General features: G+C 61.0%; 2 protein-coding genes across 8 annotated transcripts; one reads left to right on the forward strand and one right to left on the reverse strand.

Annotated features, from left to right (window-relative positions):
* PRKAR1B (protein kinase cAMP-dependent type I regulatory subunit beta) lies at nucleotides 1,515-83,545 on the reverse strand. 6 transcript variants are annotated; one of them, XM_021085935.1, is made up of 11 exons: nucleotides 83,456-83,545; nucleotides 75,669-75,871; nucleotides 63,128-63,298; nucleotides 61,686-61,777; nucleotides 35,932-35,993; nucleotides 35,231-35,277; nucleotides 25,542-25,700; nucleotides 21,403-21,463; nucleotides 15,504-15,625; nucleotides 3,027-3,108; nucleotides 1,515-2,733 (listed from the first exon to the last, which is right to left on the reverse strand). In XM_021085935.1, the coding sequence occupies exons 2-11, from the start codon at nucleotides 75,843-75,845 to the stop codon at nucleotides 2,561-2,563; spliced, it is 1,146 nt and encodes a 381-aa protein (XP_020941594.1). In that variant the 5' UTR covers nucleotides 75,846-75,871; nucleotides 83,456-83,545; the 3' UTR covers nucleotides 1,515-2,560. The 6 variants fall into 6 exon arrangements, with proteins under 6 accessions (XP_020941594.1, XP_020941596.1, XP_020941591.1 ...); XM_021085937.1 differs by having other exon boundaries at nucleotides 75,669-75,874; nucleotides 83,456-83,526; XM_021085932.1 differs by lacking the exon at nucleotides 83,456-83,545 and adding an exon at nucleotides 76,524-76,639 and having other exon boundaries at nucleotides 75,669-75,874.
* Nucleotides 82,905-120,688, forward strand: DNAAF5 (dynein axonemal assembly factor 5). Of its 2 annotated transcripts, XM_003480966.4 has the most exons (13): nucleotides 82,909-83,561; nucleotides 84,265-84,449; nucleotides 86,412-86,536; nucleotides 86,895-87,013; nucleotides 91,762-91,994; nucleotides 92,416-92,628; nucleotides 95,408-95,551; nucleotides 96,547-96,715; nucleotides 101,818-101,965; nucleotides 105,556-105,706; nucleotides 106,239-106,395; nucleotides 111,631-111,822; nucleotides 119,551-120,688. In XM_003480966.4, exons 1-13 carry the CDS (start codon nucleotides 82,943-82,945, stop codon nucleotides 119,685-119,687), a joined length of 2,592 nt encoding a protein of 863 aa, XP_003481014.1. In that variant the 5' UTR covers nucleotides 82,909-82,942; the 3' UTR covers nucleotides 119,688-120,688. The 2 variants fall into 2 exon arrangements, with proteins under 2 accessions (XP_020941590.1, XP_003481014.1); XM_021085931.1 differs by lacking the exons at nucleotides 105,556-105,706; nucleotides 106,239-106,395; nucleotides 111,631-111,822; nucleotides 119,551-120,688 and adding an exon at nucleotides 104,291-105,543 and having other exon boundaries at nucleotides 82,905-83,561.

The raw sequence follows: 121,896 nt of genomic DNA on the forward strand, positions 1-121,896 counted from the left end.
CCAGAGCGGGCCAGACCGCCCAGCCCGGGGGTCCAGGAGGGCTTGCGGGAACGCGATGGAGCAGGACCCAGGCCCAGCTCGGTGTCCGGGCGTCTCCCCTACGCCCTGAAAGTGAGCGCAGGGCCTTACCTCGCTGGCTTTGGACAGGCAGGGCTCACAACAGCTCCCCAAACTGCAGCTCTCACCCCTACTCCCTGGACCACCCCTCACAGCCCACGAGACAAGTCCCAGGCAGGTGCACACAGGGTGCACACCTGTCCTGGACCCGGGAGCTGCTGCCCAGCTCAAGAGCAGCAACTTGTTGCAGGTCGAGGCTCCTCCTCCGTGGGTCTTTATTTTGGAAGCCCCCTGGGCTTTCCTGGGGAGGCTGCTCCATCCAGCCATCAGGGAACAGGGTGGGGGGCTGTCCCTCTGCCCCAGGGGTCCCTCCCAGGCCCACAGCAAGGCTGACGTGCTCGGTTCTAGGTTGACGCCTGCACGCTCATGGCCTAGAGGGCAGCCTTCCTGGGAGAGCCTGGCAGAGGCTCCGCCCAAAAGCTGAGGCTCTGCCCAAAAGCCTGCTCCGCAAGGTGTGGACACGAGGCCTGGCCACACGTGCCCCCCAGCATCACCCCCTCTCAAGTCACTGCTTAGAAACGCCACCTGACCCCGACCCCAGGCATCAGACCACGGTCACCTGGGGGGACGGGCTGTTTCCTTCCAAACATCTCTCAGTCCCACTGCCCCTCCCCTGAAGAGCAGCCAGCCCGGGCCCCTCGTGATGGCAACCGAGGGCTTAAAACCCAAGGGTCCCTCGACACTGACGGGTGAACGGATGAAGAGACGTGATCCGTCCCCACAATGGGATACGATTCTGCCTTAAAAGCGAAGGGAGCCGTCACAGGCCACGCCTGGGTGAGCCTTGAAGACATGACGCCCAGAGAGGTGAGCGGACACGGAAGGCCACCCGGCGTGAGCCCACGTCCTCCAGCGCCGTGGCGCCGTCAGGGTCACGGAGGCAGAGAGTGGAGAGTGGGCGCCAGGGCTGCGGGAGGGGACGGGCGCGGGCATTTCCTGGGGACCGAGTCCGGTTTGGGAAGACGCAACGCTCTGGACATGACGGTGCTGATGGCGGTGCAAACACACGGTGCCTCACGCCCCCGAACCGGATGCTGGAAGACCGTGAAGATGCTAAGTTTTACGTTAGGACTTTTTTTTTTTTTCTTTTAGGGCCACACCCGCGGCACATGGAGGTTCCCAGGTTAGGGGTCCAATTGGAGCTGTAGCCGCCAGCCTCCACCACAGCCACAGGAACGTGGGGTCCGAGCCGCGTCTGCGAGCTACACCACAGCTCACGGCCACGCCGGATCCTTAACCCACGGAGCAAGGCCAGGGATCGAACCTGCAACCTCATGGATACAAGTCAGATCGTTTCCGCTGAACCACGAGGGGAACTCCGTGTCATGGCTACTTTATCACAGGAAAAACAAGAGGAGGAAAACCTTCAACCAAAGATTTCAGATCAAAACCCGGAGTTGCCAGATGTACCTCAGTGCACATTTAATATCAGCTCATGCAGCGTTCAGAACATCGCGACACACAGGCGGGGTTTACACGACACAGAAACACCCACGGGCAGAGGCAGGGCTGGCTGGGGTCTCCGCACGCCGGCAACCCCTCCAGACGTGCTGGGGTGCGACAGGGTCTGCACTGCGGCCACTGGAAGTCCCAGGAGGCGCTGGCCCCGGGCCCGTCCAGCTCAGGCTGGAGGTGGACTGAAGGTCCTTTCGGGGGGTCTCAAGTGCCTGGTGACTCGGGTGTGTGGCGCCAGGGCTGGGGGACGGACATTCTCCTCCATCAGGAGGGTGGCGACTCCGCCAACGGAGTAGCGCCCCAGGGCGAGACCCCTGCCTACGGGGACGACCCCCTGGGGACCCTGCTTCGCACAACTTTGCCCTGATGACGTTTCAGAAAATCCTGCCGCTTCCTCCCGAGCTCTCTGCGGGGCGGAGGGCAGGCTCTGGCCGGGGAGTCCCCGAAGCAGCCACAAGGACATTCAGGGCACCGTGGAAAGTCCCAGCCTCACACGTTGCTTCCTCCGCTTCCTGGGCGTCTAAGCCCCGCGGGGCGCCCTGAGGCCCTGCCCTTCCGGCAAGCGGGTCAGAGCTCCCAGCTTTCCAGGAAAGTGAGGAGACGCCCACACCCCCCAAGCTCCGTGGGAACCTGCGGCCACCCCCTCTCTGAGGCCAGGACCGGCGTAAGCCACCAAAGTGTCCCCAGCCCAGTCATCTTAGGAGGACCCCAGCTGGGGGCGGGGGAGGGGGGATTTGCGGGCGGGGCCCAGACCTCCTCTCTTCTCAGCCTTGGCTTCTCACCCCAAGTCCAAGGTGCCTGTGGGGGCCCCCAGACCTCACTGCCCACATCCTGACCGCAGACCAGGCGCCCACGGAGAACCAGAGGGGAGGCGGGGGAGGGGGCGCTGCCACCTCCCGGGGGGCTTCGAGATGCAAGGCGACTCTTTTATTCCCCGCGTGAGTCCGGAGGGCGGGGGCCCAGCCCGCGCAGCGCACGGGACGCGGCCTCAGACGGTGAGGGAGATGAAGCTGTTGTATCGCTGGATGTTTCTTTTGAGGATCTCGGAGCAGGGGCCCAGCACGCGCTCGAAGCGGGGCCGGTCCAGCTTCACACACTTGAGCGGCCCCCGCGCCACCACCGTGGCCGCCCGGGGCCGGTTCAGCAGCAGCGCGATCTCCCCTGGGGGCGAGAGACAGCATCAGGGGCGGGGGGCTCGGGGGCAAAGCTCGCCCAGGACACGGAGCGACCCTGAGTACGGGCCGCACGCGGGCGTGTCTCCTGAAGACCTGGGACGCAGACTTAGACTCACACGCAGCTGGCCCGTCCCGCCGCGGCCTCCCCGCTCAGCCGGCGCCCAGGACGGGCAGCCAGGCCCCAGCCAGGCCTCCCACGCCTGCTGCGGCCCCCTTCTCAGCCCTTCTGGGGCCCTGGGACACGGGCACCCCCAGGAGGGTGCGACCCCACCCACTCACCGAAGTAGTCAGACGGCCCGAGACGCCCCACCTCCACGTACTCCTCGTTGGGGGACCGGCGCTGGAGGACGGAGGCTGTGCCCTGCAGGTGCCAAGGGGACATGTGAGGGCGGCTGGCTGGAGTTGGGGGGCAAGGGCGGGAGTGCCCGAGGCCCCCCGTGAGGTCACTGGCTCCTTTCTACACGCGCCCCCAAATCTAAAGTGAATCCCCCATCTTCCTCTCGCTGACAGAAGGGCGAGGGGTCTGGGAGCCGTGGCCTCTCCCCGAGACCACCGCTCTCTGAGCCTGGCTCGAGCCCGGGGCGTGGCGCGGGCTGAATCTGGAGGTGCCTCCGAAGGCAGCGCCGCTCCCGGCTGACCTTGGCTTAAGTCTCAAGGACGGGAGGAGTGTGGTCTCGGGGTCACACACCCGCTAAGCGAGGCGGCTCCCCCGGCCCCCAGACAGGTGTCTGCAGACGCCGGGCTCAATGCTTAACACAGGCGTGGGCAGGGCAGCTCGGCCGGGCACCGCATTCCACGCCTCGGCCTCGGCCCCGGCAGTGACGCTCCAGCAGCCGGTCCGGAGCCCAGAGCCCCTCACCTGCCCCTCGGGGGAAGCGGAGGAGGGCGGGCTCCCTCCCTCTATGCCTGAGGATTAGGAGCCGGGCCCCCTAAGCAGCGCCAGTAAATGAATGCACCCCCATAGCTCAGCCCCACACGGCCGGCAGGCCTCAAAGACCCCGCACAAAGTTCCCGGGGCGCTGGGCGCCCCCCGTATCCACAGGTCCCTTGGCCTCCAGCCGCTCAGGCATGTCCCCAGCCTGCACGCTGGCACCCAATGCCCATGGGAAGGCGGTTTGTTTCCAGGTGGCTCGGCTCACCCCAGCTCACCCGGACCCGGCCTCAGAAACGCAGGCCCGGCCAGGCCCTGGTTAATGGGTAACCCCTCTGCCGGTCTGCGAGGCGCGGGTCAGGAGATCCTGCCTGTGCCCGGCGTGCCTGGAATCTCCCGGTGCCCGTGGGCGGCCCCCACACCGGCCCCCACTCCAGCCACGGGGTGTTTATGAAGCCAGCTGACGGATGGAGCAGGGCTTGTCTCTACCCCACGTGGGCAGACAGGAAGCCCTCCCGACTTGGACGGAGGAACAGGGCCCGCAGGACACACGGTCCCAAGCTGACCCCACACACAGGACGGAGTCTGCCGCCCCCCCCACTCCCGCCCGCTGCCCCTCGGCCTACCACCCCCAGCCGTCTTCCCGGCCAGTCTACAGCCTGCTCAGACCAGTCCTGGCACAGACCCGACGCCGGCTGAGGGGACTCACCCAGCTGTGCACTGTGGGCTGGTCCCCTGAACATGGGCTGCTGCCAGAAGCCCAGGGACAAAGCCGGAGTGGAGGGCGGCTGACGGTACCGCGGGGACAGCAGTGCTTCTCCGGATACAACAGCGCGTCACCCCAATTAGCGTTTGCTTTCGCGACTGTACTTATGCAACTTACAGGCCTTTCATTCCCCGTTTCGACAATTTTCCATTTGACAACTGGATCATTTTCCTCTTCAGGACTCTCAGGACGGAACGGAAGCTCCCTGGTTTACAGAATTACTCAGCAGACTCCAAGCTCAGCGCGTCCGAGGCGCTGCTTCAACCCCAAATAACAGAAACCCGACGTGAGATGCCCAGACTGGTGTCCGCACTCTTCTCGCCCTTGCCTTCCACTCTGCTGGCCTCGGTCGAGTCCTCCTGATGACACCATGGCTGCCACAGTTCCGGGAGTCGACAAACGCCTCCCCGTGCCATTCACAGGAGAACCTTCTGGAAGCTCCCAGCAACCTTCCCTCCCAGCTCACTCACTGGTCAGAGCAGGTCACACGCTCACCTTAAACCACCGTGACCGGCTTGCACCCCTCAGACGCTGCCCGGCCCGCTCAGGAGAGGCGTGAGGACTGGGGTTCTGTGGGCTCAGGGGGGCCTCTGCTCTGTTTCTCGCTCGTGCCCCTGCCCCCGTGCAGACAGCGTCCCACCCTGTTCTCTCTGGAACCAGCAGCGTCCCCCTTGCGCCTGGCAGCTTTGCCTCCTGGTCTCACACGGAGGCCCGTCTTACGATCGACCGCAGGTGGGATGAGGCGAAATCCGCTTCCTTGGCAGTGGACGGAGCCTTCGCACCCAGACGCACCTTGACCGGGAGGTGGACGCGTGCCTGGGGACAGGTGTGACAACAGGGCCGCCGGGCTGGTCGGCATGAGGATGGACGCTCAGGAAGTGTCCTCAGGGGAGCACCGAGCGAGCAGCCCCACGAGGCACATGGCAGGCTGGGGGCCCCCACCAGCAGCTGCAGGTGCTCGTGGCCAAGTGACCTGGGAGGGCATGTCATGTCCCCTCCCACGTGAGCTGCCAGTCCGCCTCAACCGGGAACGCCAGCCTCAGGTGGCAAGGGGCAGCGGGCCCACAAGACAAACCAATGCCCCCTGGGGTCCAGTGACAAACTGTGGGGTCTTCAGTCACGAGACCAACTCCCGGCTTTTTTTGGGGGCTCTTTGTTACAGCAGCCAAGGCTGACAGGCTCTGCGCCCCAGCACTGATGTCACAACAGGACGGGGGGCGTCCCGGGCTGGACTGCCTGGGGCGGGGAGCCAGGGACCCGGGCCGATGGACTGGACACCGTGGGGTCGGGCGGGCCTCCAAGCGGCAGGGCCCAGCGTTCCCACGACACGGCAACAGGCGTGACCACCGCGTGCCCCGGGTCTTCCGGGATGGCGAAACCATCCCAGCCCTGGGACAGCTGTCCTGTGCTGCTCTCCCTGCCGGCCAGGAAGGCAGCACAGACACCCTCAGGGGACTGAGGGCTGGAATTCTGGGGGCTGGAAACACATACTTGCCAAAACTCTAACGCATATTCCCCAAATCTCTCGCTTATTGATTCCGACCCAACTCTAAAAATAAATCGGTCACATAGGAATCAGCCCGGAGGACGCACGAGAAAAATGCCTCTGCCGCTGCCTGGGGCACAGGGCTGTGAAAGGCCCGTTCGCCTTTCGACGTTTTCAACTTTAAATTTTTCGACAAAATCAAAACCCAACTCAACTCTCTGGTGCCTTTCCTTTTGGTCTTTGCAGGGCCACACCCGCGGCACATGAAGGTTCCCAGACAAGGGATCGAATCGAATCGGAGCCGTAGCTGCCACCCTACACCACAGCCACAGCAACGCGGGATCCTTAACCCGCTGAGCAGGGCTGGGGATCGAACCTGCGTCCTCACATGGATGCGAGTCAGGTTCATCTCCGCTGAGCCAAGACGGGAATTCCATCTCTCTGGTTTCTGCGACGGGCAAGCGTGGCCTCTGCAGGACAGCAGCGGCCAAGGCCGAGGTGCAGGTGCCCGTGGAAGCTGGGGCTCGGGGCTTCCCACGCCTCGAGCAGCCCCTCCAGCCCGGCCCAGAGCCCCCGTGGCTCAGGCGCCGTCGGAGCCGGGAGAGGCGGCCCCACCCGTGGGGGCCGCAGTGGGGGGCTCGGAGGGCCACGTCTTCTGCTTGTGAAGAAGAGTGAAGAGAAGAGTCCGTCACAGCCCGTGTGGGGGGAGGGACAGACACCGCCCCCCGTGCCGCTGTGGTGTCGGTGCACAGGGTCTGACCGTGAGCCCAGGCTGGCCGCGCAGTGAGCAGGCGCCTCGGATCCCCATACCACGTGCCAGCACAGGAAATATTCCTTATTTTTTTAAAAAAATACGTATTTTAAAAGAAACAATCACAGCCACAAACGGAAACTGGCATCGCGTCCCCTAAATTAAAGGACAACTAAAGAGGAGGCAGGTGCCGGGAAGGTGTGGAGACATCGGCCCCCACCTGAGGCTCCCTGAGGCTCCGACGGCTCCCCGCGGTCCCCGCCCGGCTCCTCTACGTGCTGGTCGCGTTCCGGGCAGGCCAGCCTCCGCGTCCTCATGGGCACAGCGGTACGATGCCGGTCAGCTCATCAAAGTCAGGGTGGGAGCAGAGCCCCAGAGACACCGATGCGCGTCAGACATGGCAGATGGTCACGACGGCAGCGGACACGAGTCAGCGTGAAGCGGGGAGGCAGAAGGTACCCAGGCTCTCGGAAAAACCTCGAACCTGGAAATGCAGGTGCCCCCCCGCTCGCCTGGCTGACCGTGACAACGGCTCTGCTCCCCGTGCTCTTCCGTGGCTCCGCTTCTCCCCGCCACCTGTGGATGCGGGAACCGCGGCTCGCCTGCCCTTCCTCGGGGTGGAGGATGGGGAGAGCTGGAAGCTTCCAGTCGAGGCTGAAGTGCAGGACCAGGCTCCTGCGCCTCCCAGGGTGGGGCAGGGGGCTGCTCTGGCAACAAAGCGGTTTCTGGTGCTCAACCCCCAGCATCTGAAGGGGGCCCCCAGGCACCTCCGTCTGCAGGCTGATGGCCCCACCTGAAGGCAGGGCCAAGCAGCGGCTCCAGCCTCAATACCCCCCCCCCCAGCCAGCAGGTGATCGAGCCTGTATCCTGCCCTCTGGGGTCCGCGCTGGGCTCCCCACATGGCCCTCTGTCCGGAGAGGCCACCAGCCGTCCCTGGGGACCCTGTGCTCATCACACGCGTGATGACCCCTGGGAAGACGCCCCACATTGGAAGACTCATGCCCAAGCTCCCACAGCCAACCGCGGGCACAGGGGTGGGTATCAGGGCCCCACGGCTGGGGACGGAACCCGCAGCGCATCAATCACCTCTGCGGGTGCCGGGAACAGCTTTCCAGCAAAGGCCACCATTAGCTCGGAGTGCTTTGGAGGAGGGGTTCCCGGGAACTGAGCCGCATTGGATGCCACCACGGGGAGGAGAAGGAGGCACACAGCTGTCCACCCACCTAAGCCAGAGCCACCCTCGGCCGGCGGGCAGCAGGGGGAGTGACACCCCCCCCTCCGGACCGGCTCAGAACGCACATCCGGAAGACATCCCGCCAAAACATCCGCCGTCATGGCAACGGTCCTCGCGCACCGTGTCTCCTCCCTGGTGGCCGGATCCTGGGGTCCCGCTCAGGACAAAGCAGGACCGAGACCCCGGCACGGCCCTTCCACACCCGTCCGTCTGGGCCGCCTCCCTCCCGCCAGGTGTGACGACACCAGGAAACGGGGTGTCCGAGGGTGGGAAGCAGCCCCTGGGACGGGGCGGGGGTGGGGGGGGGGCGAGCGGAGTGAGGAAGACGGCGCTTTCAGACTTTCAGGGGCACACCCCCAACGTTTTCCACTTTTCCATCAGAAAGTCTCAGAAAGGCACGGGGAGGGGCCACCCAGACTGCCGTGGGGGCGGGGAGGCTGGGAGCCTGCGCTTCTGAAGGCGCTTCTGTGTCGCTGGTCTTAGTCCAGCGGGCGACACTGTACTTGCTTAGTCGTTCAGCATTCATGCTGTAAAAGGGCCCCCAGCTCTACAGGCAGAAGCCCCGAGCTCCAGGCCCCGGCCCCCAGAAGCCGAGCGCGGCAGCCGCACCAGAATCTTGGCGCACAGGGTCACGGCCCTGGGAGGGACCGCGAGGCAGGCGTGGGGGGCCGGGTGTCCACACGCCGGCGGACGGGGACAGGTCATTTCAGAGCCCAGAGCGCCCGCTCAGCTGGCGCTGGGAGCTGCCCTCTCCGGGGAAAGGGCAGCAGAGGCGGGCTGGGGCCCGGGGCCTACAGAAGGGGTCCCGAAGGGACGAGCCCCGAGCCCCGGATGACACGGCCATGAAGTGGGGAGGAGACGGCTCCTCGGACACTCCTGCGGGACATCAGGGCCGCCCAAAGTCAGGCCTGGGAGACCCTGGGCATGAGAGCCCCCAGTGGGGTCAGAGCACAGGAGGAGAGGGGCTGGGAGCCATCCAGGCACCAAGGGGACACCAGGCAGGGAGCGGCCCCCCAAACCCCCCGAGATGTGGCAACTGTGCCCTCGGTGTCCACGCAGAGGGTCTGGTGAGTCCCCAGAGAACCTACACACGGACGCTGACGGCAGCTTTAATTGCACTGTCAGGACCTGGAGGTGACCAAGGTGCCTCGCAGGTGATGGATAAATCACCGCCTGAGTCCAGACAGCGGAGCAGCACTGGGCCCTGGGGAAAAGCGCCCGTGAGCCGCGGAGAACCACAGAAAAGAGGTGCACACGCATCACAAAGCGGGAGACGCCAGAGAGGAGAGGCCGCAGACTCTGCGCCCCCGCACATGTGACCTCCTGGAAAAGGCAAGAGGAGACAGACAGGAGAGGACCAGAGCCGGGGAGGGAGGGACCAGGGGCGCAGAGGCGGTCTTCACGGCAGGGCAACGACCTGCGTGACGCGGCGATGACCACACGTGATCGTGCGAGTGTCCAAACCCTCACTGCAGGTGACTGCAACCTGCCGGTGGGGGCTGCGCGTGGGGGGACAGGAGGCACGTGGGAAGTTGGGGTACTTTCCCCTCGGCTTTGCTGTGAACTTGAAACAGCCCCCTTAAATGAAGTCGTGAAATTAAAAGGACTCCTCGGAGACTGTAGCACTCCCACTGCTGGTGACCAGCCAGCTCGGAGGACAGAGGTCTGAGCTGGCCCAGACGGGTGGACGTGGGTGCGGCGTGGCTCCCGGCCCAGCCCGGCTTCTGGAAAAGTGTTCCTGCTGCTTCAGCCCAGAAGGAAAGTTTATCTTTCTGCTACTTTTTGGACCAAGACCACTGTCCTTCCACACTGACCTGGGCCAGCAAGCGCCGGCCACTCTCACTGCCTGACGGGGAGGGTCAGGCACCGACCACAGAGCCAACAGTGACAACCGGAGGACGGCGCCGGCCTCCTCCCAACGGGGCCCACACGGCTAAGCAGCGAAGGACCCTGGCTGGCGGGTGGACGCCAGGGCGAGCCCCTCAGACCGGCTGCAGATCGAGGGAGGGTCCCAGGACAGGCGCCCACGCCTAGGCACCCGGGAGGCTCCTAGGAGCCGAGAGATGCCGGCCGGATGCTGCGGTTGTCTGGCTTACGGAGAAGCTGGGGCAGCTGGACCAGTTGTTCCTGGCCTTGCTGGGGGCACACAGGGTGGACGTCAAAACCGCTGTCAGGGTGCAGGGCGGGTGGGGTCCGGCCCGCCTCCTCTGCCCCTAAACCGGCCCCTCTTCCTCCGCAGGATCTCCACTCAGGCATCAATGCCCAACCCCACGGGCCCAGCCGCCGTCGCCCTGGGGTCGCTGCGCCACCTCCCTGGACTTCCTGCTCTGGCCTGGCCCTTCTCCATGCTGGACCCGAGACGCGCCTGTGGCGAGTGGTCTGGGTGCGCTCCCCTTTCTGCAAACGCGGGGAGCCGGCCAGCAGCTGCCATCGCCCAATCCCCTCGGCCTGGCGCGCGGTAGGGGCAAAGGTGGGCGGAGTCACAAGTGGCCGCGACTCCGGTGGTCGCCCTGAGAGTCCCCGGGGCAACAGTGACCTCTGAACCCTCTTCAGCCACGAAGAGGGAGGCGCGGGCCCAGGGACAAGCTGCGAAAGCCCCGACCAAAGGCGGGCTTGGAAGAGGATTGTTCTGCAGTCGCCGCAGCCTTGCAGTCATCAAACTAATTCGCAAAGAGAGGAGATACGGCCAACCTCACGTTTCCATGGCAATGCCTCCCGCTGCAGCCCGCGTGGGAGCAGGCAGGGAGGAAACGCGTCTGGTCCGGCTGCCCCCAGGCCAGAGGTCCTCCCAGCAGGCGGGAGTCTGGCCTCGGGAGGGTCGCTGGGGAGGGGACCTAAGGTGCCACCCTTGCCCCGCCCTAGCCGCCCTCCCAGAGCAGGTCGGCGGGGCAGTCTGTGCACCTCAAAGAAGCTGACACGTTCTCAGCCCCATAGGCCCCTCTTCCCTGCCACAGGGCGGGGGGGCACCAGGGTCCCTCTGGCCAGATGCAGCCAGGAGCCCCTGTGGGTCCCGCTGTTGGCGCCGAGAGCTCCTCGGGCCACTGGGTGCTTCAGATCTTTGGAAGCCAGAGGGGTCCTGAGAACGGCCCCCACAGGCTGCGGGAGGTTGAGACCCGGAGGTGAGGGGGCTCAGCTCTGGGAGGACCCACTGGTGCTTTCTGTTCTCACGTCCGTGAGCCCCAGGTTCACGAGCGCAGATCTGCTCTGGTCGGCTGAGAACACCCAACAGCTTGGCCTCGGTCACAGTGGTGGGAGCCTCCAGCACTCGGAGACAATGAGAGAGGCCATGGGACACGGAGCCCAGCCTGGCACCCAGGGCCCAGCAGGTGTCAATGACTCGAGCCTCACACCCGTGCACGCCCGTCTCCACCAGCCCCTCCACAGCTGGGGAAACAGCTTCCAGAGCAGCGGATCCCGGGGCCAGGCCTCTGCTCGCCACATCCATCCAGGAGGGCAGGGGACAGGACACCACATAGGCCAGCGAAGTGCACCTGTGCTCCGGCAAAGAGGAAAGGCAGCACCAAGCCCACCGGCCACAGGGAGACCCCCACCGGCGTCCTGCAGCCCCGCAGGCCAGCGCCCACACCAGGCAGCCCTTGGGCCTGTGGGGCTGTGAGGGGCCCTGGCTCCCAGCAGGCACGGGGGACCCCCCCCCAACCCGCCTGGGGCCCTGACCGCTCGGGCAAAGGCAGGGGCAGGGGTGATGGTTGGGGTTCTCCAGAGAGAGGGGCAATGGGACGGGTGATGGAGAAGATGCAGGTTAAGCCATCGGCTCACACGGCTGTGGGGCGGCACGTCTGAAACCTGCAGGGGGGCAGGGAGGAGCGAGCACTGGGGCTGAGGCCAAAAGCCAAAGCCGGCGCAGGGAACCCCTTCTTCCTGGGGGACCGCGGTCCTTTTCCTCTTAAGGGCACATAGCCTGATTGGACGAGGCCCACCCTCGCCACAGAGGTCATGGGTTCCGTCAAGGTCAGCGGACGTCACACCGTCGCACCTGAAGAGCACCTTCACAGAAACACCGGGACCCACGCTGGACAAACACAGGGTCCCACAGCCTGGCCAAGCCCACCCACAAAATCAACCCCCACAGCACATCTAAAGGGGAAACATCGCTTCCTTCCCGCCGCTGGCTCCGAGGGCATCGCTGTGCCGAGACGGATGGACGTGCCACAGCGCGTGTGAAGGGATCCACCGGAACAGCACGTCCTCTAAAGGAATGGCATCCCCGCCACCCCATCCACACAGCGGCCCGGGGGAGAGCAGGGCTGGAGGTGGGGGACACCACGTCGCTTTCAGATGTGCCGGCGACCGCTTCTGGCCACGCGGGAAGCAGAGGCTGCGGCCACACAAGTCTGGGAGGGTGCATTTCAGTTCTGAGCGCATGCGATGCCCTTGAAGCCCAGGGCCCCACCGTGACGCACCAATTCAGCTGGTCACAGAGCACACGGGAAAAGAATCCCGGTTGCCAAGGAAACCACTGCAAATACATGTTACAATGTCGTGAAAACCATACCTTCGGAGAGGCTTGGGTTACACGCGGGGGTCTATTGTGACTCCGCCCCCCCTCCACGTTCTCGCGCCCCCCCCCCGCCCCCCAGGCAGCGGAGGGTGACGCTCGGCCTCCAGGCTGGGCTGTCCTGGCGGAAGCAGCGGAGCTCTACGTCCCCAAACCGCTCTCCCAGGACCCTTTTTTGCAGGAGGCAGCAGGAGCCCCTGCAGAGGGGGAGCCGCCCCACCAGCCCAAGCTCCTGGCGAGTCTGTGCGGAGCCTACAGCCCTGAACACAAAACCACACATCTGTGTCGCCAGGCGCAGCCTCCGCAACGACGGTGGACACAGCACAGAGCCCTTCCGTGGACGGGCCAGAGCACACCCGGCCCCGGGGCCAAAGAGACGATGGGGTCCATCCTGCCCCGTCCACGGGGAGGCCTGGACACACGTGCACACGCCACACACAATGCACGCGCGCGCTCACGCACCGGGAACGCTCAGCACAACCGCAGTGAGAGCGCAGGACGTGGGGAGGAGGATGCAGGAGCCAGACGCACGGCTGCCCCTGGGATCCCCCACCTGCCCTCCGCCCGACCTTGGGGGAAGAACGGCCTCCGCTGCCCGCCCCTCGCGGGAGACGGACAGTCAGGGCCCCCCTCCAGGGTGAGGTCACACTGCACGTCCGCGGGGCTCATACTTGTAGCTCCAAAAGAACCAGGTCCCATTATCAAGGCTCACGTGGCGACGCCCTCCCGCCCCCGAGAGTTCTGTGACGAGCCCCCAGTGACCCTGCCTCTCGCACAGCTGACGACCCCGTGGCCTTGGACATGGCTGGGAGGAGGCCTTGGCCCAGAGATTAATGGACAATTGCCTGCGCTGGCCAGAGCGACTCACTCCTCAGCCTCAGGACCATCAAAACCGAGGCTGCACACTCAACGGCCAAGTGCCTGCAAGCCCGCCCGCCGGTGGGGCAAGAGGGCTGGAGGAGGACTGGGGCAAAGCGGGGTGCACGGCACACGCCGGGATCCAGCTGGCTGCGGCCCGGCGGGGATCCGAGGTGGCCAGATCTCAGTGTTTCAGGCGAAGAGATCCAGATTTTTAAGTGAAATACCTGATTTTTAGATACTGACAAGTAGCTCGAATGTTTCAAAAAAAAACCACAGCACAGGCCAGCGCAAACCTCACAGCCCTGTGTGTCTGAGAGCAGCCTGAGCTGCTTTTGGACAGTATGAGTAATTTTCTGCTGGAACATCCTCCAGAAACCATGAGCCAGACCCCAGCTATCTCTGCGGACATGCAGGAGGATCTGAGATAAAACCTCGAGGGCCCGCCGTGCCCGCCACGGCCTGCAAGCAAAGCCCTGGCAATGTCCCGAGTCAAGCCATCACTTCACCCCAAGGGCTCCCTCTGCGGGGAGCAGGCGTGAGGTCACAGCCAGGGCGGGAGCTGAAACGCCGGTTTGCCGCCTCTCCGGTCCACGGAGCGGAGACCTCGCTGGCAGGAGTCATAATTTGCTCTGTCTGTGGTTTTTTTCCTTCTTTCAAGAAACATTATTGTTGAATGAGTCACCCGGGCGAGCACAGGAAAGCCGCCCAAGGACCCCCCTCACAGCGTCCCTGCAGAAGCGCCCCCAGCCCCGGGGCGCTCAGGCGCAGACCGAGTCCCCGGTTCATGCCTGCACCCCCAGGCCCTCCTGTCCCAACGTCCCCGGCTCCAAACACACACTGCGAAGCTCTGTGCTGGCCCCGGCAGGACCCACCCAGCACCTCACAGGCCCCTCAGACCCAGGGTCTCCCTCCTGCAGTGTCCCCTGCGGACCCCGCAGCCGTCCAGATCTTTGCTGAGGGACCAGCAGGCAGGTGGCGGGAAGAGGTCCAGGCACGGCCTTCTAGGAGGGGCTCCTGGGGAGCCCTGGATTCTCGGGGCTCAGCGACAGACTTTGGTTGGGCATGGAGCAGGGTGAGCGCTGGCCAAGGGCATTCTGAGCATGCTTGTCAACATCAACCTGGGAATTCGCTTCTGCTACTCCTTCTCTTTTTGGGCCACCCCGCAGCATATGGAGTCCCAGGCGGGGGCCAGGTCCGAGCCGCAGCTGCAGCAACAATAAATATTTAACCCGCTGCGCGGGGCCGGGGATCAAACTTGCGTCCCAGCGCTCCCAAGATGCTGCTGATACCGTTGCACCAGAGCAGGAACTCCTGCTTCTCTTATTTTAAGGCAGGAAGGTGGCTCCAGGCCTGGTCACACCACCTTGTCACTGCTTGTCTCGGCACCAACCCCGAGCCAGGTGCCACTCTCTCTAGATGGCACGAGGACCCCCCTCGCTGCTGCGGCCATGGCCCGCGTGGGCACTTGGTGCTGCACGAGCAGCACCAGCCTCTGCCACGCTGGAGGTTCTGTCCTCGGACGGCAAAGCAGGCAGCTGAAGCATGTGCTTCACCCGGCGTGGGACAGAGACCCGCCTCGCCAGGGGGGGCCGGGGAGGTAGGAAGTGAGCCAAACTCACATAGTTTCAGGCTGTGTCATGGGGAGGTTCCCACGGCGAGGCGGCCCGCTCATTCATTCCGGGGCTGCGGTGGCTCTGTCCCTGGGGACCACAGCCGAGGCGCAGACCCCGGGGGACACGCCGGCCACGCAGCTGCTCGGCCCCGTCAGTGACAGGCTGAGCGTGGCCGCCACGGATTACGGCCCGGAGCCAGCTGTCGCCATGGTGGGGGCTGGAGACGGCAGCAGTGAGTCACGCGGGTCCAGGTGGAGAAATCTGGTGCTGATCTTAAGTTAAGGTCTCGCTTGAGACCCCCGCAGATCCACACGCGGTGGCAAGACCGGCACACGCGCCCTAACTTCACACGCTTCCCTCGACGAAGACACAGACGTCACAGCGGCTCTGACCCAGAGCAGCACACGTGTGGGTCTGGGGGCCCGACCCCGCTTTCCAAGGGGAGACCCTCTGGTTCTCAAGCTGAGGCCCCACAGGGGGTGGGAGGCGGCCATCTGCTCAGTCCACTGAGGGCGGCGGGGGCTGGAGGGGGCGCTCGGGGACCACTGGCCCACAGGGGCGGGGAGGGTGTCGGCGGGATGCTCCCCTCCCGGGCAGCCCTCCTCGGCCGGGCCCTCCCCCAGCGCCCCACCCGCGCCCAGGGTTGGGGGGGCCTCACCTCCGTGATGATGAAGAAGTCGTCCCCGGGCTCCCCCTGGACCACAATCTTCTCTCCATCCTCAAACTGGACGGGCTCCAGGGCATCGGCCACCGTCAGACGCTCCCACTTCTCCAGGGACTCTGCAGAGGGGGACAAGGGGGTCACGGGGGGGGGCACGGAAGCTCATGGGAAGGGGGCAGCTCCCCACCCCAGACGCCTGACTGGATGAACGCGGCAGAGTAAATTTCTGTGCTGGGGGCCCCCAGTATTTTCACGCGTCAGCCGGGCCCAGGGTGGTGGCACTCCACCCTCAGCAGGTGGACAGGGCCTGAGCCGAGCGGTTCTGACCCACATCCCTGGCTTCAGAGCCAGGAGGGGCACTGCACGCAGGCTCCAAGTGAACCCAGCATGAAACGCCTTTGTGAGCCTCAGGAACAGAGCTGCCTGTGCTTTTGCAAACAATGCCATCACAGGTCAGCTCTTAGGGCTACGAAGGGGATGAAATAACTCAGAGGCCGAGGCCGAGGCCGTTGCCTGTCTGAAAGGAACGCCGTCCGGCCGACCGTCGCCATTCAAAGAGCGTGTGTGCACCTGCGGGCGCGACACCGAGACCCGCCACCTCTCCCCTCATCGGAGATCAGGACGCGACCCTCTGCGGCAGCTTTACCTTTGCCGCCTGCAAATTCTGTCTCCTTCTGCCCTCTCTCACACCTGCCCTTGGGAAGGGAAAAAACGCTCCTTTTATAAGAAATTAATGACCCCCCTGACTAACTGTTCCTTTTTTGGCCAAAGGAACATCTCTGGCCTACGGTTATCAGATGCGCTTATGTAGGGCAGCTGCTAAAAATATAAAGCAAAGCATTTATTTTAGGTCCAGGCCGGGATGGGATTTCTCCTGCCAATGCCACACGTCGACAAGGACACACTTTCGACCCGCCCGGGCCGGAGCAGCTTCTGCAGGGAAGTCGCTGCCCGCTGGCCCGCCAGCTTCCCGAAGAGCCCCAGTGGACGGGAGCTGCCCGGGGACCCAGGCCCCACGCACCCCCAGGGGGCGACGCCGGTGGCTTTGGAGTGGGTGGCGGTGTGGCGATGGGAGCCTGTGAACACGTGCGTGGCGGCTCGGGGTTCCCCTCTGGGGCCACGAGAAGCCGTTGCTTTTACAACGTGGGCCTTGGGACGCTCACCTCCGCGTGGGGATTGGTGGGGTTTCCGCACATTTGAAACCGGGTCCATGCTGCCGTCTGAGTCCCAGCTCCACCCCCCAACAACACAGGTCCCGGAAGGGGACCGTCCTCTCAGAGGCGGCGACAGCGATTCGCGGGCCCCCGCGTCTGGAGCGGGGGGGGCATCCAGTCCCAGGGCTCCAGGGCAGATGGTCACCCCGCTCCCGACCCCGCCCTTCTGGGGGTGTTCCTCCCGCGGAGGTGGCGGAAACCGCACAGAAGAGACGCAGGACGCCCCCCAGAGGCAACCCCACAAGTCAGCCTGCAGCCGTGGGGCGGCTCACATCTCCCCCTGGTCTCACACAGTTGATGCTCTGGGGACCCCAGGGTGCCGGGCTCTGAGCCCGAACCTGATCCAGCTCTGGGGACACTGGCTGTTCCTGCCCGGAGGCCTGGCGCCACTTCTTCCCTGGACGCTGGCTCAGGGTGCCTCTCAGGGTCCATCCCAGACTTGCTCTGGGTCCCCTGGGAGGACCGAGCCCCCCTCGTGCCATGCCCCACACTCTGCTCCCCATGCCACCAGCTCCGCGCAGGTGTGCCTTTTTTTTTTTACATCTGGAAAACAATAACCAGAACAGTAACACGAACTACACAGCCAGCCCCCATCCTGAACAGAGGGACAGGAGGACCCGGCCCTGCCCGCGCGGGGGCTCTTCCCTCACGACACCTAACGACACTGACGAAACCGAGGGGCCGTCGCCCCAGCCTGACTTCCCTCTGCCTCCCCAGATGCTACGCCTCTGGAGGGTTTGGGGGATTCTCTTTTTAACGTTAGGAGGTCTGGCGAGGTTCCTCCCCGCTGGTGCTCTCACGCCTCTACGGCAAGGCAGCAGCGTCTCGCGCACGTTGCGGCGTCGCCCGAGGCGGGCAGAACCGCCGTCCGTCTCTGCCGTCTCGCTTCCCAGGTCCGGGGTGTCACGTGGAGACCAGGCCACGCGCCAGGCCGGAGGACAACCCGCGCCACGCGACGTCCGCCACGCAGCCCTTCCTGCGACGACAGATTTAGCTTGTTTCCCTTTTCCGGTCATTGCAGAGATTTGCTGGAACGAACGTCACGTCTGGGTGTCTTTGTTTTAGGAACCTTTTTTTTTTTGTCTTTTGTCTTTTCACCATCTCTTGGGCTGCTCCCGCGGCATGTGGAGGCTCCCAGGCTAAGGGTCCAATCGGAGCTGTAGCCGCCAGCCTAGGCCACAGCTACAGCCACAGGGGATCCAAGCCGCGTCTGTGACCTACACCACAGCTCCCGGCAGTGCCAGATCCTTAACCCACGGAGCGAGGCCAGGGATTGAACCCGCAACCTCATGGTTGCTAGTCGGATTCATTAACCACTGTGCCACGAAGAGAACTCCAGGAACCATTTTTTAAACTAAAGTGCAGTTGATGTACAATGGCCCTCGTTTCAGGCGTCCAGCAAAGCGATTCGGTTACCTACGTATGTACGTGTATATAATTTTTCACATTCTTTAACATATGGGTTATTGTAAGATATCAAAGGCAGTTCCCTGTGCTCTACAGCGGGGGCCTGGTATCTATTTCATTACAGCAGCGTGCATCTGTTAATCCCCAACTCATTTATCCCTCCTCCCCGCTTCCTTCCCCACTAGGTTATTTTTTGTCTGCGAGTCTGTTTCTACTTTATAAATATTCATTTGCATTATTTTTAGATTCCCCATATAAGGGATATCATGTGATACGTCTGAAGGCAGTCTCTGTCTGACTTCACTCGGGGTGGTCGTTTCGAGGGCCATCCACGTTGCTGCACATGGCAGGACCGCATTCTTTTTCACGGCTGAGTAGCATTCCACTGTCTACACACCCCACGTCATCTTCTCTACCCACTCCTCCCTCAGTGGACACTCGGGTTGCTTCCAGGGCTTGGCTATTGTGAATAGCGCTACTATGAAAAAAAGATGCATCTATCTTTTCAAAGTATGGTTTTCTCTGGACAGACGGCCAGGAGTGGGATTGCTGGACCATATGATAGTTCTTTTATTTTTATTTATTTACTTTTTTGTCTTTTTAGGATGGCACTCATGGCCTATGAAGGTTTCCAGGCTAGGAGTTGAATCGGAACTGCAGCTGTCAGCCACAGCCACAGCCATGCAAGATCTGAGCTGCCTCCGAGACCTACACTGCAGCTCGTGGCGACGCCAGATCCTGAACCCACCGGGCGAGGCCAGGGACTGAACCTGCATCCTCCTGGATACTAGTCAGGTTCTTAATCTGCTGAGCTACAACAGGAACTCCATGAGAGTCCTATGTCCATTTTTTCAAGTAACCGTCTGCCGATTTGCATTCCCCCCAGCGGTGTAGGAGAGTCTGCTTTTCTTCACATTCTCTCCAGCATTTGTTATTTGCAGAGTTTTTGGTGATGGCCCTTCTGATTGATGTGAGGTGACCTCATGGTAGTTTTGATTTGCTTGCTGCAATAACTGGTGATGCTGAGCATATTTTAACGGGTCTACATGTCCTCTTTGGAGAAAAGCCTATTTCGATCTTCTGCCCATTTTTTTGATGGCTTTGTTTGTTTTTGATGTTGAGCTGTAGGAGCTGTTTATCTATTTTGGAAATTAACCCCTTGTCAGTCACGTCGTTTGCACGTATTCTCTCTCATTCCGTGGGCTGTCTTGTCGTTTTGTTTGTTTCCTTTGCTGTGCAAAAGCTTTCAAGTTTAAAGAAGTCACGTTGGTTTATTTTTGTTTTTATTCCCATGACTTGAGGAGGTGGATCCAAACAGATGCTGCTGTGATTTAGGTCAGAGAGTGCTCTGCCTGGGCCTCCTCTAGGAGTTTTACTCTCTGGTCTTACTTACATTGTGGTTTTTAATCCATTTTGAGTTTATTTTTAAGATGGTGTTAGAGGGGTCTGATCTCATTCCTTTGCATGCAGCTGTTCGGTTTTCCCCGCACCATTTACTGAAGAGGCTGTCTTTGCTCCGTCGTATATTCCTGCCTCCTCTGCTGTAGATTTACTGACCAAAGGTGCGTGGGTTTAGTTCTGCGCTTTCTCTCCTGGTCCACCGATCCGTGTGTCTCTTTGTGCCAGCACCACACTGCTGGTGGCTGGAGCTTTGCAGCAAAGCCCACACGGGGATCCTGCTTCCTCTGGCTTGTCTGCGTCTCTGTGTGTCCTTGCGAGAAATTCTCTCAAAGGCGAAGACCCTGAATCTGAAGCACCAGCGGTACTGGTTCTGTCCCCACGACCCCTCATTTACTTCCAAGGCTGTCAGGTCTGTTTTGGTCCTTGATCTGTCTCCACCAACTGCGTAATTTACCCCATTGTTTTACCTTCCGGCCTCTGGCCTCCTGTTTGACTGAGCTGTGTTCTCAATCATTTCTCCACTGGCATTTTCCCGACGGGGCTCCTGCCCCTGCAGCTGGTCCGCACGGCAGCCTGGGCAGCTACTACCCCCAGCCTGATCAAGGACACAGGGCCATGGGGGGAGGTTCGTGGGGCAGGCAGAGAGCCCCTTCCACGCTCCTGCAGCAGGGAACCGGGGCTGCTCTGGCCTAGAACTCTCCAGCGCCCCACGAGGGCCGGGCTCTCTCCTTTCTCTGCGAGTGTCAGCCCAGGCGCCGCTGCCTCGCGCCCACAGATCTCCACTTGCTGCTTCTCCTCGACCTGCAGGTTCTTAGAAAAGGGGACTAAGCCTCACCATCACCTGCACCCAGAGGGCCCCCCCCCCCGATTTGTTTGGTTTTTTTTAATTAAAAAAATTTTTTTTGGTGTTTTTGTTTTTTTGGGGGTTATTTTGGTTTTGGTTTTGGTTTTTTTTTTTTTTTTTTTTTTGCTTTTTAGGGCCACACCCAAGGCACTTGGAAGTTCCCAGGCTAGGGGTTGAATCAGAGCTGCAGCTGCCAGTCTACACCACAGCCATAGTAACACAGGATCCAAGCTGAGTCTGTGGCCTACGCCAGAGCTCACGGCAACACCAGATCCTTAACCCACTAAGCAAGGCCAGCGATTAAACCTGCAACTCACGGTTCCTCATCGGATTCGTTTCCGCTGCACCACGACGGGAACTCCCATCCCGGAGTTTTTAAAGCTGTGATGTTCCCGAGGGAGCTCCTGCTGGACTCATACATCCTCTGGTTCCCGGGGCTCTTACACTTCGCTGTCACTCCCGTTCCCAAGTGCAGCCCCTCCGACCTTAACAGGAGCTGCTAGACACACACTCGCTGATACTCCAGCTGACTGCAACGACCTCACATGCAAATCCTCAAGGGCCCGACGCAGACGTGCGCGCCTCCACCCTGGCCGAAAGTTCTACATCCTACTGGCTGGTCTGGAGCAATATGCAACCATCAAAGCAAGTTCAAAACTCTGAAGGGCGTGTCTGAGAGCCATGCCGACCCTCTCGGAAGCCCAGGAAACGTGGCCGAGTCGCTCAGGCCCCCAGGCCAAAAGCCCACGTGCAGGGACGAGAGCCAGGAGGTCAGGAAAGACACTCGGCACAGATGCGCCTCTGCGAGCGCCACGCGGACCCGGTGGACACGGGCACGACGGCGGCGACACAGGCGCGCAGCTCCGCGGATGGAGGGCGGACACCCAGCTGTGTCGCGCGCGCGTGTGCGCAGGCTCGTACGGGCACGAGGCTTGGTGGGGGGGGGGGCGCACGGCACACGTGTACGCATGCGTGCGCGTGCACGGGACCCTCGCGCCGCAGCCCCGTCCGCCCGCGGCCGAGCACGCACCCAGGATGGAGACCTTGCTGAGGAACTCCTGGTACACCCTGCGCTTCCTCAGCGTGCTGCCCTGCGGGAAGAAGACAGAGGACGGCTCAGAAAGGCGGGCGCCCGGCCTGTTTCCACCCTCCCCCATCTCCCCCATGACCCTCGGGGCGCTCCCGGAAGCCCCCCGAAGGAGCGAGGGTCTGAGCCCACTGCCGTTTCTACCCCCAGACCCCCGCTCCCGTCTCTGGGTGTCCACCCTGACTGCCCCCACGACTTAGAGCCTCATCAGACCCACCCCAACCCCAGCGGGGCAGGGGGGGGGCGAGGGGAGGCTGAGGGGACCCCCTCTGAGCCTTGGTCCCCTGGTCTGGCACTGGAGTACTTAAATGCTTGCCCCGCGGGACCCCGGGAAGGTGACCGGAGCAGACATCAGTCAAGGGACATGGGGAGGGGACCCCAGCTTCCCCTTCCCCACCAGCTCTGCACGGCTCAGGGGCAGACCAGCACTAAAAAGGCTGCAAGTCTCAATTTTAGAATCCTGGAGGCCTCCGCCACAGAAGCCCGGACACCCCAGGACCCCTTCATCTGGCAAAGAGCCCCTGCAGGGCTGGGCCCCTGAGCCAACAGGTCCAAGACCACCTAACTGGACCAAGACGGCTTTTAGGGCGGTTCTGCACCGCCGGCTGGTGGCCATGGTGGGGGCGCAGCATCCAGGTGTGTCTGCCATGAGGTGTCTGGACACCCACGGTGGGGGGCATGCTCGGCGCAGCCCCCCCCCCCCACCGGCCTGAGCCATCTCGGATCCCCACCGGCCATGAGAAAGGCATTTCTTTTGGAAGATAATTTATATTCCCACTGACCTCCCGGCAGCAACGCCCACCCGGTGGAATGCAGGCGTGTTTGCCCGGGAACTTTAGACATTAAAGCCCGGCACAACTGGCTCATCCATCTCCCGCCCCAGAATGACAGCTGGAGGCGGCCGCCCGGGACCCTCGGGCAAGGGGACCCGCCTCAAAGGCTGACCGAGGCGCCTGCTCCTTGGCGTCTTCCTTCTGGGATGAGACAGCCAGGTCGGCCAGGCTGGGCCCCCACCGTCTGCTCGGGCATTCACGATGCATGTGGGGGGCACACAGCACATGTGTCATGGACCATGCCGGCCCGGAAACTCGGGGGCTGCCAGCGGCCCCAAGTGGGCTCTGTGCCTGGTGAGGCTGGTGCTGTGTCACTGGGATGGGGCCTGTCCAAGGCCATGGCGCAGGGAGGGGCCAGCGGGGCCTGAAACCCGCCTCCTGAGGGACCTGGCTGAGGACCCACGCTGGTGGGGGCGGGCTGGGGGGGCTGGTCCAGCTCAGCTCTGCCCCTCCTCCCTGGTACCTACAGCCTTGGTTTCCACCTCTCTGTGATGGGATCTGCCGGGCAGACTTGGAGGAGCCGAGAGCCACCTCCCCATCCCCAGGGCCCCCAGCCCCCACTCGCCGCACGCCCCGCCCCGCCGCTCCCCCCTACGGAGACCAGAGCCTGTGTCCCCCACCTGACCCGGGAGCGACCTCCCACCTCGCTGCCAGCAGGCCAGGGCCTCACTCCGCGCCCCCTGGCCCCAACCCGTGGCACGAGGCCAGGCCCCAAACTGCACCCCGTTGTCTCAGGGGAAACGACAGGTCCTGAGGCTGGAATCTAAAAAGTCCGCGAAGTCCAGGCTCCGTCGTGCCACCGGGCATGGCCTGAGCTGGCCCCGAGGAGGGGCTGGGACCTGGGTCCCGGCAGATGCCAGGCTCTGGCCAAAGTGCACACACGGTGGAACGGCACCACAGGCTCCGGAGCCTTGGCCCAGCTCTGGGAAGGTGAGAGCCGCCATGCCGAGAAGGGATCTCCGACCCGGAACAACCCCTCCGGGACCCTGCCCGTTTCAGGTCAATGTAAACCCCCCCATCCCCCCCACAGCTGGCCCAGTGCCCAGCTGGTGGGAGGCACTGCTGTGGGGCCCGGGCTGGGTGGGGCCTGGGGCAAAGGAGACCAGAAGGGGGTCCCGGCCCCCTGCTGCCCCACTTCACAGATGGGAACCGGGGCCCCAGCAGGTGAGGGGGGCTCAACACTGCGGCTCAGGACCCAGTTTCAAGGGTCTCAGGCAGGTGAGCCTCCAGGGACCCCAGCCCAGCCCCTCCCATGGGAGGCTACGTTCTTAGTTCCAACTCGGGGTCTCACATAGGATTCAGGGGAGTTCCCATTGTGGCTCAGTGGTTAACGAATCCGACCAGGAACCATGAGGTTGTGGGTTCGATCCCTGGCCTCGCTCAGGGGGTTAAGGATCTGGTGTGGCCGTGAGCTGTGGTGTCAGTCACAGACACGGCTCGGATCCTGTGGTGCTGTGGCTGTGGTGTAGGCCGGAGGCTACAGCACCGATTCGACCCCTAGCCTGGGAACCTCTGTGTGCTGCGGTGCAAGCCTAGAAAAGACAAAAAGACAAAAAATAAATAAATACATAAAGATTCAGGGTGAACAAAGGGTCCTGAAGCTTAAAAGGAAGAAGTGTGGGGCACTGGGGCCCTCGGGCCCTGGTCCTGCTTGGAGGCAGTGGGCAGCCAGCAGGCTGGTCTCAGCGAGCCCTACCCATCCCTCCAGCACCACACGGAGCAGCGGAACCTTCTGGACCAGAGGTTCTGGGATTCAGAGGCGGCCCCCTCCCTGGAGACAGCACAGCCCCCCATCCTGCGTCCCCCACGTATGTCCAGCTCAGGGTCCGCTTGCTGTGGGACGGGCACGAGTCCGCCCAAGCCGAGGGCTGATGCAGAAACGGGCGCCGGCAAGGACACTCCCTTCCGAGTGGGCCGCACTGTCATTTTCTCCCCAAGATGTAGCGGCTCTGCAGGCTCCCGGCACACCGCGGCTATTCTTAGCGCCCAGGGATCCAGAATTAAAGCAGAGGAAGCACCAGCTGCCTTGGTGGTTTGGGAACTTCCCTGAATATAAGGTTCCAGCCACAAAAACCCCACAGCCCAGGAGGACTCGGCTGGCCGGTGGCAGAGGAACAGCTTATGCAACCAGGCCAGGTGTGTCCCGGGGAGACAGGAACCGGGGGCGGGGGGGGTGCCTGGGGCGCCTCCCACACACACGAGGTCTCTCTCTCTGGAGAAAACAGGGATTGGCAGGTTTAGACAAAGATAGGGAGCCAGGAGGCACCAGGACTCACCTCGCAGGGCAGGGCCTTGGCACGATCCGGTGGCCGAGGCACTAGAACAGCCCCTGTGGACAGTGGGCACCCAGGATACCCCCCGAGGGCAGAGAGGAGTCTCGTGAAATGCTGGGCTGCAGACTGAACGGACCCCTCCCTCTGGCACGAAGGGCCTGGCGCTACATGGGGCCAGGATGGCTGCCTGGCTGCCTGCTCGGACCTCTGCTGGATGCCACCTTGTCACGGACGGGGTCTCAGGCTTTTCTGTAACATGGCACCCCCACCTTTGCTTCTGCTCTGTCACTCTCCATGGAAACTGTCGCCAGGAGGCATGAGTTTGCTCCGTCACCTCCTCCACTGGCATGTCAGCCTCCCCTGCGGGGGTGCACCTGTGACATTCCCTAAGGGCCCCCAGCACCGATGACCAGCCAGTGTGTGCGCAGGACAGAGTGGGGAGGCCTTCCCAGCACACGAGCTCCCCCCTGGAGCCTCTGGTGAACACCGTCCCCGCTGCCCAACACGGCCCCCCAGAGGGCCTGCACAGGTGTGTGCGCCACCTAAGACAGGACCTGGCCACCTGTAAGAAAACGTGAAACGGCTACCCTTGTGTAAGGAGTGGAGGCCAGCAGCCTGTCCAGGACCACAGTCCCACTGTGCCTCTGGAAGCTGGCCCCTCCCAGCCCTTTACTCCACCACCTTGGTGAGAGTCACCTCATAGTCCAGAATGGCAGCTGGAGCTCCAGCCATCGCAACCACATTGCCAACAATTGTAAGGAGAATGGGAAGGAAAGCAATAGGAGCTACCCCAGCTGTGTGCCTGCCTTCAGGGAAGCTTCCCAGAATCCCTCCTGACACCGGCCACCCATCCCACCCCTACCTGGCATGCCATCTAGACACAACCAGACTCTCACACGATGCTTGACAGCAGGCAGCCTCGAAGGGCCGCCCACCCCGCCCTGGAAAAGCCCCCACACAGGCGCCGCTCACTCACCATGAGGATGCGCCGGTAGCTGTCCCGGTCGATGCCCCAGAGCTTGAGGTCCGTCTTGGCCTTCACAGTGGCTGCCCTGGGGGTGCCATAGATGAGGGCGAGCTCCCCGAAGCTGCCGCCTTCACTGATGCTGGTCACCCACTCCCCATTCACATACACCTGCAGGGGACGGGGGACAGCGTCAGGGCCTGGGGTCACCCTCTCTCCATTCACATACACCTGCAGGGGACGGGGGACAGCGTCAGGGCCTGGAGTCACCCTCTCTCCATTCACATACACCTGCAGGGGACGGGGGACAGCCTCAAGGCCTGGGGTCACCCACTCCCCATTCACATACACCTGCAGGGGACGGGGGACAGCCTCAAGGCCTGGGGTCACCCTCTCTCCATTCACATACACCTGCAGGGGACGGGGGACAGCGTCAGGGCCTGGGGTCACCCTCTCTCCATTCACATACACCTGCAGGGGACGGGGGACAGCCTCAAGGCCTGGGGTCACCCACTCCCCATTCACATACACCTGCAGGGGACGGGGGACAGTGTCAGGGCCTGGGGTCACCCTCTCTCTGTTCACATATACCCGCAGGGGACAGAGGGACAGTGTCCCGGGCCTGGGGTCACACTGCAGCTTCCAGGGCTGGGAGCCCACTGCAGCCCCAGATCCCTTGCTGGTGGGTGGAACTCAGCTCTACCCAGGCCCAGGATCACCCAAGGTGCCCGCCTCAGGCCCAGCACTTCCACAGCCGAGGCTGGACGGGCACATAGGTGAGAGTGTCACTGAGGCACTTGATCCACGGGAAAGCAAGTCCTGCCACCTCCAGGAGGCCTCCCTTCAACTCTCACCGACCTGAGAAGGGCCGGCCAGCCCGGGCTGCAGTCTCTCTAACCACACAGCAGAGTCAGAGGTGACTCCCCGGGCACCTGAGGCTCCAGCCGCCGTTCGGGGCCCCTCACCTGGGCCTCTCCGGTCCCTGCCATTCTAGGCCCCACGCCCGCCTCCACCAGCAGGGCTGACAACCGGAAGAAGCCACGCTTCCTGAGTCTGGGGCGCCCCTCCCCATGGGCAGCACCCACATGGCACGCAGTCAATGGGCGCTAAGGCCGCCCTGCGGGCCGAGCCCAGAGGGCAGACAAGATGGCCTGTCAGCCTGCGAGGGCGGCGCCCCCAGCACAGGGCCTACTGTGCATTGACACGCACGTCCGCATCCTGCAAGAATGGCCCAGATTGTGTATTATGCAGATCTGCTTACTATAAATTAACACAACGCACTGTTCATTCCCCGCAGTGTCAATGAGCTTAAAGAATGGTTCCCGTTGGCAGGAAGGGTGCCTGCGGGAGAGAACGGATTGGCTGAATCATGGAAGCGATTCTTGCGGAATCAATGACTCATTATCTTGTCGACAACTGAGGACAGATCTGCCAATCTGCGGGGAACACCACGCAGGTGATAACTGGATGGTGTGAGCCGGCGCCGGGGGAGGGGCGTGGGGAACCAGCCGGCCCACGGTTTGTGCGGCCCCTGCCCGCCCCACCCGGGGCCGCCTGCGCTCACGTTCTGGAATCAGGGCCACTGGGCCTCAGCAAGGGTCCCCAGGAATCAGGGCAATGCCCGTCCTGCCCACGAGGCAGGGAGCGTGCCCGTCGGCTGTGCCGCAGACGTGGAGGGCCAGCAAGCTGAGGTCTAGGGGTGAAAGGGCCGTGCGGAGCGTCCCCGGGGCCCCCACTTCCGGTTTCCCTCGAAGGGGCCCAGTGTCCACGGCGGGGCTGCCACTGGGTCTTGGCCAGCAGCCGGTGGCCCCCTTACAGGCCTGTGTCTGTGCACAGTCCTCCCTGCGCTGACGCAGCTCAGACGCTTACCTGCCCCACCCCAGCACGCGGCCTCGTGTTCTCCCCCAACTCAGATCAGGGCACAGGTGTCAGTGCCCCCCACCCCAGGACGGGGGCCTGAAGGTCACCACGGCGCATCCTCCTGGTCCAGCCTCATCTGCATGCTGGGCTCTGCCTGTCTGGTCTCAGCCACGCAGCCGCTATGCGCGCACGGGTGAGGGGCGCTCGAGGTTCAGCTCCGATTCGGAATTCTCGCTTGTGACCAAGTGCCGTCACCTCTCACGGGGATGCCAGGTGGGGGTGGCACAGGCCAAATCCCGGGTGGCCGTACGATGTCCTAACACCGTCTCCCCAGATGGTACCAACCCCCAGCCCACTGCACCTGCTCCCTGAGCAGGGTCACCCCAGCAACGTGGGCTCCGAGGCTGGGCGAGCCTTGCTGGACACAGGGAGCCTGGGGAGCGCGTGCGGCCTCAGCCCTCACGCTTGGGGGAAGAAGGAAGCCGCCCTCCTCCTGGCTGCCGAGGGGTGGGGCAGGACACTCCCAGCACCCGCCAGAGCACACAGGGCCCCAGGGGACAGGCCAGGTGCCTCAGCAGAGCCCACAGTGGTGGTGGCAACCCCACTTTCCTGGGGCGCAATCCCAAAGGGCAGGCGGCGGCTGCAGGTCATCAGCATCCCCGGGGGCCGCAGGACCCCTTCCTCGTGAAGTCCCGAGAGCATCCTCGGGGCCTCAGAGAAAACCATTGTGTGGAGCCACAGACGGCCACGGCCACCCCCAGAGCACAAAGGGCCATCCTTCTGGGGACACTGGCCTCTGTCACCACGGCCGCGCAATGCCCAGCCCCACCCCAGCTGGCACGCAAAGGGGCTACTTCTTGCTTTGTTTCATTTTTGCTTTTTCTTTTTTAAAAGAAACGTGGGGGGAGGCCCCACCGAGCTACTTTACGCTCCCCAATGGCCTCAGCTTCTCCGGCTGAACCCAGGGCTCCTGCCCCGCCTTCTCGGCTCATTCACTCCCTGTCACCCCCAGGGGTACCCAGCATCCTCAGTGCCCGCACGTGCTGACCGCTGGGCTCAGCTTCCTGTTCACGGGGCTTTACTGACCAGCCGGTCACTAATAATCACGCAAACACAGTCACCATTAAAACGAGCTGCAGGAGTTCTCGGCGTGGCGCAGCAGAAACGAATCCGACTAGAAACCATGAGGTTGCGGGTTCGATCCCTGGCCTCGCTCGGTGGGTTAAGGATCTGGCAATACCATAAGCTGTGGTGTAGGTTGCAGACGCGGCTCAGATCTGGTGTTGCTGTGGCTGTGGTGTCGACTGGCGGCTACAGCTCCAATTAGACCCCTAGCCTGGGAACCTCCATATGCCGCGGGTGTGGCCCTAGAAAAGGCAAACAAACAAACAAAAAACCCACGAGCTGCACGCCTTGAAGAGAACAGGAGGCCGATGGCTCAGGGGAAGAGCCACAATCACTTTCCGTGGAGCTGAATGTGAGCCCAGCCTGAGTGGCCCCGTACGGAGACCTGGGGGAGAGCTGAGGGCGGAGAGAGGAACGTGACGGGCAACGGCCCTGAGGCAGGACTGGACTTGGCGAGCAGCAAGCATGCGGGGTGGTTTTCTCCCCGAACCACAGAAGGTTCCGGCAGGTGGCTAATGCTCCCTCTGCACAGGAGCGCCCAGCTCAGGGCGGCCAGACGGAGGCAGGTGGGGAGCGAAGGGCGTCCCAAGGACACGGCCTTTGACCAGGTCACTCAATGGGGGTGCACAGCCCCCCCCACCACACAGGGGCCCCCGGGTCAGCACCTCACAGGCGGCCCTGATGTGGGCCACCAGGGACCAGCTCTGACTCCAACCTCGGGGCGGAGGCGGAGGCGGTGAGGGATCCCAGGCGCAGGACTCGGCTTTGGGAGACCCCAGGAGCGCCTCACTGCAGCGCTGCGTTTCCATGGGTGGGTCTCCAGAGGCTGATCTCGACCCCGCTGAAACCACAGAGGGCAGCTGGGAACGCCGCCAGGGGACACGGGGCACCCCAGCCGCCCGCCGCCTGCCCCCAATCCTGGGACAGTTCCGTTCAACACTAGACTCCACAGAAAGTAAAAGTTTAGTTGCAACAACTGCTAGGTAAGTAGAGACACGGTCACCAAGTTAGTTATCCATTTAACTGGAGGGGGCCTCCTGCGGCCTCACCCCCACGGCCCCAGCGGCACTTCACACGCAATCCGGAGCTGCCCGGGCATGGAGGTAACTCAGCTATGCCACCCGCTGTTGTTTTTCTTTCCCCAGATGGTGAGAAAATGTTAATGGCCCATCTCTGCTGCTGTCCCAGGCTCTGGCTGCCAAGAGTGGGGGCACCTGAGCAGGTGAGTCTGGGCAGGTGATTCCAGGTACATCAGCTCCCCACACGCACCCTGGACGGTCTCCTTCTGGGGCAGCGTCCGCCACGCCCAGCCGCCCTCTCCGGCCCGGTCCAAGACGCCGCCTCCCAGGCTGCTCTTCCCACCAGGTAAACCCGGTTCTGAGCCTCCATCCTCTTTGGCCCAGAACACCTGGGGAGGGGGGATTTGTTGGGCTTTGCTTGAGGGTGCCACAGGCGGTCAGCTACCAGTCCTCTGGGTGGCGGGCTGCCAGCCAGTCTCCCTCCGCGGAACCCAGATCCGTCAAGCTTGTGGGCCACCCTCCTGCGGACGCCGCTCTCCGCCAAGTTCCCACGGGCGGTTCCGCCGGGATCCCGACCCGCACCCGGAGCACCGCTTGCTCCTCCACCAACCCTGCACGCCAGTCAAGGGCCCATGTCCTTCTCAAGCTGTTGTCACATGACCACCACCACGTGGGGGGCTCAGGGTCTCCTGTCCCCCGATTCCAGAGCCGCCACTGCCCCCAGTGGGGCCATCGAGGCCTCAGCAGGAAGCCGAGCGTGTGCTCGGGCCCCCAGACACACCCTGGGGCGACACGAGGCAGGAAAGCTTCACAGCCCGCTTGGGGCCACGGCCGCCCAGCACCCAGGAAGGGACTGGTCAGCGCGTGCCCCGACAGCAGGACTCGACCAGGCCCTGGCGCGGCCACGCCCGCAGCAACACTGCTCACAGCGGCTGCGACACAGGCGGGCACGACGGCGCCAGGTGCAGGCAGTGTAGTGGACGGTGAACCGGAGAATGAGACGCTCAGAGGACAGAGACAGTGCGACCCCACTTGAATGAGGGCCCTGGAGGAGTCAGGCTCACAGACAGAACTCGGAGCGGGGGCCGGGGGGGGGCAGTCAGTGTTTAGTGGGGACAGAGTCTCCGTTTGGGACCGTGACATGAGGTCTGGGGGTGACGTGGTGATGGTTACACGACACTGCGAGTGTCCTTAAGGCCTCCGCACGGGACAATCCAACGCTTAGGACAGCGCCTCTTATGTTATGTGTATGTCCCCACTTAAAAAAGAAAAACAGAGTTCTTGCTGTGGCCCAGTGGGTTAAGAACCCGACATAAGGACGTGGTTACAATCCCTGGCCTCGCTCACTGGGTTAAGGATCCAGCGTTGCCACAACCTGAGGCTTAGGTTGCAGATGAGGCTCAGATTTGGCGTTGCTGTGGCTGGCAGGGCAGCCGAAAAAGAAAAAATAAAATAAAAATAAAAACAGGACACCAAGCGAGCAAACTAAATGGCCATGACCACTGCAGCCAGACGGCCTGTGGTGCCCTGTTCCTGGGGTGCTGCCAAGGCCCCGTGCTGACCTCTGGAAGCTGGACACGTCCTCCCAGACGGCTGGTGAGGAGGGAACCCTGGGCGGGGGTGGGGGGGGCAGAGCCTGGGGTGGGGTGGACCCCCAAGAAGGAGGGCCCTCCAACACCAGAGGCCTGGACGGGTCAGGGAGGAACGGCGCTCCAGCGCCTATAAAGTTGGCCACTGAGTGTCCTTTTAGGTGGAAATGCTATGTTCCACGAATAAAACAAATTGGGAGATATTTTTATACTTAGAAAAATGGATTACAGCTCCCGGCACTGTCCGTGTCTCTCTGGAACACCGTAATTTAAGCCAGGCTGGTGCTCTGGCATCCGGTCACCTGGCCGTGCCCCCCAGGGGACCACTGGTCAGAGGGCAGTGTCCAGCCCGCAGGAGGAGAGGCTCAGGACGGCCAGGGCGCGGTTCTCCAAGGACGGCGCGTCCCGGGGTCTCGGGCTCAAAGGACCGTCACAGTTTCCCCTCTTGTTCCCACGAGACTGGTCTTTTTTTGGTAATTTTTGTAATTTTTTTTTCATCTTTTTGTCTTTTTAGGGCCGTACCCACAGCATATGGAAGTTCCCAGGCTAGGGGTCAAATCAGAGCTGCAGCTGCCGGTCTACACCACAGCCACAGCAACGCGGGATCCAAGCCGCATCTGTGACCTACACCCCAGCTCACGGCAACACCAGATCCTTAACCCACGAGTGAAGCCAGGGATTGAACCCGCAACCTCAGGTTCCTAGTCGGATTCGTTTCTTTTGTGCCAAGACAGGAACTCCAAGACGGGTCTTCTTAAAAGCTGCTCTCAGGACCCTGGCCATCGGCCGGTCCCTGAGCAGCTGCTGCCCTGTGCGGGGCCAGGCTGGCTGGTCACGCCCCTGCCCCCCGCAGGCCGTGCCGGAAAGGCACAAACAGAACGCGGCTGGGGCCTGGAGAAGCTACGGCTTCTACCCGAGGCAGTAATAATAGTCCTGATCACCCTGCGACCCCCACACGCGCCTGCCAACGCGCCCCCTTTCCCTCCATATTCCCGACGGAGCAGCTCTGGATTCTTTTAAATGTGGCCTTCACCCACACAGCTCCGGCCTCGCGTGCTCACCCTGTGCTCGCGGCCACATCACAGGCTGCCCTGCACGGGCCCCTGCCCCCGGCCCTGCCAGCACGCCCTGCCGCCCACGGCTGGAAAATCTGATCAGGCTGACGGAGGGGGTGGCCTCGACCGGTGTCACGGGACAGCCTCACGAGTCACACCTGGTCCCATCCGGGGCCCAAGTGTCCCAAATTCAAGACTGCAGCCAGGAAGCGGGCATCCGCCCACAGTGCCCAGACAACCTGGCCCTGGCAGCCGGGTCCACGAGGGCCTCACAGCTACCTTGGGACCTGAGCCGCTGTGGGGAGGGCTGGGCCTGCCAGGTCACAGTGTCTTGTAATGCCCGTGATGAGAAAGCGGCCCCGTCTCCCCTCACACTGCTGCCTCCTGTGTCCCCGCCTGCACGGAAGCCACACGCAGAGGCAGCCGCACGGCCGACAGGGAAGACTGAAGGTGCCCGTGACAGAGCCATCAGCCTGGCCCCTCCCCGCGGGACCGGGACCTGGCTGTGACCTCCCTGGCGCGGGAGAGCAGGTCAAGCCAGCACCTTCCCTCAGTCAGCATCGGAAGGTGTGGGTCCAGGTGAGAGGCCGGGGCCACTGGAGTCAGCACTTTGAAGATGTTCCCAGGACTGGAGAGGCGGAGTCATACGACTTCAAGGAACAAAGAAGGAGGACGTTCCCGGGGAGGAAGGCGGGGCAGGATCTTTGAGGGGGGTCCCTGCACTGGGAGGAGCCTGCACCTCGGTGGTCAGCCCAGCAGCTCTGCCTGGATGGGGAGGAGCTGGGCCTGAGCGGGTCCTGAAGGATGCATAGGAGTTCGCGAGGCAGAGCAGGAATGAGAGCAGACGGACGGGAGGGGTGGAGGCCCAGGCGCATTTCCTTAGAGGTCACATCCCCACACCCACAAACCCAGAGGACATGTGCCCTCAGGGCGTGGGTAGTGCCCAGCACAGATCAATCGCCCAGTTGACGTCTGAGCAAGAGAACAAGGGACACAGCAGAGGGGCCTGGGGAGCAGGGACACAGCAGAGGGGGCCTGGGGAGCAGGGACATAGCAGAGGGGGCCTGGGGAGCAGGGACACAGAGCAGAGGGGGCCTGGGGAGCAGGGACACAGAGCAGAGGGGGCCTGGGGAGCAGGGACACAGAGCAGAGGGGGCCTGGGGAGCAGGGACACAGAGCAGAGGGGGCCTGGGGAGCAGGGACACAGAGCAGAGGGGGCCTGGGGAGCAGGGACACAGAGCAGAGGGGGCCTGGGGAGCAGGGACACAGAGCAGAGGGGGCCTGGGGAGCAGGGACACAGCAGAGGGGGCCTGGGGAGCAGGGACACAGAGCAGAGGGGGCCTGGGGAGCAGGGACACAGAGCAGAGGGGGCCTGGGGAGCAGGAACACAGAGCAGAGGGGGCCTGCAGAGTGGTGACCGCAGAGGTGCAGGCGGAGCCCCATAGGGGTCAGAGCCGGGTCTGTGCCAACGCCCGCTGACCCCACGCCTCCCTGGCAGCTCTACCCCTCAGCACCTCTGGGGCGGCTCCAGGACCGCCAGGTCCCAGGACGGAGCATCCTTGTCTGTCTACTCTGCTTCCTGGGCTGGTGTTGTTTTTAACCCTGAGCAGAGCCAGCAGGAGGTGACTGTGGGCTGGCAGCCTGAGCCCAGGGTTGGAACCGTGGCTCCTTCTAACCCTCCCCTCTGCCCACTTCCTCTGCGACACTGCAGCCCAAGGCCCTTCAGCTCCAGCCTCAGTTTCCTCCTTGGGTGAGAGGCCCAGTCCAGGGCAGAGCACGGTAAAACCCCAGGACAGAGAGAAAGCCCAACCCTATACCCCCTGCCCTGAGGTCCCAGCCAGCCACCTCCTGTGCCACCAGCCCCAAAAGCCGAGGGCCCCCAGCCTGGTTCCCAGAACGGGCAGCCGTGGTGGATGCAGGTGCTCTGCTGGGAAATAAATAAGAAACCGCCCTCCCCCAGGACGGCCTGGGCTGGACCGCGGGCCGAGCCCTGATCCCTGGGCAGGGGCAGCATCACTGAGCCTGGTGAGCCCCACTTCGCAGGGACATGACTGGCAGGGAGGCCACCAAGTGCCCCATCCCTGTCCCATCCTGGTGCGGGGGCCCCGACCAGAGCCCGCACACAGCTGTGTGTGGGGTCCCCCAGACGTGTTCTGTATATGGGGACCGCAGACGCCAAAATGCCAGGACAGACTCAGTCCCATGCTCAGGAGGTTCCCGGTTGGCCTGGGGACCAGCCTTAAACAGATGCTCCTCAGAACAGGGGCAAAGTGGCAGCTGAGCTGAATCTGGGCCACAGAAAACACCCTGGGCAAGACACAGCCGCGGGCACGGAGGCCAGAGCGGGGGCAGGAGGGGACGGGCCACACCTGGGGGGGGGGGACGGGGGGCAGGAGGGGACGGGCCACACCTGGGGGGGACAGGGGGGCGGGAGGGGACGGGCCACACCTGGGGCAGGACAGAGAGGGGCAGGAGGGGACAGGCCACACCTGGAAGACAGAGGGGGGAGAGGAGGGGACGGGCCATGCCTGGGAGGGGACAGAGGGCAGCACCGGCCAAGCCCCAGCTTTCGGAGATACCCACGGGGGGTGTCAGTGCCAGGCCGGCGTGCGGGTGGTGGTCTGCGGGCAGCCGCAGGGGCGCTGGGGAAGGACGCCACATCCCAGCAGGGCCAGGGGGGAGGCGGTCAGCCTGGGGGGCAGGTGACTGAAGGAGGTACCTGTCCTTCCCCATCCGAGCTGGGCCCCACGTCCTGAGACAGGGCGTCGCGGAGGGAGAGGGTGGGGGCACCACCTTCCCAGGACGGACGGCCGCGGCCCAGCGCTCCCTCGTAAAGCGAGAGCCTCGGGGCCGCGGACGCTGAAAGAGACCGTGCGGGCACCTGCCGGGCACCTCATTTCCCACTGCGCCTGGATGTGCTTCGCGTGTCCTCGGAGGAAGCTCTGTCAGCCTTCTGGTTGGAAAAAGCCCGAGCACCACTCCCCAAGTGCTTCCTCTAGAGCTTTTGGGCAGAACGAGGCCCCGTTTCCCAGACACGGTTGTCAGGTACTCACATCCACCTCCCCTTGGTCGACCACGTAGAAGTTGTCTCCTTCGTCCCCTACGAGAAAGAACAGGACACATGATGCAAGATCCCAGGGCGGCTGTTTTCTCGTAACAAACCACCCCTGACACTCTTCCTACCCCACCACCAAGCAACACCGGCTCTCAGCAAAATTAAACACTTGAAACAAAAGCTGTGTGGGAGTTCCCGCTGTGGTGCAGTGGAAGTGAATCCGACTAGTATCCGTGAGGATGCAGGTCTGACCCCTGGCCTCGCTCCGTGGGTTAAGGATCTGGGGTTGCCGCAAGCTGTGGTGGGGGTCACAGACGCGGCTTGGAGCCTGCGCTGCTGTGGCTGTGGTGCAGGCCGGCAGCTGCAGCTCCGATTCGACCCGTAGCCTGGGAACCTCCATTTGCCGCGGGAGTGGCCCCCAAAAGCAAAAAAAAAAAAAAAACAAAACACAAAAGCTGTGTGTTTTAAGGTACACGACACAATGAGTGAACCGATGACAGCGGTCAGCCTGCCAGACCCACCCCCTCCCGACACCATCGGGGCTCTGAAATCCACTCCCAGGACTCGGCAATTTTGTGACAAGAAGTCACGGAAACACATTAACACATGTTAACTTGTGGACCAGGCGGTCTGAAGCCTCCGTCGGGGACTCAGCGATGCCCGGCCATGCGCTCTGGCTCCGAGGCGCGGGGCGCGCACCTTGCTGTATGACGGTCTCCCCAGCGATGTGCGTGACGGGGAACATGGCATCGAATATGTCGCTGGAAGAGAAAGCACGGCGTGTGACGGCTGCGGGCGCCCGCCCGACCCAGCCCCGCGAGGGTGGCGCGCCGATCGTTCCCGCGACTCGGCCCAAAGGAGGTGAAGCCCTCGGCGACCCTGCTGCCCCGAGGCTCACGGCCTCCTCACCGGGTGTTCTGGGATTTTACAGAGACGGGACCGGCAGGGACCAAACCCTGGGACCGGGTCCCACGGCGCCGAGGAGGACCCGCCGGAGCACGGCAGCCGGGCTTGACGGCCTGTTCGCTGCGTTTTCCCAGGGAAATGCTTTCCATCCAAGCGTGTCGAGACGCCAGATGCAGAAATGGGAAGAAGCCAGAGTCATACCAGCTCACTCAAGGGGCCCAGAAGCCAGGGGGCTGGCACGGGGCTGTGCCCAAGGGCCACCTGGCCATTTCATTTCCTGGGTTCAGAGTGAGAGGGACCCACCAGCAGGACGGGCTGGATCCCGAAAGGCAATGACCACCCTCGGGGGCTTCATGACGCTGGAGCCCCTCGGGTAGCAGGTGCACCTTCACGGGATGCCTGCCTGCTGCCCCCCGCCCCCTGGCATTCTCTGCCACTGGGTCAAGAGGGGGCCTCAGAGGAGCTCACAGCGCGGGCCCAGGAGCAAACACAGGGTCAGACCCAAACGGCCCTGTGCCCGCTGTTCCCAGGGTCCACAAAATGTAAATCAGTCTGCCTTGAAGCAGTCACCTTCCCTCTAGGCACATGCTTCTTTCTCTGAGGAGGAGGGCAGCAATGGGGGCAGGGGTGGGGGGTGACGGCGAGCAGGGGCGGGGGGTGACGGGCGGGGGCGGGGTCAAAGGAGCGCGGCAGGGCCCAGGTTTTCAGCCCTGATGTGCCCAGATGCCTTCCTTCTGCGCTTGGCTAAAGCACGCTGCCACCTCCAGGCCCTCCTGAGCCGCACCGGAGCCCCGCTCGGCTGCCCTGCTCCCTTGTCCCCCCGACCCAGACGGAAAACGAGGCAAAATCCAGCGTCTTCCCCCGAGAGCCACACAATCTCACCCCAGGTGCATGGGTCTGTCCCCCGAGGCCTCTGAGCAGCGTCCTTGTGGGTTTTGCACTGAGGGCAGAGTCCGCAGACGAGGCACCCAGGTGCCATCAGACAGCTCCTCGGCCACCCGGCCTCCCCAAGACGCGGGTCCACCTCCGAGCTGAGACGTTTCCCACTTCGCGCCAGGGCGTGGCTTTCCCACCATCCACGTGGAACCGACGTTTCCAAACTCATCAAGATGGGGTCTGACCCTCGAGGTCAAAACACCAGGGATGAAGGAAACGCAAACCAAAACGATGATGAAGCATCACTCACGCGGGTCAGAATGGCCCCCAGCAAGAAGGATACGGGTAACGACTCAGCAAAGGAGCCCCCACACTGCGGTGGGAATGCAACTGGGTGCAGCCTCCGTGGAGGTTCCTCAAAAAACTAAAAATGGAGCTACCGAGTGATCCAGCCATTCCACTCCTGGGTATTTATCTGAAAAAACCAAGAACACTACTTCGAAAAAGATCCACGCGCTCAAATGTTCACAGCGCCACTATTTACAATTGCCAAGGTATGGAAGGCACCTAAATGTCTGTCTATCGACAGGAAGAACTAAGAAGATGTGGTACATACACAATGGAATACACAGTGGAATACTACTCAGCCATGAAAAAGAACGAAATATTGCCATCTGCAGAACACGGATGGACAGGGAGGGTATGATGCTGAAAGAAAGAAGTCAGACAGAGAGACGAGTACCGTATGACCTCGTTTATATATGGAAGCTAAAAAATACGACAGACGAGTACATTTAGCAAAAAAGAAACAGACTCATATATAGACATAGAAAACAACCCAGCCGTTGCCAGTGGCAAGAGGGAAGGAAGGAGGACGAGACAGGCAAGGAGATAAGAGGTTCAAACCACTACTTATGAAATAAATAAGATACAACGATGCGGTATATGCAGCACGGGCAACACAGCCAGTATTTTGTAGTAACTAGAAGCACAATATAATCTTTAAAAATCATGAATCACTACCTTGTACACCTGAAACATATAATACTGTAAATCAACTACACTTCAATTAAAAAAAAAAAAAAAAAAAAGAACACCCCTGGCGAATTCCAACTTGATACATTTCTGGGGAAAAAAAAGAAAAGAAAAAAAAAAAAGCATGCAAACGGAGCCGCTCCATCTTGGGCTTGTTATTCTCAGCCCAACAGAAGTAGTTTAAATGTATGTCACAGCTAATTCCAACAACACAGACATTTTGGGTTTTGTTTGTTTTAAATCTAAACCCTGCTGCCCAAGTGCCATTTTAAAATAAGGCTACTTCTTGACTTGCGAGTAAATGTTTAGAACACGGCCTGCTGGTAAGTTACTTGTTCTGACCTTGGAAACAAGACCTCTGAAGCTGTGGTCAAGCCAGCGGCCAAGGCCCCCAGGCTTGATTTCACCTTGACCTCAGGAAAGCATCTCCGTGCCTCTGAAGACAGCTCCTCTGAAAACCCGCCCCATCGGTGCCTCCCTGGACCCTGAGACACGCCTGGCCCCAGGGGTGGGTGCTGGGTGTGCCTGGTTCCCAGTGGCACCCACCTCCCTGGGAGGGCCACGTGGCCCCCCAGACACCTGCTGGGCAATGGGTCCTGCTTGTCACTGGATGTCGCTCTCCTGGCAGAAGCCGGACGCTGGCCCTGAGCCCATGGTGTGGCAAACGGCAATGGCCAATGGCCAGGCCTGCTGCCACTGGCAGACCCTCCATGAAGACAAGGAGTTTTCTGATGGCCAGAGGACCCCCGCTACTGAGCGAAATAGCAGCCGAGGTCCTGCCCTATCCTCTTTCTTCCCTTTCTCACGAGCGTCGCTTAGGCTGCCGTCCCACTGTGTCCTCGCATGGGGGGGATGGTGGGGGGGGAGGCTCCCCAGGTCTTCCAGGGACGCTAATCACTTCACTGCCCTCCCCCGACCTCAACTGAACCCAGTCCCTCCCAAAGGCCCCACCTCTCGACACCAGCCCCCTGGGGTCAGGGTTTCAGCAGGTGAATCTGGGGACACAGTTTAGCCCATAGCAAAATCCACCTTCTGCCAAAGAGCTTTCATGTTCACGTGCAGGCCCTCGGCCCACGAGGAAGGACCTGATCGTTCCCCCCAAAGCCATCAGCCAGTGTCCCCAACAATGCCTATTCACCACGCCTCCCTGTGGGACCGCACGTTCCTCCAGGCTGGTGTGTGTCCCCAGATCCATCCGGAACCACACACTGAGCCAGGCAGCTTTCTCTCCTTTTCTACTTTCTGCAGCAACTCATAGAAGAAGGGACGGTTGGCTGAAGCTTGACAGGATTCACCCGTAAAACTTTTGAGACCTGGGCCCTTTGGGAGGACAGGTCCTGGGCGCTTTGGGAGGACAGGTCCTGGGCGCTTTGGGAGGGCAGGTCCTGGGCCCTTTGGGAGGGCAGGTCCTGGGCCATCACCCACTTTCCTGGTGCTTCACTGAGCCTTCACGGGCCACTGAGGGCACCATTTTCGAAGCTGGCTCCCAGCATTTAAAAACTGAGAGGGGGAGTTCCTGTTGTGGTGCAGCGGAAACAAACCTGACTAGGAACCATAAGGTTGCGGGTTCGATCCCTGGCCTTGCTCTGTGGGTTGAGGATCCGGCATTGCCGTGAGCTGTGGTGTAGGTCACAGACGCAGCTTGGATCTGGCGTTGCTGTGGCTCTGGTGTAGGCTGGAAGCTGTAGCTCCGATTCGACCCCTAACCTGGGAAGCTCCATATGCCTCGGATGTGGGCCTAGAAAGCACAAATAAAATAAAATGAAACAAAATAAAATTTTAAAAATTGGGGGTTTCTTCAGAGAAAAAGGAGTATTTTTGGCTTTTCTTCGGAAAAAATAAAGGCATATCTAGTAGCATGGGGCCTTTGTTCTCACAAAGCAAGAACTGAGCGCCTTCCCCACCTGGCGGGAGCACGTCACCCGATTCCCGATTCTGCCTCCGTCTGTGGCTCCTGCCTTAGGGGCTCACTGTCCAGCGGGGGGGTGACACATGTGCGTGGAGAAGGCCTTCACAAGGAGGGGGTCATCCCGGTGACAAACTCTCCCTCGGTGGCAGCCCAGGGACCCGGCGCCGCCCCTAAACTTGCCCGGAGGGACCCAGGGGCTCAGTCTCCAAGGAGTCAACCCACCGTAACAAGGGCAAAGTCACAGGCCTGCACCCACAGCCCCGCCCGAAGTTAACCCGACGCCCGCACTCCCTGCGCAGGGCGACACGCAGCCCCGCGAAGATCACAGCTGTTCCCAAGCCCGCGCGCACAGCAGCTCCCAGCGCCTTCTCCCAGCCCTGGGAAGGACGCCAAAGCGCACGCCGCGCCCCCAACCTCAGCCAGTCTCCTGATCCAAGTATGGCTTTTATTCCCTTTTATTGGCTCCCACTTCTAATACACTGCGCTCTGCTGCTGCAGGTGGCCTGACAGGTAAACACCCCGCCCCCCACCCCGCCAAGCCACCCACAGGAGCAAACAGGTTGGACCAGGTCTCAGAGCGAGGCCACCCCAGTGGGCGACTGGGCAGAGGAAGGGAGGGAGGGAGGGCGCCCACACTCAATGGCAGCCACACCTGCCCCAAGCCCCTGACGCCTTCCGAGGCGCACGTGTGGGGTGGGGGTGACAAGGGTCCCTGCCCCACAGTCCCAGGCAGGACCCTCTGCTCCCTTAACCCCAAGAATCTACACTTCTGCATTCTAGAAACAGGGGAACGGGGTGGGGGCGGAATTCCTGTGATTTTCAGCCAAAGCACTGTGACAATGACCAGAGGACCCCCCCTCCAGTCACGAAGGAAAGAACAGACTTAGCACTTCCAACATTTCTGTGGCTTTCTCTCTTTACATGTCTTCTTTTGCAAAACATCCAACTTTGGGGAGCCCGGGGTGGTCAGAGCCGGGATGCGTGCATACCCCTGGCTGGTGAGGCTGCACGAGCAGCACAGAGCACAGCGGGGCGCTCCAGGCGTGGGTGTGGTGCCAACTGGCAGGGGACCGCTGCGATGGAGACGACATCAGGGAAGAGGCCCCACTGAACACACAAAACGTGTTCAAGTGTAGACGCCCGCGTCTTCCCACTTCAAAGTGAGGCCAGGAGGGGACAGCGGCCCTGACGGCCAGTCTCCCCACCTTCGCACGTGGTTCTCAAAGCCCTGCACCTGCAGCCTCTGCCTGGAAACATGTCGCTCCGTGGCCGGTCTGGGCTGATGGTCAGTGGTATTCACCTTTCAGGAATCAGCCCAGGCGAAATGCTGGTGCACTGAGCACCGCGGCGACACCCTGTTTTATGCTGCCCGGGTGACAGAGGGGCTTTTGTCTGCTGGGAGCTCTGCTGGGAGCCAGGGCCCCAGACAGTGTCCCTGGCTTATGTTTAGGCTTTTCCACTGTTTGGGCGAAAGCTCACTACGTTTCTGTATTGACTGCAAGTTTCCAAGTAATTCTCTCTAAACAGCAATAACTCAGGCGTAGCTGTTTACTGTGGGGGATGCGAGGCTGCCTGCTGGTACTGCAGCATCTAGAAATCCGTGTTTATATAAACCGGGAGCCTCTGCCACGGGAGACCTGGTGCCATCCTGTCTACGGCTGGTTCATCAACCACAACGCCTGGCACTGGAGAAGCACACACACGCCTGGGATTCCGTGGGGAATGCATCCGGGGAGTCCCCAGAGGAGGTGCCAGCTGAGCACTGGTACACCTGGGTGCAGCCGAACACATAAAGTATGAATCACACAGCGCCTGCCCTCAGACCACAACGGAATTAAACTAGAAATCAATAACAAAGATACCTTAAAATCCCCAGACATCTGGAGATGAAGCCACACACCATTACACATGGGTGAAAGAAGCAGGCGCAGGAGAAGCTGAAAACATTCTTAACGAAAGGAAAATGCAACTTATCAAAGTGTATGAGATGCAGCAAAAGCACCGCCTGGAGGGACACTCGCAGCACTGAAAGCGCACACGGATGCAGCTACGGCGTGGGGCGTGACGGCGCCCCGGATCGGATCCCTGCCCGGGAGCGCCACAGGCTTTGGCGTGGACGAAAAAGAAAAGAAAGAAAATCAAGGAAGAAAATCTAAAAGCAACCACCTAAGGAAACCAGAAAAAGAAGTTCAAAGCAAGCAAAAGAAAAGAAAGAATAAAAATTAAGGAGAATTTAAATAGGAAATTAATAGAGAAAAACCAATGAAACCCAGGCTGGTTCCTTGAAAAGAGCATAAAAACCTAGGAACCCCTAGACAGGGTCACAAAAAAGGGGGATAGGAGAGAAACTGAGAGACAGAGAAGACACAACAGACGTCAGAAATGAAAAAAAAAAAAAAAAAAAAAAAAGCACCACGACGGAGCCCTGAACTGTAGAAGGATGATAACGGAATCTTGGAACAACTCACACATCACACTGGAAACGCCACACGGGAAAGTCCTAGCTGGTGCAATGAGACAAAAAAAGGAAATAAAGGTATGCAGACTGGAAAGGAAGAAATAAAACTGTCTTTGTTTGCAGAAGATATGACCATCTCCGTAAAAAATCCCGAAGACTCAGCAACAAAGACCAAACCTACAGGAATCTCAGTGACTCCAGCAAGGCTGCACAACACCGGTCAACCGACAAACGCCCACCGCTGTTGCAGACGCCAGCCAGGAACAGGTGGCATTTAACATGAAAACAATACCGTGTACATTAACACCCCCAAAATGAAGGAGGTGCCAACCTCACAAAATATGCACAAGCTCTAGATGAGGGAAACTACCCAACTGACAAAATGTAAAAACTAAACGCAGGCACAGGCATCCCATCTTCGTGGACAGGAAGACGCTACACGGTCAGGCCAGCTCTTCCCAGCTTCGTCTACAGACTCCACCCAAATCTGACCCCGATGTCAGCAAGACAGTGGGTGTCAACCAACGGATCTTAACAGCTACACGGGGGCGAAAGATCCAGAATGGCCAACAGAGTGTGGACAGAGAAGAAAATCAGTGGCCTGAACACCCGACTCCAAGACTTACCACAAGTCTGGAAGCTCGCTCGCGCTCTCTTGCCCTCACTCCTGTCCTTCCAGGGGCTGCCTGAGACCCCGGATCTGTACGGGGCACCACCAGCCCATACGGATCAGCTCTGGGACAGCGCCTCTCGCCACCCCCCGGCCCTCAGCCTCCCCGCCCCTGCCACCCAGGGAGACATTCTCGTGCCCGGGGCTCAGGTCCCGCATGGCCACCAGTGTCCGCCCCTGCAGTGGCGCTGGGCTCTGTGGAGGCCGGGGTTCACAGAGCACAGGAGGTGAAGGCGCCCGGGTCAGGGGCTCCAGGCGCTGGGCCGGGGCTGCTTCTGCTCATGACGCCGGCCCACGCCCGTCTCTCCCTCCCAGCTGCTGGCTTCCCACCGCTCGTCTCACAGGAAAGCACCAACTCTGCCGCTCATCAGCAGCCACAGCGCGACATGCCTGGCAGGCACCTGTGCAAACCGAGGCCCATGGAGCATTCCCGAGGCTCAGGGGGTGGGCCTGGCACCTGCCAGGGCACAGACACCTCATTCCGATGCTCACGTGCGCGTGAGCCTGGGCCAGCAGCTTCCTGTTCCAGGAGGCGGGCAGCGCTGTGACTAAGGAGAAGCCAGCTTGTGCTCCACCACCGCCCCAGCCCTGGGGCAGCTCCCACACAGCCAGAGGGCTCTCTGCGGTCAGCAGGCTGCTAAGGCGTGAGCTCCGGGGCACGTCAGACCGAACAGGGAGTGTGGAAGAAAAGGGGAGGGGATGTGACCCTCCGGGCACACCTGCTTACTTACCTGCTCGCGCCAACCCAGACCACCCCAGGACAACGGGCCCTACAGGTGTCGGGAAGGAAGCGCTGTGGCCACCAGGGCACCAGGAAGGCGAGGCTCCGGTGGAGGCACCTCCTGGGGCGGGTGGCTTTGGAACCATGTCACTATTTGACATAATTATTAAAACAAGATTGTCATTTGAATGATAACACTTACAAATCAGAAGTGGAAAGTAACAAGTGAGCTGAACTGTGTGTCCAATTGACAGCATCGCCTCCGAAAACACAGATGCTTCAGGGCAACAGGGGCAGGACTAAAATCTTCGCCGGTGGCTACTAATCCTACTGGTGGCAACGGCAACAGTGCTTTGACTCTAAGGTCCGACGTGTGTGTGTGTGAACGCACACACTCGCATTTGTGCGTGTGCGTGTGCATGTGTGGTGCAACAAAGCAAAGACATTCTTTTGTTGGTGTTATTCAGAGCTGGGATTTTCAGCGCGAGAGAAAAGAGATAAAGACAAAATCCATCGTGTCAGGTTGAAAGGAAGGAAGGAAGGAAGCCCGCTGATCCCACAGCCCTGAATTGAAATTGGAAGAATCAGTATGAACTCATGAAATATTTTATCTTAGAAAAATAGTCCCGGTTCTGTCTGCAAAAGAAGAAACACCCCAGCAACAAGGACAGACTGAAGCACCGAGCACCCCTACCGCCCAGAATGTCGACTCTAAACACATCTTCCCACTGAAAGGAGCCAGGACGTCTTTAGAGCAGAAACGGGTCCCTCTCCTGGGGCAGAAAATGCACCAGATGAGCCTGCCACATCTGCAAAGACCAGAAAGCAAGCAGAGGGACGAAAATGACGGCTCATGGAGCCTACGGGCCAAAGACGGCCAATCCAAGCGTTGGTCGGACCGTAACTGCAGACAATGACACAACACAGGGGACCTAACTCAGAGGTCAGGGAGGAACAGGGGCCGGGGAGGCACAGACGCTGCAAAAACCGCAACGGGGGCTGTAGAGGGACCGAGGCGTGCGGTTTGCCAGGCCCCGGAGCACAGCGCCACTCCCTGCGCCAGCCCTTCCCGTCACAGCCACGAGCTGCACGCGCTCGGGTTCTGGGTTCTACACTCCGCGGTCCGCGTTTCACGGCCCCACGGTCCCTGGCCCCTCTTACGCTGTGCTGAGACTAGAATTCACTCTCTCCTAACCTGATGGGTGCCACGTGGCGCCTGGGCCACAGCACCGCAGGTCCGTCCTCCGAAGTGGCCTTTGTCCGCAAGTCCACGTGGCCTCCCAGGAGCGGTGGGCCGGGGGGGGGGGGGAGCCCGAGGCAGGCGCCCCAAGACAGGGACAGGACACCCCAGCTGGCGGGAAGTCCAGCCCCGGCCGCCCCTCTCCCAGGCCCCCAGGCCTCGGCAGGCGGCCACACCGGAGTCACCCCACTCAAAGCCTGGCCATTTCCACCCTCGCCCTACACCCTCCAAGGCCGTAACCTGAGAGTGCTCGCAGCAGCCGGGCCCTGCCCTCTGCCTGCCACTTTCAAAGGCCATCCCTGCATCCTCGCGCCCAAACAGCGATGCAGGCCCTGAGGCGCCAGGCATCCCCACGCGCCTCTGCCCGGACGCCCTCTCCACGCGGCTCTGCTCCCTGGAGCCTTCCCATGGGGTGTCCACGGCTCCTGCTCTGTGCCCTCGCGGCCCCCACTGCCCCACCTCTGACTCCCACCCCGACGCAGGCTCAGCACAGAGGGCGCTGGGCTATGTGGGGGCGGGGGTGATGGGGTTGAGGGTGATGGGGGCGGGGGTGACGGGGGTGAATGGGGGTGGGGGTGAGGGGAGGTGGGGGTGATGGGGGCGGGGGTGACGGGGGTGAATGGGGGTGGGGGTGAGGGGAGGTGGGGGTGATGGGGGCAGGGGTGACGGGGGTGAATGGGGTGGGGGTGAGGGGAGGTGGGGGTGATGGGGGCACTTCCTGCAGAGTGTGGACCCGTGGACTCCTCCCTCCTCCGTGCCCATCACAGTACTTTCTCGCTTGTCAACTGGCTTCTTGAGAGGCTTTTTTTTTTTTTTTTTTTTTTTTTTGTCTTTTGTCTTTTTGTCTGTTGTTGTTGTTGTTGCTGTTGTTGCTATTTCTTGGGCCGCTCCCGCAGCATATGGAGGTTCCCAGGCTAGGGGTCGAATCGGAGCTGTAGCCACTGGCCTACGCCAGAGCCACAGCAACGCGGGATCCGAGCCGCGTCTGCGACCTACACCACAGCTCACGGCAACGCCAGATCGTTAACCCACTGAGCAAGGGCAGGGACCGAACCCGCAACCTCATGGTTCCTAGTCGGATTCGTTAACCACTGCGCCACGACGGGAACTCCTCTTGAGAGGCTTAATCTGGCAGCGGACACTCGGAGAACTTGTGTCCTGGCCAAGGTTCCCCAGCCAGCTCCAGTGGAGCTGGGCTCCTGACGCAGCCCTGAGGCTCTCAAGCTGGCAGCTCCCTCACCAGGTCAGGCAGGAACCAGGGTCTGAGCTTGGCCTCCAGAGCTGCCCCTGAGGTCAGACAGGGACAGGGGCCCAAGACAGTGGCTCAGACGGCAGGTTTCCCGATGGCCTCAAACACTTACACCCACCTTCCACACAGGGCCGTGATGTGGCGGTTTTCCCAGCAAAACGCACCACCCAACCCTGACCTGGAGCAAACCTCACGCCCCGACTGTGCAGCCCCTTCTCTGGGCACTTGGGAGAGCAGGGCACACGCGGAGCCTGGGCTGCGGGTCGGCCACACACGCCGAGGCCCTGAAAGGTCCCAAACACGAGCAGCACCCTCTGCCGGCCCTGCTCCTGGGAGATGTGCGGAGGGTCCCGGGGGGTCCCGGATGCCCAAGTGGAGCAGGGAGCTCACGCGGCAAGACCCGGACGAAGGAGACGAGCCAAGCGGGCACGAGTCCCGAGGCGCGGTCGGCCACCCTGGGTCGTCGACCGGTCTGCTCCCTTGAAACTTTTCTGGTTGAGAGTTTTCAAAAGAAAACTTTAAATCAAAACACACACAAAAAAACTAGATTTCACAAAAATTGGGACTTTTTTTTTTTTTTAATGTCCTTTTGCCTTTTCTAGGGCCACACCTGCGACATATGGAGGTTCCCAGGCTAGGGGTCTAATAGGGGCTGTAGCCACCGGCCTACGCCACAGCCACAGCAACGCAGGATCCTTAACCCACTGAGCAAGACCAGGGATTGAATCCGCAACCTCATGGTTCCTAGTCGGATTCGCTAACCACTGAGCCATGACGGGAACTCCGGGACTTTCAGCTTCTGTGGAAAAAATCCGAGCTGGCCACCCAGGACCACTCCCCGGGGCAGAGGCCGCCACCAGGGGGTCCTCCTCACTGGAGCCCCCGCTCAGCAGTTCCACTTCCCCGCTGGCCCCAGAGACCCGGCCTCTGGGCCAGAGACGTGCTGACACCCAGCCTGTCTTGCTTGCAAGATGGGACCCTCAGTCCTCTGGGGTGCGGCGGGCTCAGAGAGGCAGGGAGAGGGGCCAGACCTCAGCTCCCTTAGCAGCCGGGGTCCCAGGAGCCCTCCCACGGGGCCTCAGCCCTTCATCCACGACACGGAACGACTGGCAGAGCTGCAGAAGCAGCAGCACCGCGCCCAGCACACGCCACCCACATTGATGCCTACCGCGTCCCCACCCCCACATGGCGCTATGCTCATCGGAGGCACAGGCTTCTTCAGTGCGAGGGACCCTGCCCGCCAAGGACAGTGCCTCGTCTCAGCCAGCCCCTCCCTCTCCGGGGGCTGGGGGACAGTGACCCCAGGTGGCCAGCACCTCCAGCCAACCGCCCACAGTCGTAAGCAACAACAAGGGGACGGCCCGTGTACCGGTCACCATGTCCCCAGGTAATCCTGCGAGACCACGGCACCCAGGCTGTGCACGGCGATGCCAGCCAGAGGCACAGGGGCGCCACCCAGTCCCCAACCCCTGGCCACCACCCATCTGTCCTCCACGTCCACAACCTTGTCACCTTGGGAACGTCACTTAAACCACGTCAGGCAGGAACGTCACTGGGGGACTGGCTTTTTTCACTGCATACCCTCCCCGAGAGACTCCCCCCCTGCCGCCTCCGGGTCGTCCTGTGTGTCAGCCCGTGTGCGCTTCGCCGCCATCGGGCTGTTCCACCCCACCCAGGCACCCGGGGTACTGAGCCACTCAGCCGTCGCAGGCTCCTGGATTGTTTTCAGTGTGGGGCTCTACAAACAAAGCTGCCGTGAGCAAAACCACTGCACAGGTTCTCACGTGAACCTAATTTCCAGTTCTCTGGGTAAACGCCCAAGAGGGCAACTGCCAGGTCACAGGGCAGCTACGCATTTGGTTTTCTAAGCAATGACTACAACGTTTTCCAGCCTGGGAGAGCTGCCGTTCCACCAGCGCCCGACGAGAAGCCCGGCTCCGCCGGCGGCGGGAGCATCACCGGCTTTCATTTAACCGCCCCCAGGGCTGCAGAGCATGTCCTGCTGCTTAAGGAGTCGGACAGCTGGTCCCGGGTTTCTCCTCCGTCGGAGCGTCCTCTCTGGTCGAGAGTCTCTTCAGGCCATTGGCCAGTTTCTACCTGCTCTGCTTGGTCTTGCAGCTTTGAGTCACAAGAGATTGTCCCACAGTCCAGAGGCCAGTCCCTGCTCAGATGTGGGGCTTGCAGACACCTGCTCCCAGCCCCTAGCTTGGCTTCCAGTCCATGTTCCACATGGCAAACGCTGCCCTCCGGGAGCAGAAGCAGCCCTGGCAGCGCCCAGGTGCACGCAGGCACACAGCAGGCACCTAATAAACGCCTTGGAACGACGCTGTGAACAAGAGCTGAAAATAGCTCCAGAAACCCTGAGTTCCTCGATGGGGCGCATTTTCATCTGAACTCCAGCCCTGTGCCCAGATCAACAGCGCTGCCAACGTTCAGCCCCGGAGTCACTTCCCTGCCAGTCCCAGCGGCATGAGAAGTCGGTGAACTTCCCAGGGAGACGCTGCCCGGGGGGCTCTGGGCACGCAAAGCCCCCACGCCAGCCGCCGCAGAAAGGTGCTGGTGCACGGCCGCGGGCTCCCTTCTCGCCAGACCGCCCCTCGCCCGGCCTGCTGCCCGCCCGCCACCAGAGACCCCAGGGCCGCCTCAGCCACACTGTCCTCAAGGCCACGGCCGGCCCACCCTCTGGATCCTCCTCCCGAGAGCACGGATGGGCACTGCAGGACCCATCTGCCGAAACAGGGCAAGACACGCCCACCGAGTCGCCAGAAACTGCCCAGGAAGCACAGATCTGCAGAAAGGCAGGACGCGCCTGGCCACCACTGAGACACCGACGGGGTGCCGGGTCTGTACCAAACTGTCCCATAAATTCACAGCAGGCTTTTAAAATAGAAAGTTATCTCAAATTCCTACGGAAATGCAAAGGCCCTAAAGCAGCCCAGACGATCCTGAAAAAGGAGGACAAAGTGGGAGGGTTTTACAAGACCCGACTCAAAACTCAAAATCAGAGCCCCAGCCACCCAGAGGCCGGTGTGGACGCAGCAACACGGCTCACGGATCCGGTCCAGACCGCAGGACCCAGAAACAAACCCTCGCACCTGGGGCAGGGGACTTCTGACGCGGGGCCAAGACGAGCCAAGGGGAGGTAACGGCCTCTTCAACAGATGGTGTTGCGACAACCGGACGTGCCCCCGAGAACACCGGCCTTCGTCCCCACCTCACACCACACACAGGAAGCAACTCAGATCGGATCACAGACCTAAACGCGAGAGCTAAGGTCCATCCCGCCCAGACGGCCCTGCAGGAGGGAGTCCTCACGACCCGGGGTTAGACAGAGACCTGGCACAGAGCAAGCACGGCTCACGGAAGGGAGGAGTGAGAACCTGGACTGTACATACGGTGTTAAGACAACGAAAAGACGGGAGTTCCCGTCATGGCCCAGCGTTCACGAACCTGACTGGGAACCATGAGGTTGAGGGTTCAAGCCCTGGCCTTGCTCAGCAGGTTAAGGATCCGGCATCGCCGTGAGCTGTGGCGAAGGTCACAGACGTGGCTCGGATCCCGCGTTGCTGTGGCTGTGGCACAGGCCGACGGCTACAGCTCCGATACGACCCCTAGCCTGGGAACCTCCATATGCTGTGGGAAGCAGTCCTAGAAAAGGCAAAAAAAAAAAAAGAAAAGAAAATGAAAAGACAGGAGTTCCCGTCGTGGCACATCGGAAATGAATCCGACTAGGAACCATGAGGTTGCAGGTTCGATCCCTGGCCTCGCTCAATGGGTTAAGGATCCGGCATCGCTGTGACTTGTGGTGTAGGTCGCAGACACGGCTCAGATCTGGCGTTGCTGTGGCTGTGTGTAGGCCAGCAGTTGCAGCTCCGATTAGACTCCTAGCCTAGGAAGCTCCATATGCTGCAGGTGCGGCCCTCAAAAGACAAAAGACAAAAAAAACAAGAAAATGAAAAGAAGAAATCACAGACCAGGAGAAAAACACCTGCAAACCCTGTATGTGATAGACGGCTTGTATCCAGAATTTTCCAAAAGCTCTTGTACCGTGAGTTCCCACTGTGGCTCAGTGGGTTAAGAGCCCAACTAGTATCCATGAGGACGCAGGTTCCATCCCTGGCCTCGCTCAGTGGGTTAAAGATCTGACATTGCCGTGAGCTGCGGTGTAGGTTGCTGATGCAGCTCGGATCCCGTGGTGCTATGGCTGTGGTGTAGGCCGGTGGCTGTAGCTCCAGTTTGACCCCTAGCCTGTCTGGGAACCTCCATGGGCTGCAGGTGTGGCCTTAAAAAGCAGAAAAAAAAAAAAAAAAAAAAAAAAGCTCTTATAACTCAACAGCAAGAAGATCAAGACCTCAAGCAGTGAGCACAAGGCTTGGGTAGACATTCCGACAAAAAAGTTACACAAACGGCTGCAAAGCACATGAGAAGAGGCTCAATGTCATCAACCTTCAGGGCAACGCAGAACCACCGGGCGACGCCACACCTGTTAGAGTGACTCCAGCTGGGAGGGAGACGGCACCCAGGGACGCAGGGACATGGGGATCCGGTCACCACAGGCAGGTGTGGACACAGCACCGCCACTTTGGAAAAGAGGAGGCTTCCTAAAAAGTTGGACCTGAAGTTACTGAGCATGCAACCCGGAAATGCCACCCATCGGAACCCACCCGAGAGAAGTGAAGATGTGTGCCCACGGCGACTGCACATGCATGCTCACGGGCTCAGAGATGCTGCCGCTGCCGCCTGGCCAGCGGGTGGCCTTGGGCCTGCACCACGCCGACCTGCAGACCAGAGGCTCACAGGCCGACCCAAGGCTGGGGGGAGAGGGGACGGGGCTGGCGACCTTCCGCTCGGCTGAGGCGACGGCCCCCGACCCACCGAGGAAGCTCTAAACGCCTGCCTGCGTGGTCCCCACCGGGTCCCAACGCCCCCCAGGCCCACAGATGGACCCTGGGCCAGGAAAGTGACCTGTGCACAGATGCACACCTGGGGAAGGAGGTCCAGGTGCACAGGGGACGAGGCGGGGGCCAGACGCCGTGCCCTAAGCACAACCTCAGCCTCACGTGGTTCTCAGGGAATCACTTCGGCGCTTCTGGATGGACAGGGCGGGTTTAGACCGTGCGCCCTTCCCGGGCTGCAAGTCCAAGCGGTGAGACGGTGGCAGAGGGACCACAGAACACACCGTCCCTCTGTCTCGGGTCCTGGCTCACGGCGGCTCTCACGTCACTGAAAGGGCACAGACACTTTTCCTCCTGGAGCCGCTTTCGGAATCACCGTCGTTCCCACATGGTTAAGCCCCATCTTCCAGGAAAGCATCCCTTGGAAACGGCCCTGTCCTGGGCGCCGGCCCTGAGCACGCAGGAGCCACATAAAATCCTCGAGAAGGAAACCCGCTCCGAGCGGCGGCGCAGGTCATGGAGAATAAGCCACACGAAGCTAAATGAAAGTCAAGATTTAAATGCGCAAACTGGCCGCCAGCCCAATCGTAACAGGAAGAGAGTCTGAATCCAAAAGGCGCATTAGCTGGGCTCACGGCCCCGCGGGGAGCCGAGGGGCCTGGCAGAGGCGGCACAAGGACCACGTGGGGCAGGGGGCTTGGCCTCCCTGGGAGGCAAGACTGACACTGATGAGGCGCAGGGGTGCGGGGCCGCAGGACGAGGGCAGAAAACGAGCCTGGGGGAGAAGCGCCACCACAGGGCCCCTGATGCCGCTCTCAGGACACGGGGCAGGCCAGGCTGCTCCAGCCTGTCTCCCTGCCCCGACCCCTACCCACCAGGCCACCATCAGCCCTGAGCCTGAAGGCTCCCCGGCCTCCGTCCAGCCCGTCAGCCAAATTTGGGGCCCAAGTTGGCACAGACATCCGCCTGCCCACTGCCCCACATGCAGCCTCTGTGGCCGGGCAGCCAGATGCCCAATCCCTGACTCGGTCCTCTCACCACCAGGGTCTCTACCGGGGCCGCCCGCTCTGTCCCTGAGGGTCTAAAATTCTGCACTCGGAGTTCCTGTCATGGCGCAGCGGCAACAAATCCGACTAGGAACCATGAGGTTGCAGGTTCGATCCCTGGCCTCGCTCCGTGGGTTAAGGATCCAGCGTTGCCGTGAGCTGTGGTGTGGGTCACAGACGTGGCTCGGATCCCATGTGGCTGTGGTGTAGGCCGGCGGCTGTAGCTCTGACTGGACCCCCTAGCCTGGGAACCTCCATATGCCACAGGTGCAGCCCTAAAAAGCAAAAAAATAAAAATAAAAAAATAAAATAAAATGCTGCACTCAATGTTCACACTCTGGCGAAAGGGCGTTGTTTCGGGTCTACTGTAAACACTGACATTTTAACCAGTGAAATGACCGTATTGCTCTTTTAAATGTGGACAATGAAATAACAATCTGTAGCTTTTCATTATGGAGCCAATTTTCAACACGGAGTCAATCCCGCGTCTGCACCTGGGATGCGTCTATTCTGGGTTCCGTGTCTCTGCAGAGCTGCAGACCGAGCACCCCAGCAGCTCTTTAAAACAAGAAATACTCAGGGTGAAAAACCCTTGTAGGGGAATTTCTGCGTCGTTCGTTCTCTCTTCGAATGGTTTCCCACCGAATTTACCCGAGTGTGACAACATTTATGCCCACAAGCATTTTATCCATCGCCCTACGTGCTTTTCCATAAAAGAAAGGCACCTCTTCTGTGAATCTTTGGAATTTTTTTCAATGACCATAAGACTCTATAAACATTTATATTTTCCTTCAACATTGAGCTTTTTATTTTTATTTATTTATTTATTTTGTCTTTTTTTTTGTTATTTCTTGGGCCGCTCCCGCGGCATATGGAGGTTCCCAGGCTAGGGGTCGAATCGGAGCTGGAGCCACCGGCCTACCCAGAGCCACAGCAATGCGGGATCCGAGCCGCGTCTGCAGCCTACACCACAGCTCACGGCAACGCCGGATCCTTAACCCACTGAGCAAGGGCAGGGACCAAACCTGCAACTTCATGGTTCCTACTCGGATTCGTTAACCACTGCGCCACGACGGGAACTCCAAGATTGAGCTTTTTAAAAAATTATTGGCACGCAGCAGACGAAAGGCACACACGTTACATTTTGAGAAACAGCTATAAATCTGAAAGAATGAAACGGCTTTGGAATATACCACGCATGACACTCTCGCGGACTTGCAGTTCCTTACGGAAAGCGGTGGCGTTGTCCTGATGCCTGCGTCCGGGGGCTGCCCCCCCCCGGGTAAGACCGGGGTGAGAGCTGGGCCTCCGCCCTCAGAGCAGGGCAGACATCCTGAGGAGGACGGGGAGGCTGGCCTCGGCTGCAGACGCGGCCCCTGCATGGCAAAGTGGGCCAGCGCTCGAGGCCGGGTCAAGACCTGGGCCCCTGCCCCTGTCTGCGTGGCCCTCCGTGACCACAGTGACCAGAGGATCTGCCGCCGGCCCTCCCACTCTTTCTGGCCTCAGACTGTCCCTCTGCCAGAGCTGGCTTCCCTGCCCCTCACAATTCCCAGGTCCGGGGCTGCAACACCCCCTCCTCCAGGAAGCCCTCCCTAGGTGCTCTGTCCAGCATAGATCTGCCCACCTGCTCACCGCCCTGGGATAACGCCGACACCTGCAGGATGGACAGGTGAGTGGACGCGAGCTCCTCCCTGGACATCGTGACCTTGCTGCCTCCGAGGGCAGAGGGGACACAGGGAGCTCGCAGAGGTCACGTCCTTGCCGAGGTCACGCAGCCAGCAAGCAGCAAGGCCAGGACAAGACCAAAGCCTTCGCCCCTCCTCAGAGCCAAACAGCCCCTGACGTCACCGCCCCTCTGGGCCAGAAGCTCAGAGGCCCAGGGCTCACTGGCCACTCAAGCCCTGCCACCTTCTGAAGCTTCCTGGGCTCCACCCCACACACCACGCCAAGGTGGGGCTCGGCAGAAGGGGCCACGTTTCCCAAGTGGGGAGCCCTGCGGTCCAGCTGGACCCCGGCCTGGCCAAGCGGGGGACCACGTGCAGACCGCTTCACCTGGCTCTTTGGCCACTGCTGCAGGGCTGGGGGACAGCCTCCTGCTTGCCCTTGGGTTACAGGGCCCATCACAGAGACTTGGCAAACACGCTCAGCCAGACCGGGTTAAAGCCAGGTCCACCCCCCAAGGCCCAGAGCAGACTCAGCCCCTTCGCCGACCAGGGGCTGCTGCACAGGAGGAGAAGGGCAGGAGCGCTGAAGAGCCCCAGCACCCACCGCGGGTGGTTTCTGGGAAAGCCTGCTGGGAGACGAAGTCACCTACACACACCCAGTTTAGTGCGTAACTCATGCTCACCACACCACCACCTCCGTCACTCCCACCAGCACCACCACCGCCACCACCAGCACCATCCCCGCCGTGTTCTGGGCTTTTTTGTCTTTTCAGGGCCGCAGCCGCGGCATGCGGAGGCTCCCAGGCTAGGGGTCGAATTGGAGCCGTAGCCACCAGCCTACACCACAGCTCACGGCAACACCAGATCCTTAACCCACGGAGCGAGGCCAGGGATCAAGCCCGCATCCCCAGGGATCCTCGTCAGGTTAGGACGGGAACTCCCCGTCTTCACCTTCTTCAGCGGCGTCATCACTCCCCAGCACCACCACCACTCCCGCCACCTTCGTGTTCTTCGTCACTGATGTCACCGCTGTCGCCGTCCACACGACGTCGTCACTGCTTTTACCTCCCAGGAATCCCACTGCCAAAGCAGGGACCCAGCCCTGGAGGCGAACACGGGACCAAGCCGACCCGGGCCGGACAGCCCCTCCTTGACACACGCAGAACGAACCACCCACTACCTCCAGTGGTACCACCCGGGTTCAAGACACCATCACCTCACAGGGTCAGCAACACATCCCCTCAACAGGTTTTCCGACTTCTGCCCCGGTGCCCCCGTATCTTCTCCTCTGAACACAAACCGGCAGTATTCAGACAAAAGCCCTGACATGCTAGCTCTACGCCCGAACCTCCAGAGGCTCCCACCTCAGAGCAGAAGCCAGAGCCCTCACAGTGACCCAGAAGACGCACCTGTGTCCTCACTGCCTCTTCCCGGCCTCTTCACTGGCTCTTTTCAGCCTCACTGACCTTCTGGCTGACCCTGACGCTCCGGGCGTGCCCCAGGGCCTTTGCACCTGCACTCCTGCTGCGAAAACACTCGTTCCCCACTGCCTGCCCGATCTGCTTCCTCTCTCTTGGGTTTCACCTCCTCCTATGCGAGGCCTCCCAGGCTGTCCCACTGCCTGCTCCCCGTGCGCCTCTCCAGCCCCCACCGCGTCCGTGGACCTGGCCTCTCCCCAGGGATGGAGCCCCGTAGGGTGAGGTGTCTGCTCTTGGCCACACCACACCTCTGGCCCCTAGAGCAGGACGTGGCAGAAAGGAGGCACTCACCACGCCTGAGACGTGCAGATGGCCGTGGCCTCTGTCACATGTCCCCACCTGCCGCCTATGATTCAGAGTCACCTCTGGGCAGGTGAGAGCTTGGCCCCAGGAGACCACGACCCTGCAGCCTCAGGGTCCCTAGCTCTGGGGGTGAGGACGACCCGACCTCAAGGGCCACGTGGCTGCATGAGCCGCTGCTCGGGGCGGCCGGCTGGGATCAAGGGCCTGCACCCACGTGAGGGGTGGGATTCTGTGCCGGGAAACCAGGTCACGTGCCTTCGAGAGACGAGGATCCCCTTCCGAGCAGCCCCAGGCCCTCCGAGGCCACCTCCACCTGCCCACCCAGGGCGGCGGCCACACACGTCCCCCGGGAGGGAGGAGCACCGCGAGTCTCCCCGGCATCTCCACAGCGCCAGCCCGGCACCCACCAGACGCCTGGATGGACAGGCGTGGAGGAACCAGCCAGGGGCTGCCCCCCTCTTGGCCCCGACGGCCGGTTCAGCCTCAGTCACATAGCAGGATGCACGTCCACCGTCGAGAAGCCAGACACCTAGGACGGCCTCAGGTGGGCGGACAGGGAGGGAGGAAGGGCCCGTGGCGCCAAAGGGTTAAAGCCAGGCTGAAAATGAGGACTGAGCAGCTGACAGGGCTCCGTGTGCCCTCCCACAGCTGTTCCCGGGACTCAAAGCACATCTTTGTCTGCCAGACTCTTAGCAACTGTTGCTTTTTCTGAAGGACAAGCTCAAACCAGCTGTCCCCTCGCAAGATGCAACGCAGGGGAGGCTGAATCTTGAGCGCAACACGAAGAAAACACCGATTGTCTCGGGCGGGAGGGTCCTGGCTGCTCCAGTCTGACCTCCCCACGCCGCCCTCGAGCGCCACGGACGGGACCCCGCCTCGGGAGGCCCCGGCCAAGTGCAGACAGGACCCAAACCCGTAGGCAGGACACGTCTCAGAAACTTCAGGCTGGCGGCAAAGATGCAGCCCCCCATGCGCGTACGGCGCGTGGGGCGGCCGCGAGGACAGGAAACCACACTTAAGCAGCGCCTTGTACTGAAGCGCTGACAGAGGAAACTCTCTGGTGGCCGAGATCCACTTCCGAGAAGCCTGGGTGGGGACGTGGGTGGGAAGGGGGCAAAACCACCCCACAGGTCACCAGGGCTCATCAGGTGACAGCGAACCGGCTGCGTGAGAAGATGGGCCTGGAGACCCCACACCACAAACTCCCCAAGGTTTTGCTGTTTTTTAACTTCTGGCCACAGCATGTGGAAGGGCCAGGGATTGAATCCAAGCCGCAGATGCGGCCACGCCAGGTCTTTTTAACCCGCTGGGCCAGGCCAGGGGTCGAACGTGCGCCTCAGCAGTGACTGGATTCACGGTGGTCAGGTTCTTAACCCACTGTGCCACAGCGGAAACTCCTCTATACGTTTTAAAGCACCATGGCACCAAACTCGCAAGACAGTGGGTGAGCTTAGCGGAGGGTAAAGGAGCTGGGCACTGCCCTCGTGGCAGGGAGGCAGGTCAGCCCAGGGTGCCTCGTCCTAGCCAAGGATTCAAATCCTGCTTCTCTCAGTCCTGCTGGGCGGCCTTGGGTAGCTCACTTGACTTCTCTGTGCCTCCGTGACGGACCTCCCCAGAGGCGCCACAACAACGCCCGTGTTGTTCAAACGAGACGAGCAGACGAGGCCTGAGGTCTGGGGACTGGCTCAGAGCCATGTGACCCAGGCTCCAGAGCCCCAGATCTCACCCTCCCACCCAAGACCCCGGACCTGCTGGGGTCACGTGGCCCACGGCTCGCTAACCTGGAGGCCTCCTCTGCGCAGAGCGAGCCTGGCTTTGTGCAAAATGAAAAACAAATTCTTTGCATGTTCAAGCCATTAAGCATCTCCTTGGATGAGGCCCTGCATTTTCCAAAATGCTAATTTTGTTTTTTAGTGTTGCCTGAAGGGGAAGCAACAAATCCCAAAGCTGCAGCCAGGCTGGTGAGAGGGTCCGAGGGGACTCAGAGAAACAGAGCCCATCCCCTGAGCCGCATGCGAACTCAACAGACGGGCATGTTTTTCCCATCACCTGGGGGCCCGAGCCAATGTGTGGAAAAACAGACGGCAGAGATACGGGGTGGGCGGGAGACAGACAGCTGTGCGGCCAGGGGGGCAGCCAGAGGCCTGTTTTAATTCGAGCTGCAGAGCGCGACCGCTGCCGGCAAGGCCACCCGCCACAGGGTTGAAGGCCCTCACCCACCTGCCCGGCTGGCGGCTCCAATGACGAGCCCAGCCGATGGCCCGCCGCACACGGCCGCTGCCCGGCCCTGGCCCCCATGCGTGCACACCGGGGCCTGCTCATCACCACGCTCTGGCTCCCCCCGGGGGAGGCTCCGCCTCCAGGCCCCCTGGGAGGCCAAGCCGGGAAGGGACCTGACTGAACCCAAGGTTTCCCCCAGGCCTGGGTGCACCCTCGGGGGACAGGCTGGGACCACAGCACCTGCCCGGGCTCTGGAGCATCGCATGGGCTCCCTGCTGAGGCCACTCAGGCCCCTGCGTCCCCAGCAAGGACAGAGAATCTGCTGTTGCTCACAAGAGCTGAAACCAAGCAAGGAGGCTGCACCCGCCACCACCGCTGGGACCCTCGGCACGACCAGTGACCTCTTCAGAAGGGCATGAGAACGTGTGACAGTGCTGCGTGGCCTGGAGCAAGGGGCCAGGGCCCTCCTCTTTCTGGGCCCAGAAACCTCTGTTCACGAGGCAGGGGGATGAGCCAGCCCCCAGGTCCCTCCTGCTGTGTCTTGATAGCCACAGCATCCGGTTTTCCTACCCCAGGCCCAGGTGGAGCAGAGAGTGACACTGGGGAGTGGCCAAAGGGCCACGCCAGCCCTCTCCACACACTAAGCGCTGAGGGCAGAGGGTCTGGCTGGGGGCTCCACCCGTGTGGCTGAGCCAGCCTCGGAGGGACAAGCCGCATCCAGAGAGAAGCCCGCCAGCTCAGCCCCCACCCGCAGGTCAGAGGACCAGAAAGACGCCAACGATGAGGACACGATGGCGATGACAGTCGTGGTGGCGGCGGCGGCGCGGTGATTATGGCGGTGCTGCTTGTGGTGCTGGTGGTGGTGCTGCTTGTGGTGCTGCTTGTGGTGCTGGTGGTGCTGGTGGTAGTAGCCGTGGGGCTGGCGACGGTGCCTGTCGCCCCGTGTGCAGGAGTCCCCTGGCCCCTCTCTGGCTCCCCAGACCCAGCAAGCCAGGGCCAGGTCCCTGCAGTTCCAGGGCCCCAGGACACCAGGACCCCACACGCGTGACAGTCCCTGGGTTACCTGCCCCCCGCCTTCCTGCCCCTCACAGGCGGGTGTGGCCTGTCATCGCAGGAGGCGGCAGAACCCAAGCTGTGGAGCCCCGGCTCTGCCATGCAGGTGGTGTGGTTTGGCCAAGGGACACCCTTTTCATTCCCAGGAGGGCGGTGGCGGGGGGACTGAGGCTCCAGAGCAGCCACACAGACCCAGAGAAAGCCTCCGATAAACGTTGACGAGAAATGCCGCCCCATCCAGCAGAAAGCCGTGCGGTGTGGGGCAGGGACTCTGTCCCACAGCCAGGCCGCATCATCTTCTCGGAGAGCAAAGGGCTGGAACACAAGCCTCCCTCCTTCCACGCTGACACACCTCCACGCAAATGAGAAACACCGGCAGGAGCAAACCACCCAGCCCCTGACCGTGGGGTTATGTGCCTCTCGGCTGAATTTCGCAGGTGGCACCTCCCCAACTGTGGATCTACCTACATGAGCATTCTGGTTACTCTACCCACGCGGAGAAGTGGGGGGAGCCACAGGCAGCGTCCCCATCCAGGCGCACCAGACGCCCTGCAAACCTGGCAAGAATCGTGCAGCAGCACGCGCCAGACCGCGGCGGAGCAGAGGCAAAGCTGCGAAGCCCAGCGTCCAGAAAACTGGAAGAAGCGAAGGCTCTGGATGCCGCAGCGGGAGACTTCATGTGAGAGCCCGGAGACAGCGTCTCCCTGCCCACACCCTCTGGAACCATTTCTGAACCATCCGCCTGTCTCTTCAGGGGTTGCGGCCAGAAACAGGAGCCCGCTGGGGTTTTGGTCTGGAAAGTGAGTTTTCCTATGTGCAAAACAAAAGATCTGAAGCAGACACGCCCCGTGTGAAAGCTTTCTTTCCAAGCCAGCCTTGCAAAGAGGAATTTTAATCCAACCATCTGCTTCCTCCACTTCTTGTCCACCTGGCTCTTGGAGGCAGAAAAGTTCGAGGCAGAGGGAGCCACGTGGTTCTGGAAACTTAGGGTCAAGGGCACAGGATCCAGCAGACACTTCCTGGACACATGCAGCCGGCACGAGCCACAGAACCCAGATGAGCTCGCCTTAGCCGGGCTGGCCCTACACCAAGGCTTTCTGAACCAGCTGGTCCCTGGGGGCTGGAAGGGGCCACCAAGGGCCTGAGGAGTCTGCTTTATACACAACTGCCCCCGGGGGCACCCGGGCGCCACAGAGAGGAGAGGCTCAGCCTTCAGTGGGGCCAGAAGAGAAGCTGAGCCTGCAGTTCCTCTGAAAGTTACACGTGGACTCAGCACGGAATCCAGTGGTTCCTCTCCTAGGGTCGTGACCAGAGACGCAGACACCCCTCCCACAGCAGCACCAGACACAGCGACCAAAGCTGGGGCGAGCCCACACGTCCATCAACTGACAAACAGAGAAACAACTGTGGTCCACCTGCTCCCTGGAATATTACTCACCCTTCAAAAAGGAAAGGGGCTGCCGCCTGGATGACCCCTGAGGACGTGATGCTTGTGAAGCAGACAACACAAGAGAGGACCCAGGCTGCATGACTCCACTTAGTCAAAATAGAAGAGGCACCTCCACAGAAGCAACAAGCAGATCAGAGAGGCCGGGGGCGGGTTTCAAGGATGGGGGGGATGCGGAGTGACCACTTAACAGCCACTGGTTTCTGTTCAGGAGGGTGGAAAATTCTGGAAATAGTGTGGTGGCTGCACAGGGCTTCCTGAACGTAACTAATGCCACCGACTGGTCCACCTGCAGACGGATCAAATGGCGCACCTCACACACATTTGCTAAAACTGCAATGAAAAGAGAGAAGGCGGCAGGGCAGGTCTGGGCGGTGCTTCTGAGGTCCGAGCAAATGCACACTTGGGGGGAAAAGTGGGGGCCGTCAGAAGGCAGAGGCCGCGATGTCAGGAGCCCCATTTCCTGGCGTCCCCTCCTCAGGCCAGTCTCCCCACAGCTGGGCCGGGCCAGGCGACCGCCCTGACCTGGCACCTTCGGAAGTGACGCGTGACACTCCCAGACCAAGGAGGGGACGAGCGGGGCCTGGGGAGCACGGAGCCCACGCATAGCCTCCCCCCCCCAGCCTCGGCCAGGCTCGCAGAACTCGGATTCTGAAAAAAGGCAGGGTCCTGGGACCCCCTGGGGCGGAAAACCCGGGGACCCCAGTGTGGCCACTGCAAGAGGAAGGAACTGAACAGAATGGGAAGCGTGGCCCAGGGAGGCACCAGGACCCTCGGAAACTCGAGGACACGTCTGTGAACCCAGAACAACTCTGAGGGCGCAGTGTGGGCTCCCCGGGGCCCAGCCCCCAACAGGGTGGACGACGCAGGCGCGCCCATAATTTACACAATCACAACTCCCAAGTGAAGCATCTGAGCCCCTTCATGCCTCCCTGGACGCCTCCCTGGAATGACCTTTGTCCCCAGCCCACAGCCGCTGCCCAGGCCCCTCTGGTCCGTGCCAACCATCACCTGGCTCAGGATCACGTGCCCCTGGGACCGGCACGCCTTTCACCATGTCCCCAGGAGGCAGCCAGCTCAGCGTGGGCTTGGAAGCCCTGTGCAACCTGGAGAGGCTGGGGGACGAGGCCCCAGGGTCCTCCCGTGCCGAGAATGGGCCTAGGGCGCCTGGGGTGCACTGAATTTCCGGTCGCCGCCTCCGCCGCCACCCCGGGAGCCCGTGCCTCCCAAACCGACCCTCGAGCCCGGGAGCCGGACTGCCGCCTGCCCCCGCCGGCGCTCACCTTCTCTCGTTGTCGTCCAGGTGCGCAAAGAGAACGTTCTTGGAGATGGCCCTGGCCAGTGCCGTCATGGTCTTGTAGTCTTTGGGGATGACCTGCCGGGGAGGCCAGAGCAAGTCAGACCCCGCGGGCCTTCCCAGACCCCCCGCCTGGCCCGCAGCTCGAAACCGGGCCGCTCAGCCCTCCGGGTGTGGCTACGGTGACGGCAGACGGGCGCCTTGACGTGTGAGGCGCACGTCCCAATTTTTGGAATTTTAAAAAAACAAGGTAAAGAAGGAGTTCCCGTGGCAGCTCAGTGGTAATGAACCTGATTCGTATCCATGAGGACGCAGGTTCGATCCCTGGCTCAGGGGGTTACGGAGCCTGCGTTGCTGTGGCTGTGACGCAGGCCGGCTACTGCAGCTCCAATCTGACCCCCTAGCCTGGGAACTTCCCCAGGCCGCAGGTGCAGCCCTAAAAAGCATAATAATAAACAATAATAAGGTAAGAAAGAAGAGGCAAAGGACCCAGAGTGGCTGAGAGCTGGCGGCGAGCACCGCTCAGAACCTGGGATCCTGGTGGACAGGCCCCAGGGGCCTCGGGCCCCCCGGAAGCTGCAAGACCTCCAAGCGCTTGCATGAGCACGTCTTGTGCGGGTTTCTTAACTCGCTGGCTTTTTTAGAGGAATTAATACTTGCGATGTTTGAAAACGGAAAAAGATAACTTGATCCATGCTTGGGGCCGGGGCCGCGGCCGCAGCCACGGCCAGCTCCACCTTTCAGGAGGTGGCGGAGGGCCAGGCAGCAGTCTGGACCCTGCCATCAAAATCCAGGTAACTGGGTGGAAAGAAAGCCAGATCCACGCCCGCTGGGACCAGCCTGGGGAGCTCATGGTGTGTGTCCCGGGAACCAGGGAGCAGCTGATGGCTGGCAGCGGGGTCGCCAATGCCAAGATTCCTCCCATAAAACGAGAGCCACAGAGGGAGCGGCCGTCTGGGCTGCGACGTGACCCCACCTCACGCGCAGATGCCCCTAACTCTCCTCCAGGCTGAGGGGTGACAGCGGGACCCCGCCTGGGGGTGTCCTGCCTCAAAAACCATGGAGCCCTTTACAGAGAGACCCTGAGGGGCAGGACGGAGCCCCTTAAAGAGCCACTGCAGCTCCGACAACCGAGTGACAGTTCAGATTTGCAGACGGTGACAGGAAGCGCCCTCCACTCCGCTAATCTGGTCACTCGGGGGCACAAATCCCATCCAGGGAACCAGCCTGGTACCTTCCAGGGAAGCAGACCCACTCGTCCAGCCCATTCCCCCCGGTTTCCTCAGGACCCCACCCAGGCCATCCCTCCCTAGGATGCGGGGCGGGGGGGTGGGGGTGAGGATATAGGGAGGGCTTGGGATACCTGGGGTGGGGGGAGGGGGACTCCCTGGGATGGGGGGGCCTGGGATGCGGGGAGGGGGCGCCCACCTTTCGCACGTAGGACACGGCGTCCTCCTCCGTGTACACCTCGGCGCTCACGCCCCCGCGCCGGTGCCGGGCTTTCACCACCGGGTTGGGCAGCGGTGGGGACACCTCCTCGTCGTACAGGTCTGACTGGGAGGCCGATTTCTGCTGAGCCAGAATCTGTCTGTTTTCTTCCTGGGGGAGGATGGCCCGGGAGGTGAGGAGAGTGCAAAACCCGAGTCCGTCCCACTCGCGGTGGGGGCGGCAGTCACAGGGCCCCGGGGAGGTGGGCAACCCGCATAGCCCGGCCCCTCGCCCATCCCCAACGCCTCTGGGGCGACCCTGTGCTGAGCCCACCCTCCTCCAGACGTCAAGGCCACCTCCAAGCCCACCTCCGCCCAGTCCACAGCTCTGCCGGCCACAGAGCCCGGCACCCAGAGGCCTTTGGTTCCTTCACACCTGAAGCAAAGTGTCCAGGTCCCAGGTTCCAGAGGTCAGCCCCACTGGGTTCACGCAGAGGGCGGAAGGCGCCCCTACTCTGCTCACGGATGTGCCGGAAACAGGAGGTGGGTGAGTGACAGAGAAAAAGCCATTCCTCATTTTCCTCTCTCTTTTCAGTATTGCTTTTTTTTGAATTTTTTTCTTTTTAGGGCTGCACCCGTGGCATATGGAAGTTCCCTGGCTAGGGGTCGGAGCTACAGCTGCCAGCCTACGCCACAACCACAGCAACGCCGGATCTTTAACCCACTGAGCAAGACCAGGGAGCAAGTCTGCATCCTCATGGATGCTAGTTGGGCTCCTTACCGCTGAGCCGCGACAGGAACTCCCCAGCACTGCTTTTTTAAAACTATTTACGTACAGAGGGCACAAAATCCAGAAAGTGCAAAGGGCCACGGGTGACAAGAGGCCTCCCAGCCCTGACCCTCTGTCCCACGTCCCCGGCACAACCTCGATGACCACCTCGTCCCTGGACGAGCCCCGGCGCCCCGGCACAGCGCCCAGGACCGAGCCGAGCATCTCAGATTGTTCACTTGTGCAAGCGCCCCCCTCCACACGACCCCACAGCACAGCCAAAACCAGCACGGAGGCCCCGACCACCCTAACACACGCATGTCTTCGTCAAAAACCCAAGGCTGGGTGGGGGCCCCTGTGCCTGGTGGGCTGGGGGGTCTGAGGGCACTGGTGGGCTGGGGTGGGGGGGCGTCTTCCTGAAGATCAGCCCTGGACGCACCAGCAACCACTGCATCGCTCCAGAACTGCCCTCCAAGTAAACCCCTCACCACTCTTCTGTCACCATGACAACGGGCCATCTCGTCCTGAGGCCAGCACCACACCGCCCTGGCACCAGGAGTCACGTGCTTGTTTCCCACCCTTCGCGAGAATTATTGGGGGAGAGAGAAGGGTGAGCCACCGGAAACATGTCAGTTACACGGTGTGTTAATTCTCTGCAGCATTAAGACTGAGGTGGGAGTTCCCGTCGTGGCGCAGTGGTTAACGAATCCCACTAGGAACCACGACGTTGCAGGTTCGATCCCTGGCCTCGCTCGGTGGGTTAAGGATCCGGCGTTGCCGTGAGCTGTGGTGTAGGTCACAGGCGCAGCTCGGATCCTGCATTGCTGTGGTGTAGGCCAGCGGCTATAGCTCCAATTGGACCCCTAGCCTGGGAACCTCCATATGCCGTGGGATCAGCCCTAGAAAAGGCAAAAAGACCAAAAAAAAGAGACTGTTGTGAAGCCTGTTCCACTTTTACAGAAACCACAAACTCCACTGAACACTCATATAAACCATGAATTTTAACTGCAAGGAAGAGATGCTCAGCCTTAGCTTTTGTAAGCTACTAAAAATAAGAACAACAATACAGATAACGACAAGTCCGTGGGATCTTGATGTGGGATTGGGAGCCCGAGTGGGAAAACTCCGCCAACTGCAGGGTGAACCGCTGACAGTGACGCCGAGACGTCCGCAGAGTCAGGCCTGCACGAGCGACCGGGCTCCACACGGATGGCGACAGACAGGCGAAGGGCGACCTCGGCTGAGGTTGGGAGGAAGTTATTCCAGGCTCCCGAGGAAATGAGGAGACCACCGCCCCATCCCACCCACCCCCCGAGCAAATCAGGGGATGTTTTCTCAACGGAGACAAAATTCACATAAAAGTCACAGGTAACCAAGGTAGAGTGTGCAATTCTGCGGCGTTTAGCACTTTCACGGTGTTCTGCAAACATCGCCAATATCCCGATCCCAACATCTCATCATCCCCAAACCCCAGGTACCCATCAGCAGCCCCTCCTCTCCTGCCCCCCGCCCCCCCCGGGCGTGGCATCCGCGAACCGGCCTCCATCCGGGTGGATGTGCCCACTTTGGATACTCGACAAGAAAAGAACCAAACAAGGCGTGTCTGTCCGTGGCCAGCAGCACTCCGTCCTCGGGCGCGTCTGAGCCGTGCACACGGGCACGCGTCCCCCCTCCACCCCGGCCGCCTTCTGCTGCGGATCGCACGCTGGGTAGCCCGGCTCGTCGGCTGATGGACATGGGCTGGGGCCGTCCTTCCGCTGGGTGGGTGGGCAGGCATGTGCTTCCGAACTGTTCTCAATTCTTGGGGACACCCCCCGGGGGAGGGGGGGCTGCTGGGTCCCACGGTGACTCGGGCTCAGCTTGATGAAGACCCTCCAAACTGTCTCTACCGCCTCGAGGTTCCACGTTCCCAGCAGCCCTGCCCGAGTCCTCTGGTTCCCCCGACGCCCTCGCCACTCTCTGCGTTTGGTTCGGTTTTTTTGGTTTTGCGGGGGGGGTGTCTTTTTAAGGCCACACCCACAGCATATAGAGGTTTCCAGGCTAGAGGTCGAATTGGAGCTGCAGCTGCTGGGCTACGCCACAGCCACAGCCACACCAGATCTGAGCCACCTCTGCCACCCACACCACAGCTCCTGGCAAGGCAGGATCCATAACCTGCTGAGCAAGGCCAGGGATGGAACCTGCATCCTCATGGATGCTCATCGGATTCTTTAACCACTGAGCCACAAGGGGAGCTCTCATTTGGGTCTGTTTTTGATCCGGTCGATGCAAGCTGGGCTTTTACACTGACTTCGCGATAACAGTGTGACCTGCACTTGGGAATGGCCCACAGACAGCTGGGGTCCCAGGCCCGGGGCACAGACGCAAGCTCGTTCTGGATGCTCAGCTCCAAGGGGCCCCCACAAGTCGCCCCACCACCCCCAGAGACAACCGGGAGCCAGGAACTCACCGAGGGAGAGGGCCACGAGCAGCACACAGGGCTTCCTTCCTCTTAGAGCTCATTCTCCTCATGCTGTTCCTGGCGAACTCCTACACATGCATCAAGGCCCACTCCAACGACGCCTCCAGCATATAAAGCCTTCCTATCACCACCCCCCTTCCTCAAAGATTTTGTTCATACACTGGAGCTCAAGTCACATTGCCGCAAGACGATGTGCCACAGGACAGTGACACCACTACCCGGAAGAAGCGGTGCGACGAGCTGGTTGAAAGCAAGAACGAGGAACCCGGAGCTCCCGATGGCTCAGCGGGTTAAGAATCTGGAGCTGGAGTTCCTGCTGTGGAACAAACCCGAATAGCATCCAGGCACCCACGGGAGCATCAGCAGCCTAAGGAATTGTGACCCAAAAGAGCAGCTGCATCAGCTCTGGTGACACGAGTGTGGGGTCGGTCGGTCCGTCCGCAGGTTCCCCGCCCGGGGCCCTTGGAAACGGCAGCCCTCGAGCCCCGCCGGCAGAGGCTCGGCCCCGGCCCCGCGCGAGCACCAGAAGGTGCTCTTCTTCCAGGAAGCGGCAGCCCAGGCCTCTGCTCGATTTTCCGCCTTTAGCGGCAGAGGTCCAAGGGGGCAGGACACAGGTGGCTCACAACACGAAGGCCACTTCAGGGGGTGCTGAGAGCACATGGGGGGCAGGGCCCCCAGGGCGCGGGGGCAGCTGCCCGGGGCTCTGCCTCAACGGCACCGGCGCGTTATTTCTGGACGGCACCCCTCCCCCCGGGTTCCAGGAAACCTCGGATGCTCGGAGCTCCCCTTCCTGTCTCCTGTTTTCATGCTGACGAATCGTCTGCGCTGCAGGATGGCTGAGGGCGCGGGGTCAGGACGGGCGATCAGGCCAAAGGGATCTTCATAACAAGAGTGTGGGAACGGCGTTTCCAGAAAGCTCCGTGACCAGAAACTGCCCCGAAACGCGTAACGCAGCTCCAGGGACTGGCCCCGTCCTGCCCCCCGGGGCCGAGGCGCCCTGGGTCACGGGTGACCGTCCCTGTCATCCCGACCCCGTTTCTCCTCCACGAGGGCCTGAGAGGGGGCGACGCGGGAGCCCTTCCGGAAGGAGCTGACCCTACGGCCGGGGCCCTGGGACGGGGAGCCCCTCCAAGTCCCCGCTCCCTCTCCGGGCGAGGACCCCGCCCCGGGGGCGTCCCAGCCCAGGCCCGGGGGTGGCGTCTGAGGCCCCAAGCACCAGGGCGGGGCCGCTGTCGCAGTGTCCCCACCCCTGGAGCCCCATGCCCTCCCCTGCGGCTACATCTCCGGCCGTGAGGCACCCCCACCACGAGGCAGAGAAACCAGGGCCAGAGGGCATGAGGGGCAGGTGGGGGCACCTGGCCGTTCAGCAGCAGGGCGAGAAAAGGAACACGGAACTGCCGTCATTTGCTGAGCGCCTTCTGTGTACCAGGCCTCACAGAGAAACTGCAGAGAAAAAGCGGTCGTTCTGTCATGAGCTCAAACAGGACAGATGGACGGGTAGAGGCCGCAGCTCGGCGAGGAGCGAGCCCCTCTAAAGCACGGGTACGGGGGGCTCCTGCCCACCTGCAGGAAGACGGAGTCAAGGAGGGCTCCCTGGAGGAGGCGGCTTCTGGGTCCACCCAGAGGAGAAGAGCTGATGCGGGCGGTTGTGAGTCCCCCCTCACCCCCCTCCGCCCCCACCTGAGCAAGTCGCGGTTGGTCTGGCTCTTCACGAGGTAGTAGCCCCAGCTGTGGGTCACCCAGCCCTTAGACTCGCATTCGATCATCTGGGCCAGTCCTCCAACTGCTGCTTCATTAATTTCACCTTTTAGCCGCCTTATTTTGCCTTCTTTCTGCCTGGCTTTCTTCCTCTAGTCCTGATTCTCAGCGGGCACAAGGCAGTGGGCTGAAAAGGGTCCCTCAAGATTCACGTCCATCCAGAACCTCGGAGCGTGTCTTTATTTGGAAACGACTCTTGGCAGATACCATCAAGATGGGATGGTCCTGGGTCAGGCTGGCCCTAATCCCGTGGCGAGCATCCTCGTGAGAAGCGGACACCTGGACAGACGCACAGGGACGAACACCCCAAGCGGTTGGGGGGGTGCTGGGGCAGACGCTCCATCAGAGCCCCCAGGGGCTGGAGGGGGTGCCTGGGGCAGACCTTTCCATCAGAGCCCCCAGGGGCTGGAGGGGTGCCTGGGGCAGACCTTCCATCAGAGGCCCCAGGGGCTGGGGGGCAGCTGGGGCAGACCCTCCACCAGAGCCCCCAGGGGCAGCCCCCAGAAGCACCCCCCTGCCAGAAGCCTCTTGGGCTTCTGGCTTCCAGAACCGTCAGGCATTGACTATCTCTTTTAAGCTACCCAATTTGTGACAATTTGCTCTGGTACCCTAGGAAACCAAGACATACAGCTAATTTCTCATCTCATTTGTCATGAAACTGCAAACGTCCGTCTAAATACCCATTCTGATGCATCCAACATGTTTTGATATGAACCTTTTACTGTCATTCGACCTAAATATTTCATAAGTTTTTACAATTTTCTTTAACTGATAAACCTATGCAGACGCTTGTTACTCATTTCCAAACGTACGAAGAGGCTGCCTCTTTCTCTTTTTTCTGGCCGTCTTTTTATTCATGATTCGAAACTTTATTGGAAGATAGTCCAAGAATTCGGTTTCTGAGCGCGAAAAAGGCTTAAATTCATCCTGTGATTCCTTGAAAGAACACGTCCCACCGGGCACTTAATTCTCAGATTCTGATTTGCACACACGTTTCCCGGATCGCCCGCGCAATCGCTCGTGACCGAGAAAGGACACGGAGCCGCGTGACGACACGAAGGAAGACGCCCTGTCCCCTCCGAGATACGGCCCCGCCCATCTCTTGCGACTCAGGGGGAAACACAGCTTCCTGGTGAGCTTGCCATCACGTCCTCGGCCCAGTGCGCAGCAGGTGTCAGGGATTTCTGAATGAATGAGTGAATGCCTGGAACCTCCCAGAGAAGTGGCGTAACTTATCCGTGGATACTGCTGAGCCTGTAATTCTGTTTCTTACAATACCTCCCAAGGAAACCATGAGAGGCATCAAAAAGATACCTGTATGAGAATGGTCCTTGCAGTGCTAAAAAAAAACGCTTTGATCCAACCAGCAACAATAAGAGATTACTCACGTCAGGTCAGAAACATCTACAGAACACTCTACACCACCAAATCATACTTCAGTACCTTTAGTGATCACATAAAGATTGGTTTAGAACACGCAGGATTCAAAATTACATGTAGTTGGAGTTGCCGTTGTGGCTCAGTGGAAACGAATCTGACTAGGAACCATGAGGATGAGGGTTCGATCCCTGGCCTCGATCAGTGAGTTAGTGAGTCAAGCACCCGGCGTTGCCGTGAGCTGTGGTGTAGGTCGCAGACGCGGCTCGGATCTGGTGTTGCTGTGGCTCTGGTGTAGGCCGGCAGCTGTAGCTCTGATTCGACCCCTAGCCTGGAAACCTCCATATGCCGCGGGAGCGGCCCAAAGAAATAGCAAAAAGACAAAAAAATAAAAAAAATAAAAAAATAAAACAGGCCTGGAGTTCCCGTCATGGCGCAGTGGTCAACGAATCCGACTAGGAACCATGAGGTTGTGGGTTCGATCCCTGGCCTCGCTCTGTGGGTTAAGGATCCCGTGTTGCCGGGAGCTGTGGTGTAGGTCGCAGACGCGGCTCGGATCTGGCGTGGCTGTGGCGCAGGCCGGCGGCTACAGCTCCGAATCGACCCCTAGCCTGGGAACCTCCATATGCCGAGAGTGCGGCCCTAGAAAAGACAAAAAAAAAAAGAAGAAAACAGGCCAAAGACATGGACAGACACCTCAACAAGGAAGACGCAACAATCGGCAAATATGCATGGGAATGAGGGGCCACGAGACACGTGGAAACTCGGAGTAAAACGAGACGCCAGCACGCAGCCGTCAGAGTGGCCCAGCCCCAGAGCACCGACGCCACCTCGTGCTGGCAGGGACCTGGGGCAGCAGGAAGCCTCGTCCGTCGTGGGTGGGAACACGACGTGGTGCAGCCACTCTGGAAGACAGTTTGCGGGTTTCTCACAAACTACATGCACTCTCGCCAGGCAGTCCAGCAACGGCACTGCAGGTATTGATCAAACGGACCCAAGGCTCCACCCACGGACCGTCGTGGTGGCTGTACTCACCACAGCTACAACGTGGAAACAACCAAGACGTCGCTCAGCCGGTGACGGATAAATAACCCGTGGTCCCCGGAGAAGAGAGTGCCACTCGGCTCCGGGAAGGAGCGAGCTGTCAAGTCACAAGAAGACTTGGACGGTCCACGTTCTCTGCAGCCAATCTCCACCCTGAGCAGCAGACCCGCTCACTCAGTGCCTGGGCTTCTGACCTGCAGAACTGTGTGCCACCGAGAAATACAGATGCACCCAGTGGGTGGTGGTGTGTTATGCAGCTAACACACAGAAGTTCTCTCTGTTTAAAAGGATACCCCCTTGGAGTTGCCGTCGTGGTGCAGTGGTTCACGAATCCGACTAGGACCCATGAGGTTGCGGGTTCGATCCCTGGCCTCGCTCTGTGGGTTAAGGATCCGGCATTGCTGTGAGCTGTGGTGTGGGTCGCAGACGCAGCTCGGATCCTGCATGGCTGTGGCTGTGGTGTAGGCCGGCGGCTACAGCTCCGATTGGACCCCTAGCCTGGGAACCTCCATATGCCGCGGGAGCGGCCCTAGAAAAGGCAAACACACACACACACAAAAAAAAAAGTCACTCCTAGCACAGAGTAGATACTCAAATATTCTCTCAAAGTGCAGTAGGTTCATCATACATTTCAGCTTAAAAAATCAGACTCAAAATTCCCGAAAGAACCTCATCCAGGTCCCAGGAGAAAGCTCTCTGTGGACACGATGCCACATACACTTGCTTTTCTGTATTCGTAACAACAACAACAAAACTTGGAGGAACCGGGGCGCCTGTGAGAGAAGCCAGTCTGAAAAGGCTGCGGACTGCGTGTTGCCAGCGGCCTGACCTTTGGGAGCCAGCAAAGGGCTGGGGTCGCCAGGGGTCGGGGAGGGTGGGGGACCAGGAGCAGCACAGGCGGTTTGGAGGGTGGCGAGGACGCTGGGCGACATGAGAATGATGGAAACGGGGACCACCTTTGTCCACACCCTCAGCATCTACGACCGAAAGACTGAGCCTCGGGTAACCTCTGGGCGTTTGTTAACGAGGCCACATCAACGCTGCCTCTGAATCTCCACAGGGCTCCCCGCTAAGGTGGGCGAGGCCAGGAAAGCTGCCTCCCTTTGCTGCGGACCTAACCCTGCTCCTCAACCGGCTGAGGTGTTGACAGCAGCCGGCGGCAGGTGCTAACCTAGTGCCCGTGTGGGGAGGAAGAGCCCCCAAAGAGGCAGCAGCACAGAAAGCACCGCTCCGGGAAACGCCCAAGGTCAGACTCTGGCGAGACCGCTGCGCTCCTTTCTCCTCCCCTGAGCCCTCCTGCGATTGTGCGGGGTCGACCTTTCCTTCCAGGACGCCATCCTTTCTGAACGTTTTCAACCTTTTTAAAAACCGCTCCAGACGCTCTGGGGTTCCTGCAGAGCTTCCTCACATCACGCGGGGAACAGCTGCCCTGCGCGCCGGAGATGCATCTCACGGAGACACGGCTGGACGGACAGGCACGGCTGCGCCCTCGCGTGCAGACACCTGCTGCTCTCAGGCTGTCCCTGCCCCCTGGGCTCTGTCAGCGCCGCCCCTCCGCACCCCTTGAAATGCTGGGGCTCAGAGGCCCACCTGGGGCCCCTCACCACCCCTGCACCCCAGCCCGGGCCTCGCCCCAAGCCTGCTGTCTCCACCACCCCCACCAGACCTTGAGAGCCGCTGTCTGCTGCTAAGGGCGCCCAGGACCCTCCCACTCCCGCCCAGAAACCTGAGGACCCAGAGCACCCCTCCCTCCCACCCCCACCGTCTCCAAACCTCCCCCCTCTTCTGACTTCTCCCTGGCTCCGTCCCCGCCCCTCCACCGCCACTCAGGCGAGCAGGCATCTCCACTGAACGGCGCCAAGAATACGGGGTCACCCACGTGCCTTTTCTTTCTCACATCCCAGGGCTTCCCCACAGGCCTCTGGTCCGCACACACGCACAGCCTCCCCCACCGGGCACCCCCCTCGCACGACGGCCTCCTCCTGTCCTGTCCACGCTCAGTCCTAGGGCCGAGGGATCACGACACATCCCCCCCGGCCTGGCGGCCACCAGAACAACCGCAGACTCTGGCCTGGACATCCAGGGCCACACACCCTGCCTCCTCCAGGAAGGCCTCCTGGCCTGCCTCGGCCCACAGCAATCCCCCAGCCTGCGCCGGCTCTGGACTGCACACGCGGTGCCTGGCCAGCATACAGGGCTCCCTCCATGTCCACGCAAGCCCCCGTCCCCCCAAGCCTACCCACCCCATCGCCCCGAGGAAACGCCTCCACTCAGAAAGTTCCCTCACAGCTGGCTGCCCTCCCCTGCAGGGCGCCATCCGCAGGCTCGAGGTGAACTCATCCCCCCACCTCGGCCTCCCCGGTGGCCGCCTTGGGGCCGGGAGGAGGGACGGCCCCTCGAGGTCCTCAGGACTTCAACACCAACCCACCCAAAGTACGCCTCTGTCTGAATGACAGACGGAGAGCCGGTCGTCAGAGGCACAGGGGCCCCTCCGCGGGGTCTCCAGACTCATCCGACGCCCTGTTCCGCCCGCAGCCCTTGGGAGGCGCTACTGGAGCCGACAGCACTTCCTTCGGCGGAAGCCCTGCGGGTGTAGGTTCTGCCGGAGGAGCGTCCGCTCACCCCAAGTGCAACCGCGTAGCCACTCATTTTATCTAAGGCCACCAAGCAGCCTGCGTCTCCGGCGTCTGCCCGGCAGATCACAGGGAAGCCACCCCTGAGCCACTCAGGGGACGGTGGTGGCACGAAGGGAACAAGGGTCCAAGGTCCACAAACCAGCACAGAAGCGGGCGGCACAGAGCAGGTGGACGCGGATTGGGGAAAGGGCGGCGGCCTCACGTCGGGGAAGCCGTGAGCTGGTCCGGTCCTTTGGGAGCAGTCGGGGAACAGGGTTCAAGAGCCACAAACACCCAGTCACTCTGGGCCCCCAGCCTGTCCCTGACATGTCTGCACACACACCCCTTTCTCCTCTACATCGTCTCCTTGGCACAAAGGTGATTTCTGAAGGGAAAAACCCTGAACGCCATCAAACGCAAAACGATGGGAAGGTGAAATTATGACACATCCACGTCATGGATGCGTGACAGCCCCCAGACGCCATAAAGACCCTGCTGCTCAAGTGCACACTGAAAAACGGCCAAAGTGGTAACACTGTGTCATGTTTCACCACAACAAAACAAGCTACTACAGGAGCTCCCGGTGTGGCTCCGTGGTTAACAAACCTGACCAGTATCCACGGCGGCACAGGTTCCACCCCTGGCCTCGCTCCGTGGGTCGAGGATCCGGCGTTGCCGTGAGCTGTGGGGTAGGTCGAAGACGAGGCTCGGATCCGGCGTTGCTGTGGCCGTGGTGTAGGCTGGCAGCTATAGCTCTGATTTAACCCCTAGCCTAGCAATTTCCATATGCCTCTGTGCAGCCCTAAAAAGCCCCCCCAAAAAAGGAAAGGCCTCAGAAAAGTGTCGGGCCGGCACACAGGTGCAGTGCGAGGGGTGCATTTTCATAGGACGGCCTTTCTCTGCACCGTTTCAAATTCAGTGTCAAAGGGACGGATGACCATCTGGACAAGATCTGGAAGGCGGGGTCCTGGGGGGGCCCCACGCTGTGTGTTGCCAGCAAAAGATAAGGACTGTCTCTCAGCCTCAGGTTTCCACCAGAGAGGAAGCCCACCTCCGGGCCCGCATACCCACTGAGGCCTGGGTGGCCTGGCCAGGGCAGCACCCGGAGAGCTGCGCCATCCCACCTGGCTGTGTGGGCAGCACCGCCTCCGACCTTATAAGAGGCCTCACAAACACGCTTCCTGCTCCAGACACAAGAGGAGAAAACTGTTCCCCCCAGGCTTCTGCCCCGGCCCACCTCCAGGCAGAGAGAGCTCCAGGACCCAGAACCCATCCTGCGCCCACGCCACCAACACTTTGCAGCAGCTCCCTGGTCGGCAAATGTGTCAGGAAGTGAGACTTCGGTGGGGTTTAGGCTCTTTAACCCCCCTCGCGTTTGGGGACCTCGGCTCCACCTGCACATCCGCTGCTAACGCCAGGGAGGGACTCCCGGGAAAACGCACCCATGTGTGAAAGCTTGCACACGACTTCGGAGACTCCGCAAGACTGCCCCCAGAGCCTGGAACCTAGGCTCCCTTGTCACCTGTGGACAAGTCACCCTATCTCTTCCAGACCTCAGTCCTAACTTGTCAAAAGCAGGTAATAAACTGCCTCTCTGGGCAAGTAGGATCAGTTAATCTTCCCCAATGTTTATGCCCGTCCCAGCCTCTACTCCAAGCTCCAAACTGAGAGGACGCTCGGATCTGGTGTTGCTGCGGCTGCGGTGTAGGCCGGCAGCGGCAGCTCCGATTCGACCCTTAGCCTGGGAACTTCCAGATGCCACAGGTGCAGCCCTAAAAAGAACCCCCCCCCAAAAAAAAATTTTTTTAGTGGATTGTTTTAAAGAGAAGAAACAAATACGTCCCTTTGGATTAAGGCTATGTGTCCCAGGAGCCACTGTCCAAACTAAACCACTGGGGGGCGGGGGGGGGGGGGCTCGGGGACGCAGAGGTGCTTAAAAACAGACCATGGCCCCCGCTGGGTTCCCATTAAGGGCCCACAAGAGACGGGCAGGGGCAGCTGTGACAAGGACCGGAAGGAGGAGCCTTGGGTGACTCCAGAGAGTTCCGGGGAGGAAGGGGGCCCCCGCGGAGGAAGCAGGAGAGCATGAGAGGCGTCATTCACGGGGCAGTGAGCTGGGGGTCTCCCTCCTCAGAACAGAGGGTGTGGATCAGGCCCGCGCCCCCCTGCACAGGTCTGAGGGGCAGGCAGCATCCGCCAGGCCGCAGAAAGCAGGTGAACCCGGACTCCAACCTCACACGGCCCCATCACAGAGATCTTCTTTTACCCCAAGTGCCCGCGGCCTCTGCAACGGGTCCCCTGCGCTGAAAGCTGTCGGTGAGCCCGTTAAGCTACAGCCACAGGCAGCCGTTCCCAAGCCTGGGCTCCGCCTTCCACGAGGCCGCCGAAGGCCTGAACCTCCCGGAAGAGGCAGGGGGATTCTGTGGCCGGAACACAGAGCCTGGGATGAACGAACCCACCTAGGCCTCCCTGCCCAGCTGCGCAGCCCCCTGCAGCGGAGGGACCTGCACCCACTGACCTTCTCCAGCTTCTCGAAGTGCTCCCGCAGGAACTTCATGGGGCGGGCGGGCTTGGAGACGCACAGCTGCACGATGCAGTCCTTGAGCACCTGCTGGACGCCGTGCTTCTGCACGTAGAGCTCGCAGCCTCGCAGGCTGTCGTCCTCCTCCAGCTGGTGCGGGGATGGGGAGGCCATGGCCACGGCTGCCTGCTGCCCGCTTCCTGCTGAGGACACACAATCATGCGGGCCTCGCAGGGTCAGGACCCCCGCGCCACAGACATGCATCTCACAGGCGTTATAAGGTGTAGCCAGGGAGCAACGTGACAGGGTTACACGGCTGGGCCGGGTGTTTGCATCTGTCAAAGGGGCCTCCGCGTGAAATGGCCTGGCAAGAGAACTGCAAAGCTACCTCCAGGCAGATCCTGGCGGGGGTGGAGGGTCTTCCCGGCAACGACGCTGTTGGCTGGGCAACCTGACGGTGGCGAGTGGGGGCGCGGGGTCCTGAGGGCCCGGCCCGGCGGTTAAGTGGTCTCGCTGGCGTCCCTCCCTCCCCCTGCAGGACACTGCGTGTCCTCCACGCTATCTGCGCCCGCGGCCGGCCCGAGGGCCCTGGGCACTGCCAGGCAAGGGGGTGGGGACAGGAAAGCGACAAAGCCCGGCGGCCTCGGGGGAAGAAGAGCCCTGAGAACAATGGCAGGGCCGCGCGTTCTCGGCTACGCGCCGCGGGTCACAAAGCCCGCCCCGAACCGGCCCAGAGGCCAGGCCGGCCCCGGGACTCGGGCCTCCGCGGCGATTCCGCCCGCTCCGGCCAAGAGGGCGGCGGCGGGGGGCGCCCCAGGTTTCCGGCGCAGCCCCCTCCCCAGCCCTGTGTACCTGGATGTGCGGCGCCAGAGGCTGGAGGCGGCTGCGCGGGGACGCGGGGACGGCCGGCGAGCGGTCCCCGCACTGCAGCGGCGCCGCCCTCCGTCCGCCCCCGCGCCACGCCGTCCACCCCCCGCCCGGCGCGCACCGGCCTCCCCTCTCTCCTCCCGCACCCCGTCCACCCCCGCACGCCCCTCCCCGCCCGCACCCTATCTCCCACAAAATAGGCTTTTCCTCCCAGGACCCCCCTCCCCTGCTCCCCAGATTTCCCATCACCCGCAGCCCACGCCTGTCCCCCTCTCAGCTCCTTCTCCCTCCTCCTCGCTGCCCCCCACCCTCCCTCCCATCCCGGCTGGGTATCCAGGCTGACAGGCCTACCGGTGGACAGACGGACCCACACGTCCCCAGCGCAGTTGCACAGATTGGCCAGGACCCCAGCCACCCCCAACTCCCTCCCCAGACCTCCCCCCACAACCCCTCCCAGACCCTGCTAGTACCCACCCTGGCTGGTTTCAGCCCCTGGAGTCTCAAGCTGTTGGCCAGGACCCCACTTCCACTGCCCACACCCGGGCTGTCACATCCCTCTGTCATTGAGTCTGCAGGGGTAGCCAGGCGAGCCCAAGTTATTCCTTTTCTTGGTTAGGGGACCAGTTTCACCCGGATGCTCCAGGAGGAAATCAAAGGGTCCCCCTCAATTCTTCCCACCACCCGCGGGCGTCCAGGAGCTCACCGAGGCCAGCACAGTCCCTCGGGATCTCCTGATCCCAGGCCTTCGGGAAAGGGACTCACTCCCCCTTATTCTCCCAGAGTCACATCTTAACTGCGTTCTTCTTCCAGGGTGGCAGAGACTGCATCTCAGGCAGTTGGGGGTCCCCAGCCTTTACCTAAAGTGGTCGAAGTACCACGGAGCAGGGTTAGGGATCCCAGGCCTTAAAGCGGAAGCCCCCTGAGCCCACCCCCCGCCTTTTCCTCTGCCTGGAGGTAAAGGAACAGGCTGTGCTCAGGGGCTCAGACCAGGGGCTCCTCTCTGCTTCTCCATCCACTGCCTCCAGCCGTGCCTCCTGTTCGGTCCCCATCTCAGGTGCATTCACACCTGTGTTCCCATCACACCTGATGGAAGAGTCATTTGGGGAAACTGAAGTCCAGTCTCAATCAAAACTTTACCCCCCAACCAGCTTAACCCTCTGGCTGTTCGCTCAGGCCACCTCTCCTCCCTTGCCCGCCCCCCCATCCTTCCCCTCTTACTCCTGGCTCCTCCAGGGTGGCCTGGTGAAAAGGGGGACATAAAATTGGGGCTACACATCACTTGACAGACTGGGGGGGACATGCTCCAGGGCTGGCCTGTGCTCTCAGCCTCTCCTGGGGTGCTCCAGAGCTCTCTGCACGCTCCCCCCAGAGTGGGGGACCCTCTCTGAGGACCACCGTCTGATCCCGAGGCACCCCCGCCCCCATAGCCTCATTCTGCCCGAGGCTTTGCCCTGACACAGAGCCCCCTGGACAGCGTTTTGCAAGACAAGGTCCTCCCAGGTGCAGGGGCTGGCAGGTGGCTGGGAGCCCTGAGCCCCCCAGACACTTGGCCCCTTGGTCTCTCTCAGCTGCGACTGCACGAGTCCCGTTCGCCACCACGGTGGCAGTTCCCGCCAGCCCCTCCGCTGCAGACCCCTCCAGGCCACTCGGGCCCCTGTTTCAGAGGCTCCCATCCTCCAGGGACTGCAGGCGGCTCCCCCTAAGAACTCCGTCCCACCTCCCTCCAGCAGCAGGCCAGGGCCTGGCTCCACCCGCAGCCCAGCCTGCAGACGAGCCCTGGCCACCTCTCTTGCGGCCCCTGCTCCCAAGATGTCCAGCTGGCTGACTGCTGTGAGGAAGGGAGCCAGGGACTCTGAAAGCAAGCCTGACACTCAGCTTCTGTCCAGGCCTCCCGGCTGTGTCAGCCAGGAAATGTCTGTATTGGTGCCACGGGGGGGGCGGGGGGGTTGTAACTGAGAAGCACGCAAGCAAACAGCTCCACGGGTGCAAGCACAGGGACAGCCGGGAAGGCGGACTGGACCGCTGGCCTTCGTGAGGACAGCAGGATCATCCCTCAGTGAAGTCAGGAAGCTGTGTGGCCCAGTGCCGCCATACACAGCTAGGCTGAGGCCACCACCCCACCAGTGACAAGTGCTTATATCCTGAGGGTCCGAACAGCCGTGTCCTCCTACCCGCAGTGGTGATCACATCATCACTCAAAAGTCCCAGCCAATCATGGCCTGCCTGTCCCCCCCCACAGTAGGTGCAGGTGCCCCAGCCCCTGGGCCTCCCCTCACCGTGGAACCCCGTGACTGAGTCCTGCAGAAATCCAACCTCGAAGCCACATTCTCCAGCCACCAACCACCCACCTCCACCCCCTGCCCCCAAGTCCTGGCTCTGCCAAGCCCAGATCCCCCACCAAGACTCAACCAAGACACTACCTCGGTGGGGAACCTTCTCAGCACCTCCTGCACCTGCAGATGAGGCTGAGCCTTGTGGGTGCCAGCCAGGACTCCCTGTGGCTGCAGCTGCATCCAAAGTGCTACCAGTGAACTTTGAGAGGCTGTCGGCCAAGCTTGTGTCTCTAGCCCACTGTGCCCAGAGCCCGGGAAGGCACAGAGGCTGTAGTCTTGCTCTTTTTTTGTTTTCTTTTGTCTTTTCAGGGTGGCGCCCATGGCTTATGGACATTCGCAGGCTAGGGGTCGAGTCAGAGCTGCAGCTGCCGGCCTACACCACAGCCACAGCAACGCAGGATCTGTGCCACACCTGCAACCTACACTGCAAATTGCAGCAATGCCGGATCCTTAAGCACGGAGTGAGGCCAGGGGTTGAATCCACATCCTCACGGATACTGGTTGGGTTCTTAACTCGCTGAGCCACAACGGGAACTCCTGTCTTGCTCCTTATTGACTCTACCGGGCACGGAGACAGACACAGACGTCTGCTGGGGAAGAAAGCAGGGTCATGCCCCAGCCGCCTGGCTCTGCTCAGGGACTGCCAGGCTGGGTGCTGCCTCCCAACCTGTGGGCCTCCTGCAGGGTCCCAGCCGGATGCCGTCTGAGGGTGCCCAGCTGGGAACGGAGCGAGAAGCACACGGTCAAGTCCAATAACTGAGAACACCGCCAATTACTGTTCCTCCAGCCCCATCCCTCCTCGGGGAGCAGGCTGATTCCTCCCGGAGCAGCCGCCTGCTGGCTGTGGGGGTGCAGGTGAGGGACGCAGCCTGGAACACGTGGCCGGCGGGGCAGCTGAGGAACTGGCCGCCAGTGAGAAGCAGCAGGAGGTGCAGACTTTGCCACGCGAGGCAATGAACTGCTCCCTGGTGTGGTCTGGGGTGAGGCGCTCCTGGAGAACCTCGCCCTGGCCCCGGGGGCCACCTTCAGAGGACACAGCTAAGCGGCGCCTCGACTCCCGGGCCACAGGCCCCGAGGTAATCAGTGAGTGCCAGTCCCTGAGCTTGCGGGGACGCGTCTGCAGAGACAGACCACTGCTTCTGGGGGTCAAGCGAGAGAGTTTGAACCAGAGCCAGTCAGGAAGGAAGCAGCTGCCGGTAAACGTCCCTGCCTCCCTCCCCAGTTCACACGTTAAGTCCTCCCCCCCCACCCCCATGCGATGGCGCTGGGAGGTGGGGCTTTGGGGTGATGAGAGCACCAGGGTGGGGCATTAGCATGGGATGCACCCTCCTAACAAGAGGCCCCAGGGAGCCCGTCCCCCTTCCTCCGGTGGCCAGAAAGTGAACCAGGACCCAGAGCCGCACCAGACGTCGTGCAGCTGGAGGAGGGAGCATCACACCCAAACCTCAGGCCGTCCAGAGGCTGGACCCCAGCCGTGGACCCTCCCCGACGCGTCCTCTCTGGGGACAGGGTCTGACCTACAGACACAGGTGAGGGCTCCGCACTGAGCAGCCGCCCTGCTCTCCTGCAGTCAGACTCACAGAACGAGACTCCTCCGCAAGCCCCGAGCCTGCATCACGCCCCGGGTGTCCACCCTTGGGCCTGTGACTCTGGTGGGGAGTCCCCATGTGCCTGGTGAGGCTGCGGGAAAGGAGACGCCACAGAGCCAGCTTGCTCTCGCCGTGGGGACCTCAGAACCTGCCCGTCCTCCGTGAGGACGTGAGGAGGAGCTGCAGCTGCCAGGGACAGCTGGACACCAGAGAGGGCGTTCAGGCGTCCCCTGCCCAGCCTTCAGGAGGCCACCCCCCGGGGAGGTGGATGCCCCGCGGATCAGCTACCTGCGTAAATGCCACTGGTTGAGCCCCTGAGGTCGGGGTGAATGGTTGCTCTGTGCCAGAGACCTGAACCACCTCCAGGTCCACGTGTCTCGAGCCAGACACAGGCTCCCACAAGCTGGCATCTCCTTTCCCTGAGTTTTCCACTCAGAAAGACACGTCATCCCAGCCAGCAGCCCCGGGGCCCCCTCTGCGGCCCCTTATGGCTGTGTTCTGCCTGCATCACCTGCAGGCTGTTCGGGGGTTTTAGTCTCTCTCTTGTATGTTTGTTTTACTGTCTAACCTTTATCATTACCTGTCTTTTACTCTGTTCAGACTTGTCTGTATATTTTGCTCTGGGGGAAAAGCACTGTTTTAACCCTAAACAGGCAAATAGAAGCAATAATAAAGGTTATTTATCGAACTAAAGAGCAACACCTGACATCAATTTGACTCGTTCCTTTGAAGGCAATCTGGTCTTTCTCTCTGACAATCACCTGTAAGTTCCTGTGTGCCTTTGATATTCTTAAATTTCACAACATAGCAATATGTGCACCTTGCTGGGGCTGGGAGGGTCCTTCAATTTTCACTCTTCTGAAAATTTGCCTCCATTATCTCTTCAAATAGCTCATAGGCCCGCTTTTTATCATCCCTTTTTCTGGAGGCCTATGAACCAGATATTAGCGTGTCTGCTTCTTTCATCCACACCTCTGACTTTCTTTTATATAGCTTCTTGTCGTGGTTTTGTATTGCTCAGATAAAGACTCTTTTCTCTCCTTTATAGGTAGGTTCCATTTATTTTAATGTACTGGTCCTTCTGTTATACTGTCCTTGCTTCTGCTCATTTGTTTATGCAGTTATGCAGGATTTCGAGGAGAGGGGACAGGAGGTCACAGCCCCCTAAGTGTTCTCGTAGCCATCATGACAATCGGGACACTCAAGCACCATCACGATAGGAGGCTCCCTCTGCGACCCCTGCACAGTCACACTGGGCGCCCATCCCTAACCCTAGAAGCCACTAACCCATCTTCCAGCTCTGTAACTGTAATTTCCTGAATGTCATAAAAATGGAACCGTGATACAGGTATCCTGTTATTACTGTCTTCTTTTATTCAGCATACCTCCTGGAGACACTTCCAAGTTCTTGCATGTATCAAAAGTTCCTTTTTCTTCTTTCTGTCTTTTTGGGGCCGCACCCACAGCATATGGAGGTTCCCAAGCTAAGGGTCTCCTTTTTGTTTCTGAATAGAACCGAGCTAATGTCCAGATTGGAAGACTACCTGTTAGGGATTTTTAGTTTGATCTCATTTTTTGTCACAGAACAGGCACCACATGACTTTGCTTCTTTTACATGCGTTGAGGTCTGTCTGTGTTATCCTGGCATGGCCTCCACACCTGTAAACAGCGCGCATTCTGCTCCCGCTGGGCCGCCTGTTTCGTGAACGTCCACGAATCCTCTCGTCCTTGCGGACCGGCTAGGACTTCCAGCAGCTGCTGAGGGTCGGGGCGCAGGTCCTCGCCTGTATCAGGCGGTTTGTCTCTCCCTTTCAGCTCTGCCAATGTTTGCTTCGTGAATTCTGAAGGTCTGTTGCTGGGGTCATAAATATTTGCAATTACTATATACCTTCTTGGCGGATTGATCCTTTCGTCGTTATACCACGCACCTTTTCCCCTATAAATTTCCCGTGCTTTTAAGTCTACTTGGGCTGATGCTGTTCTTACAAAATAAATGTTTGCGTGATATGCCTCCATCCTCTTACTTTCAACCTGCCCGCGTCATTACGTTTGAAGTGAGGTTCAGCACCTGGTAAACAACACACACGTGGGTCCTGGTGTTTTATTTCCTCTTCAAACCTCCATCTCGGGAGACCAACACCCGCGAGCGGCGAGGGAGCAGCGGGACCGGGTGACCTTTCCGCGTCACTGCATCTGACAGAGCTGCCCAATCCAAGCCTGCAGACACCTGAGGGTCACAGGAGCCGCCTGAAGATGCGAAAGGGCGCGGCCACCGCCGCTACGCCCAACACGGTTCCGCGGCGGCCGTCGGATTGGCCGCCCGCCAGGCCCCGCCCCAACTGGCCCCGCCCCCAGGGCCCTGTCCGCGACCCAAGCCGCCAATAAAGTTGCGCTCGGAGCCGACCGGAAGACGCGCCGTAATCCGCGCCAACGGCCGTCGTAAAAGCGCCGGTCTCCCCTGGTGACTAGCAACGCGGGGAAGATGGCGGCGTTGGTGGCGGCTGAGGCGGCGGTGACCCGGGGCCCCGCGGAGGCCGCCGAGGCGGCCGAGGCGGCGGAGCTGAGCCGCGTCCTGAGCCGCCTGTTGCCCGGGCTTGAGGCCGACAACAAGCTGGGCCGGCGGCGCGCGCTGGAGGCGCTGCAGCGTGAGCTGGAGGCAGCGCGGCCTGAGGCGCCCGACGCCGACCCCGCCGCCGCGGCCGCCGCCTTCCAGGGCCCGTGGGCCCGCCTGCTGCTGCCGCGCCTGCTGCGCTGCCTGACCGACCCGGCCGAGGGCTGCCGCGCGCTGGCGGTGCACCTGTTGGACCTGGGCCTGCGGCGCGCCGCGCGGCCTTGCGACGCCCTCCCGCGCCTGCTGCCCGCGCTTGCCGCCCGCCTCGCCTGCCCCGAGCCCGCGCGCCGCCCGCCTCCAGAGCCCTGCGAAGAGCTGCGCCTGGCGCTCGTGCAGCTGCTCGGGCTGGCCGTGCGCCTGGGCGGCACCGCGCTCGCGCCCCACCTGGACGACGCGGTGCGGGTGCTGCGCTCCACGCTGTTGGACCCCTTCGCCGCCGTGCGCCGCGAGAGCTGCGAGTGCGCCGCCGGCCTGGCGCGCGCTACGCCAGGTGCTGCTCCCCCGCAGGCCCTCACCCCGCGCCGTCCTCGGCTCCTTCCCCCGTCGTTGCCCCCTGCCGGGCGGGAGCCGCGTGGCTGAGCCCCCGCACAGGGACTGCGCTTGGCGCGTGCTCACTGCTGCTTGAGTTGAGCCCCACGCCGTCCCCACCTGCTCCCGCACTGGCGGCTTCCTATCAGAATTCCCGTCGTTCTGGTCAGTCGTGGACCAGAGCCTGCCTAGCCTGCCGCGTTCTGGGGACCCGAGGGGTCAAAGAACTCGCCCACGTCTTTCAGACGGGTCTCAAGCCTGGCTGTCACGAAGAACTGATTCTGACTTTCCGTGAGGACCTTAGGAAGCGGGGTGGCCTCGCCTGAGGCGGGGCTAGTCCAGCTTCCTGCAGCATTGCTGGGCGTCTGGCCAGGGGCTCAGCCAGACGTGGGACAGGCGATGTGGCGCTGCTCCATGTTCCTTTCGGGCACCTGTCACACCCGTGGGCAGCCTCATGCCCTCCCCTCACAGCTCCTGGGTTCAGCCGGGATGAGGTCAAGCCCCAGCCTCTTCCCTTGGGTCCCCAAAGCCTCTGGGTCCTCCGGAGAGGTGCTGCTTGGGTCACACCCATCCCGGTGCCTCTGCTGGCGCCGGGGAAGTGAAGCTGGGCCAGGGTGGAGGCCCGTGGGTTCCGCTGGTGACGGGTGGCCTCCCGTGTCCCACAGACCACTTCCACATGCAGTCGGAGTCCTTGATCGGCCCCCTGATGCAGACCGTCTCCCACCAGCACTGGAAGGTGCGAGTGGCCGTCATTGAGGCCACAGGCGCCGTGATTCAGTTCGGCAGCGGAAAGTCTGTGGACGACGTGCTCCCGCACTTTGCTCAGCGGCTCTTTGACGACGTCCCCCAGGTAATGGGGTTCTTCCTCCGGGCAGTCCCTTTTGTCCACCAGAAGTGTGCCCGTGCTCTTCGTCACTCGCTCGCCTTGGCCTTTTTTTTAAAGCTCTCCCCGTGTGACAGCCAACATCTCTTTATTGTTCCCAGTCACTGGGTGTCTTTGGGAAACGAGGGAGAGCCGAGAATTGTCTCGACTCACTTGTTAGTCGTAACTCCAGGGACTGTGGCAAGGGACCTTCCTTTGAGGAAGGAACTTTGAGTCTTGGCGCAGCTCGCAGAGGCATCTGCAGCATGTGCCCTCCATCAGGGCGGCCTGACGGAGAAGCCCCAGAGGCTGGAGAACCAGGCCCTGGAGAAGGACGGAGTCAGGGCGGGTGTGTTGGGGAAATTTGCCCCGTTGGCTTTGGGGCAGACATGCAGGTGGGGATGAGAAAGCTGGCTCTTGCGTTGGTGGAGCCGGCTCGGAGGGCCGTCACGCATCTGAGGCCCTGGGGAGCAGAGCAGAGGCTGCTGTGAGCAGGCCGTCCCCAGGGGAGGATCCGGCGAGGCAGGCACGCGGGCTCCAGGGACCTGCTTGAGTCCTGCTGCGCTTTTGCATAAACGCCTATGGGCCGGGCTGCCCGTCGGGTCCTGCAGGAGCTTCGTGTAGCTTGAAGAATCACCAGACTTCCTCAGGGGGGCGCTGTTTGGCACTCCTCCCAGCAGCGCACCAGGATCTGATTCCTCTTTGTCGTCACGGCACCTGTCACTGTTTTTCCTTCCTTTCGTGTTTCCTAGTGGGCGTGAGGGTAGCTGCCTGTGCTTTGACCTAGGTTTTCCTGACCCGTGGGGTCAGTGGTGTGACGGTCTCTCGGTGAGCAAGCCGGGGCCGTTAGCTTACACACCGGAACATTCAGGTTGCGTGACTCAAGGCCGTTCGCGAGAGCTTTGTGCCAGATCCAAAGGCTCCGGTCGTCTCTTCCCGCCAAACAGAAAGTTAAAGGCTCTGGTCACTAACCTGGGACGTGACAAGAAGCCTGTCCCCGCCCTGCTGCTTGGCAGGGGACCGGAGGGCGGGTGGCCTTGCTTCTCCTCAGGAGCCTGGCCACCTTGGGTGTGCAGGATGCGGCCCAGGACGTGGGAAGAGGGGTGTTGCGGGGCGGCGGGGCAGATGCAGCTTTCCCCAGGCTCAGAAAGCTCCCCCGCCCGTGCCTCCGTGTGCACCATCCAGGCGAGAGCGCCCAGCTCAGGTTAAGCCCTCTGTTGCCCCAGGGCTCCGTGACGTGGGGGCCTCCCTCCGCCCACTGCCGAGTCTCTGACCAGAAGACAGAATTCCGTGTGCTTTGTGTAGTTGGGGCGAACACAGCCCTGTTGCCGAAGCTGTGGGAGGTGATGGTGCAGGCCTCATCAGGGCCGCCCAGCCAGGAAGCCTGGGCTCCACCGCCCGGGTGCAGGTGCTTCTGCGCTTAAGCTCGCCCGTCCTGGGCCAGCAGCAGTGGAGCAGGTGGGGGGGCCTGGGGGGTGAGAGAATGAACCTTAGCTCTGCCTGGGGAGTCCTGGGGAAGCCGAGGAAAGCAGCCTGTTTCCCCCCCCGCCGTTCAGCTCCAGCTCCCTGGGGAGCCCGCAGGATGCCATGTAACCAGGCCCGGCGGGTGGACCTTGCCTGAGTGAAGCTGGGCGGGTACCCCAACCTTTGGTCCAATCAGAACATCACGAAGACGAGGCCTGTTGCTGCTCCCTGGGTCTCATGCACCTGCGGTGGGCGACGCGGGTGGAGACAGACACAGACAGCCGCCCAGGAGGCCCCCACCCAGAAGACCAGGAACTCACCACGGGGCTGGGGCCAAGCCTGGGGCCTGCCGTGGCCAGTGAGGGGTCGGCCTGAGCCCTGGTGTCCTCCTCCCAGCAGGACACAGGGCCCTGGCAGTCCAGCCCCCACAGTGGTGGGGAGGCCCCGGGCAGCCGCCTGTGCCCTCAGCGTCCCGTCTCCGTGCAGGTGCGCAGGGCGGTGACACGCGTGGTGGGGGGCTGGCTGCTGGACCTGCGGGACCGCTACTCCTTCTTCCACAAGCTCATCCCGCTCCTGCTGAGCGGCTTCGACGACGACATCCCCGACATCGCGTAAGTGCCGAGGCCGAGGCCGTGATCTGGGCGCCGTGGGCCGTCGTCCTCGCGTGCCGGGGAGCCGCAGCCCCTGCCGTGTGCTCCCGTGCACTCTCCGTGCCGTGTCCTTTGGTCACAGTCTCTCACGGAAGCCGCCCCGTCCCCGTGTTGTGCGTGCTGGGAGGTCACCGGCCTCTGCAGTTGCGCACCTGTGACACGGGCTCCCGGGCAGGAGTCGGCCCCTTTCCAGTGCTGTGGGCTCACGATGGAACGCGCGGCAGACCTGCTGGCGGGTTCTCTGGGGCACAGGCCCAGCGGCCACCCCCGGGCCCTGCCCCCGCAGGCGCCCCTGACCTGGGTCTGTGTTGCGCTGCAGGCATGAGGCGACCAGCCTCTGGGAGAAGGTCGGCCTGCAGTGGCAGACGGAGAATGAGGAGGACCTCAAGGACAAGCTGGACTTTGCCAGCCCGCCCCCGGCCCATCACCCTTCGCCAGGTGAGTGCCTGCCGCGCCCCCGAAACAGTGGTGTGTGTTCCTATCCTGGGGGTACCGCGCCAGGCCGCCTGGCGTCTGTGTGACTTCACAGGGGCTGCCCCAGGCTGGTGCTGTCAGGTCTGTGGTAGTGTGTGGGCCTCCTGCTAACGCGCAGTGGGGCCGCAGGTTACACCCCAGCCCCCCAGGGAGCAGCGGCGCGAGCAGCCTCATAGCGGACTGTCGTCTGTCACACACGTCTGCTCGGATCTCTGGTCCGGGCTCTGAATGCTTAAGTCGCCATGGAGACCTGAGGATTCCTGATGATGCTTTGTCAGGTCTGCGTCCTGCGGCTTCTCTCGGCTCGGGCTGCCTTTAAAGTCCCCAGCTTGGCCCCACCTGGCAGGCACTGGTGTCGGCTGCGGCTTTGCCCCCTGAGAGCCCCCATCGTCTCCGCCTCTCCCTCCCCGTGGCTGCCCCCCAGCTGACCTGCGGTCCTGGGTGGAACCAGCCAGGCCCACCCCGGGGCCGTGTGCCAGTGCCCTGGGCCCCACAAGCTCGGACGTGGCAGCCAGCAGCGTCCTCCCACGTCTGTGTGGCTGGTTCTCAGGCCCTGGGGGCCGAGGAGCACGGCTCTCTGCTGACAGACGCCGTTGGCCTCTGAGAGAGGAAGGCGGCTGCGTTGCCCGTGGACCGGGGTCTGGGCAGACAGTCCGCTTTCTGCGGGTCCACGCCCCGCACGGGTGCACTTCCAGTACCAGCGCCGGAACCGTCTCCACGTTCTCAGCCCAGGCGGCCCGCTGTCGTCTCCGGGTCGGTGAGGAGTTGACCAGAGTGCTCTTCTCACGCGGAAGCACGAGCCCCTGCTCGCAGTTGAGCCAGAGGATCGGGGCGTGACGGCTGGTTCCAGACCCTCCCGCGCCGCACGGTCTGTCCTTCGGTTGAACCCGTTCCCCTTGGGGACGCCTGACTGCAAAGGCCCTTGCCCCTCACGGTGGCGAAGGACCTGCTGTGTCTTTTGACACGGGAGACAGCACCGGCTCTTTTTTCGAACCAGTTTTAGAGCCACGTAGGCTGCCCTTCCAGTAGACACCGTCGTGACCCCTGTTGGCCGCCTGAGAGCCAGGCCTGCTCCGCTCTGCCGCGGGTCTCACCCAGGCCCTCGGGGGCGGGCGGCTGTGTCTGCAAAGCCAGCGGAGAGCGGCGTGCGGGGCCACGTGCTGTGGGCCCACCTGCAGGGGGTGCGTGCGTGCGGACACGGCTGTCCTTCCCGTGAGGGGCCGAGCCCTGGGGACAGTGGCTTGTCCTCCTCGGCGGATGCCCCTCCCCGCCTGAGGGTCACCCCTTCTTCAGGATGACCCACTGCTCGTCACCTGTCGGCTTCCTCTGCTTCTGAAACAGCAGAACCCGAGCCCCCCCGGGTCTCCCCGCTTGGGATGGCCTCTGAATGCACAGCACGCGACAGACCTGCCGTCACACTGGGACACCCTGGGAAAGTGGTGGTCTGTGTTCTGCCTGCAGTTAAATCGCGCCTGGTCTCACCGTGCCACAGAATGACCCGACGGCGTGGGTGCTGCTGAGCTCGACTCGAGAGCCTGGGGGGGAGGTGGTTAAAGACGGGATCACACTGGGGAGGCCCGAAGCCCCTTTCCGGACGGGTCCTGCTCTGCGCCGGGAGCCGCGCCTGGAGGCCAGCGTTTGCTGCACGTCCGTCGATGCCCAAGGGGCCTGTGCCGGGATCGCAGCCTGGACGGGCCTGCAGGAGAGCCCGGCGAGCTGGCCAGAAAGACGGCCTGAGGATTGGGGGCGACTGTTTGGTGTGTGAAAGTGAGGAGGAAGGTCCAGGCGACCGTGGCACCCCAGTGCCTCCCAGGCCAGAAGGGCACAGGCCTGCGAGCGAGCCCCCGCTGAGCCAGCAGGCCAGTGGCGCTCCTGTGCTCGGCCCAGGGTGAGTGCTCCGAGTCCTGCGTGCGGGAGCTCCACCTGCCGGTGCGTGGGGCCCGCGCTCAGACCAGTGCGTTTATCTAAATAGCCGCTGTGAGGGTGGGGTTGATCTGAGCTGTGAGCCAGGTTTCGTGTGGATTTTTTAAGTGTTCCAGTCTTTCTTCCTGGAGCGATTGAATCATGGTTTCCTAACGTCTAATCCCGAGCAGAGGGCAGCCCCGTGAGTTCCCACGAGCAGTGGGAAGTGTCAGGGACGGGCACCTGTCGCTCCTTTTGGTGACGGGGCAATTGCACCGCCACCGGGAGGAGGCGCCTGGTTCTTCCTGCATCACCCCTGAGCCAGCGTGGGAGGTGGTGGGTCCTCTTCTCGGGCTTTGAGCAGGCTCTGCTCTCAGACCCCCGACTCAGGTCCCGGCTCCCCAGAAGCCTCCCCTGCCCAGCCCTGCATTTTGCACTTGGCACCCCTGCCAGGTCTGGGCCTCCTTCGTGCCAGCTGACCCCTCACCCCCTCACTGGACCTGGTCCCCTGCTCACCTTTACCAGTGGCTCCCCTGAAGCTAGCCAGCCCTCTGGCCGTGGCGGTGAGTTTTGTTTCAGTTATGGAGAGAAGCCAGCTGCACGGGTGTTTGCACCCCGCCTGCCCTGAGAAGGCCAAGCCAGCGCGGGGTCTGTCTGCTTCTCCACTGCCAACGTCTCTTTGTGCCTCGTTCTTGCCCAAGTGCTGCAGTCGTTTCCAGAGAAAAGAGAAGTGGACTGAGGCGGGGCTTAGCTGGGCGCCTGCCAGCAGCTGGACCCTGGACTTGAGCGGGTTCACCTGGGGGTCTCCCTGTGCGGCCACCGCTGCAGCAGGAAGGGAGGCTCCATCTGGAGGGGGAACTGGAACCGCCACGCGTTGCTGGTGGCAGGATGGTGCGATCGCTTCGGGAAGAGTCTGGCTGCTTCCCGACACATTCAGCGCGTGCTCACCAGGTGACCCAGCCGCTCCAGCCCTGGCCGCGTCCCCAGCAGACTAGAAGGTGTGTGTCCACCAGGCCGTGTCGATGCACGTCCGTGGCAGCGCAGCTCACCATGGCCCCGAAGTGGAGACCACGTCTCACGCAGCCCTGGCGGCAGAGCTTCTGCAGGGGCCGTCCCTGTGCCACCCGGGACCGGAGCCACTGGCCCTGTGGCTCCCGAGGCCTGGAATGGGTTTGAGGGACAGAAGAACGGAGTGTTTGGTGTGTGCGTGTGGCACTGCCTGCCGGGAAGGGAATTCCAGAGCCTGGAACAGAGTCAGCAGCCTTTCTCTGTAAAGGCCAGAGAGGAAGTAGTCTGGGCTCCGCCGGGCGAGGGGCAGGGGTCAGCACAGCTGTGTCCAGCGAGCCTCGACTGAGGAACACAGGCGGCCTCTGAGCTGCAGCCACCCCCACCCCCACCGTCTCAGGTCACGTGTCCCTCATCTCACAAACGCCACAACAGACTTGTCATCCAGAAGAAAACAGCATTGATTGTTTTGGCTTTTTGTTTTTTACGGAATTAAAACAAGCTCACTTAAAAGCCAACAGAACTCGAATCATTTGGAACTCATTCCATCATACACCATAAAAATAGAAAAGAAACAGGAATGAAAATTGAAAATGGGGCCTCATGGTACAAGCTGTTCTTTCTACAAAAACACCCTTTAATCTCTGACACGTCGGGGTCTCTTCTGTCTTTAGAGCTGTGGAATCTTTAAGGCCAGAATCCTCAAGGCTTTTTTGTCAAAACTGAGACGCTTACCCTGCAGTTCATAAGGAAACGCAGAGAACCGAGAGCAGCTGAAGCTCTGAAACCAGAGACCTGGGCTGAAAGGTGAGAAGCTCAGCCATCAAGGCGGCGCAGCGGCAGCGGGAGCGGGCCTGACGGGCCGGGCAGCGCGGTGGAGCTGCCACCACCCCTCCAGAGATGCACAGAGATGAAGCCCAGGTGCCGTGTGCACCCGAGGGGACGGCCCGGGCACCTTCCCAGAGGAACGACGGCCGAATGGGTTTCCTCCAAACGGAAAGTCCCGCTCCCAGAAAGACGTCAAGGGGACGAAAGTACCAGCCGCAGGCTGGGGGGTGTGCAAACCGCGTGCACGAGGACTCGGGCCCAGAGCACAGGGAGGGCTCGAGGCTCCGTGACACGGAGACAGGCCAGTGGTTTGGTCCCGTGGTTCGGTGGGCGGGAAAGATGTGAAAAGACACAGCTGTTAGCTGAGCACCGGGGGTCCCACGCACAGCCGGGAGGGTAGACGGCTGGGGCACCCATGGGTGCTTCCGCGAGAGAAGGGGGGCGGAGTCCGCACCGGTGCGTTCGCAGCCTGTCTGTAACAGCTCAGGCGTCGTCTACGCAGTGGGGTGCCACTCAGCAGGGAGGGTCGGCGCCTCCACCACGTGCGGTGTGAAGAGCCAGGCCGAGCCGCGTACACTGTGGGGTTGGCACTCCCGGCAGACCTGGGCGATGAGGCTCCTGCGGCGGTGGCGAGGACCGGGCTGAAGGCGGGGGTGGTGCCAGCGCGCAGGGAGCTCAGGCGGTGGGTGTTATCCGCATGGGTGACGGTGCCCAGGGGGACCCACCTGTCAGCGCCTGGCACTCGTGCCCTGGGAGCGTGCCGTTTACGAGCATCTCCCATCTCCGTGTTGCCGTGGCCTCTGCAGGGGTTAGGACACTTCCTGGCGTCGTTTCTGACTCAGAGTGGTGTGACTTCCCTCAAGCCTCACGGTGAAACCCCTGCGTGTGCCGCACACGCGGAGGGGGGCGCGTGGTGCTCCTCACGCGTGGTGGAGGTTGTCTCCGCGACTCTGCTTCTCCCGCCCTCTGACCTGCAGAGCGCCGCCCGGGGCTGGGCTGCCGGGAGCTGGTCTTCAGAAACCTCGCCAAGATCCTGCCCGCCATCTGCCACGACATCACCGACTGGGTGGCGGGGACCCGGGTGAAGTCCGCGCAGCTGCTGGCGGTGCTGCTGCTCCACGCGGAGGACCACGCCACCCAGCACCTGGAGCCCATCCTGCGGACCCTGCTCCACGCCTGCGCCGACGAGGAGGGGGCCGTGGTCCGCAGCGTGAGTGCCCCTCGCCGTGACCTCCCGGTCGGCCACCTGTGAACGGGGACACGCGCGTCAGGAGCCCCCTGCCCCCCCACGTTCAGGTTCAGATGTCTGGGGGGCCCCCCACCCCACTTTTGCACCCCCCCCACTTTTGCACCCCCTCCCAGCCCCCGTGCCGTGAAGAGTGGCATTTAAAGGCTAACGCGCCCGTCACCACCCACGGCCTCGCTGAGCACTCAGGGCAGCCCCCTGGCTCAGCTGCCAAGGATGCCCTCAGACAGATGTGTGCGGCTTCCAGCCAGGGGGTGGGGGCGCGCTTTCCCTGGGCGGGTCAGGAGGGGCGCGTGCGCACGTGCCTGGGAGAGCCTGGCGTGGGCCCGGTTCTGGCGGGTGGGAGCCACGGCGGGGCGCGGCCACAGCCTCCCCGGTCCCGCAGTGCATCAGCTGCGCAGAGCTCATCGGGGCCTTCGTCAGCCCGGAGGTGTTTCTCAAGCTGATCCTGACGACGCTGAGGAAGTCGCCCTCCGCCCCTGGCCTCCTGGTCCTCGCCTCCGTCGTTCGCGGCTGCCCGAGGGAAGCCCTTCGGCCGCACGTCAAGGTCATCGCCACGGAGCTGGCCCAGGCCCACATCTGCCAAGGCCCTGAAAACGTAAGCGTGTGCGGGAAGGGGGTCCAAGCGTGGACCCGGCCTTGGTCTGCAGGGGACCGTTGACAGTGACCAGTAAGGCCCGCAGGCCCTGCGGGGACACCCAACTGTAGCCAGGGCGGAGCCACGGCTGCTCTCCCGTCTGGGGCCCCTTCTGCTCCGTCCACCATGGTGGCCGTTTAAATTAAAATCAAGCAGGGGTAGATGCCGGTGCTCGGTCACCCGGCCGTGCCTCCACTGCCCAGGAGCCACGTGTGGCCAGTGGCTGGCGCGGGGGATGTTGCAGCCCGGAGGGTGGGTGCTCTCGGCTGTCCCCCCACCCGTGAAGCCGCGGGTCTGCCCACACGGCCTGCTGGCCCACACCTCCCGCCGTGCCCGCGGCGCTCCCGCCCGTCTGCGTCACGGCTTCGGACAATGGGCTTCGACGGGCAACCCCGCTGGTTGGCAGAGTGTTCTTGGGAGCAAACTTGTTTCGTCTCAAATCGAGCAGTAAGTCCCTTCCATCTGAAGCCGAGACGGTCCAGGTAGTTAGGCTCAGTCATTTGGAATCAGGGAAAATGACCTTTTTCTCGGGCTGGGATGGGCCTGGACCCTGGCGTCCTGGGCTGGCCGGGGGCCTCCACATCTCTCGGGAGAAACCAGGTGTGCCTCCTCGGGCGTCTGGCCCGGTGGCGCAGCCCCGTGGGCCGTAGGAAGCTGGCGCTGTGCCGCAGTGGCTGCTGTGGCCACAGAGCTGGATCCGAGGGGGCCCCAGCTGCTGACGGGGCGCCGGGGGCCGTGCTTCCAGCTCACGTCTGGCCTTCCCGGCACGTTCAGGTCGCGTTAGCCGTCTTAACAGGCCTGAAGGCGGCTCCCAAGCTCGGGGCGGGGGTGAAGCTGAGGTCTGGGGGAGGGAACCTTCACGGGCTGTCTCACCTGCTCCTGGTGTTTTCAGCCACGGTTTCAGCCCATTGTCAAGACAGTGAAACTAGGGTCTCCGTTCTGACGAGTGGTTCAGTTGAGGGTTTTCACTCCAGTCGCATTTCTGTTCCAGAAGGTAAAGCTTGAAAACTTGTGTAGGTGTTTAAATACGCACCTTGCGAGCCTCACAGCAGAGGGAAGGGCTTCCGGTGTTAGTGTCACGGGAACGTCTGTCCCCTGGTCTGTCCAGCTCAGGGCACGCGCCTGGCTCAGCCTCAGGTCCTTCGGAGGAAGGAGCTTCTCCGTCGTTCAGACAAGCAGGCCCCCTCCTGACACGGTTCCATGCACACTCTCATCTCTGGACGTGTTCTCGCCTCTGGCCAGGGAGCCCAGCCAGGGCGCAGCCCAAGCCCCCGTCTGCCTTCCTCACCAGGCCTGTGGCCGGGAGACGGGCCCGGCTTCGCCCTGAGCACTTCCTGCAGTGACTCTCCAGGGCCGGTGAGCACAGGCCTGAGTGTCTTTCAGGAACAAACTACAGGACCAAGCCTGGGTGGGGCAGACAGCCCCTAGACGGTCTGGGCGCCGCTGCGGGTCGGGCGAGGAGCCCTGCCCCGGGCACCTCGGGCCTGGCCTGCCCCCGGGCCAAGCTCCGAAGGGCGCTTGCTCAGCGACAGGTGCTGGGGCGAGGAGATGGTTGCTGGGAGAGGCAGCCAGCAGCGCCTCTGGGGACCTTGTGGCATCTCCGGTGACCCGAGAGTCATTCCCTGTGCTTCTCCTTTTCCCTGTGCACCGTGTGTGTAGGGAGAGGCCGAAAACCCTCTGGTCAAACACGGGGAGACCAGTGACGGCCGAGCCCGTTTCCCCCGAGATGCAGGCCTGTGCGTGGCGGGTGCCGTGCTGTTGAGGACACGGCCTCGGTTATTCCAGCGCTTGGAGGGGTCTCGAGACGGCCGGGCCAAAGCCAAGAGCAGGTCCCTCTTGGTTTAACTGAAAGAAGCTTGGCTGCTCAGTTGTGTATAGTGGGTCACTTAGAAAGTAGCCAAAGTCGCATCCTCAGAAAATCAGTCCATCTCGGCCTGAAAGGAACGGGGCTGTGGGAACAGTAAGGATTTGAAGAAAACAGGACTTGTGGCTTCTCAGAGGCTTTAGGACCCCCGAGGGGCTGGGGGTGCACCCAGTTCCGTGACCCACGGTGGATTTTGTGTTTCAGCTTTACGATTTAGGTCGCTTGTGAGTGCGTCATGGACTCAGAGCCTAGCACCTGTCCCTCTTGCCAGCCACCAGCCTTCCGAGCTCAGCCCCGTTAGTAACTTGGAGGTGTCCCTGCTTACCCGGGAGTCGCGTCCACGAGCTGCACGCGACAGCCTGGCCCATCCCTTCCGTCCTTTACGAAACAGGACAGAGTGGGCGGCCGAGAGGGACGTTGCAGGGAGCAGGCGTCCGCAGGAGCTACACTTGCCGAGGCTGGAGCCCAGCCAAGGTGTCCCCTTGTCCCCGTCAGTGTGGAGGCCGCCTCTGAATCGCTGCATCTCCTTGTTTCTGCTCTTGGGCGTCTTGGACGTGCCCTGAGGCCCCTCAGGCCTCGGGGTTCTGGCTGCTGCCCTTCCCCCAGCCTTCCTCTCCCTGGGGGGGGCGTGTCCTTCCGCGCGTCCATCCGTCCATCCTGCAGCGAGCAGCACCGACCCACGAGACCTTGTCACACGTGACGGAAACGCCATTAGGCAGGGACGAAAGGAACGTGAGCTCCTCGCGTCTCAGGCCTGTTGTGGGAAAGGACCCCCTTCCCGGCCGACGCGCCTGAGCCCTGGCCCAGCTCCGCAGCCCTGGCGGCCTGGGTCTCGACCAGGCCCTCGGGTGGGCCCTGACTGCCCCGTCTCCACAGCCCGTCTACGGGGAGCGCCTGCTGCTGTGCGTGCAGGCCCTGGTGGCCGGGAGCCGGGAGGACTGCCGAGAGGCCGCCCTGCCGCTGCTGGAGGTGCTGGTGACCGTCCTGGCTCTGTGGGGGGCCACGGGCCTCGGCGACAAGGTGAGGGGGTCGGGGGGTCCTCTCCACCTTGGCTGCGGCCCCAGATGGGGCAGTCGTTCCTCAGTCTCTGCCCTTGGACGCCAAGCCTCGGGCAGCCCGCCGAGCCAGCCGCCCAAGGTGCGCGCTTAGAACGTCCCGGGCGAGTCACCCATGAGGCGGCCCTCGGGGCGCGAGGGAGCTGGGAGCAGGCACGCGCCCCTGAGGGCAGGAGAGCAAGTGGAGTCCCGGCTCCCATTTAGCTGCGGCCCAGCTTTACCAGATGACTCCGCTCTGCTGGCCGTCCAGGCGTAAAACCTCCTGGTGTCCACGTCCCTGCGGCCGCCAGTCTGGCTGCCTCTCCCTCTGCATGAGCTGCGGGCCGCCCCGTCCAGGAGGCTGCCCCGCCCCCGCCTTCCTGGGGCCGCTCGACACTCTTAGTTCTCTTTTAAAAAGCCCCCTTCGCAGAGGGCGCAGTCTCTGAGCAGCTTGTCACTGTAGGGCTGTAAATACCAGAAAGACTGACTCGTTGTGACAGGCGAGACCCATCGGGCCCCGGGCAGCCACACAGATGGTCAGGAGCCCCGAGGAGGAAGGCTGGAGGCGGCGCCGACTCCGATGTCCTGCTCCGCCTCCGTCCCCTCTGTTCCCCCAGAGCAGTGGATGTGCCGCTGGCAGGGGCGGTGGGGTCTGGTCACACGAAGGGCTCGGGGTGGGGCGGGGGGCGTCCGTGGCTTCCGTAGTTCAAGTCCGTTCAGTTCGGTTCCCGAACCCACCCGGTCCCCCCTATCACGGAAGGCGCCCGGCCGGCCGGCCCCACGGCTCTGCCCGCTCCTGCTGGGCGGCCCTGGATTTCTTCTGTGGGCACTTACTTGGTCTGGCTGACGGTCGAGCAGACAGCGTGGAAGTGCACGTGTGAGCCCTGGGCCGTGATTCTCGCCCAGCTTGTACCCCAGGCATGTGCAGACGGGCCTCCAGGAGGCTTTCGGCGTCCTAAGCCTGCGACTCGCCTCTCCTAGGTTCAGGAGACACTGGCCGCGCTGGCTGCGGCAGAGGGTGTGGACGGCAGCCAGGACCTGTTCCGAGAGCACCTGGGCCCCCTCCTGGAGTGGGTGGCCGCCTCGCACCGCGACTGGACCGTCCACTCCGCAGAAGTCCTGCTGTTGGACGTGGTGGTCACACACTCAGGTGAGTCCCCAAACAGGTGCCCCCGGGCTGCCCGTGTGGCGGCCCCAGCCCAGAGCGGGAGAGCAAGTTCCCGGACCAGGGGCTGAGTCCAGGCTGCAGCTGCAGCAGCTCTGGACCCTGTAACCCACTGTGCCAGGCGCAGGATCGAACCCACGCCACTGGGGCCGGATTCTTAACTCACTGTGCCATGGCGGGAACTCCCAGCCTGCTCTTCCAAGGTAACTCATGGTTGCTCTGGCCTGTGAAGAGCAGGCATTTTAAGGGACGAAAACCGTGATTTTCAGAGCCGGGAGCGCCATGTCGAAGATGGTTTGTGGGTTGGTCTGTGCGGTCCGCCCAGGGCCGCCTTCTTTGTGTTGGACCTTGAAGGTGAGATTTTTGTGGCTTCCTTGGTAGCCTGAGCTCTTCAGCTCCGTCTCCGCATTGGCACAGAACTGGGCACGTCCGTCTGTTCCCAGGCCCCGGCCATTGGGCGCTGTCCCGAGTGCGTGGGGTTACGATGGCCCCTGACGCGTGGCGCGCACCTCGCAGTTTCCACGGGGTTTTCGATGGAAGAACAGCAGCGGCTTGTTAGAGCATCCTGCGCTTTCCCAGGCGGCTGTAAACTTGCGGCTCGCCGGTTCCTGCGTTGAGATTGAGTCAGAACCCTGGTGCTGCTGCGCTGCCGCTTCCTGCCCCTTCTGCCTCCCTGCAGGCTGGGAACGTGCACCCCCTGGGCCCGACAGTCTCTGATTGCTCCGCTTGGAGGGCAGCCAGGACCTGACAACGGCTCATCTCAGTGACCCCGGTGCTGTGAGACCTGGGGGAGCCTCAAACTCGTTTTTGGTTAGGGGTACACAAAGCTCCGTTTCCAAATTGGAAAAGAAAAGCACAGGGACCGCTGGCAGTGCTGATCCGTTGTCACTGCTGCGCCAGCGTCAGCTCATCGTGTGTCCTGGCTCTTCTGTGAAGCAGGAACTGTTTTCCCACCTGACAAAGGAGGCGGTGGAGGCCTCCGAGCCTTGGTGACTGGTCCAGGGTCCCGAGGCTGCTGGACTGGGACGAGACCCCGCCCAGTCCCCCAGCCCACCCGCCTCTTGGCCGGCCGGCGTGTTTAATTTCTCAGTTTTACTAAACGTCACCCAAACAGCCCTCGCCTTGCCTCCCTGAGCAGTAAGGCCAGGGTCTGGGGTTCTTTGGCCAGCGTGGGCCCCCTGCCGTCTGCTCAGTTGTGTGGTCTCATGCTGGTGCTGTCACCGATGGAGACTCGGGAGCACGATGCCGCGTGAGCCTGCAGCCGAGCGGTTCCGGCCGTTCTCCCCGAGCCCATGTGCGCGCGTGCGTGAGGGGTGAGCTCTGCGAGGGAGGGACACACCGTCTCCAGCAGGTGCCCTGGGAGCGTGCAGGACTTCGGCTTTTCTCTTTACTCTCTATCATTCTGTGTCTTTAAGGATTCTGTAGGAAGCACAGAAAAAGATTTTAAGTCATTTTTAACTGGGTGAAATTTTTTGCTTATTTGGAAAAGCTCTGTAAGAAAATGATTTTTTCAACTTAACTATAAAACATTTAAAACAGAAACAACCCAGTCAGAAAACGGGAATAAGGAGTTCCCATTGTGGCTCAGTGGGTTACGAACCCAACTAGCATCCATCCATGAGGATGCAGGTTCCATCCCTGGCCTCGCTCAGTGGGTTAAGGATCTGGCATTGCCGTGTGCCGTGGCATGGGTTGCAAACGTGGCTTGGATCCTGCATTGCTGTGGCTGTGGTGCAGCTGCAATTCGACCCCTAGCCTGGAAATTCCATATGCCGCAGGTGTGGCCCTAAAAAGCAAGGAAAAAAAAGCATAAGATCTAAATGCTCCGAAGACACACAGGTGGCTAGAAAACACATGGAAAGATGCTCAGCATCACCAATTATTAGAAAAATGCAAGTCAGAACCACAACCAGGTAGCACCTTACACCAGTCAGAATGGCCGTCATCAACATGTCTACAAACAGGAGTTCCCGTCGTGGTCAGCAGAAACAAATCTGACTAGCATCCATGAGGACGCAGGTTCAGTCCCTGGCCTCGATCAGTGGGTTGAGAATCCGGCGTTGCCATGAGCTGTGGTGTAGGTTGCAGACGAGGGTCGGAGCCCACGTTGCTGTGGCTGTGGTGCAGGCCGGCAGCTATGGCTCTGATTTGACCCCTAGCCTGGGAACCTCCATAGGACAAGGGCGCAACCCTAAAAAGACGAAAGACAAAAATTAAAAAATAGGAATGTCCATGAACAATGCCGGGGAGGTTGTGGAGAAAAGGGAACCCTCCCACACCGTTGGTGCGAATGAAAGCTGGTGTGGCCGCTGCGGAAAACTGTGGGAAAAAAACCAACTAAAAACAGTTACAGTGTGATCCTGTGAGCCCACTCCTGGGCATCCGTCTGAAGAAAAGCATAATTGGAAATGATAAATGACAGAAGCAGCACCAGTCGCAAGAGCCAAGACATGAAAGCCACCTGCACGTCGATCAACACATGAATGGATGAAGAGGTGGTGCAGGAGGTCCCCGCCAGGCGCAGCGGAGACGAATCCCAACTAGGAACCGTGAGGTTGCAGGTTCGATTCCTGGCCTTGCTTAGTGGGTTAAGGATCCGGCGTTGCCATGAGCTGTGCTGCAGGTCGAAGACACGGCTCAGATCCGGCGTGGCTATGGCCCTGGCGTCGGCCGGCAGCTGTGGCTCCAATTCCACCCCTAGCCTGGGAACCCCCATCTGCCGCGGGTACAGCCCTAAAAACCAATAAAAACAAACAAAAAAAAGGTGTACATGTGCACAGTGGAATACTCCTCAGCCGTTAAAAAGAACGAAACGACGCTGTTGGCAGCAACAGGGGTGGACCTGGAGATGATCGTGTGAAGTGAACTGAGGAAAAACAAACACTGTATGACTGCGCTGTCATGTGGAATCCAGCTTTTTAAAATGACACAAACGAATTTGTTTACAAAACAGAAGTAGACGTCCACTTTGAGAACGGATTAACAGTTCCCAAAGGGGAAATGGGGGGGGACATCAGGAGTTCGGGATTAGCAGGAATACGCCGTCACGTGTAAAATGGGTGATGGACCTGCTGTGCCGCACAGGGAGCTCTGCTCATTATGCGGAAACAACCTGGGGGAAAAGAAGCTGAAAGAGCGGCTCACGGTGCGGCACGCCTGAAACTTACACGCCATTGTAAATCAGCCACACTCCAATCGCATAAAGTAATTAAAAACTTTACAGAAACAGGTAACGTCCTAACCCTCGAAAAGACAGGGAGGGAGTTCCCGTCGCGGCTCATCGGTTAACGCACCGAACCAGGACCCATGAGGTTGCGGGTTCGATCCCTGGCCTCGCTCAGTGGGTTAGGGATCCGGCGTTGCTGTTGCCGTGAGCTGTGCTATAGGCCGGCAGCTGTAGATCCATTTGACCGCTAGCCTGGGAACGTCCACATGCCACGAGTGTGCCCTAAAGAGCAAAAAAAAAAAAGAAAAAAGAAAAGAAAAAAGGGGGGACAACAAAAGAAAGAAACAGACTAACTGTACATTTGAAAGCAAGTCGCAGAAGAGGCTGTGGAAGCGAGTCCGCAGGTCTGACTGTGAGAAGCTCTGTGACACGGAGCCCGCGCCACGTTGGGGTTGACGCAGGAGACGAAGCAGGAGAAACGGGGCTCTTCCAGCAACAGGGAAATTGGGAATTAAATCTGCATGGTGGTGTTTCCCTGGCTTTCGCGTTAAGCCAAAAATACAAATTGTACCCTTGGTGCCCCTGAGCCGGAGCCGTGGCGTCCCCGCAGACTCGCCCAGGAGCCCCTAGTCCCGGGAAGCTGGCGGGGGGCTCCCGCCCTCCTGCCCTGCCCTGGGCTTTATGAGAAGGCGTCCTGAGAATGCGTTCTCACCGCACGGGAAGACCGTGCCCCGGCGTCGGCCTCGCTGCCGCAGGGCGCCCAGCACGAGCTGCTCTCAGGGCAGCTCCCAGACGTGCGTGGTCTTGTGTGCCTGGGTGTGGACGCCAACGGGGGGCGCCGGGGCCGGGGCGGCAGACGGGTTTCCGAGGCCCTGCAGGGCCCCTGGATGTCACATTATCACCTCCACTAGGGCCAGAACGTGGGTCTTTTTTCCAGGCCGCACAGATGTCGTGGAGTGAGGGGTGCAGAAATGACCCCCACGAGAGCCCAGTGTTGCAGCGCCCACCAGGGGCCAAGGGGATCACGGGGCCTCCTGCCCCCTGCCCGGCCCCAGGGATCCGCCTGGAGCAGGTGCGGGGGGTGGGTCCGTGGGTGCTCAGTGCCCGGCCAGGCAAGGGCGGGGAGTGGTGGGCTGCGGAGCAAATGCTTGGCCAGCTCAGGTGACAGCCGACCCTCGGCCACCCTTGGGCATCTGACTTTGGTTTGAGGCAGCGCCTCTGAAAGGGTTGAGGTCTGACTGACTGCAGACCTAACAGGCCGGGCCGTAAACTAGGAGGCCTGAGGGTGCCCAGCATCAGGTCAGGACACGCCATCCCCTGTGGGCACAGGGCCTGGCAGGGAGGGCGTTTCACCGCCTACTTCTGCTGTCGCCACTGGCGCGTGGACCGCAGAGGCTGGGTTATTGCAGCCACGACTAAGCGCCATCACTGTCGGGATCCGTTTCGTGGCTTGGGGACAACGGCGTCACGTGCTCACCTAGGAAAGGCTTGGGAGAGGCCGCTGGCTGCCGGGCGCGTGTGAGCAGCTCGGCATGCCGAGTCCTCCGTTTGCTTGGTCTTTAGAAGATTGCTTGACTTTATTTGGGGGTTTTGGCTGTGCCTGCAGCTCGCGGAACTTCCTGAGTCAGAACGATGCCAGATTCTTAACCGGCTGGGCCACCAGAGAACCCCGCCTTTAATTGTTTAAGAATTTGGGGGAGGTGAGAAAAATAGGAAGTTTCCACACTGAACAGTTAGCGCAGCTTGGGGGTTGGAACCTTCTCGGCGGCTGTGATGGGCCCGGCCCGGCCCTGATGCCGAGGGGGGCGGCCCGCGCGGGGGGCATCCTTCCTGGAGCGGGGGCGCTGGCGGGCAACGCGCCTGCGGGCTCCCGTCCTGCCCTCCTCCTGCGGCGGAAACAGGGCTGCCGTCTGTTTTCCAGGCCCTGCCCTCGGAGAGGCCCTGCCCCAGCTGGTCCCCATCCTCAGGAGCTGCCTGCAGCCCGCCAGAGACCCAGCCCTGCGCCTGCAGCTCTTCTCCACCCTGACCAGGGTGCTGCTGAGGGCCCAGGAGGCCGCCGACGCCCGGGGGTAGGTCGGCGCCGCCTCCGCCCGCACACGGGCCCCGGCCCGTGTCCCCGGCCCGTCCTGCCTCTGCCCTCACTGTCCCCCTCACACTTACTGTCCACACCCCTCACTGTCCCCCCCCACTGCCCCCACCCCACACTGTCCACACCCCTCACTGTCCACACCCCACACTCCCCCCCCACTGTCCCCCACCCCACACTTCCCCCCCACTGTCCCCCACCCCACACTTCCCCCCCACTGTCCCCCACCCCACACTGTCCACACCCCTCACTGTCCACACCCCACACTCCCCCCCCACTGTCCCCCACCCCACACTTCCCCCCCACTGTCCCCCACCCCACACTTCCCCCCCACTGTCCCCCACCCCACACTGTCCACACCCCTCACTGTCCACACCCCACACTCCCCCCCACTGTCCCCCACCCCACACTTCCCCCCCACTGTCCCCCACCCCACACTTCCCCCCCACTGTCCCCCACCCCACACTGTCCACACCCCTCACTGTCCCCCTCACACTTACTGTCCACACCCCACACTGTCCCCTCACCCCTCACTGTCCACACCCCACACTGTCCACACCCCACACTCCCCCCCCACTGTCCCCCACCCCACACTCCCCCCCCACTGTCCCCCACCCCACACTCCCCCCCACTGTCCCCCACCCCACACTTCCCCCCCACTGTCCCCCACCCCACACTGTCCACACCCCACACTTCCCCCCCCACTGTCCCCCACCCCACACTGTCCCCCCCCACCGTCCCCCACCCCACACTGTCCACACCCCTCACTGTCCACACCCCACACTTCCCCCCCACTGTCCCCCACCCCACACTCCCCCCCACTGTCCCCCACCCCACATTGTCCACACCCCACACTGTCCACACCCCTCACTGTCCACACCCCACACTTCCCCCCCCACTGTTCCCCACCCCACACTCCCCCCCACTGTCCCCCACCCCACACTGTCCACACCCCACTGTCCTCCCACAGCCCTCACTGTCCCCTCCGCACACCGTGTGAGGGTGGTCGTCCCCCCCGCCCCCACACTAGGGTCTCGGGTGGGCCGGGAGTGACCCCTGCTCTGGGGGCCCCCTGTCCCGCGGTCCCGGCACCGACCGCAGGCACAGAGACCTTAAGTCAAAGCCGTCTGGGGGTCGTTCAAGCTCCACTGAAAGCAGAGGTTTCAGCGCGTTGACGGCTAATGGCTCACGCGTCAGCTCTTAGTTTGGAAAGGCCTCTGGTGCCTTCAGGCCTGTCAGAGGTGCCTGAGTGACCCCTGAGGACACTGCTCTTCCCCGGAGGGACCTGCCGCTCAGGGCTTTGCGGGGAGGGCACCCCTTTCCGGGCCTGTGCCCGCCGCCCCCCATCCCGGACAAGACGCTCTGGGCTGTCGGGACCGTCCCCTCGAGGGAGCACGTTGGCCGCGCCTCCCGCCTTGTCGTCGGCACTTCCCAGGGGAACAGGGTCGATGTGCGGACTTTGCTTCTCGGCCATTGCTCTGATCTTTGCTGTTGGGCCTCTCACCAGCCCACCGTTTTCTGCTTGTCTGCCAAGGCTTCCAGCGCTGGGGGGGCGGCGGAGGGTCCTGAGGGGCCCCGCTGACAACCCGTGCAGAGAGGGCCTGCGGGGCTGCCACGCCTCGGGGCCGCTTCTCCCAGAGGACGGTGCCCCCAGCACAGAGACGTCCTCGCTCGAGACGCAGCCCCTGAGGGCGGGTCCCTGGGGCACAAGGGCAGGGACATGTCTTTGGAGCGCCAGGCTGCAGGTTCGATCCCTGGCCCGGCGCAGGGGGCTAAAGGGGCCGTGGTGTAGGTTGCACCTGAGGCTCTGCTCCGATCCCGCCCGGGGAGTCCGTGTGCCGCGGGGCAGCCGGGAGTTAAAGACTAAGTTCCCGAGAGAGAGCCGGTGCTCCTGACAGCTGCCCGTGCAGAAGGCAGCGTCGGAAGAAAGGTGTGCCACTTGCGGACACTTATCTCAGGGAACTGACGGCGCATCCTCAGGGAGGAGAGAGGTTGAGACCCACCTACCGGGTCTTGGCCTTGAGTGTTGCGAACGGTCCAGTCGTGAGATACCAGGGCCCTGACGGGGACGCGGCGCTGCCACCCTCCCCAGACCGAGCGCCCCTCCGGGAGCCCCCTCCCCAGACTCAGGGTCGTGCGAGGCCCCCGGGGCCAGAGAACGGCGGGGTGAGGGCGCCCCGCTTGGAGGACGTGCTGGCTCTCGGGGGTTCCTGCCCTGGCTGGAACACGAGCCCCTCGATGAACGGGGGCCTGGAGCTCAGGTGCCACCCAATGCCATCCCCTCTCGCACCCTGTGTTCTGGCCTCAGGCCCTCACCCCGGGCATGCCGTTCCCGTCTGTTCCCTGTGGCTGACTGCGAACCGGGAGTGGCAGCCCCTCCGAGCAGGGTCCTGCCTGAAACCCACGAGGGATTTGAAGGCGCTGCTCTCGCGCCGGGCGGCCGGATGCTGGCCTTCTCCGGGAGCCTGTGGGTCGCCTCTGCCGGGTTCCCAGTCACAGGCCCGGCTGCAGGCCGACATGCGTCTTCTGTAGGAAGCCTGCTGCCCTTTCTGCTCCCAGCACCTCCGTGCTTGGGGGCAGGTTCTCTGGAGTTGGAAGCAGCACGCGTGGCCCCCACCTGGCCCCCCCCCCACCTCCAGCTCTCAGCCCTCAGGCTCTTGTGGCCACATTGCGTGGACGCCTCCTCCTGACAAGGGCTGAGCTCTCCAGAGACCCCTGTGAGTCACGCTGCGGGAGAAGCAGTCCTTGGCATGGAAACTGAAGCCCGGGGCAAAGCTAATTGAAAGAGCTAAGGGCCCCCGAGCCAGGCAGCAGCAGGTGCGCCGGTGGCTCTGGCACGCCCCCTGCTGGAGGCAGGCCGGTGGTGCCTTTGGAGGCCAAGGCCGCAGACAGAATGCAGCCCCGGGCTGGGGGGCGTCTTCACCCTGGGTGGGACCCTGAAGCATCTGGCGTTTGAGGCGAGACCAGCTGTGAAGTGTGCCCAGTGAGCATGTCGGGAAATAATTCGAATTACTTGTTGAACAGAATGTGTTTTGCTCCGTTCGCAGAGGCCTGTAGGGGCCGAGGATTCACAGGAAAGGCCGAGGCTTTTCCCTGGGAGCTTTGAATGGGCCGCAGTCTGGCTCGGCTGCGCTGGGCGGCCAGGCCCGCTGGCTGGGGGCCGGGGTCCCAGCACCACTGGCTTTGTGTTCGTCCTGGTGGCCGTGCTGGTGGAAGGCCTGCGTCCCCCGTGTCCTTGCAGGTGACACCGTGGGCGCAGCCCTGCCGCGTCCTCCCGCTGAGGTGGAGGGTGCGGTCGGGGGGCCCCGTGCTTGTGTCTCCCGGCACGTCGAAGCTCGGGCAGCTTGACCTCCTTGGAGATCCGGCAGGGGTGACGGGATGCCCCCGGCTGGGGCGGGGGGGGGGGGGGGCTGGCACACACGACCGCCACCCCGGGCCGCGGAGACCCGCACGGCTCTCCAGTGCCGCTTCTGCGGGTTCTCGCTGGCCTCTCCCTCAGCCCGTCTCCCAAACAGAAGGGCTTCGTTCGGGAGTCTGGGGGCCCCTCACCGCCCTCTCCTGCTCTCGCTGCAGACAGCTCCGAGGCTGCCTGGACACCGTGCTCAAGGACATCCTTGTCCCCAATCTGCAGTGGCACGCTGGCAGGACGGCCGCGGCCATTCGCACAGCGGCCGTGTCCTGCCTCTGGGCCCTCGTCAGCAGCGGGGTCCTGTCGGACAAGCAGGTAGGGCTCCCCTGCCTCTCCGGTCGGGGGCGGGCCGTGGGCACGAGGGTTAGCAGGGGTCTGGGGGGGCCTTTTGTTGACGAGAAGAGTTTGGTCCCGGGATCTCACTGGGGAGCACGTCTGTATCCAGGTCTGCAGGCAGACCAGGAACGGAGCACACGGGGGGCGCGGTTAAAACACGCTGGCGCCTGAGCAGCCGTCACCTAGGCTGAGGTGTTGCCCAGCCTCGGCGGACCTGACCCGGTCCCGCGGCCCGTAGCGGGCCGTGTGGGGTTGGTCCCTCTCCCAGCCTTGCGGAAGTGACGTTTTTGTAAACTCAGCAGACCCGTGTTCACGTCATCTGGATTCTTAAGGTCAAGGTTCAGGTCTGCTCTGTGTGTGGAAACTTAAAGGTAGCATTTCAGCCTCCGTTAGGTTTGCATCCAAACCACGTCTCTTCCGTTGCAGGCAAAGCACACAGGGCAAGAGCAGCCGCTCTCCTCTCCGGGACGGTGCCGCCGGCGTCACGGCCGTGTGTGCTCTTTACTTGCAGGTACAGGAGGTGCAGGAAACGCTGATGCCTCAGGTTCTCACCACCCTGGAGGAGGATTCTCAGACGGCGCGACTACTCTCATGCCGGATCGTTGGCGTGTTTCTGAAAGCCTCGGATGGTGCAACGGAGCCTGACAAATTCATCAAGATTTATCCCGGTAGCACCTTATTCTTTTCCAGTTCACATGCATCTGTCTGACCGTCTTCTGTTCTTTTTAACTTGTTCTTATTTCTTTCTTTTGCAGCCGCACCCATGGCATATGGAAGTTCCGGCCTACACCACAGCCACGGCAGCTGGGGATCCGAGCCGCATCTGTAACCTACACGGCACCTTGCAGCAACGCCAAATCCATGACCCACTGAGCAAGGCCAGAGATTGAACCTGCGTCCTCACGGACATTGTGGTGTTTGTAACCCACTGAGCCACAGTGAGAACTCCAACAGTTGTTTGCTTTATAGAAAAACATAAAATCCTGCTTTGACTCCGGGCAGCTTGGTACTGTGAGTCCTCAGACCTGGTGATGACAGCTGTGACGTCACTACGTAACGTGACACGAGGAACAGGGCAGGCCTGTTGTGCACGGCGTTGGGGGGGGAGGGCAGCGTGAGCGGGTCGGCCCTCAGACACCCCCCGGCAGCGGGGGTACAGCCCTGGAGCTGAGGCCGGGCCCCGGGTGTGGGAATGGGCAAGGGGCCAGCCTTGTGTGCCAGCCATGCCTCAGGTCCCCCGTGTCACTGCCCTGGAGCCCAAGCACCGACAAGCCCCAGAGACGCAGAACCCAACCCTAAGCAGCCAGCAGGTGCAGGGGTCCCAACACAGAGTCGGGCTTGTGACATGTACTCCGCGGGAACTTGAGGAAGCTGGCAGATGTGCCTACACGGAGCCAAGTGCGATTACAGGCCCCTCAGAGCTGTCCTCTGCAAGCGCGTGGAAGGTTCCCCCCAAAGCTGAAAGAATAACAGCGAGTTCCCACCGTGGCTCTGTGGATTAAGGACCTGGCTGCAGAGGCATAGGTTTGATCCCAGCCCGGCACAGGGGGTTAAAGGATCTAGCGGTGCCGTATCTGCAGCTTGGATTCAGTCCCTGGCGCAGCAACCAGGACATGCCAGAGGTGTGGCCCAAACCACAAAACACGAGCTTCCGGGGGCGGGTCTGGAGAAGGGGCAGCGGGCCCCGTGTCCAGCCTCGAAGGGAGCAGGAATCAGGCCAGGGAGATGGGCGCAAAGGGGAGGCGTTGGGGCAGCGACAGGAGGGTGAGGGGAATGGCCTGGGAGCTGCGCGGAGGCGGGACCGAGGAGCGGGCTGCCCGTGAAGGAGGGCTGGCAAAGGCCGCTGCTCCTCGTGCCGGGCGCTGGTGTCCTTCACTCCCTCCTCTGAGCATCTGGGTTCCTGGCCTTGGCCTCTGTTGCCACCTGCAGTGGAGTGAAGCCTTTCCTGGAGCCTGTGGAACACCGACAAAAACGCTTGTTTAAAAGGAAAAAAAAGAATCAGAGATGCTGCCGGGGAACACAGAGCAGATTGATGAACCCCTGGGGTGGGGGGTGGGGGGCACGGGGCCGGGTTTCGTTTCTTCTTCTTTTTGTCTTTTTGCCATTTCTTGGGCCACTCCCGTGGCATATGGAGGTTCCCTGGCTAGGGTCTAATCGGAGCTGTAGCTGCCAGCCTCCGCCAGAGCCACAGCAACGCGGGATCTGAGCCGAGTCTGCGACCCACACCCCAGCTCACGGCAACGCCGGATCCTTAATCCACTGAACGCGGCCAGGGATCGACCCCGCAACCTCACAGTTCCTCGTCGGATTTGTTAACCACTGCGCCACGACGGGAACTCCCAGTTTTCGTCTTAAACCTGGTGGCAGCTGCTCAGGTTTTCATCATTATCTGCCTATTTCTTGCCACAAATACTCATTTTTGGAAACAGTTTTCTGGATTCCTGGAAATGAGAATAGTCACTGAAGTTTAAAACTGTGGTACGGGGCATAAACTCGACTGACCAAGGCTGCTGACAGTCCCCTCGGGGCGGGACCGTGGGGGTGGGGGCGCCGAGCTTTCTGGGGGCAGGCGAGTGTCACCGTGCGGTAACGGCTCGAGTGTCCGGAGCCGCAGCGGCCGAGTCCTCGAGGTGTGCACCTGAGCGCAAAGCACCTGCCCGCAGGACCCCGAGCTGAGGCCGCCCCTCCCGCATCCCCTCAAGTGCGCTCTTTTCTGTGTTTGTAGCACGTGGTTTCCGCGTCGGCCTTGTGGTCCTGCCTCTAGGTGCGCCCGGCTGGCCATGTGCTGTGCTGGCTGCCGGCTGCGACGGGGTCTGCTCGCTGTTCCACACGCAGGCGGGGAAGGGATGGCGCCTGTTTGGGCACTTGTGCCCGTTGGAGGCAGGCGCGTGCGGGTGGTTTTGGGACAGGGATTCCTTTTGTGGTCCCAGCCCTGACCTCTCGCAGGGATGGGTCTGGAGAGTCCTTGCCGGCTTGGCTGGCGAGGGGAGGACACCGAGCCGCCCAGGACAAACCCAGAGATGCCAACACAGGGCAGAGCCGTGCAGCAGCATCTGTTCTGCCGAGGCCGTGGTGGCTCATGAAGGGAAGCCTTCGGTGACTACAGTGATAGCGTCTGGCTAAAGCTAGAGAGTGAGGGTCACAGGAACAGGCGTTGTCACCTGCAGACGCCCCGGAGCGGTACCGCGGGTTCCCTTCCAGACGCCGCAGGGAAGCCAGGCCGAGGACCCTGTGGGTTTCCGGTGCAGAGAGAACCGTGTGAACACAGAACTGTAGTCTGCTAAGTGTGCGGTGGCGTTACGTCTAAAGAAACAACATTTTTGCCTTAATCAGAAGGCACTTGATTGCTAAAAACAGCCACCATTGTCTCAGCCGTCAGTGAGTCGTCATCTTTGTGCTGGAGGAAGGCCCGGTGGCCGTGGCCGTGGCCGCAGCAGTTTCTTCTGATGCGAGGGTGACGGTGACGTGTGCCGCGTGGCCGGACCCTCCCTTTCCTGGACGCTTTCTCTGTTGCGCGCCGAGCTGTGCGGAGTCGGTCCTCGCAGGGCCCGCCGCTGCTTTCTCACCAAATCGATGGAATCTCCTCCGTCCTTTGCTCCACCGGACCTCACAGCGTCTTCCCCAGGAGTGGATTCCAACTCAGGAAGCCGCTCTGCCGCCTCTTGCGTGCGAAGCCGCCCCGCATCCGTTCCCGTTTCTCCTCAAGATGCAGCGGCTCAGGCCATCTCCAGGCGCCTGTTCTAATTCCGGTTCTCTTGCTGCTCCCACCGCATCGGCAGCCACTTCCCGGTGAGGTCTTGACCCCTCTGAGTCGTGCCATGCACCAGGGGTGTTTGCAGGGGCATCTGGAGTAGTGAGTGCTTTCCAGAAGGTTTTCAATTGACTAGATTCGATCTCCCAAATCCATCAGAGGAGTCACCCTCTACGGCAGCTCTAGCCTGACGAAATGTATTTTTTCAATAATTAGACTTGAAACTTGAAGTGACCCCGCGGGCTGCAGCATGGACGTTGGGTCGGCGGGGCGCAGGCGCGGCGGCTCGTGCACCTCCAGCAGGGCCCTTGGGGCCCAGGTGCGTTGTCCGTGAGCAGTGATCTTTGGAAAGGAATCTTTTTTTCTGAGCAGCGGACTTACAATACTGAGTTAACCGTCCTGCAAGCAGAAGTGCTGCCGTCCCGGCTTCGCTGGGGCCCCGGTCGCGCACAGGCAGAGGAGATTCAGCGTCATCCTCGGGGCCCCAGGGGTTCGGGAAGTGCGCCCTGGCCTCCACTTGAGTCAGCAGCTGCTTTAGCCCCATCAGACGGCTGCCCGTCGTGAGGCCTGGTGTCGGCTCCTCCTCCTCCTCGCTGTCAAAGCCCCGGACGGCATCTTCTAGTGAGAGGCCGCCCCTCGGCTGCAGCTCATGGAGCAGGTGCTGCAGCTTCTGCATTGGCACCTGCTGCTTCACCTGCGCTTTTATGCTGAGGACGCGGCTCTCTCCCACCCTCCTGAACAACCTCGGCCTGCTTCGGCCTTTTCGGCCTTTGCTTCGGCAGCTCCTGGTCTCCGCCTTCCGAGCAGGAGGAGTCAGTGCCTCGCTCAGGGTGAGGCTTTGGCTGAGGCGCATGTTGGGGCTGCGCTGAGCCTCCGTCCAGACCTTTCACGCTTTGTCCACGTCAGCAGTGGGGCTGCTTTGCTGTTCCAGCCTTTGCGGCCTCGCCTCCGGTGTGTCTGGGCCTCCACCTCGCCTTTCCCGCTGGGCTCAGTCGTCACTTCTGTTTGCCGGGAGCGCCACGTGGCTTTCCCTCTCCCTCGAGCCGCTGGAGGCCGGTGCGGGCATGGTTCGGGCTTCAGAGAATAGGGGCCCGAGAAGGGCAGGGCGCCCCAGAACGCTGCCAGCAGTGTCATCAGAGGTCCCTGGTCGCACACAAGTCACAGTGACAGTGATGCTACTACAAATGAAAAAGTTTGCCAGGTGCTGAGAGCTGCCAAAAGGCGACACAGACACGAAATGAGCAGATGCTGCTGACACAACGGAGCCGGTGGACGTTTCACCGCACACCTTCCGTTGGCCAGGCTGAGTCGGAGGGACCGGCGCCTGTGTCGTTGCCGAGGTGACCGGGACGGGGGTGGAGTGGCGCCTGGCCGCTCTCTGGGCTCGAGGCGCGCCTGTCTCCGCGCTCTTTGCCCGAGGAAGGTGCGTCTTCTGGGAGCTGAGGCCGTGGGCCCCATGGGGACGGCCTCGCCGGCACATTTGACTGGACTCTCGCCGGGAGCAGAGCTGCCCTCCGAGCGTGACGGGTGGCGCCAGCCCACAGCCCGGACCGCAGGACACTGGCGCGAGGCCAGGGCTCCCCGAGCGTGGGCATTGCTGCGTGCCCACTCGCCCACCTGCCGAGTCGCCAAACGTCCCCCGGCCGCGGCCCAGGCGTTTCTTGCAGCTCCTGTGGGGAGAGCATCCACTGGTGAAAGCCCTGCCCCTCACGGGGACGTGGCTACCCGCCGGGGAAGGCGGTGCCTGTGTTTTCAGCAGCAGAGCATCTCGTCCCAGAGGCTCAGCAGAAACAACTGCCGTGGCTGGTGGCTGCCATGTCCCCGGGCTCAGCTCTGTCCGCAGAGCCCGCGGTGGGCAGACGGCAAGACACCTCTCCTGTGCTCTCTGCTCCTCAGGGAGGGCAAGGCGGCCTGGGTGTGGTGCCTCTGGGGGACTTGGAGTCGGGGGCCCCCAGGGCTGCCCTGCAGCTGTGGAGATGCTCGGCCAGCCGAGCACGCCCGGCAGCAGCGGGGCCGGTCGCTCCTCCGCCCTGTCCCCGGCGTCCCTCCCTTGGCCAGAGCGGCCGAGGGTCCTGGTGTGGGTTACACCTCTGCAACCAGGCTCCGGGCTCCGGGACCTCCGCTCACACTCCCGTCCGGCCCTTCCTTCCAGAACTCCTAAAACGCCTGGATGACGTCTCCAACGAGGTGAGGCTGGCGGCCACCTCCACCCTGGTCACCTGGCTGGAGTGCATCCGGAACGAGGCCGGGCAGTGCTGTTACCGGAGCAGCGTCCAGCACCTGTACAGGGAGCTCCTCGTGTACCTCGACGACCCCGAGCGCGCCGTCCAGGACGCCGTTCTCGGTAAGGCCCCGCGGGGCAGCGCCGGCCAGGCCCCGAGCCCCTGGTGCTGACTGGTGGAGGGACGCCTGAGAGGGTCCCGATGCCCACTCGAGTAAAGCCACAAGAAGCCCATTCCGCGCACTTTAACGTGAGTCGCTCGGGTTTCCGAGAGGCGCATTTTCCAAAACACAGCAAGGAGCGTGAAATCGGTTCACGTTTCCTGCGTCTCTCGAGCATCAGGCTGAAGACACGCGGAGCCACGTCTGCGCTGAGCCGTCTGTCATGTGTGTCCTTGTCCTTTGGTTGAAGTACGTGAATTTAACATAATCGGCCTCGGAGTTCCCGTCGTGGCGCAGTGGTTAGCAGATCTGACTAGGAACCACGAGGTTGCAGGTCTGATCCCTGGCCTTGCTCCGTGGGGTAAGGATCCGGCGTCGCTGTGGCTGTGGTGTAGGTCGCAGGCTCAGCTCGGATCCTGTGTTGCCGTGGCTGTGGTGTAGGCCAGTGGCTACAGCTGTGATTGGACCCCTAGCCTGGGAACCTCCATATGCTGCAGGTGCAGCCCTAAAAAGAAAGAAAGAAAAAAAAAAAAGGTTTCTCCGTGTCTCTTCATGGCCTGATAACTCCTTTCTTTTTCCCGCTGACATGCCATCGTCGAGTGTAGCTTCTGTTACATGCACCTACCCAAGGACGCCTTCGTTGCTTTCAGATTTCAGCAAGCACGAGGAAAGCCGCTCTGAACATCTGTGTGAAGGGTTTTTGCCAACATAAGTTTTCAGCTCCTTTGGGTAAATACCAAGGAATGTGGTTGCTGGGTCGCACGGGAAGAGTGTATTTATTTTTGTAAGAAGCCGCCAAACTGTCTTCCAGAGGGGCTGCACATGGCATCCCCAGCAGCGAGGGGGCTCCTGGTTTCCACATTCTGCCAGCATGAGGCCTGCTGGTCTTGGCCACTGTGATGGGGTGTAGTGATGTCTTGTTGGTTTTGGGGGGTTTTTTTTTTTGCTTTTTAAGGCTGCATCTGCACCATATGGAGGTTTCCAGGCAAGGGATCAAATCAGAGCCACGGCCACAGCAACGCGGGATTGGGGCTGCATCTGTGACCGACACCACAGCTCACAGCAACGCCAGATTTTTTACCCACTGGGTAAGGCCAGGGTTCGAACCCTTGTCCTCACAGATACTAGTCAGGTTCGTAACCTGCTGAGCCACAGCGGGCACTCCTCATACTGTTTTAATTTACCTTTCCCTGGTGATAGGTCTTGTGAAGCGTGTTTTCCTATGCATGTTTTCATCTGTGTATCTGCTTTGGTGAGTTACCTGTTGAGGTCTTTGGCCCGTGTTTTAATTGTGTTGTTTGTTTTCATATTGTTGAGTTTTAAGAATACTTTGTGTATTTTGGATAATAGTCCTTTATCAGATGTATCTTTTGCAAATATTTTCTGTGTGAAATGTTTTTAATTTTAATGAAATCCATCTTTTTGGTTATTTTTTTTCACAGATTATACTTTTGGTGTTGTATCTAAAAAGTCATTGCCATACCCAAGGGGCACCTCGGTTTTATCTTATGTTTGGTTTTTGTTTGTTTGTTTGTTTGTTTGTTGTCTTTCTAGGGCTGCACCTGCGGCATATGGAGGTTCCCAGGCGAGGGGTTGAATCGGAGCTGCAGCTGCCGGCCTGCACGCCAGCCACAGCCACGCGGGATCGGAGCCGCGTCTGTGACCCACAGCACAGCTCACGGCAACGCCGGATCCTTCACCCGCTGGCGAGGCCAGGGATGGAACCCTGTCCTCATGGATGCTGGTCAGGTTCGTTACCACTGAGCCACGACAGGAACGCCCGTCTCATGTTACATTCCAGGAGTTTTACGTGTGGGTCCGTGATCAGTTTGAACTAATTTTGTGAAGCACGTAAGGTCTGCGTCTAGATTTTTTCTTTTCCTTGTAACGAGCATCCGTTTGTTCCAGTCCTGTTTGTGAAAAGACCGTCTTGGCGCCATCGTTTCGCTTTTCCTCCTTAGTTGAAGAGCAGTGGGCCGTGTCTATGCGGGCCTATTTCCGGGCGTCTCCGTCCTGTTCCGGTGACCTGATGGCCAGCGCCACACCGTCCGCGTCACCGGGGCCTTACAGAGTGTCTTCCAGCCGGGGGGGCTGGCAGCTGAACGCTGTCCCTCAGTATCGTGCGGCTTTGTCGACACCCAGGAGCGTGTTGCTGGGACTTTAATTCGGGCCGCACGGAATCCATGCGTCGATCAGCGTGGGAGGAACTGGCGTCCTGGCCATGCTGAGTCTGCCTGCCCGGGAACATGGAGTCTCTCTATTCGGCGCTTTGATTTCGTTCATCAGTGTCTTGTAATTGTTTTTCACACGGGTTCCCTCTCCGTTTTGTTAGCTTGACTCCAAAGTGTTTCATTTCGAGAGGTGCTGATATAAACGGTATTGGGTTTTTCATGGGATTTTTTTCCTTCTCTTTTCTTTTTTTGGGGGGAGGGCTTTTTATGGCCGCATCTGCAGCATATGGGGGTTCCCAAGCTAGGGGCTGAATCAGAGCGGCAGCTGCTGGCCTCCACCACGGCCCCAGCAACGCGGGATCCGAGTCACGACCTACGCCACAGCTCACGGCAACACCGGATCTTTAACCCACTGAGCAAGGCCAGGGATCAAACCCGCATCCTTGTGGATACTAGTCGGGTTCGTTAACCACTGAGCCACCATGGGAACTCCTTTTTTTTTTTTTTCTTCCAATTTTAAGGGCTACACCCATGGCATATGGAAGTTCCCAGGTTAGGGGCTGAATCGGAGCTGTAGCTGCTGGCCTACACCATAGCCACAGCCATGTGGGATCCAAGCCACATCTACAGCATACACCGTAGCTCACAGCAACACTGGATCCTTAACCCACCGCACAGGGCCAGGAATCGAACCCGCGTCTTCAGGGATACTAGCCAGGTTCGTTACCACTGAGCCACAGCAGGAACTCCATAGTATTGTGGTTTTAATTTCCAATCCCACTTGTTCACTGCGTGTATATAGGAAAGTGATTGACTTTTGAGTATTAGCTGTCTAGCTTGCAAATTCGCTGTCATCACTAGTTCCAGAAGTTTGTCACCTGATCCTGTCACCTGCACAAGTTCTCCAATGTGTATGTTATCTTTCATTTCCTTTTGCATTAGCCGGGACTTCCTCTTTGATGGTGAAAAGGCGTGGTGAGCACGGCAGGAGCACGTCCTTGCTGGTTCCCAGTTCTGTGGGAAAGGATCACATTTCTGACCCGAAGCCTGGTGTTAGTTATGGGGTTTGGGTAGATATTCATTATCGAGGCAGTTGCCTTCTATTGCTAGTTGACCAGAGGGTGTTTAATCGTGAGTGGATGTCGGATTTTGTCAGAAGGCTTCTCTGTGTCTGTGGATGATGTGGTTTTCTCTTTTAGCTTATTGGTGTGATAAATCGCAGTAACTGATGTTTTAGATGCTGCCCCAGTTGTTCATACCGGATAGATCTCACCCGGTCTTGGCGTGTCAGTCTCTTTCTGCATCGTCGGATTTGATTTGCTAAAGTTTGGCTGAGGAGTTTTGCGCCTCCCTTCACAAGAGACACTGGCCTTTAGTTTTCTCTTCTTGTCACGGGGTGACCTGCTGCTGGGGTGAGGCCAGCCTCACGGGACGCGTCAGGCAGCGCCCCTCTGCTGCGGTCGTCTCGGAGAGGTCGGAGGGCCTCGGTTTGTAAAATTTACCAGTGAACCCTTTGGGGCTGGTGTCTTCTGCTCTGGACGGTTATTTATTACTGGTTGGGTTTCTTTAGCAGAAGGTCGGTTGCGATTGTCCGTTTATTCTCTCGAGGGTTTTGGCAGATGATGTCTTTCAGGGAATTGGTCCGTTTCTTCTAGGTTATCGAATTCGCGGGCAAGGAGTTGTTCAAAGAGCCCGTTCTGGTCTTGCGGATGTTCTCTGTTGATGTCGTGTTTCCGGCTTCAGTGGTTTATTCTCTAATTCTTCTTTCTGTTCTTCTGCTGACTTTGGATTTAATTTGCTCTTTTTCCAGTTTCCTGAAACAGTCATTCAGATCACGGGTTTCAGTTCAGTGAACACTCAAGGCTGTGAGCTTCCCTGTAACAAATCCTGATAAGTCGTTTCCATTTAGTTCGATTTTTTTGTCTTTTTTTTAATTATTATTATTTTTGTGTGTTTGTTCAGGGCCACACCTGCGGCATATGGAGGTTCCCAGGCTCCAGGTCAAATCAGAGCTGTAGCCGACAGCCTACACCACAGCTCACAGCAACGCCAGATCCTTAACCCACTGAGTGAGGCCAGGGATCAAACCCGCATCCTCAAGGGTCCTCGTCAGATTAGTTTCCACTGAGGCACAACGGGGACCTCCTCGTTCAAAATATTTTTTAATTTTGCTTGAGGGTTTTTTTCTCTGACCATTGTGCTATTGAGAAATGTTTGGGGTTTCCGGTTTTGCTAGGGGGGAGGTTTGGCTGAGCCCACGGCATACAAAGGTTCCTGGCCAGGGATCAAACTCACGCCACAGCTGTAACCAGAGCCACAGCAGTGACAACACCAGATCCTGAACCCACTGAGCCACCAGTGAACTCTGAAATAGATTGTTTAATCTCCAGATAGTTAGGGATTTTTCCGGTTTAATTCCATGGTGGTCTTAGAGATTGTGTGTGTTCCGTCATTTCAGTTTTGTGAAGGTCGGTCGATGGCCCTGAGTGTGGCCCATTTAATGGCTCTTTCACGAGAGGGTGAGAAGGACGAGCATGGGGTAGCTGGGCGAGGCCGTCTGGAGGTCCAGGGGATGGTGTGCTCTTTGGCTCGGCGCTGTGCTCACTGACGTCCTGCCTGCTGGCTCTGTCCCTGGAGAGGCAGGCGTGGGGTCTGCAGCCACAGTGGCGGGTTCCTGTGTTTCTCTTTGCAGCTACTGGTTTGACCTCGCGTGGGGCGATGCTCGGTTACTAGGCTCACCCTTGCTAAGGAGGGTTGCATCTTCCTGGAGACCTGACCCCTCAACCAGCATGCTCATCACGTTGCTCGCTCCGCGCTCAGCTCCATTTATAGCTGTCGTGACTCTTTTGCACTTTTTAATGTTTTATTGACGTTAGTTGGTGTACAGTGTTGTGATAATTTCTGTGTAGAAAGTGATTCCGTTGTGCGTATACACACATCCGTTCTTTTTCTGATTCTTTTCCCATAGAGGTTATAACAGAGTATTGCATGCCATTCCCTGTGCTAGGCGGCGGGCCCTGTTGCCCGTCCATCCCACATACCTAGAGTGCACGTGCCCATCACAAACCCCCAGTCCACCTCCCACCTTCCCTTTTAGTAACCGTAAGTCAAAGTCTGTGCACCTGCTTCTGTTTTGTAAAAATAAGTTTATTTTTATCATTGTTTTTAGATTCCACATATAAACAATATCATGATGTTTGTCTTTAGCTAATTTACTTAGCGTGATAATCTCTGGATCCATCCATGTTGCTGCAAATGACATTATTTCATCCTTTTTTGTGGCTGAGTAGTATTCCACTGTGTTTATACACCACATCCTCTTTTTTTTTTAATTTTATTATTATTATTATTATAGCTTTTTAGGCATATAGAAATTCCAGGCTAGTTGTTGAATCAGAGCTGCAGCTGCCAGCCTATACCACAGCCACAGCAACACCAGATTGGAGCCACATCTGCAGCCTAGACCATGGCAAACAGCAGTGCCAGATCCTTGACCCACTGAGCGAGGCCGGGGATTGAACCCGTGTCCTCATGAATACTAGTCAGGCTGGTAAGCCGCTGAGCCACAGCGGGACCGCCCGAACCACATCTTCTTAATCCGTTTTTCTGGCAGGGGACATTGACGTTTTCCCGAGTCCTGGCTGTTGTGAATGGTGCTGGCTGTGAACATAGGGTGCATGTGTCTTCCCAAATCGCAGCTTTGTCTGGATATGTGCCCAGGAGTGGGACTGCTGCATCATATGGTAGTTCTCTGCTTAGTTTTCTGAGACGCGTCCGTCCTGTTCTCCACGATGCCCCCCGATTTGCATCCCCACCGTCAGCGCGGGCGGGCTCCTTTCCTCCACACCCGCGGCAGCATTTACTGTCTGCAGACTTTCTGATGGTGGCCGTTCCGACTGGTGTGAGGCGATAGCTCACAGTTGGCTTGGTTTGCATTTCTGTAGTAATCAGAGATTCTGAGGGTCTTTTCATGTGTCTTTTGGCCCTCCGTATGTCTTTGGAGAGGTGTCTGTTTAGATCTCCTGCCCATTTTTTGGTGAGGTTGTTTGGTTTTGATGGTGAGCTGCATGAGTTGTTTTAATACTTTGGCTATTAATCCCTTATCAGTTGCATTGTCTGCAAGTACTTTCGCCCATCCTTTGGGTTGTCTTTTTGTTTACGGTTTCTGTTGCTCTGCCAAAGCTTCTGAGTTTAATCGGGTCCCGTTTGTTTAGTTTTGTCTTTATTTTCATCACTCTAGGAGATGCACGCGAGGAGATAGTTCTGTGCTTTATTTTCCTCTAGGAGTTTTATAGTATCTGGTCTACGTTTAGGTCTTTACTCCATTTTGTGTCTGTTTGGTGTCTGGTGTTGGAGAGTGCTGGATTTCATTCTTTTGCATGTAGCTGTCGGGTTTCCTTGGCAGCACTGATTGAAGAGCCTGTCTTTTCTCCCGTGTGGAGTCTCACCTCCTTTGTCACAGGGTAGTTGACCAGTGACGTGTGAGCTTATTTCTGGTCTTTCTATCCTGGTCCATGGATCCGTATTTTTGTTTTTGTGCCGGTACCACACTGTTTTGATGACTGCAGCTTGTCGTATAGGCCGAGGTCAGGGAGCCTGATTCATCCAGCTTTGTTTTCCTTTCTCAGGGTGGCTCTGGCTGTTCAGGGTCTTCTCTGTTGCCGTAGGCATTGTAAATTCTTCGGGGTTTTAGTTCTGTGAGAAGTGCCGCTGGTGGTTTGATAGGATTGTCGGGACTGTAGGTTGCCTCGGCAGTGCCGTCATTTTGACAGTATTGATTCTCCCAGTCCAGGAGCAGGGTTTAGCTTCGCATTGGTTTGTTTGTCTTTGGTTGCCTTCGTCGGCATCTGATGCTTTTCGGAGGACAGGTCTCTTGCCTCCTTAGGTAGGTATATTCCTAGGCATTGTATTCCTTTTGATGCAGTAGCAAAGGGGATTCTTTCTTTAATTTCTCCTTCTGATTTTTCATTGTTAGTGCATGGAAATGTGAGAGATTTCTGTATACGAAGTTTGTGTCCTGAAACTTTGCCAGATGCATTGATGAGCTCTGGTAGTTTTCTGGCAACGTCTTTAGGATTTTCCACGTATAGCGTCATGTCATCCGCACATAGCAGTAGCTTATTTCTTTGTTAATTTGGATTCCCTCCTACCATCTCATAATGGCTTCTTCATCTTTGGGTGTAGAATATCTTTTTTGGTAACTTCCGGTCTTTTTTTTTTTTTTTTTCCGGCCGTACCTGTGGCACATGGAAGTTCCTGGGCCAGCCATTGGGTCCTAGCCGCAACTGTGACCGACGCCACAGCAGCGGCAGTGCCAGATCCTTTATCCACTGTGCCACAGCAGGAACTCCTCCAGTCTTTTGTGTCCATGGTTGTTCAGCAGCTCGTTGAGATCTTGCTGTTTTCGTGAGAGGGGGTGAGAACGCGTCCTTCTGCTCCACCGTCCTGCCTCGCGTCACAGCCGTTATAACTTGAATGCCAAGCTGAGGTTGCTTTAGTGGTGTTTTCCTGTTTTGCAGAGGCCCTCAAAGCTGGCAGCGTCCTGTTCCCCGACGTCCTGGTGAGAGAGACGGAGGCCGCCCTCCACAGGCATCGCTCCCCCGCCTACTGCGAGCAGCTCCTCCGGCACCTGCAGGCCGCGCCGCCCGCGCAGTGACCGCAGTTCTGGGCGCAGAGCCTTCGGCTCGGCAGCCGGAGGTGAGAGCCACCGCCGGGCCCTGTCCTCCCCTAGAGCAGGGGTGGGGCCTTCGCGTCTCAGCCGCGGACACCTAGAAGCCAGCCTTGGTTTCCTGAGCGACAGGTTTTCAGACCCCGAGTTCCCGAAATGAGCCGCACTGTGGCTTCCGTGTCTTTACGTCCTGCTGACGCAGGTCGCTGAGAGGCCTGCCACCCGCCTGCAGCTGATGCCCAGTTACATGCTGGCTTCTCCAGACGCAGCCGCGTCAGGCCTCTCTGTCAGGCTCCGTGCACTGCTAGGTTCACGGATTATCAGTTCCTTCTGACTTAAAGGAACCCCAGGAAAGTTCTTGACGATTTCAGAAGAAAAAAGCCAAACTGATTAAAAAGAAGGGTTATTGGAGTTCCCGCGCGGCTCAGTGGCTTGGGGCTCCAGCGTTGCCGCTTCTGGCGAGGGTTTGATCCCTGGCCTGGGGACTTTCTCATGGCACAAGCGCAGCCCAAAAGAAAAAAAAGGAAAAAAAGAAAAGTTCTTTCTGTGGGTTCCTCTACTGAAACGTAGTATCTCAGAGAACAGACTGAAAGGAATTTGAAATTTTAGGAACTATTTATGAACGAAATCTTTCCCATTTAAAAACACTGGAACTTTAGCTGTTGTGTGGATATATTTAGCCATGGTATTTTTTTCTTAAGTCCATAGTACTGACAGTGTTGAAACAGACTCTCTAGTCGGATGCAGTTCTGGTTGTGCTCCTGTAAACAGCAGTTAAGGAGAAGTGCGTTTTCTTCTCTTGCACTTTCTGCGCCCAAGTGCCTAAAAGATTTCATTTTCTGTGAGTATTATTTCCACAAGCAGAACATTTATGTTGACACCAGGGGAAAAAATGCCGTGTGTGTTTTCAAAAAAATCAAATATTAACATTTATGCTTTGGTATTTGGAAATGTAATTTAAAATATTTATTATAATTATTTTACATGCCTGTCTGTGTTTTGGTAATTAACCTAGGTTTTTGTCTCATGAGTTTTAACCTCACAGGGCCTCTGCCCGGAGCATCCTGGGCCTTCACCCTGAGGGGCCGCCCAGCTCGGGGCGTGTCCCCTCCGGACACCAGGTGGCAGGAGCTCCAAACGTGGGAGGAAGGCGCAGCAGCACGCTCACCAAGGGCTCGCTGGGGCACCGGGGTCGAGTCAGGGAGGGTGGGGACGGAGCCTGCACTGCAGGCGGGGGGCGCCACAGCCCAGGCCCCTCGGAGCCCTGTCTCCTGACGGTGGCGACGGCACTGCCACCCTCCTGAGTCGCTGAAGCTGCAGCCTCCCTCCCAACCCAGTTCCTGTGCTGGATGGCCTCAGGGGCGTAGATGCCCTCAGTTCTGGGTTTCTGCCAGCTTCCCGACGGCCCTCTGCCCTCTGGATCCTCTGGCACCTTCCTCAGCACCACCCGAAACCTGTGAGAAATGCACATTGCCAGGCCTCACCCAGGCCGCCTCAATCAGAGGTGACCAGGTGGGGCCCAGCGGTGGGGACCCTTGCCCTGAGACCACACGTTTGCAGGCCCAGCCCTGAAGGGGCACAGGAACCGGAAGTCAGCGGCAGAGGCTCGGCTGCGGGGGCCCCACAGGCTCCCCCTCGCTCCCCCGGGGCTCTCCCCATCCAGTCCGCTGCCCGCGGCTGCCATGGAGCCGGTAGCGGGTGTGCCGCAGCTTCTGCGCATCTTTGGGGCAGAAGTTCGGAGGCAGCGTTTCAGTGGGTCAGTACGCCTGGCACAGGGTGAACCGGTCCATGGGTTCAGAGAAAGACGTGACCGTGCAGCCTCTTAGGCCATTAGTGATCTTTTCCTGTTGTTGTGGTTTTTTTGGCCACGCCTGTGGGCTGCAGATGTCCCCGTAATGTGCTGAGCCCAGGGGGCTCCAAAGGGTTAGTAATCTTTTTTTCTCTCTCTTTCTTTCTGTCTTTTTAGGGCTGCACCCAAGGCATATGGAAGCTCCCTGCCCTGGCTAGGGGTCCAGTCGGAACTGTATCTGTTGGCAGCACCACAGCCACAGCAACGCCAGTTCTGTACCCACTGAGCAAGGCCAGGGATTGAACCCACGTCCTCATGAGTGCTAGTCAGGTTCCTTACCTCTGAGCCATTGCAGGAACTCAGGGTTAATAACCGCAACACCTGAGAAGTTCTAGGTTCTTCTCCACT

Source organism: Sus scrofa, chromosome 3 (assembly GCF_000003025.6).
Source record: "Sus scrofa isolate TJ Tabasco breed Duroc chromosome 3, Sscrofa11.1, whole genome shotgun sequence".
In the NCBI taxonomy this organism is placed as follows: Eukaryota; Metazoa; Chordata; class Mammalia; order Artiodactyla; family Suidae; genus Sus; species Sus scrofa.

Bases quoted from the DNA above. Each gene is read 5' to 3' on its own strand.
- PRKAR1B (XM_021085935.1), bottom strand. From the start codon at position 75,845: ATGGCCTCCCCATCCCCGCACCAGCTGGAGGAGGACGACAGCCTGCGA. The intron at 35,278-35,931 runs GTGCGCGCCCCG...TCTTTCTCGTAG, and splicing joins GGAGACCGTCATACAGCAAG to GGGACGAAGGAGACAACTTC. The intron at 15,626-21,402 runs GTGCGTGCTCGG...CCCCCTCTGCAG, and splicing joins CAGCAAGGTCTCCATCCTGG to AGTCCCTGGAGAAGTGGGAG.
- DNAAF5 (XM_003480966.4), top strand. From the start codon at position 82,943: ATGGCGGCGTTGGTGGCGGCTGAGGCGGCGGTGACCCGGGGCCCCGCG. The intron at 92,629-95,407 runs GTAAGCGTGTGC...CCGTCTCCACAG, and splicing joins TCTGCCAAGGCCCTGAAAAC to CCCGTCTACGGGGAGCGCCT. The intron at 106,396-111,630 runs GTAGCACCTTAT...CCTTCCTTCCAG, and splicing joins ATTCATCAAGATTTATCCCG to AACTCCTAAAACGCCTGGAT.